Source organism: Manacus vitellinus, unplaced genomic scaffold (genome assembly GCF_001715985.3).
Source record: "Manacus vitellinus isolate BGI_N305 unplaced genomic scaffold, ASM171598v3 scaffold_2_pilon, whole genome shotgun sequence".
Lineage (NCBI taxonomy): Eukaryota > Metazoa > Chordata > Aves > Passeriformes > Pipridae > Manacus > Manacus vitellinus.
The window spans coordinates 32,214,570-32,334,980 of NW_021940208.1; the positions used below are offsets into that span (position 1 = coordinate 32,214,570).

At 41.2% G+C, this 120,411-nt stretch overlaps 2 protein-coding genes and 1 pseudogene across 5 annotated transcripts; 2 read left to right on the plus strand and 1 right to left on the minus strand.

The window, feature by feature from the left end:
• The first annotated feature begins 16,663 nt into the window (after nucleotides 1–16,663).
• On the plus strand, nucleotides 16,664–90,297 carry WDFY2 (WD repeat and FYVE domain containing 2). Of its 3 annotated transcripts, none has more exons than XR_001920487.2 (13): nucleotides 16,664–16,911; nucleotides 52,765–52,832; nucleotides 57,951–58,024; nucleotides 64,537–64,591; nucleotides 66,865–67,015; nucleotides 69,216–69,328; nucleotides 70,203–70,329; nucleotides 72,209–72,314; nucleotides 75,570–75,671; nucleotides 76,323–76,453; nucleotides 76,794–76,902; nucleotides 77,544–77,776; nucleotides 89,724–90,297. XR_001920487.2 is itself a non-coding variant. In XM_018071152.2 (12 exons), exons 1-12 carry the CDS (start codon nucleotides 16,775–16,777, stop codon nucleotides 77,571–77,573), a joined length of 1,203 nt encoding a protein of 400 aa, XP_017926641.1. In that variant the 5' UTR covers nucleotides 16,664–16,774; the 3' UTR covers nucleotides 77,574–78,653. The 3 variants fall into 3 exon arrangements, 1 of the variants encoding a protein (XP_017926641.1); XR_001920488.2 differs by lacking the exon at nucleotides 89,724–90,297 and adding an exon at nucleotides 79,441–79,865; XM_018071152.2 differs by lacking the exon at nucleotides 89,724–90,297 and having other exon boundaries at nucleotides 77,544–78,653.
• On the minus strand, nucleotides 78,729–116,877 carry DHRS12 (dehydrogenase/reductase 12). 2 transcript variants are annotated; one of them, XM_029961004.1, is made up of 10 exons: nucleotides 116,796–116,877; nucleotides 115,996–116,129; nucleotides 112,721–112,803; nucleotides 105,386–105,478; nucleotides 103,986–104,067; nucleotides 94,009–94,070; nucleotides 93,169–93,273; nucleotides 92,536–92,626; nucleotides 91,058–91,195; nucleotides 78,729–78,889 (listed from the first exon to the last, which is right to left on the minus strand). In XM_029961004.1, the coding sequence occupies exons 1-10, from the start codon at nucleotides 116,849–116,851 to the stop codon at nucleotides 78,867–78,869; spliced, it is 867 nt and encodes a 288-aa protein (XP_029816864.1). In that variant the 5' UTR covers nucleotides 116,852–116,877; the 3' UTR covers nucleotides 78,729–78,866. The 2 variants fall into 2 exon arrangements, with proteins under 2 accessions (XP_029816864.1, XP_017926642.2); XM_018071153.2 differs by lacking the exon at nucleotides 78,729–78,889 and adding an exon at nucleotides 85,357–88,490.
• LOC112841038 lies at nucleotides 107,750–107,864 on the plus strand (annotated as a pseudogene).
• Nucleotides 116,878–120,411: the final 3,534 nt, after the last annotated feature.

The following is a 120,411-nucleotide window of genomic DNA, read 5'->3' on the forward strand; positions in this document are numbered from 1 at the left end:
TTGTATCTTTCCAGCAGTTCAGTGTTAGAGCTCTGGCACTGGTGCTGGGTCCCATGACCTGCAGCAAGGCTGTTCTGGTACAGGTTCTACTGTTTAATCCGAATTCCTACTGTTAGAGGGTGCAAACCAACAGGTGCCACAGAGGCCACATAGCTGGGCTGCCCTGGAATCCAGCTGCTCACCAATCCCCATTAAACAGTAAAATATTTGAACTGGCCGAGAGGTTTGGTTCATAGTAATTTTCTCTCTACAGAGGCATTTTGGGACATCTTTTTTTCCCTCAGCTCCCCACAGAAGGTGGCAGGTATCTTCTGCAGCTCCTAAGGTCAGCAAGACTGGCTGCTGGTAGTGTAGTAATTGTCTCCCTAAGGTGGTGGGATTCAAGTTATTAGGTAAAGGCTGCAGTGCTGCTTTTAACAAATTAGCACTTGGGATTAGTAAGTTCATTTTGGAGTAATGTTGACTGAGTGTATGATGTTGGCCTTTGATTGTTTTCCTTTTAATCTCTAGGATAGGTACATTCTTCAGGCATGCCACTTTCTCTCCTGTTTGTATGTTGCTGATGTTTCATTGATCATCCTTTTACATGTCAAACATCATGCATCTTCTTGTAGAGCATCTGAAAAATGGGAAACTTCTAGAATGGTTCCTTCCCCAAAATGCTGGAAAAGAAGCATTTTAGAGTCCTTGCCATACCAAGAAAATGTCATAGTGAAAGGTAGTCTGGGCCATGAAGACTTTGCATAAATCCTGAAGGGTTGTTTGGAATTTTAAAGTTTTGTTGCCAGTAAATGAAGAGAGAGGAGGGGAAAAGCCATGTTAATTCATGATGGTAGAATTGGTCATAAACCAGCATGAATTCTGCATCATCTTTGAGTGTTGTAAGCTGTAGGCACGCTGTAACTTTCTCTACCCAACACAAGAGGAAGGTGAGACCAAAGCAGCTGGCCCCACTCTACCCCTGGTCCCCCAGCCCTGGTGATTACCACCGATGGAGGAATCCTACAGACAAAACTTACACACAGTTACTATGGAATTTATACAAGGCAAACCACTGTACTGTACTTTTCTGTATATGCTTGCTTCTTTGAGGCCATTTGGAACAGCCAGTCCTTACCACTCCTGTGCACCTTAAATTAGATCCCTTACAGGACAGAATTAAGGCTGGGTGTGTGTTTTCTGTGGTATGCATTAGTACTCTTCTGTGGGGAGCAGGGCAATTTGATTAATTTTGAGAGATTCTTTCAAAGACAGGTAATCAACCCAAGCCTTAAGTGTGCCTCAGCCTCTTGATGTCAGAGTTATAATGGCTTGTACTGCCATCGGAGTTGCATTTATAATTTACTGCAAAGGAACAAAACCCAGTGATATTAGTTCTTATGCTCATTACTGGCAAAACTGACACAGCTGAGCAGGGACAGTGAGGCTGTCAGTGAAGACAAACACATCTTTCTTTGGGTTTTTTCCATTTTGTTTTTGTTTGTTTGTTTGTTTTTACATTTTAACATACAAAGTTTTACCCCATGCATAGTCTAAATGAGCCAGTTCTATTTTTTCTGCTGAATCTAGATGAATTATTTCATCACGATTCTGGCTGGAGGAATACTGTTACTGTCCTAATGATGAAAAAGATTCCGGCTACTTTCATACTGGTTTCTATTTCTTGTACATGTACAAGAAAGCATGAATAGCTATGTGTGTCTAAGACTACTCATCTTCTGATCTTTAGAATGGGTGTTGTTCATCTGGAGGCAAATGAGATAGCACTGAAAATGCAAATTTGACTTTACATTTGAACACTAAGTCAATAAACCAAAAATCAAATATAAGTGTGAAAATATACCTGAAAAAACCCATCATATGAAAAACAGTGAAGAGCATTTTTGGTATCATTTCTTGTTACTGTCTTTTTCCTTAAACAGCTTCTTCTCCAAGTCTATGTTTGTGAGACTTTTGTTGTATTATCACATAGTGTTAGCCTTATTTTGTCCTAAACTGCAGGCTTGAATGGAAGATGTTGTGCTAAAGACCTTCAAGCAGATCTGAGAAGTAAAATTTTCTAATTGGCTTTCTCCTTCTCAGTATAGAGTATTTCCAGATCTTAGTCAGTCCAGGTTTTAATGACACAGGTAAATTTGTCAGAGCTTCCTTCATAATACAATTCTGTAGCCTTTTAGATTGTCATCATTAAACTTTTTTCCCCTGTTTAATGGTCTTATATTTTCCTTCTCATAATTTTATATTACTGTATATCATTAAAATATATATCTTTATACGGCATTCCAAGTTTCAATTTATCTTTTAACACTTGTGTCTTTTTTAGTCTTCCTTTAGCCAAGTCCTGTGCATTCAACTTACTTGCTTTTTTTCTATAAATAAAATTTTATTTGTCACTTGTCTTGCATATATGGCAGCTTATATTGTTGAGGGGTTTTGTTGTTGTCCTGTTGGGTTTTTTACTAGTTTCAGTTCAGCGGGTTTTGACCCAGTTTTTTTTTCCTCTTCCTGAAATTGTTACCAAAGAGAAAGTGATTTAATCTTATAATTCAGGCAGCCTAGGGAAACATATAAAACTCATCCTAGACTGAGAAATTACTGAGAAGGCTGGGATCAGATAAGATGTAACCCTAAAATTTTTTTCAGAAAAGTGGCCCTAAGATAACTGGATTCAGTGTTTTATGTATATTCTAGGACTTGAACTGAAGATGCCTATTTTTTCAAAATTTGCAGAGGCAGCTACCTTCCTTTGAAACTGTTCAGCACCTTTTAGAAGCCTGTACTTTGGCTTCCCTAGCACCAGAACACAGTGAAATTACATCCCTCTGCAGAATGATGACATCTAAAAGAAGTGACATTCTGGCTTCTCTTCGCCCATCTTCAAAGACTGTCTCTTTTCCCTTGTCCATCCATTGGGAAGCCCAGAGGATAGCCTTTGAAGCTTCCTAGGGATTTTTGTATTCCCCACCACCCTTCCAGTCATCCAAATCCCTTGCTGTTTCCTGGCTTGGGATTTGGAACTGCAGTGAACAGCAGTCCAGGGGAAGAATAGTTAACATGAAAATGCAAGGTGCATTGATGTAATTTGTTTTCTAACTGGGCAAACTGAACAAGGAGACTAAGTTCATAAGTATTTATGAAATGCTCTGGTACTTTCAAAGAAAGTTATGGAAGTGCGCAGTAAGGTTATTTCAGAGGAAAATTTGATCTCTTCGAGGACCACCTGTCCTGTGACAGCAGAATTCAGTCCATTAATGATGGAGAGGTTGCAAGGCACCTGAATAGAAAACAAGGAGGCTTTTGTCATTAAATAAATAGTATGTTTGATACACGCTTTTCCTTTACTTTTACTGGTCTTAGATTGAAAGGTCTTCTGGACTATGAACTGTCTTCACATGCATTTAACAGGGTTTAGCAGAGCAGGTCCTCTCCTATTTGATACTATGGGAAAATATTAAATCTAACATGGCGAAAGCTACTTAAAACAAACTTTTCAAAATTACAGTTCCAATAAGGGGGTACATATGAGAATTCAAATAGATGTACAGTTCTTATTTATCCTTCCTGATGTGTTACATTGCTCCTTGCACTTGAGTTAAGATTCTGGTCAAGAATAAAAACCTGTCTCAACTCTGGGCCTTTAAGTTTATCCTGTCTCTTGAGGATCTCAGCTGTTGTGTCAAGACCCAAAGGGAGCAGAAAACACTCTCTAGCATGCAAAAGCTATTTTATCTGCTCTTCCGTTTTTCCTTCCCATCCTCCCCTTCTTCCACTTCGTTCTTTCCTCTTATTTTCCATCCTTGAGATGCTGGTAGCAGCAGGCAGCAGCAGTCCATTTGATTACTGGTAACACCAGAGTACCCAGGGTAATCTGGGTACAGACTTCACAGCTTCCCGCCAGCCACCTCCCGGCCTTGAACACAGGAGGAGTCTTCTGCATTCACTAAAACAAGTCTGAAGAGACCTTTGCTTGTTATGCCAGGGGGAAAAAAATAAATCCTCTCTTGCTAGGATGGCCAGATATATCATTATGTCTACCCGAAAGTTTGAGAGCCACCATGTGTAGCAGTCTGCCCTGGCTTTGCTTAGCTCTTCTTGTAGCCCTGGTTAAAAGCTCCTGCCTATGTGGTAAGGGGTTAATGCATCCTCCACACAAATACCTGTAACAATGTTGCCATGCAGGCTTTCCTCAGGGTGACAGGAATTTTTAGACTCTTCCCCCGCAACACCACTTTTAAACGATCATTCCAATGGTTGTTACATCCCTGACAGAGAAGCTTTCCTGGGGCATTGCTGCCCTGCTTGTACCTGCTGACCTGAGCAATCCCCTCCCTGTCACTGTTCCAGCGATTGCTGTTGTTCATTCCTCCAAGCATTCCTTCTTGCCTTCACTACCAAGTTTCATTAGCCCTGGAAATCATATCCTTCCCGAAGTGCTGGACCCTCCCGCGCATTTCATAGCTTAGCAACGTAACTCCATTACCATGGATCCCAGGCACAAGCATGCAGAATTTATCTAACTAATCAAGCAGCTAAGGGACACCAATTTCAGCTACAGTCAGCTTGGATTATAAAGCACTTGCAGCTAAAAGATAGCCTACAAGCACTTCCCAGAGAGGCAAAGCAATGAGGTAGTCTGTTTTGGTGCTTGGGTTTTTTTTTTAATGGCAAATGTAATGCGTATAGTCTTGGTAAACAAGAGGACAGAATTATTCGTTCATCCCTAAGTTGCTTCCCACTGAGGTATTACACCTGTGTGTGGTATTTGAGAGCTGGGAGTTCTTTGTTTAAAATATTGCCACGCTGTAGAAGTTCATTATCATTATGTCATTAATGTCATTAAATGTCATTATTATGCCTTGCCATCTTTTGCCCAAAATCAAACTGCACTCTAAAAGAAAGGTGCACTCAGTTGCTCCCTGCAAAGCAGCTGGAATGACTGATGTTGAATGGAATACAGACCAGTTGGTCCATCTTTTTCCACTTAGCAGTTAATAAAAACTTATCAAATCTCAACTAGTAGCTGATCGGAAACCTCTACAAAAGCCATCTATAAAGCACAGACATAAGTCTTCTAGAATAAAATAAACCTAATAAAGCCTCTTTCATCCAGGGAAGAAATCTGTTCTTCTGTATTCCATGACTTCGAGCACCTATGGCAAGGTGCTTGGGACTGTTTCCTGAATATATTATTCAAAAGATGCAGTTAAAATTAAGTGAAAGGATTTTTTTTCCACTTTTATGTACACACTGAAACCTTGATATAAGGCCTAGTTGTCATAGAAAACTTGAATGGGTGCCACAGTGGGAAAATCTGTCTTGCACCAATTTGCAGAGAAATAGTGTCTTGTTTTGGAAATACTTCAAATGGGAAGGAAGGACAACTAAAACACAGCTTTGAAAGTCACAAAAGGATAATTCTTACTGAGTTGAGATCACAAAAGCATTTCTCATTAGGAAAATTTTAGAATTGACTTGAGACCAGCTTATAACAAACCCTGAATTACAAGCGTAACCTTTTTTCATAACAGCAGTCTTCACCAACCAGTTCTGGTTTGGTCCGTGATGAGTTCTTTTGTTGTTGGAGATGGCTGTCAATTTCCTGCTGTTGCAATCAGAAAGCCTTGAATGTTTCAGGATCAGTTCTAATATTTTCCTGTTGGTAAGCCATTTTTAAGGCAACATACCATTTATGGTTATTTTCCAAACGTGGGTCCAAAGCAAAAACTCCAAGAAATCCTATCCCATAATTCAGGTTGACACTAAGTGTATGCTTTTCCAGGTTTGGCAGAGTGTGTGTGTACACTGGTTGTATGATAAATGTAACATTTGCTCTGAGTTTATTCTGTTCTTTCCCTCCTTTAAAATATTTCTATTTTCTATTATTCTTTTTTCCTAGGACCTTGGCCCTGTGTGCATTCCTGTTGACTGGTTTAGGTGAGTTCTGAATACAGCTAAGAGTGATTTATATAACTGAGGTCTCAAAGGAAGATAAAATTTAACAATCCAAAGGAGACAACCCCCACCAGGCTTTTAACTATTATATCCGTTCCATTACCTTTCAAGATATTGCAGGGGTTTTTTAATGTATTTTATTTTCTTTGATCAAATCTTATTTTTCTTCATGTCTTCCATTCCAGCTCCTCTTTATCTTCCCTTTCAGAAAAAGTTGCAATATGTTTTTCTTGACATTTCTACTTAGTTATTCAGTATGGCTTTCCTCAGCTGTCCAAGGGAAAAAAGCCAAAACAACTCATTTGCCCTGACAAGTGTTTTCACTCTTCATGTTTTCAATGGATGGGTTGTGCTGTGTGCTGGACTTCTGTAGCAGCTAATAAGTAATTCCTGATGCCAGACTAACTCCTGATTCCAAAGGTTGACAGATATCATTTGAGCTCTCATTTCATAAGTAAATGACAGCCCTTTAACCCAATTATAGTCCAATGCAGCATAATTGGACTCAATTGTGATCCTCAACCAACTGGCTACTACAGTTAACTTATGGGAAATGGGACAGTATTCCTTTTTCAAGGGGAATGAGAGTGTGTTATGCTTTATATTATACATTGTTTAGAATGTTCTAGCTTGTTTCCAACATAGCACAAATTTTCCCATTTTTGCATCTGCTTATTGTTTCCTAATTCCTGTTTTATTATACTGAAATTTATTACTTGTGTGCTAACATGTTTTACCAGTAGTTTTCACTGAGACATTTGAAGTATACTTTTGTCACAGTATCCCTCTAATTATTACAGCCAATTTTGCTATAATGTCAATTACTTTGTGGAGTATGTAACTGTAATTGTGACCATTGTCTAAATCTGGTCCTTATTCTACTGCTAGCAATCCAGCAGGCCACTTCCACTAGCACCAAACTTTCCTGTAATTCTGACAGTGTACTGAATTCCTTCCCAACTGGCAATAAGAAGGTCTTACACAGCTCTTTCTCTGCTTGAATTCTCTGGTTTCTGGATTGTGAAATTATCCTCTGCATAATTCAAGAACCATTTCATGATCTATGTTTGGCAGAATTTGTTACCCAACAGATGTCCGGACAGTTAATGACCTCTGTAAGTACAGCCCTGTGATTTCTTGCTACTGATGGTCCAAGAATTTTAAATCTATTCTACTACAAGTCAGCACTAGGGCAGCATGTCACCTCTTATTAAAAAACAAAAGCATAAAATGTGTATAAATTTTCCTTTCAGAATTGTTAGGCTTGGTCAGAAGTGGTATTTTTCCCTCATTTTCTTTTGAATCTTTATGTTCATGAACGTGTGCATGCAACGCACACATGCACATTGCTCCATATTTTTCCTTAGCCAAAAACAAAGGATGTGAATAAAACCCTGTGAAATTAATCAAAATATAGTTTCAAAGAAAAAGTACTTCCATTAATACAAGTCAGAACTGACATTGCCAGTGCTCAAGTTGGGGAAAGGGTAGATGTCTAAAAAAGTCCATGGTAACAAAGCCTCTTTGACTGTCACTTTTGCACATATGGCAAATATAGTCTTACAAGAGGATTGAAGCCACTGGAGTCATGTGTTCACAGTATGAAATCATGCTGCAGCTGCACAGCCTTTCCCTCTTTCCTCCTCTCCATTCAGATCAGGCTCCAGCCCATCCCTGCATAGGAAAGTTGTCCTAGTTTCTCTTCTTTTTTTTTTCTCTCTCTTTTCGGTTATCAGCACCTGTGAGAGGAAAATTGTCAGGCAGGATTGTATCAAAGAGTAGGTAAGAGAGTCCCTAACACCTGGCACTCATCTCCCAGAGGAGGGAGTCAAGGAGTTGAATGCTGATTGATATAGGTCCAGTCAGACATCCCTATGGAGATACTCTGCCAGCCAGGTGCTGAAATCCCTAGAATATAAATCTGCACAGTGAAGTGCTTGAGAGGATGGCTTGTACTTCTCTGTGTACCACTGTGAAGGAGAGAAATTGGGCTGCCTGCTCCTCTAGCAGTCAGGGTCCTGGCAGCTGCCTGGGACCCTCACCATGTAGCTCCTGAAATGCCAAAAAGTTTGTTACATGTTCTTGGTACCTGCTCCCAGGATCGCTGGGGCCAAACTGATGGACTGGAAGGTACCAAAACCCTGGAGAAAGACTCATCAGCTGGATCTACACTGGTAAGGTGCAGAGGCCAGTGCTCTTGCACTGCTATGCAGAGCACTTAAAATTGAAGTATAAGCAGATTACTTGGCAGTTCTGGCATGCAGCTCTTAGCAGTTTCTCAGATTGTATGTGGACATGGCTTGGAGGACAGCATGGAGCAGGGGTCATTTCCCCAAAAGTGATTTTACATCATCACTTTTGAATGAAGAAGAAAATGTAGTTCTGTGATACAAGCTGGGACACACTGTTTGGCCTCAAAATACAAAGAATGATCTCTGGTCTGTTTTATGAGCTAATAGAGCTGGAGCAGGTACCAGAATTTCTTGCTACAGTTTTGGCCTTGGTCTCTGTAGCTTTAGTGAAAGGTTTCTTTTTCAGTTTGGTTTTTTGAGGGTTGTTTGTTTGTTTGTTTTAATGTGTTTATGTATGTGCACACATGCATACCTACACTTGTGACTTTTCAGATTTCCAACACTTATTCATTACAATTTGAGGGTCTTTACATGTTCTTTACCTGTCCTTTCTCTAGTGTTTTCACACTTGAACACTTTGGGACATGTGGCCAATTCTTAGTGTTTCGTGTCATAGTTCACTGAAAATTAACTATTGCCCAAGTCCCCTCCTATTACTGAGAACTGAACTAACACAGCAGACAAGTTCTTTTGACTTCAAGAGCATCACTTGGCCTGTTATGGAGTCTTTTGATCACCTTTTTCTTATGACACTGATACCTGATTTAGAGCTTCTGTGTGAATATTGTCCTATGCTCATATTAAGCATACAATACAGAGGCTATTCTGGGCCTAGTTAGCCTGAACTTTGGGGGCTAATGAAAACAACTAAGAATGTAACTTGTGTTTTTTTTCCTCTCACCAGTCAGTCCCAGATGGACTGACTCAGGGGCTTTCTTTGTTTTCCCATTTGGAGTTTCCTCATCCACTTTCAGAGGTACAAGATGTACATATGTCAGTTCCTTAGTCTTCACAGAGAATTTCTACTATCTTGTCAGATCATATTTTTATACAAGGAGGTCACTGAGCTACAGATGAGGACATCACTGAATAATTGGTTTTGCCCTTGAAACCCATGTACATTTTATATTTTACAATAAAGAGTATTTCTCACACTTCCATGAATTTTCTCATTTGGTGGATGTCCTACAGTGGGCCAGTGCTTTCACACCCACTCTAGTCACAAAGGATGTCTCCTTACAGCAGCTAAACCTGACTCAGATATGGTTCTCTCTTCAGAATCAAAGGGCACTGTGTAAATTGTGATGATAGACATATGGGCCTACTACTGTGCAAGATGTTCAAAGCAATCAGATGTTCTGGCTGTAATCTATCTAGAAAAAAAATTATGCTTATCAGGAGTGGCCATGAAGTAATCAGAGAACCAAATGCTCCACAACACCATTCATGATAGTGCCCATCTAAATGTGGCATTATGTATATATGTGCTAACACGCTGAGGAAGCTCATCCTGCTGTGATGGCTAGAAACAGTGACTTACCTGCTAAAGTGAAGGCAATACATAGTATTTGCATAAAATAAGACATGCAAAAGTTTGATTAGACAATCGGGGATTCTCTCTTAACTCCTCAAATAGCCCTGTGATACTGAGTCATAAGTCCCTGCATACACTGAAGCTTCTGCAATTTTGCTCTCAAGCTGCTTCTTGGGACTTCTTTGCAGAAATGATTTTCCACAGAAAGGATGAGTTCAGCCACCCTGCTTCAGGAACAACAAGCTTTTAAAGCAATCTTTTGTCACAGGTTTTAGTCGTCAAAAATTGGCAGCTTTAGTGAGGGTCTACCTATTTTTTAGAGTCAGATGCTTCATTTATACAATATGGAGCTTTCCATGTAATTGCAGTAAGAGCTAATCTATAAAAATCTCCAAAAATTTTCTGTTGAAAAATGTGTATTAAAATGATGCTAGAGCATTGTTAGCAGTAGCACTGCTAGGATCTTTTTGGCCATAAGTTGCATCAGACCTTTTATTTTTTAAATATTCCTGCATTCTTTCTTTGAAGGTGCTTTCAATATTAACAAGCAATGAACCATGGTTTGTATTTTAATAGTAGTTTTCTTATTTGATTTTTCTCATTCTGGACTCAGATCGCAGAATCACAGAAAGGTTCAGGTTGAAAGGGATCTTAGAGATCATGTAGTTCCAACCCACCTGTCATGGGCAGGGAACCTTCCACTAGACCATGTTGCTCAGAGCCCCATCAACCTACTTTGAACACTTTCAAGGATGGGGCATTCACAACTTTTCTGGGCCACCTATGTTAGTGTCTCACCATCCTCCTTGTAAAAAAAGTTTCTTCTTATGCCAAATCTAAACCTACCTTCCTTCAGTTTAAAACCCTTGCCACTTGTCCTGTCACTACAGGCCTCAGTACAAAGTCTCTCCCTGTCTTCCTTATAGGCTGCCTTTATATATCGAAAGACCACAAATAAGGTTTCCCTGGTGCCTTCTCTTCTCCAGGCTGAACAACCCTAATTCTCTCAGCCTTTCCTCATAGGAGAGGTGTTCCAGCCCTCTGACGATTTTTGTGGTTCTCCTCTGAACCTGCTTTAACAGGTCCATATCCTTCTTATGTTAAGGACCCCAGAGCTGTTGAACCCCACAGTACTCCAGGTGGGGTTTCACCAGACTAGAGGGGCAGAATCACCTCCCTTGACCTGCTGGCCATGCTGCAGCCCAGGACATGATTTGATGCAGCCCAGGGTATGATTGGCTTTCTGGGTTGCAAGTGCACATTGCTGGGTCATATCCAATTTTTCATCTACCAGTATCCCCAAGACCATCTCTGCAGGGCTGCTCCTAATCCATTCATCCCCTGACTTGTATTGATATGGAGAATTGCACTGATCCAGGTGCAGGACCTTGCACTTGGCCCTGTTGAACTTCATGTGGTTTCAGATGGCTGAAAGCATTTTGCCAACCTAACAACATCCACCGTAGGCCCATGTGTAGTAAAGGTGAGAAAATTTAAAAAAAAGCTAAAAGACAAAAGTATAAAAGTTATTGTAAGAAAAAGTTCCTTGATATTCCCTGGATATTTTCTTAATTGCACACTTTAGTTGAAAGAAAAGGAAATACTTCAAAGCTTTCATGTAGTTCATGAATTATGTAAGAGAAATTTATTTACCTTTCAAGCAGGTTACATAGGTGATTTTAATGCATTTTCCAGATACAAAAATGTGTTTACTGATGATACTTCATGATCCTTCAATATCATAGAGGGAAGGAAGATTTAGGGAAGAAAAAAACAAGTTCTGAAGTCCTGAGGCCTAGAAAAATGCAAGAATAATGAGCTTAGAAGAATTAGTGGTCAGAAAGTTCTACCAAAAAGACAGTGAATTAAATTACAGAGTTTTTTTTACAGCAAGTTGGGAGCCCAGAATGTGAGTAATACTATAGCAGGATCAATGAGGACAAAGGAAACAGCAATAAGACTGCATACAATGCCAGAATTGCTTATGGGGCAAAATGTATGAGCCAAAAGTTCTCATTTGCAGCCCACACACTGACACAGCATCCCTTTTTTTGTTCTCACATGTTCACAGTCAGTTACAAAGCCAACAGCACTTGCATGGCAGCTAAAAATGAGTGTATATCTTCTTGATAAGTTGCTACACAGTAATACTGCCATGCATATTTTTTAATGCTAATCTTTTTCTCCATAACTTTGACCCAGAGCAGATCCAAGCTCTGTTTATGATAGATCCTCTTTTCTGGATCCCTGCATAAATTGAAACTAAGGAAAAGTAGAAAAAACCTGTCACAATTAGCATGCAGGGCAGTATACTATTTATTGTGTGACTGATAAATACCTGGAGCAAAATAAGGAGCAGTGATTAAATTTGAGTGTGCATTTTTGTAACAAGTTTCATATTTTTAAGCAAGAACATTTTGGTACTCCATGAAGATGCCTTTCTATATAAAGAGCTCATTTATATTTGTTTCCCACATGCTTCCAAGAATGATGTAGCATCTGAAACTAAAAATATGTTTCAGTTACTATCTTATGAAGGCTGTCACTGATGACAAAACAGGAGAAGGAGAGAATTTTAAGCATGAATTTTTGCATTTCCATAGAAGTACAGATGTAGAAGAAACTGTAAATCCCACATATTGTAAAGCGGGAAAACATTTAGTTTACAAACAAGCAGAGAAGAAAAGCATAAGAGTAAAACACTACTGTATTCAATGGCTATTGGGAGGCAGCTCTACTTGTTGCCGAGTGGTTTTACCTTTTTTATGTGGCTGTCTTTTTTGTACATAAGTTTTTTGGTTTTACACGGGTGATTGAGGAAGAGGCCTCAGAAGCTGAAATCTGGCTTGCTGTCAACAGAGAAATTTTAAATTTAAGCACTGAATCAGTCAAGGTGCAGTTTTGCTCCCACAGTAGTTCCCTTCTTGCAGAGTGGGAGCAACTAGAATCAGATTACTTAATGGCTTCAAAGGGCATATGTTGAATAGTTCAAGCCTAAAAATGAATCACCATAAACCAGTTTTTCTTTATTAAAGGCCTGGTTTGGGGACTTTAAATATTACTCTCATTATTGTTGAGCACTTTGTAAAAGGGCTGTTTTATATAGCATCCACAAAGAGGCCAAACTGTTTATTAAATTGTCCTACACGTACTCAGTGGCCCCAGTGCTTGCCAGTTTTAGCTGAAAGGTATGAGGCATGTCACTTATGTTTCCAGATCATGTAATGATCATAATTTTGCAGAAAAGTACAGTCACACCAGAACAGAACATATTGCTCGACGTTTTGGTCAAGGGATTTCACATCCTCTTGTAATAAGAGTAACAACTTCGCAGACAGGAGTATCTAAACACCAGGCTGAGAGCACAGCTGGGGACCCTTCAGATCCCTCCTCTCTGGTCCGACCCTCCCATCTTGCTGGTCGGGATTCTCTCCTGCTTGTTTGAACTGTCACAGAAGATGTGATTACACAGATGTGGTTTTTTGAAACAAATTTAGTTTGTAAAACTTAGAAGAATCTCACTCTGATATACCAAAATAAATAAAGACATAAAAAACCAATCCCAAACCCAACCAACCAAACAGAAGATGGAGCCAGAGAGCAGTTTTTAAAGCAAATTGCCAAAGATGAGGAATTCGGTTTGCTCCAACTCCTAAACTCCAAACAAGACTGCAGATGAGAAACTGGAGAAAGTCTTCCAAGGCTCTGGTGCAGTATGAGGGCATGGAAAGAGGCTCTGCTGTGTGTGAATGCATCAGTCCAAAACAGCACAGCTTCCTTCTTGAGGTGGTCTGTCCTCACCCCGCACATGAATACGAAGGCCACTATTACTGCTCTTAGGCAGGCAGCCTAATTCTGCTCTATCCAAATCAAAAGAGTGAAAGTCAACCTGCATCAAGGATATAAAGGCCAAAACTAACAGACATTTCATTTACCACGGTGTCATGCCAAAATGTAGAGTAAAAGAAATGACACTAAGAAAGGAAGATGAGGTAATATTAATTCATTTTGCATTTTTCAGCTTGTTTTTCACTCTGTATTACTGATGGATATACTTTTCCAAGAACGTTCAGATAATCCAAGCATACCTAGTAGCCACACTTCTTACTGATTCAGAATTTATGTTAACAAGAAAAAGATCCTTTAGAGGGTGTTGTCATATAAATTTTCTTCCATGTAAGTTTTGCAATTTCCTGCAAAAAGCAAATACCAGAGGAGCATCTAATAATTCTCAATCCTACAATTTTTTTTTAATCCAGAAAAAGAACTGAATAAGATTGCTTTTCTTGGCTTCAAATTCAGTTACTAAGTTGTCTTGCTTTCAGTCCTAGCAATATTTTTAATCCATGCAATCTGACCTGAAAGCTATGACAGATAATGAAAAAAGATCTTCTAGGAAGTATTTATAAGATTTATTTCCTTATTTTTTTCCCTTTACACAGGGAAAAACTTTTCTACACTACCCTAATTTTGCTTCTGTAGATACTCATTAAACTTGATGTCTACAGCAATTCTAACTTTGTCTGAACTGTCATGCAAGACATGATTAGCTGCTTTTTAAAACAAATGTAGTTTGTAAAACTTCTAACTAAAGTATTTTTGTCCATTAGTTTTTGTCATTATAGGAAAACTGTTTTTTAAAAGTTTTTGATGGTATTGTCTGTGACAGTGGTAGATCTAGTCTTATTGGTAATTTCAATGCCTTTTCCACCATCACAACAATACCCTTTTAGCCTGTCAGGTAAAATGGAGGATGAAGCTTCAGGTTCTCACTTTGAAATCTTTCTATTTCTTCTTTGCTTCCCTTCCTCCTCTCACCAGGTTTCCATCCATTACTTTTTCTTCCCTCAGTCATAATAAAATTGCTTCTGTGTGCAATAATTTCCCAACAATATTTCCCCATCTCATCAGGGAGAGTAGAGCAGTGACCTCAAGTTTGCCCACCTGGTAAAATCGTGGACTAGACCTCAGGACACCTTTCTATTATTCAAGTATTTTCTGGGTTTTGCAGAGGAAATCACTATTACAGATAAGCTTTAAAAAATGCCCTTAAGAATTTTATCTTGAATGGCTGCTGGATCCTCGCTTGCATTGTGTTGTCCTTTTTTTTTTCCTTCCCCTCTCCCTAAAAGGTAACTTATTTCTGAAGATCAAACACTTACATGAAGCATATATTTGATTTCAGCATATTATTATTTGACTTTGGTCCAAAATGCATGCCCACCTATCAGTGTTTTCCTCCAAAGGTCTTAAACCTTGAAGGACTAGTTGGACCTGAAATTTTTTAAGAACATAGGAAAGATAAGGTTAAAAGGGAAATGTGATGTTTCAATAGGCAATTAAAGAAGATCCAGCTGATTTGGGGGATATGGAGGACCTAGTTCCAGTCCTGTGACCCACAGCTTTGCCTATCAAGACATTTGTTTTCTCAACTACTTTCTTCCTCAAAAGTGTGTTTGGAAAAAAGTATTCTGGGTCTCCCAAGAGCCTGTAGCCTGTTGTCTCCAACATATGCTCAGCCCCTTATTATCTATCAGTGATGCACAGTGCCTAATCTCAAATGCAACTGCAAAGTCAGCAGACCTTGCCAGACTTCAGTTGTAAAAGACAATTTTAGGTACATGTCCATTCTGAAGACTATCAAGCATGTCATAATCTTCAAAGAATATCTCGCTCCTCACCAAGTAGTGCGACAAGCATTTTTATCTGTAGGTCTAACCTAGGACTGCAGGATCATCCATACCAGTAAGAAGGTGGGGTCTTTGCCTCTTTAGTAGTAGTTCCCATCTAAGAATTACGAGAAAGAGATGTTATCTAATCCGATCACACATCCTTAGGGAAATAGTATGAGACTGCCGATTCACTTCCTATAAGATGTTACATAAGCCTTTGGCTGTTGCTGACCAGACCTTTCCCTCTACACTTATGAACATCTCATAGTTTAGTTGAGAAACCTTAAATGTCTTGCTGTGGTCCTGCAGATACTGCTTTTTTAGTATAACAGAGATTACTAATATCTTGAAATTTTAGTTTTTGTCCCAAGCACTTAACAATATCTTTCCTCTGTTGCCTACATCTACTACATAGGCAACATGAGTGTGAGTGGGCAATCAGGATTTGTTCTATAGTTGATGCTGCTGCATGTTACTCCTGCAGATAAATTAAACTCCTGATCGTGGATATTTTCATACCTGATATTTTTCATGGAGAACTGCTGCTCATTGGCTTAGTGTGGGTAAATTTAGAGTTACAGCTGAAATAACACTTTCCAATCTGCTGACAACTTCTGCGATGTAGGACAACATGTTCAGACATTGAGCATGATTTTCCATAATCTTTGGAGACAGATTATGAAAGTTTGGCATATGCCTCAGGAAGAAGTTGCCTTTTCACTGGCTTTAGAACAGAGCTCTGGGCAAATTATCTCACTTTCTCAGACCTCGGTGAACCTGTCCGGAAAAGAGAGTGAAGAGTAGCCTCTTGATGAAAATGAGCTGCTGGAAGTCAGTGTCGTTTCCCTTAGGAATAAGCTGTCTGAAGGTGAATTTCTGATGCCGTCGCGTTGCAGCCCTGCTGCCAGCCCTGCCTTCCTGCGCCCCTGTCTAACATAGCAGTAGAAATCTCGTATTTACCTTCAGTTCCAAGAAAAATTCAGATAGCAAAATGTAAACAGAGGGAAGCAGACGCCCCTCTGTTTAATCTTTTTTTCGCCAAGCGGCCACCGCAGTGCGGCCGCGGGACGGACCGCTCGGCAGCAGCACCGTGCCGACAGATGATACCCGGGCATTGCTCGGGAGCGGGACTCGCTCGCCGGGCTGCCCCCAGAGGACAGCCCGCAGCCTGGGAGGGTGGCCATGGCAGGAGATGTGTGGTTGAACCCCCGCCTAACCGAAGGATTCCCCTCGTGAAGGCGCGGCGCCGCAACCCCTGTCAGCGACATGGCGCAGCTGCCGCCATTTCCACCCCCAGGCCCCAGAGCCCCGCCCGGCCCGGCCTGCTCGGGGGCGGTGCGCCGCCGCCCGCGCTGGTTCCTGATTTCCCAGGGAGAGCCCGGCTCCGGCAAGTCCCTCCTCCGCCTCGGCGGTGCGGGCCGCCTCCCTCCCCTCCCCTCCGGCCGTAAGCCTCCTCCGGCGCAGCGGCGGTGCCCGCCGGCCCCATGGCGGCGGAGCCCCAGCCCAAGGCGCTGACTCGCAAGCCTCTCCTGCTCAACAAGGTGGAGGGCTCGCAGGAGGTGGTGAACATGGCAGCGATAGTGCCCAAGGAGGACGGGGTCATCAGCGTCTCCGAGGACAGGTACTGGGAGTGGGCGTCCAGAGGTTCTGGGGGCCGCGGTGATGGTCTGTTCCCTTCCCAGCACCGCTCGCCGGCACTGGTGGCAGTGGGGGACCCGGGCGGCGGGGTCCCGGGTGGTGCCCCACCACCACCATCACCGACGAGCGGTGCTGGGAGGGGACGGGTCCTGCCGTGGTGGTTCACCACCACCGCCGGCGAGTGATGGTGGTGACAGACCAGCAGCGTCTGTGACGGGACTGTACACTCCACCACCGGAGCCTGGGCAAGCGTCAGGGTGCCGGTGGTCCAGCATGGGGACATTGGTTTAGGCAGCTACATCAGGTCCTGGAGGGGAAGAAGCTTGGAGCAGGAGTCTCCAGCCTGGTGTCCCCCTTCTCCACCGTAGTATGGGTCAGGGCAGCGACTGGGCTGGAACGCTGCTAAAACTTGCAGGACTTGAGTGACTTTTCTTGACGTGGGTAAAATGGGATTTGAGATCCCCTTCATCACAAGGGTAGAGAGATCTTTGTCCTTGCCTAAAGATTGCGGTGGCATTGACCAGAATAGTAGTTTTGGTTCCCGTTTCCCCTCTCCAAACGTTTCTTTGTAATTGTTAAAAAATACCATGTATCAGCGATAAGATCTTGAAGTTAAATCCCATGTAAAGCTGCCAAAGAGGAGAATGCTTTCAGGCCGTTTAGCAGGGCCGTGTAGGGTCTGAGGCTGCCCAGAGGCAACTCTGTCTCTTCTGAAAGATCTCAGACTTAATTCAGCCCTGCAGCTGGAGCTTCAAAACTCTTCAAAACAGATTTTTACTTTAACGGCTTGTTTTTCTTGTGATGGCCATAAATATTACTTTAAGTGGATTTTCTTCACAACTCAGGTGCACGGTGTAACCTGTGTCCTAAGATTGGAAGACACAGTGTGTCAGTGTTTGGATAACCAAGGGTATTTTGATGGACTGTTTCTCATGGAATTGAGTGTCTGCTTTTCTGTGTCTGTGAGCTTTCTGAAATACAGTCAATCAGTCAATATTTCTTTCATTTTGTCTTTGTCCCCCCTGTGACTTAGTTTTTAGCTAACTGCCAAATATGTGCAAATTTAAGATCATTTAAGTTCACCTAGGCTGAGGTCTCCAAGTGAACTCATGCCTTGTAGCAAGAGGAACTAAGATACTTAAACAAGTACGCTGTCAAAGGGACTTTAAGCAGACTTTTACATTACTATGTACTCACGATTTTATTGTCTTTACACTTTTTATGTATTTGATGTGATGTTGAACAAAGCTTGAGCTTGTTTTGGTTCATTGTAGCTTGTTAGGCTTACTTGGCCAATTCTTTTTACCTCTAAGAAGGTATTCCTGAAATTCGTTTCCTCTCATATAAGTGTCTCTCTCAATCTCTGCCTCTCCCCCTACCTTAGAAAAAAATAAGTAACTTTACTTGTTGATAATAGGTTGATGCTCCAGGCTGATATTTCTGTGTAGAGAAAGGGATTGATCAGACATATTTGTTTTCACTGGTAACTGATACTGAAACAAACAGTGAAGAAGAAGCCAGGGGTTTCACACTAAGAAACTCCCTAGTTCATGAGCACCACCCTCATCCTTCCCATCCCACAGCAAATCCCTGGTGTAAGTCGGTTAAGTCCTGCTTGCTGATGAAAGTGGGTATAGAAATCTTCTGCTAGAGTTGCTGATAGATGTCTAAAGTTTTGCTGGTGATATAGGATAGCTCTACAGACATTAAAGTACTGGAGTAAGTCTGGAGGTTCTGGAGGCTGTTTTCTGTTTCAAGGCATTAACCAGGTAATGTGCTTGCTTGTGGGGCTGTTTTGCAGTGTCCTTGAGATGCTGTAAACTGTGATCCTGCCTTTTATTTCTTTAGGCATGAAGACGCTGGTTGATGGCTCTTTCTTTCATTTTCTGCCTGCATTAGCATTTTTATTGTAATTAAAAGGTTAAGAGTCTAAGACTTATTTGAAAGGAATAGCAGACTGGGAGTCTAATTTGGAGATTTTAGGATACCTGGGGCTAAAGCATAATTTACCAGACTTTCAATACCTGTGTATTATGATTAGGCTTGTGCAGATTCTTATGGTAAGTTTTCGTTCTGGTAAATTGCCTTCTAGTGTTGGTGTTGACTTGGTTGTTTAATGGTTTTGGAATGTGAAGGACTTTTAGAGCATCCTAGAAACTGCAAAGGACTGTGTTGTGGAGATATTATCTGTCTCTTTACTTGTTAGCCAAATAAGTGAGTTTCATCCATGTTTCCCAGCCTGTGATATGCACTGCTCATATGAGAAATGTTCTGAAACTTCTGCAGAGAACTTCAGCTGAATGACTCACCACCTCCAGCATTTACTTCAGGTTGGGACATCTTCTGTAGATGAAGGAAAAATTGTTTTGCTGGCTAATGACTGAACATATCATTATTGAAGTTGCTGGTAGTCTTAGCATATGCAACAGCTAGGTATCACTTTAAAGGCTTCCTTTGCTGCATGATGTGGCCTTATACCCCTAAACATGAGCTAGCTTGGTCTCTGGTGTTAATTTTGTATGGCACTAATGGTTTTATCTGGTTTTAAACAACACGGAAGTGGTTTCAGCTATAGCTTGCAGACATAGTCATGCATTATACAGCCCTGAATCGTATTTGTAGCACATGCATGCACATATTTGAAAAAAAATTAAATGAAAACTGAGTAATAATAGAGGGTGTGGTTATTCCTCATAAAAAGTGGCACAGAGGGGAAAAAGTACAAATCTCAGGGGGGTTACATATTTAAGTAGGTTATCTAAACTTTACATACTCTGCAAGGTTGGAGTTTCTTTTTAGTGTGTGTCATCTGTATGCTCTACAGATTTTCTCTTCTGAATCATGATCAGTCATGTTAATTGAGTGATGTGTATTGTGTCCTAATCTTAGTGGGTTTTCTTATTCCTTACTCGGGCAAAATAGACTGAGCCTCTATGTACAATACCGCTGGTGTGTATAGGGAGGGATAAGGTATTTTGTATTTTTCTTCTAGGGAAAGGAATGCACCTGTCTAGGCAGGTGGGAGTTAAAGTAGTGGCAACATTTGTTATCCAAGAATGTATAAATCTGATGCAGGATGGCTCTAAGAAAGAAGTTATTAACTTTCATCCATGCTCTTTCACCTGCCAGTAAACGTGTGGAATTAACAGACATATGTAGCCTAACATAGAGTGTCTTGATTGATCAATAGCATTGAATGCCCATGTGAAGCTAAAGTGGGATTTCCCTAAAGTGCACAGCTGACCCTAAGTTGTCATCTGTTCCTCTGTATTAAAAGCATGTGCTACTATTTCAAAATTGCTGAGAGTCCTTGTCTTTTGTTGCCTTCAGAGGGAGATGCGGTTGTTGGGCATGTCTGAAAAGTAGGTCACTGGCATGTCAAGTTCAGACATATCTAACTCTATGCTCCAGAGAAGATTTAGTGTCATTAATCTTACCTGGGCATGGGGATACAGTGGGACAAGTGCACTGACTCACCCAGCTTTCAGTGCAAGCAGTTCTGATTGATGTTGACAAACTTCTGTGTTTCTCAAGAGCCTGCCAGTGATGTGAGTGGTAATTCAGATGGGTGTCTGATGTGCTGATCGTGTGTCACCGTGAAAGACTAGCAGGAGGGGGCTGGGTGTGTCGTGGTAAACCTGCACTTTGCCACTAGCCGTCTTTTTACCGCTAGCTGTATTGTAGGTGAGGAAAGCTTAGACATGGGCTGGTGTAAGTAGCTTTCCTGGTAATTATGAACTCTGGTCTATGCCCTTTTTCGAGTGGGAGTTCTGTGCTCACTTCCATGCTACAGACCTTGTAAATTGTATATCAAATGTAAGTGTTGCAGTCAAGAACTGTTCTCCCTAAAGTATTCACAAGAAGTAAAAGTTTTCATAGCCAACTGAAAATTGTCAAAATCCTTTGTTTTTAAAAAATGGGCATTCTAGTCTCTTAGAAGGTGACAAGACCTAGGAGAAAAATATTTATGCCATAGGTTTTTTATATTTTCTTTTTGAATAAGGGAGTAGAGACCTTTGTCTTCACTACCTTGTATCATCTTAAGTTCCTTTTGAACTCAGATGTCTCAGCTTCTTTGTATGGATCACTGTATAAACAGTGTCTTCATCTCACATAGAGGAAACTGTGCAGAGCTTGTGTTCCTAGGTTTGCTTTACAGTTTGAGGTTTCTAAATACAGATGTGCACTTAAGCTGTTGTTCAAGACTTGTCTTCTACACATGCTAAATAGCAGGTTTTTAAAGGGGCACAAAAAATTAAAGTCCATCTCGTGTAAATGAAATATCTTTGCTAAACTAGTGGTGAACTAGGCATGGGAATGTGCATATGTGACAAGAAATGTGGGACTTGTCTTTGGCTTCCTGCTGACATGCCTTCTGGCCTGGAGAACTGTGATCTTTCCACCCTTAAGTATATCAAAAGCAATCTTTTTTTCCTTGTGGTTTTCTTGTCCAGATCCAGAACATTAAGCATATAGCATTATAGTTCATGCCTGTGAAAAACCTCCAATGGAAATGTGGGATTCTTTACAGAATGCTGCATTCAGGCAGGGTGTGAGGAACTGCAGAACCTTGGTAAACTCTCTGGGTTTCCTTTCTTCTATGGTGGAGTCGTAGAAAGTGATTGCTTTGCCCAGCAGTGTGGTTGCAGTACAGGTCTGTAATTCTTATTTAAGCACAAGGTTATGTCGCTGATACCTGCTGTGCCTTGTATGTGGCTGTTGCTTCACAGCAGAAGTGCAGGTGGCGTGAGAGCTGATTTTGATACTGTTTGTGTATGTTCATTGGTCTAAGCCTGTAGGTTTCACACCCCGTGATTGCAGCATGAGCAGTAGCTCAAGCAGTGCAGGAGGTGTGGATGCTCTTCACAGGTGTAAGAAGACTTGTCCCTTCCTTGAGGTTTTTTAAATTTTGATAAAAATTTCTGTCACTGATAAAGTTGTTGAAAGGAAATGAAGAGACCTATTGCTGTAGATGCAACTTAGTTGCTCTGGTTTTTTTTAAGCTAAATTTTTTAGATATGTTGTAATTTGATGACTGCGTTTGGAATAAAGGTCAGGGTGGAGGTTAGTGCTGGCTGAGTGAAAGAAGTGGATGCTGGCAAGAGGTTTAAGACAGAAGATCCAAAAGCACTTGGAATCAGACATTGTTGCAGATGTTGAAAAGTAACTGTTCCTGATTTGACTAACATGTACCCTGCTGAGATGCCAAAATGTGAGACTAGCACATAAAATGTCTCGCTCAATGCTTGTTGGGAATGATAAACTCCACTTAGTAACTTGTGGGAGACTTGCAATGTTTTGTTTTGTGGTTTGCGTGGGGCTTTTTGTTTTTGTGGGGGGTTTTTTTGTTTGTTTGTTTGGGTTTTTTGTAATTTTTTTGGAAGGGGGAAGGTTTTTTTTTGTTTGGGGTTTTTTGTTGGTGGTGGTTTTTTTCTGTTTTGTTTTCTTGTAACCTTCTGTGCCATCAGAATATGACTTGTTGAAGTTTGTCAGAGCTTGTATATCCCTTGCCTTGCAACGTTCTCCCATGTGTGTCAGTTAAAGGTTTAAAGCACAAACATTTAATCTTATCTTTCTGATTTGAGCTTTCCTGCAACTACTAGCTCATGTAGGTCAATGCACAAATTAGTGGAACTCCTGAGGTTGTATTAAGTTCATGCCTTAACTGCAAGATGACAGCTGCAAAAATGTGCTATGGCATGACTTGGACCACAGGTTGTACAGACCCAGCTTCAGCAGTGTATCAAAATAGAGTGGAACATTAGGTGCTTTAGCATTTAGAGTTAGAGGTGCAGTGCATTTTACCCACCTCTCTGTTTAAGAGGTTATTCTTTATATAAAAGATGTAGGTGAATGTATCTTATCATACAAGGATTATTTGGAATAACAAGAGCTACTTAATACACCTTCAGTTTGCCTCATGGTAGCCTCTTTTTCTACCAGCTGCTGAACACTGTTCTTGCGTTGCAGCAAGTTTTGGAATGGTGCATCTGCTTCCCATATTAACCAGTTCTCATTTTTCTTCTTGTCTTCCCTGACCCCATCTTAATTTCCCTGGCATCTGCTTACACAGAGGCTGGATCTTTCATCAGTGTGTCTCATGTCTGTCAGGCTTGGTGACCTTCCCCTGCAGTCTCTCCAGTTTTGCAGCTGAACAATGCTTCTTGCCAAGAGGGGACTGCACAATGCCACCTCTGTGTGTGGGCCTGCAGACCCTGGAAGAAAAACAAATGCCAGTTACAGAGCACATGCAGTACAGAAATGGCATATAAGCAAAAATGTACCGATGCAGGAAACTTAATTATTTACTTCCTCAAGCTAAAGATGTCTAGAGGAGGCAGAGGTGCTGCAACATTAAACAGCCTCAAAACCTTAAACTAAAGGAATTGCAACACTTCTGAAGCTACCAGGCTAGTTAAGTAAAGCTGGCCTTTCATTGAGGGCCACTTAGCAGAGTGAAGGTATCAAATAAAATGTGACATTGTAGCACAATAGAAATATGTCAATAGCTCATTTGATCTACCTTATAGTATTTTGTTTACTAAGACAGACTCTTTTTTCTTTCCCTCTGTCCAGCTGCACTGGTTTCTGCTGGGCATCTACTGACAGTGATCTGTGCACAAATTTCCAAGCTACATCTTTCTATGTGATAATACATGAAAGAGAACTGCAGGGAAGTGGCATGAGTTTTGTAAAATGCTGTTTGTAATAGCCCTGACAGAAGTCAGAATATACATAGCAGCTCAGAGATGGAATAGAAAGGAGAGAATGGGAGGACACAGTGTAGGCACGTGGGTGCTTCCGTGCTCAGGAGCTTTGAAAGCTTCTTAAATGATGTGCAATGCCCTAAGGAGAGCAACTGGAAGAGCATTCACATAAAAGCACCCCTGAAGCTGTGTTTAATTGCTTTGCCTGTGGTGCTTTATCACACACTGGCCAAATATGAGTGGTTTTATATAAAACTGTCAGTATCTGCATGAATTTGCCCAGGGATTTGATAAGAATTGCAGTAGTCCCTACTGTAGTCTGTGGCAAGGCCAGGAGCAAGAAAAAACACATGTGTTTCCCTTCTGCATACGGTGTGAGGGAGTGATGGTGCTGCTGGATGCGGCAGGGTGGGATGGGGCACCCTGGGAGGGAATGGGAGCAGCGGCTGTGGGGTACTGAAAATAGCCACACAGAGTGGGACGCGTCCTGTTCCGGCAGAGCCTTGTCCTGCATGGGTCATTTTAGGAAAGAGAAAATAAAACTTCTCTCTATATACTTTTGTGAGATAAAGAAATGACACAAATGGGAAAACTGTAAAACCAAAATACATGCAAGAGTGGCAAGTGTCTGACCAAGCAGGTTGGACAAGTGGTTGGAACAAGCCTGAAGGAAAAGGACAATTTCATGAAAGGAGAAGTAGAAGAGGGCAAGTTTATCAGTCAACCCTCCAGGGAGGGAGCTTTACATAATCATAAAACCATATGCATCTCTGGGGGTTCTTCATATGTCACAGTCTGTGTGCCTGATGGCTTAGAACTGTGCATAAATAATGGCCAAAATGGATATTTGGCTATCAGAAGGTGAATAATAAATTTTACAAATTAGACTGTGCCCAAATTATAGATGGACAAAATATGTCCTTCATCCTCATGAGAGGGAGAACAGTTGTGGAGGCTGGCTTAAAAGAAGTAGTGTTTTAATTTTACTCTTAGTCAGACTGCAGGAAATAGTGTTGTGTAACTAACCTTGGCCAGACTTTGAACATATGGGCTTTGCTTGTCACACCATGTGTATTCACCACTTCAATTAAGTTTTTCGGGGAACTCTTAAGGTTTTGAGCACTGAATCGAAGGCGATGCCAAGGCACAGTTCTGGCTAGAAGAGCACTGCTGTACTGCTGCCAAGTTTACTGAAAAGTTTTGTCTAACATTGTCTTTTGTTCTCCAAGTCCTGTACCATTCCCTATTACTGTGAGGTAAAAGATCAGTGTACTTAACAGGTTTTTGCAATGACAATAGTGATCGATCAGCCCCAGAAGGCAGTGCTTTTGACCTTTACAAGTCTGTAATCATGGTCTCCTGAGGAGTTGAGTCCTGCGGAGAGAAATCTGAGAAAAGGCTGTCCTAATGTGAAGTGGCCTATTTTGCCACCAGGTTGAATTATTTGGATTCAGGTGATAGAGCAAGTACAGTGCTGTCTTGAAGGGATAAGGAGAGGAGGTCCATGCCTGTATTTAGAACGTGACAGATAATGAGATTTTGCACCTCCAGCAGTGAGTACAAATTTGAAAAATTTACCTTTGGCTTCGAATTCACTTATAATAGGAAATAAAGGCTTAATTGTATTCTTAAGCGAGAGGTGCATCTGCCCTGTGAAATACTTTGGGCCTTAAAGTAAACAGCTTTTTTTTTTTCTTAAAGCTCTAATAAAGCCTAATCACGAATGGGTGCTAAAGCTTTTATTTTAGCTTAAAAGGTAATGAGGTATAGTGAAAATATAATTACATTAGTGCAATGAAATGCATGCTAGAGGATGGGAGATGAGAGGGTTTTGGTGTTGATTCAGAGCAGTGGTACGTATCCTGGTACAGTGGTTTCAAGGTTTAGAAGTACCAAAGTCTCTGTCTTCCAGACTATTAACTTATCTCTGGTTTGAAATAAAAAAGCATATAAACAATGACAGAAAAAGGAAATCCAGTAGATTTATTGTGATGTAAGATAAGATGAAATAGGAGAGCACTGAAAATTAGTCTATTCTGTTGCTTTCCTTGTCACTGGTTAGCCTTTCTGTGCCAGTACAGCAAAGCTTATCTTATCTATGTCTCCTCTGATTTGGATGCTTTTCCGAGAACATCTACACTGATCTTCTTGCAGATGCCATCTGGCATTGCATGGTCAAGTGATGAACTAAATATTCTGTAAGGTATTTGTCTATATGCATGTTTCTAGGCCAGTTTATTAATACAAAGATCCAGAAGGTATTGTCTTTTCATTTAAACAAATGCCCGTTATCTCAGAAAACCATGTAATGTAGTCCCTTTTAAGAGACAGGTCCCCATTAAGTACTTTGCCTTCTTTCCAACATACATACACTTTAGGAATCTGCTGTGAAACTGGAAATGATGGCCTACATTTTGTTTGTAACTAGTTTGCACTCATTTTGCTTATGTACTGAATTATCCTTACTTCACCTTTTCTTCTTGATCTTTACCGTTATTAAGCTGTATCTTCTCATTTCTATACTCCACCCCTTTTTTCTCATTTGATACAGAGAAACTCTGCCCCTCCTCTCAGCTCTGTGTTTTGCTAGAGCAAATGTGGGCTATGGAGTCATCCACCCTATGAGTGTTTCAAATTGATGTTTCAAAGGCTTCATGTTTTGCAGCACCATGTGCATTCGATGGGATAGAAAGAAAGTAGGATTTCCAAGGAGGTGCTTTCTGCTTTGATGGTAAGGACATAGCCTGTGGTCCAGCCTAGCTTCTACTGCATGTAAGGTTGACTAAAGACAACTGCAGCATTCTAGTGGCAGGGAAGGTCTCCACACATCTTGGCTGGACTTACGAATCATGCCTTTGCTTCACTGGCTGTTTCAGCAGCTGTACCAACAATAAACTGTTGTCATGGGCTGATTGCACTTCTGCAATTACTGGAAGGCAAATAGGAAAGCTCATGCCTGTGCTGTGTTCCAACATCAGACATATAGCCCTTGTGCCTGTTCTTGTCCCGTTGGTCCCATTGCTTCAAACTCCTGTGGCACAGGAGTCCTTGGTCAGGCAGCAGCCTCCGTGTAGCCTGCTTTTTGCTGTCCAGGAGATTAAGGGAAAGTGGAAGAGTCTTTGCTGAAGAGTCCCACATTTGGCTTCTAGAGATGAATGTTCTCTATGCTTTTAATATACCATAGGAACAGTTTATGCTGTCATAGGCAGAAGCAGATACTGATATAAACTAAATATCTAAGTAATGCAGTGCAGTAGTACTTATATGGGGAAAAGTGGACTACAGTAGTCTCAACATTAATTGTGCTGAGGGAGGAGGGTGAAAACATAATGTATCTATCAAGTCAAAATTGACACCTTTGCCTTTATTGTACCCTAGGCCTGGAGTGAAGTTATTTAATTACTGGAATTGAGAAGTTAATACTTTTTGCTGCAGTGAATTGATAAATTTTATTCTATTCCCCTGACCCCTTTGTCCTATTCAGTCGAAATAACTATAGTTAAGCCCCAAAAGTGCATTTTGCATCTACCAGAGACTTGCCTGGACCATTTTGTGGGCTGCCTTAGCAGCTTAGACTTTTAGTGCCGTCTGATGAGCAAAAGCCTGTCTGGTAGTACCTCAGATTTTCTAGGTTGTGTTGCATCTGAAGTCAGGAGTAATAGGAGTTTTTGAGACTGCATTAGCTGGTGTTGGCGGCTAAGAATGGACGTATGCTGGATTTCTTTAGGCAGGAGAAAACTGGAGAAGCAGCTAGTTTAAGAGTATCAACTGCGATGGCTGGTAGATCACTGTATTTGGCACAGTGTGTTACATACAGAGATTGGTTACACAATGTATAGGCACTAATCCATTTCCAAAGAAGAGTGAAGTCTTTTCCTTTCAGGAAATGAGTCAGACTTCATAAGCGAATCTCTTCTTGCTAACTTCAGGAACTGCCAGTAAATGAGTGGGAATAGATGAATCCATCATCATGCTTTCAAAATATCAACTGGTAAATGATCCTTCCAGACTTCCAGCAGAGACATCAGCTCAGATCCATACAAACACTGAAATTCTAGGTTCATATTCTGATCCCTCTTGTTGCTAGGTTTATTTGTAGCCAAAAAGCAAAAGCATATAAAATTTTTGAGAGCTTGCTGTGGCGCTTGGAGTCCTGTAGCAGTCTGATCTGTGACACACCGACAGATGAGGAGCCCTGTTGAGTGGGATGGACTGTTGAAGAGGCCTTCTCTCAGTCTTGCTGCAGGCAGGATTTCTGCAGATATTGCTCTGGGGGAACATTTGTGACCTCTGTTGTTTGACATTCCATATTTCGCTTTGTACAGTCTTTATGGTTGCTAATATTGTTGGAGAGCACATGAGCAGGAGAAAGGGAGGAAATCCTTCAGTAGTTTGTACCACTAATTCAGGTTCCAAAGTGTTGGGTTTGCAGTGGAAGATTAAAAGCAAAGATGGAGGATTTTTTGTTAAACAAGAAATGCTATAAACGCTGGTGGTCATGATCCTTCAGTTTCCAGCAATAAAAATTTCCTCAAATACTGTCACTAACCTGTATTATACACCAGAGAAAGTAGGGAAAGGGAGCTATGAATGTACTGATTGTTTAAAAAAGATTTACATGCTGTAGTGGCTGAAAAATGCATGAACTTTATCTGAATTCTGAAAGCTTCTCTGTGATTTCAGATGCTTTTACTCCTTTTCCTCCTCTTTGGTAGATAAGAGAGAAGCTTGGTAAGCATTTCCTTAATACGTTTTTGTGACCAGGAAACCAAGCCAAGAAGTTTCCACCCCCAGCTAGTTTCATCCACAACATCCTTTTGATCACAGCTTATATTCATCCTTCTGAAAACCTGATGACCTGTTTTTCGAGGAATCAGGAATGAACATCGTCTGATTTTTGCAATGCATGAACACACCTGAATGGATGGCCCAAGGACTGCAGGTATTGAGGTCACCAGCAGGAAGCATGGATAAACCTAAAAAATGGCTTGGTCTGCCTCAATCAGTGTGTCCCCATGGTCTTTCCTTTGCTCTAAAACACAACTTGTGTTCACATGCACTTTTTGACATGAACAGACATTTTTATATGGTTTTAAGAGCAAATTCTTTTAGAGAAAAGTGTAGTTGTTAATCAGCTCTTAAGCACAAAGCCTGAAATATTAACTCTGTAGGCTAGTGTTTTGTATACAAAATGATACGGGAGAAGCAGATAAATAACCATTTTGACAAAAATTCTGGAGGTGGGAAAGGCAAATGACATGAGTAATTGCTTAGTGATCTGTGTTCGAGTATTTTGCATGCGGATTAAAAAGTGCAAACAATGGTTTCAAAAAGCAGTGTGCACATGTATTGACACCTCAAACTCAATGGTCTTTTTCCAGAAATAAATAATACTGCCTGTGTTTGCAGGCAGGCTCCTAATTTGCAAGCTGGTCATTGTGATACTCTGAAGCATTATCCTGGCAATGGTTGTCTTTTTGTTTTGAGATTCATTTCCCTTTATTGCTGTGTATGATAACTCTAAGCCAAAAAATAGTGTTTATCCAATTGTTGGCCAACACCATTACACTGACCTCAGGCTAATAAAAATGAAGAATGGAAAGTGGGAAAGTATGGATCACCTTGAAATAGTATTGCAGTGTACAATGTAACAAGAAAGAAGAGCTCTTATGAGCAGAAACAGCAAACTCCTTGTTGTTCACACTTTCCAGTTGTTTTAGACAAGCCCAGTATTGCACAGGGTGGCATATGTAGGGCAGACTTCAGTGGGACCAGTAGTTCCCTTTTTTTCCTGGCTGCGTGATCCAGCTGGGAGAAATGCGCAGTTGAACCCATGGCCAATTGCTATAATGACTGTACTTCTAATAAATAGCATGAGAGTGTGTTTTCAAGCATGGGTATCTGGCTGGCTGTACTGTGTGGTTGTTGGTATCAGGAACTGTTCTTGCCAATTTGCACAGCATCAAACAGTCCCCAGAGTGTTTGTCTGGGCTTGGGAATCAGCTTGTACCAGGAACTGTTTGCAGTACATAGCTTGGATGCAGCTACTGGTTTCTATGCCAGGTGGCCTCATGGCCACAGACTGGTCCCAGGCCTTTGCTATTAATGTAGGTATGTTTCAAATCTCTGGAGCACCCAGATCATGTGGCTATTCCTGCTGGTGGGATGTCAGACTGCCTATGGGAAATTGGTTCTGTGATTTAAAAAAAACAAACAACCAAACAACAGAACAACTAGTTCACTGGTTTAAATAAGACACAGCCCTTAAAACCAGTCTGCCTGTAAACATTTCTGCTGGTTGGATATCTGTAACAATAAATTTAAAGAGCCTGAATTTGAGAACAGAAGTTGTTTGAGATTCTTAAGGTAACTTTAACCAGATGTCCAGAGGAGGACAGGCCTCCCAGGGCCCCAGCGCTGAGCAGAAATGCATGTGCTGCCAAATTCCTGTGTGTGACATTGGCCAGTGATCTGCAGGGCTGCAACCAGGGCTGGAACCCAACTAGAGCACTGTCACACTCTGGGGCCAAGTCCTCCGGTCAGACCCCTGTGTTCACTTCCTGCACCACTGAAGGCCCAAGCATTGGACCTGCAATTGATGTGAATACACCTTCTCATATTCCCCAATAGCTGATAGATAATTTTTCTCCATGAGCCTTTGTTTCTAACACCCAGGGTTGTATCTTTGGCTGGTTTGAGTGGAACACTGCATGTCCTGTAGGGTCTGAGAGATGGGACACAGATGCTTCCTTACATGCCAGCTTGTTCCCTGTTTACACCATCCTGGGGTGGCATCATTTCAGTGGGCTTGATGTCATTGCAGATGCGCTGGGCCTGCTAGTAAAAGAGCCCAGATTCGTTCTAATAAGTGTAACAGTCCCTCCACTGTTTCAGACCACATGAAAGCTTTGATCCTGTATTTTTCGAAGTAATAGTACAATGCTAAGATGTAGTAATGACCAGTTTTGAAATACAAGTCACTAATCATCTGCCCCTTTGAAACATAGACAGTTGGGCGTTACGTGCTGAAGAGAGAATTCTTCAGCAGGGTGATCCAAATCTAGAACTTGGACAAGGTCAAGGAAGTCCTGAGGCCCTCTACAGTGAGGTTTTACCTAAACATTTCATCTTTGAAAAGGCCTTCAGTCATGAAAATGACATTTGTGCTCCTTTCAATTCCTAAAATACTTGAAATAAGCTGGGCATACAGTTACCACAGACCTTACTCTAGGCATTGTTTTCCACCCGTACATTTGGTGTTTCTGCCAAATGATTATAGAAAACTCAAATAGGATATGTAAGTTGTATCAAAACTTCGAGGTGGACAGAGCATAAGAAACTTTCATTTCCTAGTAAAACAGGAACCAGGAAGAGGAAATGGACTGCTTCAATAGCTTGTGAGCTTCTCTACCTAAGAAGATCAACTTCAGGTACAATAATTAAATGAATCTTCAAAGCACGTTTTCAATAGAAAGTATTTTACAGCTAGAGATGCCTGCTCTGCAGCTATCACATAGGTCTTTCTGCATTGTCCAGTCTACCTGCCACTGATAGTGTAACAGAAGTTGCGTATGCTGTTGGGACAAAGTCTTGTGGGAAGAAAGTCTCTTTTCCCTAATCTTACAGTTTTTGTAGAAGCTGTTTCCATTTGAGTATCTGGTTGGCAACTCACATGATATTTATTTCAGTCCTTCTCCTTTTTTTTTTCCCTTCTCCTTTACCCACTGTTGCAGGGACAGTGATTTGTCTGTCTCCTGTTAGGAAGCTTGCTTTTGCTTCAATATATAAACAAACATCAAAATTGTCATGACTGGTTTCATCCTGCTCCAGTGTCATTTGAGAGTTTTGCTGGTGACTTTGAGAGCAGGATCAGATGAGTGTTTTGAAAGTGCAGGTGATATTTGCATTACTAGAGGAGTGCATCTATGGCTGCTGTGGTAGGCAGAAGGATGATAGATATCCCTTAGGTATCACTTCCACAGTAATTGGAATGGGGCAGTGACAGAGTTGGAAAATATGTGTTGGATGTAGCATCATTGTTCTGACACTCCTTGCGTGGTGGTTCCCTGTGACAGTTGTGTTCTGTTTCTGAGCTTGGCCCAAGTTGCTAAGTTAGGTTTTGTGTCTTGGAGCCACGCTTGTCTGTCTTTTACAGCATGTTATTGTTCCCTCTTGGATCGTGAGGGAATTTATATATTCTAATTAGTTTCTTGCCTGGAGTGTCTTGTTGTAGGAACATTTTGTTTTCTATGAAAAGTTTCTTGTTAGTTTTTAGTATTACTCTAACTGTTCTCAGGATGGTTGGTCTGAAATTATCCTCTGATACAGATCCTCTGATACCGAGGAAGTCGTGTCAGAGTATTTTAGCCCAGCTCTAAGTTGTTATAAGATTATGATTGCCTTTTTAAGGCACCAGAGGATCGAGAAAGCAAAAAAACTTCCTTAAAATCATATGTACCTTGAATACCCAGGACATAAGAGTTTTACAACAATCTTTATTGCATTTTTCTACAAAATCTGCTGCTTTTGCTTTACCACAAGATTGCACTTTCTTACTTTGGATACAAATAGAAATTCTGCTTGGCCTCCATTGCATAAAATCTTATGGAAACAACAATTTTAACCATGTAGTGAGAGAGAGAAGCATATTTGGAGTCAATTAAACTTAAATTATGAATAACTATCAATTATGCAGAAGTAACAAAAATAAACAGAACAAGATGTCTGACTTAGTTCTCCTTCCTGTAAAACTAAATTGATATTCTTTTCTGAAATCAGAGTGACAGTGGTATTGCCATTTGGCAAGGTATTATGGTTATGTATTATCTGAAAAAATTAGGGTCATGGGAAAAAACCAGCTGCTAAAGCTGAAAGTTGAAAAGGAAAGGTTTCCTTGTAGGGTGAAAGAATGGGAAGAATGTGTGATTATCCATCCTGCCTTCAGAGAAATTTGCTTCTTGTTCAGTTGGTGCATATCCAGTCTTGATGCTATCAAAAAAATGTAACTGTTACATCTTTGATAAGCCTGTTTAGTGGTGAGTTGCTATAATTTAGCAGGTACAGGTGATTTCTGAGCCTACTACTGGGGAGAAAATGGCCAGTGTTCGTCCTACCAAGGGACCTGGCACCAATTGTTTACGTAGTTGCTTCCCTTCCAAACCCCACTCCAGACTCATGTTTGAGATGAGATTCTGAGGAGGGTAGTGCCAATCCCCTCATGCTCAGGAGATCTTTTAACCTGCCATCTTCTCCTAGTTGAGTCCTTTTTATAGTTAATCTGTTAAGTAGTAAAAATAGGTGTCTGAAGTCTGGAAGCATGGGGGCCAAGCACTCCATGCTAAATTTCATGAGTTTGTGGTGTGCTGTTGGGAACTAGGTGAACTACTATCAGACCTTTGTGATGCAGTCATCATCACTTTGTATAAGAAGAAAGGTATTAAATCAGACTGTTCAAATTACCATGATATTACTCTGCTCTCCATTGCTGGCAAAATCCTTTTGAACAGACTAATACCCACTATAGCAGAAGGAATTCTACCTGAAAGCCAATGTGATTTCAGAACCAACAGGAGTATCACAGACATGGTATTTGTTCTCAGACAACTGCAAGAGAAGTGTAGGGAACAGAACAAAGGTCTCTGTGTAACCTTTGTTGACCTCACCAAGGTTTTCGATACTGTAAGCAGAAAAGGTCTATGGTAGATTTTGGAACGTTTAGGTTGTCCCCTCATATTCCTTAAAATGATCATCTTACTTCATGAGGATCAGCACAGCCAAGTCAGATATGGCAATGCACTTTCTGAACCCTTTCTAATTACCAATGGTGTGAAACAAGGCTGCGTTCTTGCACCAACCCTATTCACAATGTTTTTCAGCATGATGCTCCAAAGGGCCACTGCAGACCTCGATGATCAGGACGGTATCTACATTCAATATCGTACTGATGGAAGCCTTTTCAACCTAAGGCAACTGAAGGCCCACACTAAGACCTTAAACCATCTTGTCCGGGAGGTGCTTTATGCTGATGACCCCGCCCTCGTCACCCACATAGAAGCAGCTCTGCAGTGTTTAACATCCTGCTTTGCTGAGGCTGCTGAGCTCTTTGGGCTGGAAGTCAGCTTAAAGAAGACAGAAGTTCTCTATCAACTGGCACCTCAGGAAGTCTTCCATCATCCCCATATCACCATTGGCCAATCAGAGCTCAAATCAGTCCAGCAGTTTAATTACCTAGGTAGCCTCATCTCCTCGGACGGTAAGATCAACGGAGAGATAGACAACAGGTTAGCAAAGGCATATAGTGCTTTTGGAAAACTCCATAAAAGAGTTTGGCGAAATAAACACCTGAAGAAAAGTACCAAGATCAGTGTTTACAGAGCCATTGTGCTGTCCACTCTTTTATATGGGTCCGAATCATGGGTCATCTACCGCCACCACCTGAAACTCTTAGAACACTTCCATCAATGCTGCCTCCGTACAATCCTAAACATCCACTGGTCAGATTATGTGACCAATGCATCTGTTCTAGAACAAGCAGCAGTTACGAGTATTGAGGCCATGTTGCTGAGAACTCAGCTGTGTTGGGCAGGACACATCTCAAGGATGAAGGACCACCACCTCCCTAAGATCCTGCTTTATGGTGAACTTGCCACCGGCTGCCGCAAGAGAGGAGCCCCGAAGAAAAGATACAAGGACTCCCTGAAACAACATCTCAACCTTGGCCATATTGATCCTCATCACTGGTCTACTCTGGCCTCCAATGGGGAGGTCTGGAGACGCACTATCTATAACGCTGCTGCTTCCTTTGAGAACGCACGCAGGATCACTCTCGAGGAGAAAAGACAACGCAGAAAGAATCGTGTCTTGCCGATACCATCCAAGGAGTCTTTCTGCTGTGCCTTTTGCAACCAGACTTGTCTATCTCGCATTGGCCTTTTTAGCCACCAGCGTGCTTGTAGCAAATGTGGGTAGAGCCCTTCCCAAATCTTCATTTGCGAAGCCTAGCTATGATGATGATGATGAAAAATAGGTGTCATGAGGCAAAAGTTTGGGATCCAGGTGCTTAGGCAGTCCAAGGTAGGATTGCAAGGGCGTGTTGGGGCCTGAGGAAGATGTGGGATTTCACACACCTTTTTGGCATTCTGTGTCGGTTGGCTTTCACTGTGGTGTTTAATGAGAGTCCTATCTTTTAGTACATACCTCTTTAGTGGAAGGAGTGCTTCCTGTGCACTTACCTGAGACCTGCTGGTGTTTAGTATCATTGTCCTAAGTTCTCTTGTGGAACTGGATCATGATGCTGCTTTCTCTATGTGTCTAGGGTTGATTTAGAAGCATCTTAAACACATGGGTTTTATATTTGACTAATATTAATGTTTTGTAAATATTCCCTAAACAGGACCATTCTGTGTGTTTGTTTATTCAAAAGCTAAGCTGCTTCGAACAGAAAAATGTTTTATTCTAGAGACCCAGTAATAACTTGACTCAAGTTGCAGAAGAAAAGAGAATAGGAATTTGTTAAGAACCAGAGCTGAGACTTGAAACTTTCCATGAGCACTGCAGAGGAAGCCCAACTGAAGTGGAGCTTTTTCTCTTCCTGAAAAAATGCACAAATTTTGCAGTGTGCAGTTGGGAAAAAGATCACTTGACATTGAATTCAGATAGCCTGCATTGGTCATGACTTCCTTTTTCAAACTATTTTTTTTCTCTGCTTATTTCACAGAGATAGGTAATGAACTTTGTTTGTCTTAAATGCCAAAACTGATTCCTGTCTGTTAAGAGAAAACTAATGGATTTAGTGTCCCAAGTAGGAGAGCAAGAACTTTGTATCTGTGAGGTATCAAGGTAAGTGCAAGTGCACAGTCTGGAGAAGCCTTAATGTGGGAAATATTTTCCATGCCACATGCAGGGAAGTGCTCAGCTGTCAAGTGCAGCTGTAAGAGTTTTCACTGCCATATCTGTCACCAGGCTGCTTCATAGATGCAAAATGCGGAACTGAACTTCTCCCTTCATCCTGGTGAAGGACAGTGCGCATGCACAAAGCTGCCCTCATACCACAGTAATTGGGGTGACAGGAGAGTGTTGGGGTTTGAAGGGTTTGTCTTCAGCCTGTTACCTCCATTTGGATATACCTGTTATTACCAAAACACTGTGCTGTTTGAGTTTTCTTGTCTCAGATGTTCACTGACATCACTACTGCAGACTATCATTTATACTTTATAACCTGTTCCCTACTGCTTATTCTTCCCATTCATGCTTTACCTCTAACACAACTCCTCTCAATTCATTCTTTCATTTCCATACCTTCCTGCTTATTAATTCTTTCGGTGACCCTCTTATCAATTTGGAATTCAAAAAAGGCAGGCTGTCTCCTTCCTGTCTGAACTTGGAGCAACTGCATATCCTTGCCTAATGCTGAATGATGTTAAATACCAATATCCAACAGTCATCTGATATGAGAGTGAAATGGGGCAGCTTAGATCAGGAAAATCACTAGAAATTGGTGAAAACCACCTTGCACATTGGTAATGTAAAAGGCATTTGTTGTGTTTATCTGTTTTTATCTGCCAGGTGTTGCCTTCTGAAAACCCGAAATACCCACTGTGGTTTAGCAGCAATCCATAGTAATTCCCAGTTTATTACTAGATTTTTTTAAACATGTTTAAATATTATTGAAATGCATTGAATTGTTTTGAGTAATTGGGAGGCATCAGATATTCACTCTCTCAGGCATGGAAGAGTCAACTGGGATGCTACAAGCAGTAGAGAAAGGGAGATGAAATGGGAAGAGTTTCTTGCCTTTGCAGTGGGATGAAGGGAACGGCAATATTTGCTTTTGCCTCGCTGCTTCAAAGCTGCAATTGACTTGGTGAGGAAGACAACAGATGCTTGAGCAGGTATGTGGGCTACCTCTGCAGTTGCTTGGGGGGGTGCAATACTGAAGTCTTGCTATTGCCAAGGAGAGGTGACCTTGGTAGTCTGGTACCCACTGGTTAACGGATGTTCCTGAAAACAGAAGAACTGAGATGCAAGGGGAGTATCTGCAGCTTTCCCACACATACCCATCTGAAGCTTTATTCTTGCCAACGGTGTGAGTAATTGTAAAAGGCCAAGTCTAGCAGGACTTGTAAATCTCTGTCAGCTCTTGCTGAACCAGAGTGCTGGAGCCAAAACTGGGGGGAGAAATAGCGTGGTTGCAATGTGTGTAAAAATGAAGGGTACCAGAGGAAGAGACAGTGTGAGATGACAGGAGGAGTTGATGGGAGTACAGAAAAATGTCTCTAAGCTTTTTAGTGCATGATTGGGAAGCAGGCTACTGGACTGTCTTCTTTGGTTCCTATGTCCTAAGTAGAGTTTACTAGTTGACCACTGGGAAAGTTAGGACATAGATCCTCAGCATTCAGTGGCTTTTTAATTAGCTTGTAGCTGCCATACTGTGAACTTTTGTTTCCTTTACGGAAATATTTTCCTTTCAAAAGTTGATCAAGCAAAACCATTAAATGCTCTGGGAAAAAAAAAGTGAGTAGGAAAAGAAAGACAAACCTTGATCTTTCAGACTTAGATGAGTGAAGCAAGTATTTTAAAGGTACAGTGCCACAGGGAAAAGATGTATTTGTGGAATGATCTGGTTGTTGCATTTCTAGCAGCCTTTGTTAGCTTGCATTTATTTCTACTGTGCAGTGCAGATGATGAAAATTTGTATTTCAAAGCAACGCATTTGTTCACTGCAGTGTTCAAGGTGATAACTGTTCTGGATCTTGGTTGTAAACTTAGAAATAACTTGTGTTATTTAAAGCAAACTGTCCAGCTGATCTGCTTTAGGGGCCAGATTCTGTCCACGGGACAACTCTGACATGTTCTGCCTCCTCCCTTCCAACTGGAATAAAAATTGGTTATAAATATTGTTGCCTGACACTGGCCCCTTAGTAAATTATTAAAATACTGCCCTCCATGTGCACTGCCTCCCTCCAGGTGCTCAGTAGTTGGGACATCGCTGAATTAAGTAAACTGCTTAATCTGCTGCAGATTGTTAATAATTTACATTTCTTGATAACTGCTCACAAATTGTATACATCCCTCCAAAGCTCACTGTGTGTGTTTGATGACACAATTTACTTCTATCAGCTATGACATGTGGAAGAGACTTACTGGACCGTCAGGTCATTCCACCTGGATGTTTTCAGCGTGTCTCAGATACTAGGACAGGAGAGTGGGAGGAGGAACTACTTGACACAGCAGAACTCACATGGATTTTGAAACCAACAGAGTGGGGTTTAGCTTGTGGGACATGTATCTCATGGCTTGAGGTAACTGGACATATTGTCTCAGCCTTTTTGCATAGTAACTTAACCACCTATAAGGAAAGCTGTTCCTCCCCTCTGCCGTGTAAGAAGCAATCCTGTCTGACCTGTAAGTAGTTGAGCCAGAATTGCAAGCCTGAGTTAATTTTTCAGGCAGTGCTGAGCATGCAAGGCCACACGATCAAAAAGGATCCCTTCCCTTATTTACTGCCTTTACCCCATCTCAGCTCATCTTTTTCCCTGGCAGATGCTGTGAGCAGATTTTATGCTTAACTAATAGCAAAAGGATTTACTTGCCTAGTGGGTTGTCTCTAGCTGTCTTTTACCTTGTATTACCATCTAAAATCTGGTGTTCTCTGGCAAGACCAGCAATAGATGTAGTCTGCTTCAATCTGCTACCGTTCTGTGCTTACAGTGGCCCTTGAATAGCCCAAAGTCATTACTTCAGACACATTATACCTGTGCTAATTAGTAGTCTTCTACTGGAAGGCAACATCTGTAGATGTGAATGCCCCAACCCTGGCAGTGTTCTGGGCCAGGTTGGATGGGGCCCTGAGCAGCCTGGTTTAATGGAGGGTGTCCCTGCCCATGGCAAAGGGATTGGAACTAGATGGTCTCTGTGATCCCTTCTAACCCAAACCACTCTGTGATTCTATGATTTCTGAATAAAGTGGTATATAACAAGTTGTGTTGCAACTTCTCTGCAGGTAACTCAGGCCACTGTAAAAACATTACTTAACTCAAAGATCACTGATGGGTAGTTATCTTGGTTAACGCCTATTTACCTTCTCCAGACAAGAAACAGTACAAATCCTCCTCTTGTTACTAGCTTAGTCTCTAGATCTTTAGTATTATTATTATTTAAATAGGATTCCCTAGTTTATTAATTATGGTAATAGCCATGGCACCATCCTGATCATGACAGGGATGGGTGGTGCAGTGTTTACTCACAGCATACCCAATCTCTGGTTGTGTAGCACCGTGATTGATGTGTTCTTCATACCTGTATGTGCCCTGTGCTGCTGTTGTAGGCCAGCTCTGTTGTTTGTGTTATAAGATACTTTATGTCAGTTTTAATCTCCATACTTGCCAGCATTCTTTGATGTGCTTAAGAATCCTTATCTGTCTGAATTGGTAGGCTGGTGCAGGAGCTTACTGAAAGGAAGCTCCCCAGTAGGGAATATCATCTTTATGCAGGATAGGGAAAGCTGGTCAGTTTTTTCCAGTTATCGTGTACAGTTGGTCACTAATTAAATCAGCAGTGACTTTGAAAATCCTTGCTTTGAAAATACTCAGTGTTGAATCCCTAATTCCTGTGAATATATGAATATTGACACCTTCATTGAGATCACCCTGTCCAGCAGCACAACCTAGTAAGTACTTAACTATTTTTGAACTTGAGGATGTTGCCTTTTGTATTAGCTTGAAATAAGATTTAATTGTAAGAGGCTGCCAGAGAAGCAGATCTTTAGAGCTGATTTTATCTCACAACCTCAAATCTATTTCTTCCAACATAATACTGATACTTTCCCTATGAATGGCAGCAGTAAAGATCTGGAGAGCGCAAGCTGAGACAGCATCTGGACAGGAATTGCAAAGGACTTTTCTCGTAATCCTCTAAAGAAAAATACCAGTAAAATAAGCTAGTAATAAGGTGCCAGCAAGGAGGTTTAAATAGTGTTTGATGCTTTTGCCTTGAACCAGAATCTGTTCCTTATAGCAAAGAGGAAGTTACCTGTAAGGCAATGACTAGCTAATTGAATGGGAGTTGCTACAGGCTTTATTGGTTTGATGGATGGGTAGTAGTCACCTATACAGTGGTTACCTGTCAAGATACAGTTCCATCAGGCATTTTTACAAAGTTACACTGTAATATATTGCACCATTTCACATATCTAAATAGTGTAATTTTTTTGTGCCTGAGGAGAGAGTTGGTCTTGTGTCCTCCCTACACTTCTGCAATAGACATGGCTTTCCTGTCCTGTCTTCACAAGGCAAAAGTTTGATGCATAGTGGCAAGATTTTCCCTGGTATCTGATAACCTCTGCCCATTGCTCTCCTTTATAATTTTCTTTCCACTTCTCTTCCCAGTAACATGGGGTTCTGGGATTCTCCCTGGGAGCTGTAGATGACAAAACCTGTGTTTCTGCCCCTAACAGTGCAGTCTGGGCTAGTTATCTACCCAAAGGAGCAAATAAGGTGATTGGATCTGGAGAGATGTGAAATAGTACAGGAGAACTTAGTAAGTGGATAGCAGTGTATTGCAGAGAGAATTTAATATTGATAAATATACACTTTTTCTCTCATCCATAGTTGGTAAGTTTCTAAATCATGCCAGTGGGAATAAAAATTGTGTACAGCTGCTACCAAATAATCAAACACTGCTAGGGTACATGTAGGAAGAAGATGGATAAAGAAAACAATGATAATGCTTTTATAATTCAGCAGGTTTGTCTGTGTCTGGATTCTTTCATTTAGTACAGAAGATGCCAATTCAGACAGCATATTGCATCATTAGAGGGATTGGAAGGCAGGTAAGGAGAATAGAACACATGAACAGCTTTTCCAAGAGACTGGAAAGATTGATTACTTTAAGGAGGAAGCATGTAAGTAATAATACAAGTATACATGGCAACTAACCAGTAAAGAAGGTAGAGACAACAGAAATTCTAGTCTTGTAACAGGAGAGCAAGAGGATGTTCATTGAAATTTGCTGTTATAACAGAATAAAATTAGCACAGTATGAATTTGAATGCTGAAGAATGGGAAAGTTGTAACTAGGCTATATGAAAGAAATAGCTGGATGTGAAGAGGCACTGCATGTTTGAGATGGATTTCTTTAATAATAAAACCTCAAGTTTAGGATGGGATATTCAGTCTTGCAATACAGGTTTGAAGACAGTTTCTGTTCAACAATGTTGATTTCCATCTCCTTATGCAACCCCTGTGGGAATGCAGAGGTGACAAACTGACTTTGAAAGTGCCAGATCACCTCTAAATTACAGAGTCAGAGGTTTGGGCCTTGCTGCACCTCACAGCACTCAGTATGCATGATAAGAAGAAATCTGAGAACCCCTACAAAGGCACTTCAGGGCTGCAGTTCCTTTGCAGGTAAAGAACAAACCTTTCAGAACAAGGATGGGTTTACACAGCTTTGCCCTGCTTTCTTCATCCCTTTTTGGTGCCACTAAAGCTGTTGGCCTTGCTAGTTTCCTTCCCAGAGAGTGCTGTGACTGCCCAGTCAAGATTGTCCTGCTAGGTCAGAGCAGCAGAGTGGCTACTTGCCTCCTCTGGAAGAAAATAGAGTGAAAGGAGAGTGAAAATACCTCTGAAGCTGTCCTGAGAAGAAAACAGCAATGTGCAAAAAAGCTGAGGGAACGTTATCACCCATGAATCATTGTTAAAGCTCAATTGGGGGAACTGGAAATGGGATTCCTCTGAAGAAAGTCCTTGATGTCTCAAGGAGAGCATTTCCAGAGGCATCTTGATATAGCACAGAGCACACAAATACATTCCAAGTAGATATGTTTGTTGTCTCTGAAAAAACAGTGCCATAATTGCTCAGCAGCATTTAAAAAACAAAAACCTATCTCTTTTTAGAGAGAGTGTTTCAATAAGCTTTCAGTACCTGCAGCTATTGTGACCAGGTGATTGTCCTATTTATTGGCTAAGGAATTTATATATACAGTGCAAGTATGGGGGTTTTGGTTTGGTTTTTTGTCATGGTTTGACTCCAGGCAGCAACTCTGCACCAGGCAACCACTCACTCAGTCCCCCCACCCTGTATTGGGATGGAGGAGAGAATCAGAAGAGTAAAAGTGAGAAAACTTGTGAGTTGAGATAAAGACAGTTTAATAGGTAAAGCAAAAGACGTACACACAGGCAAAGAAAAACAAGGAATTAATTCACCATTTCCCACAGGAGGCAGGTGTTCAGCCATCTCCAGGAGAGTAAGGCTCCATCACACATGACTGTTACTTGGGAGGACTAAACATTATCACTCCAAACATCCCCCCCCTTCCTCCTTCTTCCCCCAACTTTATATGCTGATCACGGCACCATATAGTATGGAATATCCCTTTGGCCAGTTGAAGTCAGCTGTCCTGGCTGCGTCCCTCCCATCTTCTTGTGCACCCCCAGCCCACTCCTTGGTGGGGTGAGTGAGAGGCAGAAAAGGCCTTGAATCTGTGTAAGCACTGCTCAGCAATAACTAAAACATCTCTATATTATCAACACTGTTTTCAGCACAAATTAAAGTCACAGCCCCATACCAACTACTGTGAGGAAAATTATCCACCAAAACCCAGCACAGCTTTTTGGTTTTGTTTTTGTTTTTTTTTCACAAAGAAAAATCCAGAGAAACAATTATTTGAAGTGAAAGTTCATATAGCAACAGAAATAAGTGTGCACATTGTAAGGTAATGACTTAATGGGAAGTGTGTGGATGTTGGGACTTAACAGCTGCTTGCTTTAAAAAAGGGTTCATTTGCATTGAGATATATACGATTGATGGTCTTCTCAAAATCTAAGAGACACTGGTTTACCCCTACAACTTTGTTTTGTATGAATTAAATGTTGGGTACTTTTTGGCTGAATGATAATACACTATCAAGGCAAAATAACACTTTTAGAGGTTGTGCATCCTCTTGTCTCTCTGTATCTAGGAACCTATTTTCCTTACACCAGGATTCTGAAATATCTGCAATGAATTGTTATAATCTGTTTAATACATCAAATATCCTCCAAGAAGCAGTGAAGTAGTTAATTATTTAATTTAGTCTTTTGCAATGGTGCGGCTGACTTATGTCCAGAAATTAAAATGCTGAAAGAAGGCATTATCCTATAGATGTGGAACTGTGGTTCCTTCTTCTGCAGTAAAGGTATAATGTAGTAGTTGCTACACTGGATAGTTAACCAAAGAAAACATTTGTATGAAAAATAAATTGAGGCCTAAGGGAATGACTTAATTTAGTGTTTGGAATCAAATATCAATCTTTTCCTGTCAATTAACCTATTTACGAATATAATTTATTAGAAACACCATACTGGTGGTATTTACATTGAAAATGGGTATGTTCAACTTTCACTTCATAGACTCAAAAGCACAAATTTACTTTTTTATTGGTTGAGTAATGCATTCATTTTTATGCAGAGTAAAACATGCATAACTTAAAAAATTGTCTCTAAATTGGTTGGGAGCCAATAGCAGCTTTGGAAAAAAAAAGTGTTGTGTTCTGCTGGACAGATGTTCCAGGCAGCTGGAACCTTGTAGGTTCTAGTCTTCACCTTTGCTATATGGACGATTCAGAGGGAAACAGGAGGGTTGCTTTCTTGCAAATTCTGGATCCATTAGGTATTTTTAACATGATTCCACTGAGTCACTTATTGCACAGCCGGCCTGTATTTTAATCTAACAAGGATTTTTCTAATAACTTCCATTACTGAAACATTTGAATGTGGGAAGGAGGTGAAAGTAGTTGGATTGCAATAATCAAATCATCCAATGCAATTACCTTCAAAAGCTTGTGTATTTATGCTTCCTGACTGCAAGTGGGAATTGATGCATCTGTTCTGTAAGGGAAATCATTTGGTGGGGTGTAGGTGAGGAGGTCTGCGGGTAAGAGGGAGATGAAGTTCATTTTGTTACCCCAAACCTCTGTAAGGAAGACTGGTGCACAGTTCTTAATGAGGGAGATAATTTTGAAATTTTGCTTGAAAAAAGTCCCAATGTGATATAATACTCATTGTTTAATACTTTCCAAAGCTATAAGTTGATGCTCACTGAGAATTCTAGTCCTGCATTTAACTGCATTTGCAGAAAAAATTAGCTTCCCTACAACATTTTTGCCTGAATGTGGTGTAGTCACCACACTGCTTCATATGATACACGATGAGCACTGCCTTTGTAGAGCTGCTGAAGACCTGAGGCAGCTCAGCTCTCCGAACCTTGTTTTACTAACCTCAAGGTAACACAGTATTTTTTGGTGGTTGTGACTTCTGGTTCATTTTTTGAATGTCTCTTTACTTGTCCAGAGTTTCTGCAGTGGAGACTGGTCAGAATCTGGTTTTGGTCCAGTGCCTGAACAGCAGAGCTTGCGCTGCTTGTGTGCTCAGATACCTGGAAAAATCACTGAACTGCATTGCTTATTCATTTCAGACCAGAAAACTGAAAAATGGGTGGAAACAGTTTCACAGCTGAGTAGTAAAGCTGTCATGTCACTATCAGGTTTTTTTGAGTCATAAAAATGCATTTCTCCTGAGATTGTCTCCTATGAATCTTTGTTTTCCAGTCACTTCCCACAAAGTACCCAAAAAGCCTTCTATGTAAACCAAAGCTGCGTTAAATAAAGTGGTGTCTTTTTCTCTGAGGTCTTAAGTACAACTGATTGTTATAACAGTTTTTCCCTGACAAACCCATGCAATTCTCTAGCTGCATATAAACTACTAAAACTTTGACATTTTCCCTATTATGCAATATGCATTTGCATTTAGTTAAAGCAGCATGAATTGAATGAGAAAACATCTTATAAAGCATGGTTTGAGTTAGAATGTTTAGTAAGCTTTGTGTGAAAAAAATCCTGCCTTTTAGTCCATCTGCCTGCTTGCTTGGCATTCTGTTTTGTGCAATGTTTTTTTTATGAAGATAGGTGATAAATGTATAGTACTTGAGGCTTTCAGTTTCTTTCCTATTGTACCTTTGCACTGAGCTTCATTCTAAGCTATTTCCACTGCATTTCTACTAAGCAGGAAGAACTAATACAGTGTTCTGCAAGATCATTAACTTCTGAACTTAGTTTGCACAACACTTTGTTAGCTCATTCCCTGTATCCTTTGGAGGTGTTAGCTCAAAGTGAGATTATTTAGATCAAAAATTGTATGTAACATATTCTTTAGTATTCATATGATCCAGGGCCTTGGTGGGGTCCTTGGCAGGAAACTTTTCAAGTGACTCTGAGAATGGATGAGGCAAGAGACATTTGTAGGGGATGATTATGAAGAAGAGCAAATAAGACTATTTAGATTTAATAAGGAGAATCATTAAAGGTAGCAAAAATCAGCTTTGTTGCCACCAGATGATGGTCAATAAAAGTCAGTGAGTGACTCACCCCCTTGGGCATTTGTCCCCTATTCTATCCTTTGCACCAGACTGCAGACTTGCTCCTGAGCTTCCTGTTCAGCATTAGGTGGGATACCTGCATCGTAAATTCTGCATCTGGTTGTTGTGTTGCAAAAGGAGAAATGAAATGTCAGGATTTCTATCACCTTGTGTCTGACAAGTGCTGTGTAGATCATTATCATAGAGATAATCCATGTAATGATGAACCTTACCTAAAATGTTTTCTGCTAGCTTAGACATATATAAAATCAAAGCAGTGATGTTTTATATCACTGAATGGGATTGACAGTGCATTTGAATATATAAGTGCTCCTGAGACTCCTTCCTCCCTCACAGCTGGTGCCTGAGCTACTGCTTCCAGATCCAGCTGCCTCCGCATGGGTTTTTGGTGTGCTCCCTGTGCTGTTCATATCTAGGACTGTGTGCAGCCCATGTTTGGTTCGCCACCCTTGCTGTGATCATATTTCTTCTGAGCTTTGTGCATGAGAGTTGCTGGACTAGCAACAATATCAGCAACATTTTGGATACAGCAGTTTGGATACAGCAAAGGGGATGGCTGTTGGGAGCTGGCCTAGGTTCCTATTGAAGTCAGATCTTACTACTCCTATGGCTTTGTTGCAGAGCTTGAGATATACAGAGTAAGGAGTGCAACTATTGCTCAAAAGGCTTTTATTTTATAGGAAGCCTGATGATGAGTTACAGACCAAGATTACAATGAGGATATCTTATCTTCTAGAAATGCCTTTATGTAATCACTGCTAAGAGACAACCTCTCTAAAACAGCCTTGAAATAAAGTCCATTCTTCAGAACTTTTTTATCTTTTCCCCACACATTTTCCTTTTTCCTGAATTTGTAGCTCTTCCACTTAATTTTAGAAACTGAGCCTGCTCTTTTCTAATACGAAAGAACCTTGACCAGATCTACAGTGATCATAGAATCACAGAATAGCCTGAGTCAGAAGGGACACAGAAGGATCATTGTGTCCAACTCCTGGTCCTGCACAGGATAATCCCAAGAATCATACCATGTGTCTGAAAGCATTGTCCAAATGGTCTGTGAACTCTTGTCAGGCTTGGTGATGGGACGACTTCCCTGGGGAGCCTGTTCTACTGAAGAACCATTTCCTGACATCCAACCTAAACCTCCCCTGACCCAGCTTCATACCATTTCCTAGGGCCCTGTCATTGATCACCACAGAGAAGAGATCAGTGACTGCGCCTCTGCTTCCCCTTGTGAGGAAGTTGTAGACTGCGATGAGGTCTCCCCTCAGTCTCCTCTTCTCTAGGCTGCACAGACCAATGACCTCAAGCTGCTCCTCATACAGCTTCCCCTCAAGGCCCTTTACCATCTTCATAACCCTCCTTTGCATGCTGTCTAAATAGCTTAATATCTTATGTTGCCTAGCTATGCAGTCTTGTAGTCTCAGAAAGAGTCAAGTGAGTAAATCCTTGATTAGTTCAGTTTAAATCACACATTTCTTCATCAAAACCAGTGAAAAGAAGGTAACACCTGAAATGTGCCCCAAAATTGCGGAGTTTCTGCAGAACCCTTCATCATAGTTGTGTGATGGGCTTCTTGGTGGGAACTAGTATGGGTGAGCCTGAGAGACACAGTCATGCACTTCACTGGGTCTTTGGGGTTGGGTTTGGGGGCAGGAGGTGGTGTAAAAGTATTGGGGGTTTGTCTTGGTTTGGGTTTTTTTAGGAGGATATAGGATGAGGACTGGTAGATTAAGTCCTCTTGGTGCCTGAGGTTTTAGCACTCTGCTATTAAATTTCTTTTGGTTTTTCCTGAAACACAGGCTGGCTCAGAAACCAGTTCCAGTTTTGGCTTTTGCTTTCATATATTTTCTTTCAAAATTTATTCGAGAAATTAAGCTCCTTATCACTGGTTCCAGTGCACTGGGGTGGTTCATGAGCTGCCACGAGGCATGAAAGATCTTCTATTCTTTCAGAAAATCACAGTAGCAGTCCATGTCATTAACTGGTGGGAGCCAGAATCTTTTCACATCTCTTACTTACAGAAGTCCCTGGAGAAGCTGAGGGGTTTATAGTACTGTATAATGCAGTTTAATGCAGTTGTTAAATAATTTTCCTTATCCTACTTCTAATGACAGTGTGTCTCTGCTAAAAGCAATAAAACTGTCAGTGGTGTACTTGGACTTCAAATGCTACTATTATTATGTTTATTTAATGACATCAGCTTAAGCTTTTGCTGTTACCAATGCAGATATTTAGTTTCTAGAGAGACATATCTTTTGAATACTTCTGAATTGTCTGTTATTGCATACTTGGGAAGAGGTGGAGTTTTTAAATTTCTTTTTCAACACTAAAGAAGTCTTCAGTATATTGATGGTGAGAATTTGTGCTAATAGGCCATTAGGTATGCCTTGAAACCTCATAGATTACAATAACCCTGATACAGTATTATCCTAATATGTTTTCCTTTCTTCTCTCAATAGCTGAAGGAGTGTTTTAAAGGATTTTCCGGAATAGTGTCCTCCTTTTCCTATTTTGAAACTGTTCTGAAAATGTGTTAAATCAGTTCTGTGGCTAGAACAGTGGACAGTAGGGAATGTCTTTATTTTTAACCATGGAATGTCATTTGCACTGTTGACATATTCCCTTTTCCCAAGGAACAGTAATGTTCACAGAGTGTCTGGCTAAGCCTGATATGACTTTAGAAAGTGACAGATGAAAATTTCTGTACATCTGTAATTTCTGTGCTTACTACAAATAGGAATAAAACTCATTTCAGATCTTGTGCTAGATTTGATGCTTACCCTTCTTGGTCACTCAGCAAGACAAGAGATAAAATAATCCTGCAATATATGATCCAAGGTATAAACAATAAAGACTGTGTTAAAATGCCATTTAAAATGTTTTCCTGGAGTCCAATATTACCTACATTATATGTACATTGTATGCTTTTAGGGCTACCTCTGCTTTGGTATATGGTTGGTGTATGCCTGGGGTGTGAAGGTGATATTATGTTACAGAATATGTTATGCATCTCATCAAAGAGAAATGTTTATAAAGACAGAATTAAGAAAGGAAAAAAATTCACAAACTGGAGAGGAGGGAATCTGTTATGGGAAACTGATATATCAGATTTCTTTACTCACATTGTACAACTAGAACTGGTGGGTTTATGGATATTCTGGAGAAGTGGAGTGTTATAGAGGTAACTTGTTTCTCAACATAATGGATCTCCCTACAACAGAGTTCACAGTATTGTAACATACAAACATCTTGAGACAGTGCTTACACAGGTCAGTCTGTCTGTACTGTATGCAACACCAGTGTTTGTCTTTTGCATTAATTTCATGGAAGACACCAAGGAGAAAAGACAAGCCCTCCCTGCCTATGAGTCAGGCAGATTCACAGAAACTTAACTCCACCACTCCAAGTGACACTTGAGTCATGCAGCAGTGAGGTGATTGCTCAGACCAGAGTAGGGATGGAGTAGAGAATCTTGCATGCAGCCTGGCAGAATTGTGTGGACTTTCATGGAGCACAGTACAGCCTAAATGCATAAACTATGGTTTGTATGAGCAAAACATCTTTATCAGAAATGACATACCAGTGACTGAGTAAGTTTCTGTAGATGATGAAGCACAGAGCTGCCATGCCAAGGTGGATGTGCTGCTGTTGACATAGGCACCTCTGTGAGCAGCAGGCATTCAGATGAAGCTTGCCTCCTGCACATGTACACAGCCTGGCAGTGTGCTTGAGACCTGCTGGTACATCGACAGCCACTTGGACTTGAGACACATTCTCTTGAGTGTACCAGAGAGAAGTAATTCTTCTTTTAAACTATACATTTTTCACTTTCCCTTAATATTTGAAGACACAGTCTGTCTTTTATATGGCAGAATTATTTCTGTATAGCCCATCTTCTTTAAAAATAAATCATCTCTGTTATGAAAAGACTAGAAGAATATCCATTGATTTGACAGGTTCTAAAAATCTCTCCAAGCCAATTTACTGATAACAAAGTGAAGGGACAGCTCATTTCCATGGTGACTGCATCACTCTAGTGCAGTTGAAGAATGGATCCTGAGCTGGATAGGTGCTGTGTTTAAGTCCAGTAACCATGCAAGCAGCAAGTACTCTTCATGCCATATATCTATAAAAAAAGTTTGGTTTTGTTCATGTTTGGGTTTTTTCCTTGCATTCTTTAGAAGCTTCAAGTGCTTTGGGTTTCTCATCTAGTGGGTAGTATTCTTTAAAGAAGTATACAGAAAGGTACACAACTGCAGCTGAAAAAAGATGTGCTCTTCCAAGAAAATGTGGCTTCTCCCAAATTTGGTAGTTGGTGCTGTTTGCTCTTTAGCTTGAATCTACTTTGAGAAAAAGTTATCTAGAAAAGGTTAATGAACTGAGATCAGTTTTTCTTCTTTCAATAAAATGTTTTATCTATTCCATTGATCCTAAGAGAAGAAACTTATGGGTCACCATTATATAAGGAAGAATTTTTAGTCTTTTACATCATCTTATACATAGATATTGGGATTCCATTATAATGCTTAACATAACTTTTAAATGTTTGTTTTAAAGATATGCATAGTAATTGTCCTTAATTTTAAAATACATTGTTTATAAGGTATTTTTTGTTTTCTTCATTTAGAATTATTTACTGAGGAGATGGTGTTTCTGTATTGAGTTACATGAACTTGGCTTGCTGGTTATGTGCCTTTTCACACACTGTATACAGTTAGATGATGTCTTTTCATGGTATTTTTATTCTTAGAATGCTTTGTTTCTCATTTTGCATGAATTAGTCATTGAATGGAAATATATTTAACTACATAAAGAAATGAGCATACTGTGTACCTAGAGAAGAGGCCTGTACTAGTTTAAGTAGTTTCACTCTTAACTAGGAACCTCCACCAGTTTTTTGTTTGGATTTTTTTTAACTTAAATAGAAAATATTTTTTGTTTCAATATAATTTATCTAGAAGTCTTAACATTGACATAATTGTATACTGCAGTTTAAAAAAACAACAATAAAACTAAAACATAGTGTCCAAATGATTGCCATTCTTGCAAATAAAGGTAATTTTTATTTCTTCTAGCTTTTGAAACATCTGTTCTTCTACATAGTCCTTTTCAAGCAAGTTGAATTATCTCTAAGATGTTGTGCTGGGTTTGTTACTTGCCAGAACCTTAAAGCACAGAGGAGAGGCAACCTTGTCAAAGCCTCGGGATTTTGAAACTGATAGCACTCGAATATATAGATTGGGATGGTCAAGAAAGACAGGTCTCTCACAGGATATTAGTGCACCTCCTCAGGGCTGTCTTGTATTGAGTTATTTCAGCTCCTTGTGATTCATCCTGTTATTTTTTTGTGCGTATTCATTTATTCCCACAGTCACCTCACTTGTCGAGGATAAACACATGACTAAGATCTCCTCTGTTTTGGGAAACAGAGAAGTTGACATACTTCCATAGTTACAATGACCAGCTTCTTAGCAAAGGTGGACCCAAAGGTTTTGCACCCAAACCTTTCATACGGTCCTGTGGCTATGGATGTCTTCCCAGATATGCGTGCTGAGATCTGGATGCACAGTGCCACTCTGACAACAGCTATGGTTAGCTACAGGGAGAAATGAGCGGAGAATTTGCCCCTGTCCCAATTAAAAATGTGGTGGTGTTGTTATAGGCTGGTGAATTGTCTCTTATAAAAAGTATTGGTGGTTTTATTTCATAGCTGCTGAAGATCTGCTGCTGTGTTTGACACAAAAAGGCCATTAGACTTAGGAGATAATGATACGGAGTGTTGTATGTTTTGAGTAAGTTGTGAGAGCTTTCTAACCATGGGACTTGTTGACCCAGTGAAATTTTAGTTTTTGGAGCAACATACTGTGTCAAAGTGTATGCATGAGATATTTCTAAAATGATTCAGCTTGTGTAGTGCCTAAATAAACAAGGTCTCTGAGTTATTTGCTGTAAAAAGGGCTTGAATTAAGGGTAAGATGAGCAGAAACCTTTTGGAACACGTGGTTGTGCAGCCTTTGGCTTGAAATTTGAAGGATAGATTACTAATTCTCAAACTGCTTTATTATGTTACATGGCATCTCTGTTCAGACTGCATTTGTGTATATGTAATGTCTTAGATCAATTTATATTATATTATAATGTTATAGTTCTGAACTTTTTTTCTGACCAAAAAGGTCTGCAACCTGCATTTCCATGAAAATGAGGTAACAGTACAAATGACCATGTAGTCTCCTCAAGAAGCTATATTTCCATATTTCATATACTGTTTCTTTTTCCATGATAGTATCAAGTGGAAGTTATAGAAACAATAATTTTTTTTAGATCATTATTGTATCTGCTGTTGTATACTAACTTTGGTGGAGAAGACTAATTAGAAGTGGGTGATGGGTCAAAATCTACTGTCCTATGCTAACATAATGTTCTCTTGGATAACTACATTTTCTAGAGAAGGTTGATACATTTGGTATAAGTCAGTAAAACATGGAATACAGTATTACATGTAGGATTTACTAGTTAACATTGGATATGATAAAGATTAGAGGAACAGTAAAGCAGGTAACAGGAGGCTGTAATTGAGGTGACCATGGGCTATGCAGGGACAGGCAGGAGATTACAGGCTGCCTGCTTCTTTAACTGTTGACACTGTTACTAGACATGTTTTGATGAAATTAACTGATGAACTGAATTTAAGAGAGAGCTTCAATTAGAAAGAAGCTTCAGAGATTGGATCAAAGCAAGCAAATGACAATGAGGACTGAAATAATAAATATTTAATGACCCAGGTGGTACAGCATCAGTCCAGATCCTCTGCTAAGGAAACAAGCAACAAATATCTCAAGTGTCTGAAGGGCATGGATTTAGTGTCAGGGAGCTGACACTGTAATATGATTATGAGAAAGCAAACGTAATCCTGAGATAGATTGGGAAGATCTTCTAGCAGAAAGGAAAATGCCGATGTGTTTGTGGGTAGCAATGTTTGGTTCTAAGTGCCCCTATTCAAGGACAGCAGCTGCAAACTGATGGGGCAGAGAACTGTAAGGCTACCTGTCACCTTAGTCATCCTCTTGAGAGAAGGATAAGAGTTTGGCTTCTTCATGCTCAATCGGCATTTCATAGCATCCTGAGTGCACTGAGGAGAGAGGAAGGTCCTGAAGCTGAAGAGCTCATTGTTGACACAGATAGATGTAATCTTAGTAATTAGAAGCTGAAAATCTCAGAACCTCATTCCTTTTCTTAGAGGTTTTCCTGAAGCAGAACAATGAAACAACAGGCAGCAGATGGACCAAGGCCTACCCTAAGTGCCAGTGGGGAAGGCTTCTGTAGAGCACTGGAAGTGCTGATACAGGAATACTTTCCTGGTCTACATATGGTGTCCCAAATCCTCATGTGAAGCATTGAATGAACAGTCATGTTCAAGTCCTTGTAAAGGCAAAGAACAAAAAAGCATAGCAGTTTCCAAATACTGCTGTGGTATGTTCAGACAAGATGTCGAATACTACATGGAACCAAAGAGTGGTCTACCCTCATCACCTTACAGAGGCTAATCTGAGTTTGTTGTATCAGGCTGCTGTAGGATTTTGCACGTTTATTTTCCCTCTCAGCAAAATACTTTAATTTTGAAGAAGGTCTTGTACATTTATCGTCACCACTTTGTTTTCATTCATGGTTACTTTTCCACTCTTCCTCACATGTATGCTGTGTTTTTTCTTTTGTAGAACAGTTCGTGTTTGGCTGAAGAGAGACAGTGGGCAGTACTGGCCCAGTATATACCATGCAATGCCATGTAAGTATAAGGAGAGGTTCGATATCAACTGTGTATTTGCAATCTGGCTTTTCTGATTTTGATGAAGCTTTATGCTTATGACCATTTGCAAGCTTACCTCTCTGTATTAAATGTTATTGTTGAACAATTCTCGTGGTTTCAGTGAAGCTTTATCAAGTTACACACTAATGCTTCTGAGGGGCATCAGAGGTTACAGCAGCAAAAGGACACAGACATATTAGCAAGGGGTGAGCATTTAATGCAAATATAGATTTTAAAATGTGGGAGCTCAAAATGTAGTCTCTCATTCTGCCCCAATGGAGTCCACAAAGCTTTGTAAGTCTCCAGTATAAATCACTCTGCCCTTCCTACTGCATGTACTCAGTCCATTAGAGTGCAATGGTAAATGGTTTTATTTGGTAAGAACTTAATATCCTGTTGCAGCTAATATGATAGAGAGGATACTAGACAGGGAAGGCAACTCTTCCAGTGTAGAAGCAGAATCGTTTTACCTCTGCAATTAAATGTGGAAAACCAAGTGTCCCTAATGGATCCTTCCATTATTGTGTGCTGTATGCCTCCTCTCTCAGAGAGAGTGTACATGCTTTAAGAGAAACTGCAAATCAATGTCCACTTTTCCAAGAGACAGTTGAAGAAATCACAGCCCTCACTGTTTGCCTTAAACCCTGTGTTGATTGCAGGAATATAACTTTACAGGTCACCAGAGGCAGGCATGTGCTAATGCTCCTCAATCAGCTTCAGATGTGCTGGGTTAGCCTGTCTTTGGAAAGCTTGCAAAGCTGACCTTAAATCCAGATTGGGGAGCACATATCAAGTCTCATTGAGGTATTCTTACTGTCTGGAGAAAGACTTATTTTAAGCTAAGATAGGTAGATTTGGAAGAGACATCTGTCTCTGTGATACGTAAAATATTTAATAGATATAAGTTTCAGTACTACAACAACATCAGCTTGGGACCTTAGAGCAGCCATGGTGTTTGCCTGCTTTAAGAAAACAGGAAGATCTCTCATCTTCCTTTGGTAATGGACTAACTCATAAGAATATGTCAATCCTCAAAGGTACTTTCTGCTCAAGTTTGCACAAGAAGGTATTGGAAACTAGCTAATGATGTGGCAGTCTGTGGAGCTCCGTCGTGATCACTGACAGTGACCTGAGTTCCCTTGACCTGTCCTGAGAGGTTTGCTTTCCCCAGTTAAACTGTTATGAAATGGCTATTCTAGCAGTTTGGCATTGATACTTCTGTTTTTCCATGTGGTGTTTTTTCATACATTTGCATTTTAAAATCTCTTTAGGTTCTCTTCTGGTCTTAGCAAAGCTATGTTATTGCCAGTAATAACAACGTCAGTGGAAATGATGGAGTAGATCCAGATCCACTGAAGGGGGACTATTTTAGAGCTCCTTCATTTCGAAGGCTGGTAAGCTTTTGAGGCACAAGATGTTGAAATTATGCTGTGTTATTCGCCGATTTCAAGAATGATCAGGTATAATTAATGACTGGAGCAATGCCAATTACATTATCAGCCATGCCTTTAAGCTAGGAAATCATAGGAAAAGCTCTGAGTCAGCATCTCCATGAGTCTGCACTTGACTGCAAATGATCATTTTGTCTGTTTCTGTGTGAATCACCTTTTTGAGGGTGCTCTGCTTTAAGTCCATACTGGATTTTGTTGTTTAAAGAATGACTGCTCAGAGGTTCTTTGTGTAAAATTGTAGGAGAGACATTAGTGCCTTTGTGCTGCTTAGCAAGATGTGACTGGCAGTCCTACCTTATAGATACCCCATCAATATAACTTGTGATTTGACTATGGTGGTGTGTGACCTAAACTATTTTATGTTTTGATATCAAGTAGCCTTAATAACTGAGTCTGTGCCCTAGATCCTCTGGGACATGAGGAGGATGAGGAGTTGGGCTGAGTCAGCTATGTGCTTTGGTTCTGGACCCAAATAAGGTCATCATTGTTTTCTGAATGTGAAAACCATTAAATATCTGGAAAAAAAATATCAAGATTATAGATCTCTTCTGAGTAGGGACGCTTGCTGCTCTTTAGAGGTGGGATTTCCCCAATTGCAAAGTTTTATGCCCTTTTTATGAGTGCTTCTGTAGTCAGAAAATTCTGTACAGCACAGTGGCCACATTTTTGATCATCTCTAGCCCATGAGAAAGAAGAGAGCTCTGGGTGTCATTCACAGTTATATTGTTAGTATGGTAACCTAGGTAAGCTGGAAACCTCACTGACACACCTCTTTCACACCACTGTTGTCTCAACAGCTCATTAACAACAGCATGTTAACCCTCCTCATGGATAGATGTGTTCTCTTGGTTACTCATGGTTAGATTTGTGACTTGAACAGTGTCTGTACAGGAGGAAAAAAAACAACTTTGCAGACACAAATTCATGAAAGGCAAAGGAATTGTAGTCAAGAGTCAAGTAAAGTTTGCCAATAAAAAAAACTCTAAAACACCCAAAAAGAACCAAAAAAACCCCTTGCAGATGTGGAATGGAGTAAAGGATATATTGTAGTGAGGAACAATGGAGTGTCAAGTCTTTGAGGCAGATAATACACTGCCTGTCTTATGATAATTTTCATAGCTAACACTTTGCTTTAAACAGGAGGCTAAAAAAACTGCAAGGCAAAACATACTCCTTTGGTCTTAAACTGTGTCATCTACAGGCACTTGAAAGTTGCCTAAAGACCCTGAAACTGCTACAAATTTTGTATTTCTCTTTTACTTCTGTCAACCTCTAATAGAGGTCACACTGTTGAGCACGTGAAGTATGTAATAGGGTTTTTCCTCCAAAATTCACCTTTTGAGGGCAAAAATCAGTGTGTATTTGCCCTAAATTTAAGATAAGACTACAGCCAGAGTTCTGCATCAGAAATATCCTGTTTGTCCTCTATAATAGTTCAGATCAACCTTTTCTCAGTTTGAAATCCAAATCATAGCTAGGTATTCAAGTAGAGCCTTCCGAGTGCTGTTATTTTTCCTGGATATTATTTTAAAAGGATCTTAAATATCTCAGAAGCTTAAGGTTTCAAATTTTTGTTTTGTTTTCTTTTTTTTCTTCTTTTTTTCTTCTTTTCTTTCCCTCTTTTTAATGAGCCTAAGTACTTAAGTATCTGAATGTCATCTTATTTTTGCTAATATATAAGCTGCTTCAGTTTTGTTACAATTGGCATCACTTTGACAACATTAGTGCAGCTAGCGTGGACATAATTTTAGTGATGACATAATGATTTTTGTAAGAGTACATGTTACTGAAGAATTCCTTTATGAAAATGATTATAGCAAAATAAGTATCTTTATGCTACTATGACTGTAGTAGTATACACACAGGTCTGGAATTAAGAAGTTACTTCTTTTGTAATCAATTTGTGTCAAGCAATTGCTTGAACCTTTTGCATCTGAAGTGTTTGGAAAAGTGCACTTCAAATAGGTAATTTACCTGAGACTTTTTCTCTGTGAGCTATTAGTTGCCTTCAGACTTACTAGTATCTCTTTCAATGTATGCACAGTGTCAAGCATTAAAAGCTGATATGTAGAATATGTCTGTTCTGGATTTAAGTCCTTTAAAATTACTTGATGTTTATTCTGCTTAGAATTGCTTTTTTTCCTGTTCATTTTTTCTACAACTGTCTTGTTCTGCTACAACCCTAGAAGCCTCAATTTAATAGTAGTGCATCACCATCTGAAGGGATGATTAAAGTTTGCCTTTCCTGAGGGAGAGGTACAGGAAGGAGAAATTTTGTCACTGTCACTAGGCCTGATTTAATTTTCCTGTTTTCTTTATGTCAGTTTCCTTGAACTGAAGCCTTTTCTTTGATTTAATTGTCAACCCTTCCAGGAAAGATATAAGCCAAAGTGCCTGCCTGGATGTGGATCTGGTAGGCTTTATGCTTACGGTTAGTTGTCCTTCAGGAAATGTTTCAAGGGGGATTCAATATTGAAGGCAGAAAAAGTTTTATTAAACAGTCGACATTGACTCTCCTGTTCTTCATATAGCTTTGCTGCCAACTAAACTATCAAGGAAGATTTGCTAAGATATGGACTGTTTAGTCCCAAGTGTGACATCACACAAATTGAGAATCTACCAGATTACAAGACTTCAAAAGAAAGGACTCCAAGCTTGTTAGTAACAAAAACACACAAGTAATCTCAAGGGAGAGTAGAAACCAAGAGAGGGGGAAAAGCAGAACTAAAAGTGCATCTCATTGTACTTTATCACAAAAATATGGTTTTAAAAACACTCTTACCATTACCAAAGGAGCAATGCCAACTCCTACCTGCAGTTGGCAATAGCTCCTGAAAAATAATTCCCAAAGGTTTCTGTTGGGACAGGAGGACTCCTAGCTTCATGCTGCTGTGTTGAGCAGTAAAAGCAATTCCTGCTTTCTGAATGCAACTTTAAACCAATCATAGCTCTTGAATTCTTGCAAGAAAATTCTGGTTTTAATCTTGGTGCAAACCCTGCCAATCCTTGAAGGAGCATACTGTGATTGACTTGTGTGCAATTTAGGAGTATATTCTGGTGTTTATTTGAGTAACATCAATGTAATCCGGCAATGGGTAGTTTAAGAAACAAACTTTTATTTTGGCCACAGTATGTGATACTGTCATAGTGCTGTCTGTGATGCAACTGCACTAGGGGACATTTGGACTTAGTCCTTAGTATCAGGTGATATGTTGACTCCTACAGGAGAACTTTCTTACTGCAGGTGTAGGATGCAGGCCTCTTACAGTGTTTTGTTTTATTGTCAGTAAAGTTCAGGCAAATGTAAAAACTAAATTATTCAGCTAATTAATTTCTCAGATTTATCTTGCAATGTCAGGTGCTCGTATCAAAACACCACCACTGGTCTTGTATGAAATACCTGGTTTTACATAACTAGTAAGGAAAAATAAAGAAACTGGAGCAAGAAATAGCTATTGTTCTGTGTCCTAATAGGATAGGGTTGAATGAATTGCAAGAACACATTTATTTTAATGCTTGTCTATTGGAAGGGGCAAAATGCTGAACAGCATCATAAAGCATGTTAGCTAGTTTAAGGCTTTCCAGAACTTCAAGAAAATGAGAATCACAGTTTTGTTAACTTCATCAACATGTTCATTTTTTTCAGCTCCATGTTCATGCATGTCTTTTAACCCGGAAACCAGAAGGCTGTCCATAGGTCTAGACAATGGTACAATCTCAGTAAGTACATCCAAAGATTTCTAGTTGAAATGCTTCCCTTTTGAGAAGTATGTGTGTGATGTTGTGATGAGGATATTTTTGCTAGTGTTTGGGAAACAGACTTTTTACTGCTAGTAGAACTGAATCTGTAATGTAGAAACTGGCAATTATTAAAAATTTTATTCCTACTGCCACAAGGATATTGAGTAGGCTTTACAATATTTATTAGGCAACTCAACGAATTGTTCTAATTTACATATCTCTTTAAAAATAACAGAAAACAGCTGTTATTTTATTAAATTTAAGTGCCTTGTTAATCACACCATACCAAAGTTTTCTGAAAGCAGCAATTAAGAGGGGGAAAAATCATCTTCTGAAAGGCAGAAGATTAATTTCTGCTCCATATCTAACTGCTTTTCCAAACTTCAGAGTTAAGATTTTGTTTTCCTGTCCCTTGGGAGGAGTTGCTCCTAACTGGTAGTGCTGTTGCTGAGAGATTTGGTTCATTAACATCTGAGATATATATGTGTGGAAAGAAGCAGAGTATTAAAAGAAGAATGTGTCTGTTAGGTCTGTGACAGAGGGTAGCACTTGACCTTATTAATTGGATTTTTCCTGTGGGATAATGAGTAAAAAGCTGTATCACTTTGTGAAAGAGTTATGGGTCAGGTGTTTTTCACCTATGCTTCGTCAATAGATTCCTCTTCCAGTTTAAGGTCATTTTACCATCATTTCAATTTTTTACTGCTGTTGTCTCTGCCTTATGGGCTTTTTAACTGAATGAGTGTTTTCAGGTTGACATAAGGGCAGCTGTCTGCACTAAAGCCAGTACAGCATTTGGGAATGGATGTGTGACCCTTTTAGCTGTTGCCTGTAAGCTCTATCAAAGAAGTAAAGGGTTTGACCTATAAAGCTATTAATGGCTAGTAGCAGAGGGTTTCTTGTGTGCCTGTGGGAAATTTCTTCTTTTGTATCTAAGAGATGGAACAGCTGCCAGAGAATTCCCTGCACCTCTGAAATTCTCTTCTTCCCACTCCCTGAAATAGCTGTAATTTGCCAGTCCTACTTTTGTTTTCACCAGGCCTTTGAGGAATCTGAAGGCAACTGTAAATAAGGTATTTAAATACTCTGGCATGATGGGAGATGTGTCCTTTGTCTTGGGGGCATTTTGCCTTGAAGAATCACAGGATCCTTCAGTCTGAATGGGATCAAATATTTTCCATTCCAAAGCTAAAGAAGGTAAATGAGATATGCAGGTGATAAACCAACATGTGACTTCGGGTATTTACAGGTATATATTGCTGTGTCTAAAGCAGATTCTATTTGTTGCTAAGCTGGGCTTTTCTTTTCCCAGTTCTCTGGATACAAGTACCTAGGAAGGGGGAAGGGCTTGTCTGTGTCGCTTGATTTAGTCCCCTGTAGCTGCAGGCAGTTGTGTGGTCGGGGATTGTGCAGAAAATGCACTCCTCAAACTTCCACAAGCAATGAAGTGTTTCCCTCTGTAGCAAACCTAAGGCTTGTAAGAGAAACCACAACTGTAATGTGCTACAAGAAGTGGTGGAGCTGAGAATGGAAGAGGAGCAAGTGGAGCCTCATTTTCAAGTCTCAGGGTGTAGAGAAAATCCTCAGGTACTTGGAAATGGGTTACAACCACCCTCTGGAGGAAAGGATAAGTTTTCTTTCCTGGACACAGCTATGATGATTAGTTTAGTCCAGGAATATACCATCAGGGCACATTGGTCACAAAATAAAAGAACTCACTGCAACAAGGTGACCTTAGTATCCTTGATTTTAATTCTGTGGCCCCCAAAGGGAAAGTACAGGCAATTTACTTGAGCAGCTTGAAATATTTGGGAATTAGTCAGCTGCTCCATGTTAGCACTTCTGTAATGCCCAGCACTCTTGTGTATGCTGGGTGCAGGGCCAAAAAAAAAAAAAAACTGAAAATAATTCTGCATCTTCACTTTGGGTAGGAAGAAAGGATTCCTGGTAAGGGCTGTGGCACTCATTAGAGTGCCACGTAATCTCAAATGAATTTTTTTTGAAGTCCAAGGAAGTACTTTCAGATGTGAATAGAGATAAGAAGGTGGAACTGCCTTTTTTATTCTGTGAAATTTTTGTAAACTGTATGGATTTTGGTTATAAGCCTGGCACCTCAGAAATGCATATAGTGCATTTTGAGAAGGACAGCCAGCAATGCTATTGTCACAGAAAGAAGTTCCAGCAAAGCCACCATGAGGTCAGCTTGTATGGCCACCTTTCTTTATGAAACAGGGCGACAGTTTTTGCTTCTACAGAGATTGTTTTTAATCTTTTGTAACTTCTCGACATGAAGGCTGCACAGACATTTTTGCGGCACAACACACCATTCTCTTGCATGAAAGATTGTCTTCTTACTTAAAGATTGGTGGAACCTAATGTAAAAAAAAAAAGTTTCTGTGATTTTTTTTTTACACTTTGCAAACCTTTTTTTGAGAAGAAATTACATCATAGGGAATACTTTTGGAAGTTAAAAGATTTTATCATGAACATCAATTTCCTGCTTTGAAGTGGAGGAAAACATGCTCTAATGGATGTAGGACTCTCAAGATACCACAACAAGAAGAAACACAGGAAAGGTCTTTTACTTGCAAGAGACAGGAGACTTCCACTGCCAAGATGCGACTCCTCACATCATTTCATCCATCTGAAAGCTAATTTCCTAGATAAAGTTAATCATTAGGTTCTGCAGCCACTGGAGGAAAGGTGAATTGTCTTTGGATACACCCATGTTGCTTGCCCTAGAAAGTATTATAAAATGGCATAATTTTTTCTTCTCATTTCTGGGGAGATTGAAATGAGGATTTAGTTTTTAGGTAGCTGAAGCTGAATTAAATTGGTCTTTTTTGCTGACTGTGCTTGTGTCTATACAAAACTGTTACTTTGATCAGAGCCACAGGGACAACAAGGCACCAGAATAACCTCTTCAGAATTCTTCCTTGGGTATGACAGTTAGTAAGAAAAATTCATCTTCCACCCCACCTGATCTTGTAGCTGTCCACAGGTTAGGCCATAAACAGCACTTTGAATACCTGGGACTGAGCTGGGCTCTACCTGCTGATCTACACCCTTCCCCTCTGCCATTGTGGGAAGTTTAGTATTTTTCCCCCAAGAAAACAACATGATGTTTTCTGTCCTCTCACATAACTCTCAGAAATGGATTCAGTTGCGTAAGCAGAGTTCTCTGTTTTGGGATACATCAGTTGGCATCCACCTGAAGCTCTGGAAAGGTATGTCTTCCTTAGATCCCATGGTCAAGGATTCTGAATAATTTGAAACTAGATGCTGATACTATTTCCAGGGTGAGGATTTACAGAGGTCTTATGGTCAAGGGAAGTTTGGGGGGGGAGTATGTTTTAGTGTGAGGGAGGTGTGCTACACGAAGCAATATTTGAGAGTCTTTTATATCAGTGGACAACTAGATTTTGACAGTGTTTTTGAGACTGCTTTGTGAAGGCTTTCACGGTACTAACTCACTGTTGTAATAATAAGTTTACCTGAAACAGACAAGACTGAGCACTAACATTTAAAGTATGGTAAAAAAGGTATTAAAGTATAAAGCTCCACAACCACCTCTGAAGGGCAAAAAGTGATCTTGTCAGAAAAGTTATTTTTAATCCCTGCAATGAAGGGGTTTGGTTTTACCATCCTGAGTGCTCTGATATATCCCAGCCCCTCCTGTACAAAAGGGGCCTCAGAAATCTTTCTCTATTCTGCTGACAAGCACCGACTGAGCTATGTGGGTGACCCTAGCTTCTGTGGCTCATTAAGAAGAGCCAGAAACCTGCCTAATGAGAAGTGAGCGTCAGCAGCTCTGAGAGGAGCAAAACACCTACGTACGCAATGATAAAAAAACCAATTTCTGCTGGTACAATGTTAAAGAGATGTAATCAGTGTTTTTGTAGTGCAGATGATATAATGTATGTGCAACAGGGCATGAATTTCTTGAGCAAGGTGCCCTGTGCTAAAATGAGTGTCTAGTGACGCAATTAATACTTGGCCTCGAGAGGGAGAGGGCAATCAGTGGAAGAACACATGAGAGTGTACAGGGGAGCAGGGTGTAAAAGACCTACAGAAAGATTAGAAGAAATTATATCCAATATTCAGGTTAATTGAAACTGTGTATATCTTGTATTGCATTTGTTTATATTTTGGATGCAGCAGTGTACTAGTAGTACATAGCTGTGGTTTGTATAAAAGCATACAGTGCTAAGCAATACTTGGATAAACCTTACGAACTGCACTTGTGTTGGATTCACTGTATTATAATGGAGAGATTCAAAAGCCTTTTCGGTCTTCTACTGAAACTGTGGGACTGTTTGGATCACAGAATAAAATGGCCACACCAAATTTATTAAGGGAAAAAATGCAAAGAAAAGTGAGAATGCAAACCATGCTCTACATCCCACCTTAAGTCACAGCATCTGTGTGCCACCACAGTCAAAGTCAGGGATATCCACATTGGTGGGAAAGGCAGATATATTCTCCCACCATGTGTTGCAGCAATTAAAGACATTTCTCTTTAGGTAACAATAGCACAAAGTTAACATTAGTAGCAAAGGGTCCTGCTTCGTATAGGCTTTGTAGCAAAGCACTTTGTGTGTGGGTTAGTATTCTTCAGATAGTAGTTTATAAACACTTTCCCCAGTAGGTAGCTGGAGAAGTGTAGCAGATTTTTGACTTTATGTGGTTTGTAGAGTTAAGGTGACCCTGTATAGAAATCCAGCTGACTTAATTGATTTGTTACTGCTGTTTAAATAACACTCCCCACTGTAGTCTTCAACTGCCAGGGGAAAGTTAATGGGAGATGGAGCAGATTAAGGAAAGGAAGTGAAGCAATTCAAGGGAATATATTTATGACAATTTTTTGAACAGAAACCTAGAGAGAGCAGAATACATAGCTACCTCAAATCACTCACAGCTGTTTTCCTAGATCTGGGATCTGTAGATGTTCCACAGATGAGTATTATAACCTCTCCACCTTGATGCTAAGCAGTAGAAGTGATGTATTAGGGTGGTTCTCGAAAGCTGTGCAGATTACCTGCAGTGACCCCACAGAAAATACAGCGACCTTTTTTTTTAATTCTGGTTTGCAAACTGAGGGTAAATACTGGCTTCTTGGTGGTTTGAATGGCTTATGCTTTTTTGCATTAAACATTTGGTTTACCTTCAGTGTAGTCTATAGGGTCCTGAGTCTTCTCTACTGTTGCACAGTGCTTTTGGCATGTGCACATAAACATTTCACAACTGTATGTTTTTAAATGTAGCTTATCTTGTGTTTGTAATGTTTATTTAATTTTTCACCCTATTTCAGGTTAAATGAGTTAAGTTTTACTTCTGTCCTCTAGGTAGATTAGCTTAGGGAGTTTCTGTGTAGTTTGCTATAAATTATTAATATGATGTCTTTTTACACTCCTTTTTTTCTTTGTGTTTTTCTGAGTATGTGATCTATGCATTGTGAGAAATATCTCTAATTAAACTTTCAAAGATGGCCAAATAACATGAAACAAAGAAGTTTAATTTCAGCGCGCTGGGTGTCTCAACCCAGGTGCTCAGTCAGTTTAACCACGTGGGGTTTATTCAGGAGCTGAGGCCACCGTGCAAACTCTTAGCTGCTGTTTTCATCATTTCCCTGTGCAAAAGCCATATCAGCAATTAAATAGCAGCACCAAGGCAGCAGGACCGAAGAGCCCATCCCCTAAGTGTGCTATTCCCTGGCCACAGGGACGAGCCTGGCTGGACTCACACCATTCCTTTCTCCCCAGGCAGTCATAGCCTGTCCTAAGCCACTCCACCCCACACACAGCTGCTTGTTAGCTTCAACAAAGCAGTAGCAAAGAGAATAGTCTGCTTCTGAGGTGTCAGAATAAATATTAACTAACAGTGTAATGAAATCAAGGTGGGAAAAAGTCTGGGTTCTATTTGTCTGAAGCACCGACAGAAACCTGAAATGTGTTCCATTCCCATAATGGTTTATTGGTACCTAGTCTGGACTGAGCAACTTCAAGAGTCTCTTGTATATTAATATAGCGTTTCCTGAGTGTTCAGGGTGGAATGTAGTGTATGCACAAACATGGATACATGTGTATACACAAATGCACATGTGTGCACACGCAGCTGTGCACACACATAGATTTCTGCCCAGGCTGTCCTGAGCAATAACTGTTTGCCAGATCTCATGTCCTTCATTTTGTGGCACCTCGGCTCATAAGCAGTCATCTCTGTCAGCATTTTTGACTTCTTTTTAATACCATTTCTTTTATCTCCACCATTCTGCTCAGCAGAACTCATGATGTTTTTTCTTAGGCAGCTCTAAAAAGAAAAATAATGTAGATTTTTAGATGGAGGTACTCAAAATTAGCAAAAGTATAAACAGGGCGGTGGTTGTGAAGAAGGGAGAGCTTACCTAGGTAAAGAATTAAAATGAAAACAGTCTCAAACATTTTACATCTCTAAGCACTGTTTCTTTTGGTTTTTTCTTTCCACTCCTTCAGGAATTTATTTTATCTGAAGATTACAACAAGATGACACTAGTGAAAAGTTACCAGGGTAAGAACCGTGTTAATTGGTTTGTATTGTCATTAATTTTTGTTAATATTCTCTTAACGAGTGTGAATGGAAATAAGTCTTCTTAACAGTGATTTTTTTTTTTAACTAATGTGAATGCTGGTTTTATCAATAGACCCTGTACCTACATTAATCCTAGGGCCCAGACTTCTTCCTTGCTCTGGTGTCAGCTTCCAACCTTCTGACATTTTAGTTCATTTAGCCTTAACTTTTTTTTTTAGCCTTGACTTTGATTTATATTTGTCTTCTCTGTCCTCTGTTACTGAGATGATCTCCATCATGCTCTTTCACTTGGTTCAGATATTTCTGCCATCTGCATGTGTGTTGGCACCAGCTAATATGTGCAAGCGTACAACAGAGTGCTGAATTGAAAGCTCCTTTTGAGGAGAGAGGATAAGCAAAGCTATTGTGTACACCCCTTCCACCTCTTGGCAAGTAAAGTTCTTCAGTGTCTACTCCTTACTTGCCAGAAAGAGCCTGCCTCAGCATCCACAGGCAGCACTTCTAGCAAAAGTTACAAGCCCTGCCTTTTAGAAGTTTTAGGAGATAGGAATTTTAAGAGAGTTGGGTGGTGCCAGCTATCCTTACAACCAATTCAAACCACGGGAAGCTGTCACTAGCAGTAACATTTCTGGACAGGCCTTGAACAGTCTGATCTCGGCCAGCTTTGGACATCCTGTGAAAGTGCATGGCCTTGTCTATGACCTTGCTGGTGCACACAAGCTCCTGGGACATGTTTACAAGCCCATGAGCTTGTAGCAGCATGCAGATCATCATGACCCTCTCTCAGTGCACCACTCCACCAGCTAGTGTGGATGTTTCTGGAGAGACCAGCAGAAAGGTAAAGACAAGCATGAACCACCTATGGGGTCACTGAATTTCCCCCCAAAGAAAACAAGGGCCGAGAGGAGATAGGATCTATTTGAAAGAGCTCAAGTGACTCCTTGGTGGTCCCCATCCTTCTATCTGGAATGTAAAAGTGTATGGAAATGACAGCCAAAATCTGACCTCTTCTATGGGCAAGGGTGAAAGCACCTGGGCACAAGTTCATGTCTAACACTGCAAACTGGTCTAGCTGCCAATCACAGTTGTGGCAACTTGTGTCAATGCATCTTTTGACTTTTCTCCTTAGGGAATCTCCATCTGAAAAAGCAGTGTGGATCAGGGCAGGTGTTGGCTTGTGTAAGCCACCACTTCCTTGCTACAGCTGATTCCATTCCCCTTATAGGATTTGAACGCAGCTCTCATTTGTGCTGTATATTTGTGCAGGGCAGACAGCAATATTCCAATACTGTTCTGAAGAATTTCTCTGCATTTCAAGTGGAGGCTTGGGGCTGGTGTTTAAGCTTCCAAACATATTTAATTTTTTATTTTTTTTTTTGGTGTGTCAGCTTTTGCACAAACAAATACAAGCAATACAACCACCCTGTTTTGTGCAGTACATGTTGGCGGGTCTCAGAACAGTAATAAATCAGCAGGGCTGTAGATTGAGGAGTATGGCGTTCACTGCTAAGTTACAGCTGGGAATAGTTCTGCAAGTCTTTCCAGCCACTTGTCTTATTAAAAAGTCAGCTCAATCAGCACTTTGTGACCAAGCCCACTGGTCATTCATACAAAAAACTGTCTGTACAAGCATGCATTCCCTTGTTTTAATGAAAAGCTTTTGATGGCTTTATTTTGGTAGCAGTAGAGATTTATTCCTTCAGCTGTTTTATTCATCTAACACAGCTGTGATATTTTTCTTTTTCTTTTATTTTATTCCAATAATTTTCTATCTGGTTTACATGCAATGCTGAAACTTTCCTTTGGTGCCTGTCACTCATCATTCTGCTGGGGTACCACAACCCAGGTCCACCAGACTTCACAGCAGGAGGAGTGGCAGGGTAGGCATCTGTACTGCTGTCATAAAACCAGCTCAAAAGAGGTTTAAACGAAGCCCCAAGTCCATTCCACAATGGCAGTTTTGTTAGTGATGATGCAATCATGGAGGGAAGACTTGTGCTACTGTGGAAGACAAATGGCTGCAATAGGCATGGAAGTCTTGCTTCCACTCTTTCTCATGCAAACGCTGAACATGCAGAGCAGGGACCTTACAACCTTGCATGCTAGCTGATGTCAACTGGATTATTAAACACCAGCTGCTTCTGTAGGGAAGGGCGAGTGGAGGAGTTGGGTGCAGTTGGTATTTGCAGTGTTATTCTACCCCTGTGTTCTTCTCTGCAATGTGATCATGTGTCTGTCTGCTTAATTTTCAGCTCATCAAAGCAGGGTCATCATGATTCTCTTTGTCCTGGAAATGGAGTGGGTGTTAAGCACTGGACAAGATAAACACTTCACGTGGCACTGTTCGGAAAGTGGCCAGCGGCTGGGAGGGTACCGCACCAGCGCAGGTGCCTGTGGCCTGCAGTATCCTTTGCTGAGCTCTCAGTTTTATTTCTGCTCTTTGGCACTCAAACAGCCCTTTTAGTTTATTTGTCTAGCTGTCCTCCAAATTTTGTGCCCTGTATAGATTCAGTGTTTTGTGAGAGAAACTGTTACTTGAAGCCAATTTAAAAAACTGCCTATTCTCCTTGCTTTGTCTCCTTAATGCATTATGGCATATTTAGGTCTAAGCATTTTTAACCACCACAATGAGCGATCTGCAACCTATTGTGGTCTGCTATTGTAATAAATATGGATAGGACCTTCATTTAAACATGCAGTGCCTGCTTTCTTCAGAGAATTAATGGTAGCAAAGTAGGTTGGTGATCAGGTCAGAGTGCCTGTGTGCATGCATGGTAAAAATTAAATTACTTTAATATAAAATAATGAGCACTTGTCCTTCACTCTGGAACTGCTCACTATGTATTGGGAATTTGGGTTAACCGAAGAGTAAATGACTCCAGAAATGGCACTCGAGTGGCTTATTCACGCAGAGCTGCCCCAGCCGCCCAACGATAAAAGAAATATTAATTCAGCTTTATTGCAAATGAAAAGGAAAGTGGAAAAGTGTGAGCTCTTAGGCTGAAAACATGGGTTAGCATAAACAGACTTTTTAATGCCCCAGAGTGTACATGGTATAGATGTGTGTTTTGCTAGTTCAGGAGAATTGAGACCTACTCAAAATTACTGTTCCAATATGGACTTGCTTTATATTATCTGGTCATTCAGCCAATATAAATGGCATAGAGACTGGACTTAATTTTAAATTAAATTATAAATGTTTTTGAAAGCATGATGCAAGAATTTGTCCTGTATTCTCTAAATCTCTCTAGAGAACAGACCATTTTGAGTGAACTTTTGGAGGACACTTTGAGTCATTTGCTCGTGGTGGTGGAGGGCAGTGGAAGGAAGAATCATTGGCAAGTACTGCAAAAATATTTGGCACAACCAGGAACATGTTTGGTTTTTCTTTTTTTTCTCCTATGTCCTGTGTGCTTAAAATCAGTGTTTCTTAAATAGCACTGCTCTTATAGAGTGCTAAAAGCAGTTACTCCTTAAATATCTGGTATGGACTCTGAATGCGGAATTAATTGGATGAAGAGGTCAGAATCTGTCCAGTTAGGTGGTTCCAGTAGGTGGTGGTTAAGTGGTCCAGATTTTATTCAGTTTAGAATATGATGTGTGAGGTGTCTGATGTAGTCGACACTTCCTCAAATATGACATGAAACAATACTTTTTCACTATATTCATGAACTTGACTATAATGAGGAAGCATTGTGGTGGGTTGACCCTGACTGGGTGCCAGGTGCCCACCAAAGCCACTGTGTCACCCCCCTCCTCAACTGGGTGAGGGAGAGAAAACATAAAGAAAGGCCAAGATAAGGACAAGGAGAGATCACTCACTAGTTACTGTCACAGACAAAACAGACTCAACTTGGGGAAATTAATTTATTACCAATCAAATCAGAGTAGGGTTATGAGAAATAAAACCAAATCTTAAAAACACCTTCCCCCCACTCCTTCTTTCTTCCTGCCTGGGCTCCACTTCAGTCCTGATTTGTTCTGCCTCCTGGGGGGTTACAGTTGGTCCATTGCATGTTGTCTTTGCTGATCCTTCTTCCTCAAAGGGAGGACTCCTCACACTCTTCCCCAGCTCCAGCATGGGTTCCTTCCATGGGGTGCAGCCCTTTGGGAACAGACTGCTCAAATGTGGGTTCCCACGGGGTCACAAGTCCTGCCAGCAAACCTTCTCACAGAAGCCACACCGTATACCCCCCACTACCAAAACTTTGACATGCAAATCCAATACAAACAGAAAACTAGTAATAGTTATTTTGAAGAAGTTTGAGAAGGAGAGAGTAGATACCATTCAACTCTAATACCTAAGTTACAGAGCCCAGGGAGACAACTCCTATGTTCATGGAGAAGGGCTGCTTCAAAGGTGTTTCATAACAAAAACACAAATTGTGTCTTCTAGAATAGTCTAATTTTTTCTCTTTGGTTTACTCAGGGATACTGCACTATTAGTATGAACAGGTGCCTAAAAGTACACTCTGAATACCTCCTTGAGACTGGAGCACTATTCACAAGGTTGCAGTATGCTCGTGTTAAAAGAATTAGCAAGTCATGAAAGGAATGCATAGCTTGTGTAAACAATATATTTTCCTCAGCATTTATCCATCAGATTTGATGTGGAAACCCGGCATGTGTTTGTTGGTGATCACTCTGGGCAAGTGACCATACTCAAACTAGAGCAAGAGTCCTGCAGCCTTGTTACAACATTTAAGGGACACACAGGTAAGGCCTCAGGCGGAGACCCAGCCTGGTTCTTCATCTGTGTTCAGCATTATGGTGGTTTAACTCTCCTGTGAAACACCAGGATGGCTTGTGTCAGTGCATAGCATAAAAGGAACATAGACCTTAAACTGTCACAGCAGTTCAGGGAAGCTGTATTGGTAAAAACAAGAGTCATCAGAACTCTGAGCAGAAAACATGTATGGCAGGAAATGCCATAATCAGTAGCTACCAATTAAAGCAGAGTAAGACTAGAACAAGTTGTGGTAGTTTTTGGAGAAGAGTGGGTGCTCATAAAGGAGAGACCCACGCTGGTAGACACTTTTTCCCAAAGGGAATAGGCACATCTTGGATGCACTAATTGCTTATTTCACTGCTGGAACTTGAGCCCCATCACCCTTTAAAAAAGAGCAATCCTGGATAGGATCCTGCCATCCAACAGAAGAAATGGTGGTCATCCATCAGCATTTTCTCTCCATATCCCTCCTGTCTAGTCAATCACAAGGTAGCACAATCCTTGTGCTAGGATAGTGAGAAGATGCCCATAATATTCCACACTTATTTATCTTTTAATCTCTTAGAAATCGTGGAGATGAAAAGCTGTATAGTCACACTGTGACCATCCTTCTACTACATTTTACTGTTCAGTGCAAGTGGCAGTGGAGCCCTCTGCCCACAGAAGAGCAGCTAGGCTGCTCTCAGGAATCTCAGTAGGTTTTCTAGCCTGTTAGTTTTCTGCTGGCACATGGCACATGGCTGCATGGCCTTTGCTGGAGAGGCCTGCATTTTAATCACTCTCTCTGTCATTTTTATTTAGTTACATTCTGGTCTTCCGCTTTCTGTAACAAAATGACTGTTGTGTGCGCTCTTATTGCAGGTGGTGTCACTGCTCTCTGTTGGGACCCAATACAGCGAGTTTTATTCTCAGGCAGTTCTGATCATTCCATTATAATGTGGGATATTGGAGGAAGAAAAGGAACAGCCATCGAGCTGCAAGGACATAAGTACGTTCAAAGCCCTCCCTCCTGCTTTTATGGCAGAAAAGCTAAAGGCAGAACCCACATCTGGAAACAAACAGCCCAAAGCTTACAGTCTTCACAACTTCAAACTTGTATGTATGACTCCCTATGGTTCATGTACATCAGGAATAATTTGCTTATAGTAAGTTTCTCAGTGTTGAGCCCACAGGCTGATTTGAGAGTCTGCAGAGGGTGGTGAAGGAAAGCACAGTATCTATAATCCCAAATGTGTCATGCCAGAGCCTGCACCTCTGTTGGAATGAGGAATGTCCTCAAATGAGAACAGCTGCAGAGAAATTCTCGAGTTTTAGGTGTCAAGGTTTTTCCTTCCCCTAGAGGGAGCATCGGGCTTGAACAATTAGTCCCTTTTTCCTCCACTTCCTTCCTCCTCCTTAACTTTTTCCAAGCCACTTTACCTACAGCCTGAATTCTAATTAATGCGTTTCACCTGTAGGAGCCTTTACATCTCCTCAATGCAAGAGGCATCATCTTTGCATGTACATTTGTGCAGAATAGTAGATGTCTTTGAAGAAGACTAAGCCCCTACTGGGTGTTGATTAGAGGTCAGAATGGCTCTAGTGGCAATGATCTCCCCATCTTTTAACACTGGCAATGCAACAAGTTTGTTTCAGAGTATTGAGACAGCATATATGTGGGACTTGTGTCCAGGCTTAGGTCTGGAAAGGCAAAATCCCATGGTGGTTTTGACCTAACAGTTTCTTACATGTTCATACAGTGATGCTGCACTTGCTGAGTGATTTGCATGCCTCTGGGATTTCAGAGCACTGCAGAGCTCTTGCTGAAGTTCCCAGATCACTCTCATACCCTTCCAGTGGTGCTTGCTAATGCGTTGCTGCTAGATTTATTGCTGTGGAAATTAGTTCTCCTAATATGAAATTAGCCTCTGGATCTTAATCTGTGGCATGGCTGTCAGCTGGAATTGTACAACATATAGTCCTAAGAATTCTGATGGTACCTCTGGTGTCAGCAAGCAGGCACTGTGAAAGGTGGCTGTGTTGTACCAAACTCTTCCATAAGTGCATTTCCCTTTGCAGGTGCAGCCATGTGCAAAAGCAAATGTGTTAGCATGAAAGTCCTTTGGGCAGACAAGATCAGTGGTGGTAGCAAAGAAAACCAAATATTGTGGATTATTTCCAGTCACGGTATTCTCAGTTACTGTGTCTTCATAACCGTGTTTTTTTCTGTAACAGTGTTATGTGGTCTTTGTTCCCCAGGTTGTAAACAGCTTGAGATAAAGCTTGGTTTTCTTTTATGAAGGATCGAGCCCATCTTTGGAGGCTTGAGCGAATTATTTTTCCCATGTTGTTTTTTTCCTTAAAAGAAGAAACAGAAGCACCTAAATTTTCTACCTTACTCTGAGAAAGCTTAGGAACAATTTAGTGATTCCTATATTATTTTTGAAACTCTGTACTTGTTAGTGCTAAAAGAAAATCTTCAGTAGTTCCTCAGTGCTTCATTTCTACATGATGCAGGGCTTTACAAAAACAAAGTTGTTATGGACTCTCTGACAAGAAGGTACCTTACTGGAGCTTTCATGCATCCAGTTGTGCCTTCAGAGAGGCCCAGAGCTGCAGCTCTGTTGAGGCTTCCCGGTGTAGCTGGGACCTCCCATCTCAGGGGCAGCAAAACCAGAACAGGTCTTTGCTTTGTGGATGCTGCCCAGATAAACCATACTCTCTGGTCCCAGCTGGACAGCAAAGACTGATTTGCATCTGATGGATGCCATGTACAGTGAATGGGGGAGGGCAAACAAAGCAGTTTGTACTGCTTTATTGTATATTCTGTGCTTACTTGTGCACTAGCTATAGATGGTTGATTAGTAACTGTCTTGTTTCCTTTTCAGTGATAAAGTTCAGTCTCTCTCCTATGCTCACCACACTCGGCAGCTCATCTCTTGCGGAGCAGATGGAGGAATCGTCGTCTGGAACATGGATGTTGAGAGGCAGGAGGTAGATGCTTAATTCTCATCAGTTTGATCTGAAACAGTCTTGGGAAGAAGGGACCTTTCTAAAATGGCAACTTTCAACATAACCAAGATCATTCCAAGCTCTAAAAATGTTTTTGGATATGTCTCAGTTGTTATACAGCAATTATGCCATGCCTTTGATAATATGGTACAGGGGAAATTGACTGGCAGAAAATGTGTATTAAAAAGACTACTAAATGACTCTTACTCTTTACATTACTGCTCTGAAAGACATCCTGTAAGGAGGATATTGTGACATGCTCAGCTTTGTTTATCCTGAGAAATATCATCAGTTCAGATGTAAATGGATGGATTAGTGTTGTTTTTAAGAAAACAAAACAACAGAGCTCTTTGTCATCTCTGGAAAACTGCAACGCAGTGTGATTTTTTCACTGTTTTTGATAAAAAGATTTAACTAGGGCTTCAGTCACACCTGCTACTCGGTCTTGCTCTGGTGTAACAATGTAGAAGCAGGGTAAATGATGGCTACACTGATCCAGACTAAGATTTCACCCACACATTTCTAATTGCTTTTGTGCTTCACAGCCAACAAATGTAAGCGGGTGCAAAAATGCAGCCCATGTCTTTGGCACTGTGGGAGCAGCCTCCACTTGGCAATTCCTGAGACTTGACTCAGAGAGGGGGAGGAGCACTGTGCTGAGTGAGTCAGGCGCCAGCCCTGCTCAACAGCCTGGCGAATCCTGGTGATATGTGTCAAACCTCTGCCCTCTTCCTGCAGAGGGTACAAAGGCACTCTGAGTCCCTGCAGTGGATAGGTCTGAGCAAGGCTTTTCACAGGGTGAGCTTTCATCATCTTTGCTGGTTCTTAAGAGTTTTGGCCTCCCTGGATTTTGTGGGTCTCCCTTGAGGAAGGAGGAAATCTAAGTGAAAAACTTGATTTTAAAAAACTACTGAAGTAGGCATAGGCAGGAACTGAGCTCCCTTTTTAATGTGACTTAGCATTCCATTTGGCTCTCTTTAATTGCTAGTCCAATGGCCAAGTATGTCATCAGCCCCTAAAGTGAAATGAATGCAGAGTGGTTTCCTCCTTCCCAACAGATGTTTCCTTTTTACTGCGACTCGAACATCCAGAAATTAAAATCTTTATTTATTTGCTGCCTTCAAAAGGCTACAGTAAGGGTTTGCTTGTCACAAAACATGCAGCAATGCTATGAGAAGGCTGGTTTAAAAAATAGAGGAGAAATATAATTGACTAAATGAAGGCCTAACAGCAGGTGCTAATGGGTGCTCTGCTTTCTCAGCCTATGGCTATGTGGGCTTGTTCTTGTTATCAGTAGCACAGTAGGGTGTTCTTGGTGCCAAACCACTCCCAAAACATGAATCTTTGAGATTTTAATACCAAATCTTGGTTTGGGGTCCTAGAGCACCTTCTTCTGGATTTTGGCTTTGGTATTTTTGCCCTTATTTAAAGGTTTTCTCCATGTGATGTGTCCTCAGTATTCACTTTATTGTATCAGATTTTCCCACACCTTTGAGATTGCATTAGAGTGAATTAAGCCATTTCTTCATTTTCAACTCTATTTTTAAAAAGCTGTAGGAAGACAACATCTGAAAGATGTTAGAAGCTGTGTTTCTATTTGACTACAAAGTGGTTACTTGTCACAAGCAAAATGTCTTCTTCCTCTATAGTATTCAAATTATTAAGAGATGAAAAGTTATACACACAGATGTAAATCTGTAGGCATTAAACAGAAAGACTGTTGTGGGTAGAAAAGACAAAAATTTGCCCCAGCAGAATGAACTGCCTTCAGAATAACTGGCAGAAGAATATGAAGCAGGAGCTGAGGGTCTCCATCTGCCCTTAACTTATATCTGTCTGGCTTTTCTATGAGTATTAGTTCCTAATCTCAGCAGTGTGTCTTGCCATTTTAATTTGCAGCATGTGAGAAATAAGTGGCTCTGATACGACAACTGAAATTTGCTAATTGTTTCCTCACAATGTATGAAACACTAGTCAATGTTTATTTAATCTCATGTGTTGATAGGACTAGTGGGAACATGTTGCAGTGTTGCAGACACAGCACTGGCAGGGCTGTCATGGTCTGCCTGGGGCTGCTCCACTGGAGACACGGGATGGACCAACTTACCAGGACCAGCTTTGGATGGAGCTCTTGCTCTTTTGGGGCAGAAAAAGGAGCAGAAGTTGTCTGTCAGGGAAGAAGTGTCGTTCTCACTAGGTCAGATTAGGACAGAAAAACTGCTGCCATCTGGAGAGGGGTCAAGAACCAGGACTCTTCCCGAGTCTCATGTCCCCTGGAGGGTTTCCTAAACACTGGGGAGATGCACTGCATGCCCCTCAGCAGCTCAGTGCAAGACAAGTGTCAGAGGACCCAAATGTAGTGGAGGACAATGACTGACCCTTCCATGTGCTCTCCTGCTACTTCAGGCATTTCCTGAGCTCTTTCAGGATCTGGCAAGACTTGCTTCCCTACACGGCATCTGATCCATGCTACTCTGCACAGCAAAACCTGGCTGCAGGAGAGAGAAGTGTCTTTAATATAGTCTTTATTTTCTTTAAGTCTTCTTACCTGCGTTATCCACAGCATGAATGCAAAGCTACACACCATGCTAGGAAATAGGAGACCTGCCTTCCCTTGTCTTTTGTAAAAGTAGAGAAAAGAGCTGGTTTGGGTCTTCGACTTGTTCAGATTAATCTCATCTTTCTCACCCCTATGTGTGATTTGTAGCACAGGTACCTCTGACAGCAGGAACACCTCTTACAGTATTAAAGAAAGAAAGAATATGAAAAACCCCAACCACATCAGTATTTCCAAAACTCCCCTTTCCTTTCAGATGAGTTTCTTGGCTATTGGAAATACTAATTGCCCCCAGTTTCCATCAGAGGCAATAGGAGGTGGTAAATGCTGTCCAGATAGGACAGGACAAAGTATTCTTACATGCTTAATTTCAGAACTGGAGATATGGGGAGGCTGATTTGTTCCCGGGTTATTTCTGTGGTCTTATTATCAAATTCTTCTTCATGATTTGTGTGCAAAGTGTTCCTCCCATGTCCTTCAAAGCTCAGAGATAAGCCAAAAAAGACATCTCAGGGAACAGTCAAAATGGCATCCTGTGAAAATGGAGATTTTAAATCAAGTTTAGCTGGCCATATTGCCACATCACAATACATCTTTCTTGTCCTGCCTTTAGGCTCCATGGGAATTTTTTCTGTTTGTTGCTCAATTCCACTTTGTGTTTATGTGCATGTGTGTTGCAGACCCCTGAGTGGCTGGATAGTGATTCCTGTCAAAAATGTGACCAGCCTTTCTTCTGGAACTTCAAGCAAATGTGGGACAGTAAGAAAATAGGCCTCAGGCAGGTTTGTATGTGTCCTTTGATGGGTTAACATATTGCAATTAGGCTTTCCTCTCATAATAGATTGTGGTAACCTTTTTCTCCCTAAAGCTTCAAGAACTTGCACTTCGTTCTTCCACTCAATGCTTAGTAGTGGGACAGTGAACGCCCCACTGATGAGGCTGGGTTTTGGGTTGTGAGGAACACACTTTTGTTTTTCCAACCAGTCCCAATAGCAAAGGCATGTCTTGGGCTGAATAGATTGGTTTGGGGCCTTCCATGGCTTTAGCCACATGGGATTTTGCTTATTTTAATGAAATATGTTATAGAAAGAAATTTGCGGCTGATTTTCAGAGATTGTGCTGGAACCAAAGCTGTTTTCAAACAGTTTGGGTAAATGTGTGTAACTGCTCAGGCTGTACTGGAAAAGGCTTATTGGTCTGCTTGAAACATGCTGCTTTGTTTTCCTGCTCAGCAGAAGAGGACTGCAGACAGAGACTTTTGGGAAAGGGGTGAAAAAGCACTCCATGTTCTCCTGGAGTTTGAGAAGCTTTCCTGTTTGCTGCAGCCTTGGCTGGGTCTTGCTAGAATGAGATGGTAGAACCAGTGGGACCTGAGCAGTGACCTGATCTGGGTTTGTGGCTTAAGATGTCTTTCTGCATGTTGTCTCCTACAGCATCACTGCCGGAAGTGTGGAAAAGCCGTGTGCGGCAAATGCAGCTCCAAGCGCTCCTCCATCCCGCTGATGGGGTTTGAGTTTGAAGTGAGGGTCTGCGACAGCTGTCACGAGTCCATAACAGATGAAGAGTAAGTGTGGACACTGAGCCAGCTTGCACTGGAATGGGGCAAAACATCTGCATCTGCATCTGGAAGGGCCTGGGCAGATGCGAGGCTCCAGGAGGGAGCAGCCCTGGGCTTTTTCAGCAAGATAAGCCTCTGGGGTGACTATCAAGCCAGGAGGGATAGAGGAACCCTCCTCTACCCTGTTCCTTTCATGCCAGAAAAGGTCTCAAGGTAGAGTTTATGGAGTGGCTGCTGAATTAATGGCTTACAGAAGCAGACAGATAGTTATTCCCTCAATAGAGAAAAATTTTGGGGAAAATCCTACAGTTACAGTTCTTGTTGATTTTTGGATTTCCTTCTTCAGGCGGGCACCTACAGCTACTTTCCACGACAGTAAGCACAACATTGTTCACGTACACTTTGATGCCACCAGGGGATGGCTGTTGACCTCGGGGACAGACAAGGTTATTAAGGTAGGAGCAAGGAATGTTCTCTAGCTCCTGTATTTCATTTCCCCTTACTCTCCCATGTGGCTGCAGCTATGTCCTGTCTGCCTTCTTCCACACAAGAGGCTTCTCACTAGTGGATTTCTGCCCAATAAGTACGAAGGAGGTCTTGGTCTATAAATTTATTGCCTGAAGGAGGCTGGGACAAGTTCTAACTGTAGCTTTTCCTCCAGGAAGACCAACTTTTTTTCAACATGGCAAATCTCAGTGTGGCTAGATAAAGAAATAGCTAAAATAATGAATAAGTTTATAACAGCTTAATTAATTTAAAAAAGAAAAATCCTCACAATGTGTTATGAATATGCTGATCATTCAAGTTAGCAATGTAATGGGAGTTTTTTGGTTTCTTTTAAGGCCAACTGTGAGCCTGACTCATAGGGATAAAACATAGTGACATACAGAGTGTTGTTTGGTCAACCTCCACCACTCTGACATGAGTGGTGGAAAAGGAAATCAAACTTCTTCAGACTTGTTGCATCTACCTCTAACCATGTAGCCCCTCTTAAGCAAAGAAAAAAGGTGCAAATTATTTAAAGATTATATTTATACTGTATTTTATTGTCTTTAACCATTATTCACTATGTTGTTACATTTTATTGTATTGACAGTTGTGGGATATGACACCAGTAGTGTCTTGATGTTACATCAGTGGAACTGGAAAGGTGACATTTACAGAAGAAACCAATTTTCTAACCCTAATCATACTGCAGAAGATAGATAACGTTGGGTGCATACAGCAGATGAGAAAGGAACTAATGCGTTTACAATTTTATGTCCTCTGCTTGATCAAGGCTGAGCATTTGCACGAAGACTCTTTCCACTTCTCAAAATATTCAAGAAGGTATTTTTTTAACTAACGGTTTGTACGATCTGACTTCAGCTGTCTTGAATTCATTTGGAAAATCTGTGTGCAGTGCAATTTTTAGTTTTTATATTTAACTATGTCAAGACACTTACTGCTTTGTACAGAGGGCTCTTGGGTTGTGCCCCACCATGTGAGTTTTTGGTATCAACAGACTGTATTAGGCAATCGGCTCTCCCACAGCAAGTACCTATTGATTTGGGATATTTCTGCTGACCATGCTCTCTTCAGTGGAGGAACCCCAAATGCAGTGTTGTGTGTTCTCTGGTGCATCGCCAAGGAGCTGATGGACTACTGCAATTCCTAAAAGGGCTCTACCATCTACTTGTCCTAGTGGGCATCATCCAGAGAGCATTTTATTCGTCTGTGTAATCTTCCTGCCTCTTCCTTTGCTGCACAAGTTGCAAAACCAGGGGGCAGGTTGCTCAGCAACTAATTTCTACAGAAAACTGAAATAGTTTTCCAGCTCAGAGCATTACAAGAACACACAGACTTGTTTGAGTTTGATGAAGCTGACAGGCTGATTCAAATGAAATTATTGGCAACAGGAACTTTTGGGAGTGTGTGCATGGAGGGTGGGCAAATCTAAAACTGGTCTAGGTTGGAAAAGTCTGGTTAACCTCTACCTCTACCTCTACCTTGCACAGCAACATTTCAGCATTTATATCTGTCTGTGTTGTTGAAGATGAATTTTGTTTTTCCTGTTTTCCATATGGTTAGTCATATTTTTTTAAAATGCTGATGTTTTTTATTAATTTCCTCTATAGACCCAAAACTGATATTGCTGAATGACTCCCATTGTCCTGTTGTCATATTTTATGGTTTCTTTTAAAAATAAACAGTATTTAAAAACCTGGATTGACCAAAATTACCTTGTTAGAAGGGAATTATCAAGATGAATGATTGAAAAAAACCCTTTTTTTTCCGAAGAGATCTTCTCTGAAGAGTCAACTCTCTGTTCCATTAATCCATTTCAAATTTTAGCATGGTATTGCTGATGCACTTCAAAGAAAGTGGTGTAGAGAGTAGAACTGCAAACCAGACCAAGGGCTTTCCCGTATCCACTGTTTCAGCAGGCCTTGTGGTCTGTAGCTGCAGTGACACAGGACATTGGTGGTGCTCAGTCTTGCCCCATTTTGGACTTTACTTTTCCCTTCTAAAGTGGGGAGGCCATGATGTTTACCACTACAGAGTTCATTGCCACCTAGAGAAGCCTGGTGTTCTTTCTTCAGTTAGAACATCAAAAGAAAGTAAAGCTTCTCCTTTGTTTACCCAACAGTAATTCACTTTTGAGTTCAAAAAAAAGGTTAACACAATCCATGGCATTAATTCTGGTCCAGTGAGCTGCTGCAGTAAAGAGTGAGTGGACTTTCATGTGTGCATCACAGGACTGCTATGTATTTTCAAGGAAAATTCTCTTTTTAAACATCCTATAAACTGTGATGAAGCATTTTGCAGTCACGTTCTCTGAAATAATGCCACCTTGGCTTCCCTGGTCATACAGCCTGTTGATGGTTCCCCTCTAGGCAGCATATTTTAAAGCATATTTTCAAACATAACTCACACAGCACTAAAAATATTATTTTTCCAGCTTGAGTGTTAATTGTTTTCTAAGTCCTCCCACTTTCTCTCCTGGAAACTAGAAGCTTGTTTCCTCTTGGAAGGCTTTTCATTACAACTTGTGCAAGTTTTCTGATGACTGAAGTGTTCTGTTGAAGCTATGCAAGATGAGCAAGTTGCCTGCCAATATTTCATTCCAGCTTGAGAAGATGTACAAAACTTTGCTGCACTTTGATGTTCTGTGTTACCTCGGACTCAGGGCCTTCTGGCCAAAGACCTGACTTGCTTTGCTGTGCAGGGAGTGTATCTCATGGTGACGGAAACATGGGCACACCAAAGTGGATTTAAATGACAGTTTAGTGCTCTGTTTCTGAGGAGACAGCATTTGCAACAAATCTGGTACTCCAGCATGAATTGTGCTTCCGCTGATGGAGTGGTGGAGTCAGCAAGCTGAGCATCTGCTCCTGGGCCAGCACCTAGTCCTGAATACATAATGTTCAAACAAAGGTGAGGAACTGACTCCGAAGGAGACTAAATATGTGTTTGGACTGTTCTGCAGTAAACTCTTGGCCACTCCCCCATTGTCTTCCAAGGAGTCATGGTTTCAGTGTTGCTTGTTGAGTAGATGTTGGGTATATAAATCCATTTTGCAAAATTTTCCTGGCTCTTCTTTCTGACTGAATTACCTGCAGGGTTATCTGAATTTAAGCTGAATATCTCCTTATCTTGCAGTTGCAGGACAAACTCATCTGGGTTTAGAAAACTATATAAGCTGAAAGTGAAGCTGAGGGGGGAAGGGAAGTTTGTCCCTTTGCTATGACCTTAAAAGCTATAATGTAGAGATAGGAAGCGAAAATAGATGTCTCTAATTCAGTAATTCTTTTTCCTTCCAAATGAAGTAAGGAGGATATGACACTGGGAGAGTTAAAACACCTGCCTTCCTCTTCTGTTACTTTCTTCTGTCTACTAGATCCACCCAAAAAGGGATCCCTTTTTCCATTTTACTTGCTGAATATCACACCTGAGCTATTTTTATGAATTGTATTATCAGAGGATTGGAAAGAGGGTGTCTTTTGATACAGGTGTAAACTGCAGCACCACATGCATACACGCATCCACACACACTCAAATGAAGCCAAGTGTCCTTTCTCCAGGGTTCCTGAAGGGCAGCAGCTTTTAGTGATACCTCCTGCTATGACAATGCTGGCCTCCCTTTGCTCTTCACATCAGAAAAAGTGATTTTCATTTCTCACTTAGCTGGTGTTTCCTTGGGGGAGGAAGCAGTGTTCTTTAGAGCATCTCCCTGCTATTCTTGGCTTTACAAATGAACTGTGTCCGTAGTGCTTTACACTGGTCACATACAGAGTGCTTGAGCAGGTGGTTTGATCCAGGTGGGACAACCTGAGCCCCAAACTTCAGTCTTTTTAAGCTAAAAATATTTGTATGAAGGGAAAAGAATGCTTGCAACTGCTTGTAATGATAGCATTGATGGTCCTCCCATCTACAAGAAGACTAACATCATGATTAGATGTGATTGAAACAGGGTGGTGCAAAAGAGTAAAAGTCAGCCAGTCTAATAGAGAATAATCCTGAGTAGTGACACTCACGTGCTCAGCTATTGGCACCCTTGTCTATAGCTGCTTTTTACAATGAAGCCCAGGTGACCTCCATACTTTGTCCTCCTGAACTTGAGGCCATCACCTGAATGTCAGCATGTTGACTCTTAGCACATCAGTAATGATAACTGCACTTTCCGTGAGACCGTGGCATGAGTATCTCCAGTTCTGGGAATAGAATGGATGTGTTCCCTCTGAGTGGGGTTGGTTGCTGAAAAGAAGGGAGATGGCTGGTTGTGCAAAAAAGATGATGCAAAACAAGTGTAGAGGGAAAAAAGTTTGCTTTATGCCTGCTGAGGAAATCATTGTTGGAAAGGAATATGCAACTTTTTTTTCCATCTGTGTCCAGTTCTGTGCTCCCCAGTAAAAGAGAGAGATGAAACTACTGGACAGAGTCTCATAAAGGGCCACTAAGATGATGAAGGTACTGGAGCATCTCTGGGAGAGATAGAGCATCTCTGTTCAGCCTGGAGAACAGAAGGCTCAGAGGGATCTCATCAATGTGTATAAATACCTGAAGGCAGGGTGCAAAGAGGATGGAGCCAGGCTCTTTTCACTGGTGCCCAGTGACAGGACAGAGGCAATGTGTACAAACTGAAACACAGGAGGTTCCCTCTGAACATCAGAAAATGCTTTACTGTGAGGAGGACCAAGCACTGACAAAGGCTGGCCAGGGAGGTTGTCTGTGGGTTCCCCATCCTTGGAGATATTCAAAAGCCAACTGGGCATGATCCTGGGCAACTAGCTCTAGGTGACCCTGCTTGAGAAGGACCAGATGACTTCTGCAGGTTCTTTCCCATCTCAGTCATTCTGTGATTCAAAGTCCATTTAACATTTCTGTCTACTCTATGGCTTAGGGAAAAAAAAGTATTAAGTATCTTTTTTTAAATCTAAACTGCTAACAAATTAGTTACTAACAAATTAGCAAATATTACCTATGTCTGTCCTCGCTGGTCTTAACAGGATTTGGGTAACAATGACCAAAATTCTGTTCTGTAGCACAGAGGAAATAGGCCTATTTGGCCTATGTGTGGTTTTACAGGCCATGTCCTTTCCAGAAGACCACATGGAGCACCTGGCATGTTTTCAGTTAGGACTTAGAAGACTTTGTTTCTATGTGTGACAATTGTGTGTAACAGTAACAACAAACTTGATCCTTTTTGCAGGATGCATTGTCCCATCAGTGGAGACCTCTTGTGTAATATTGAGGAAGACAGATTTTTCTCTTCAAAACTGCATCCTGTGAATTTTGGCAGGAACTCTTTGCTCTTCGGAATTAAAAAAGTGGTCCTTAGTTTGACAATAACCTGAAGTTCTGGAAGTTGAGATCACAGAATCACAGAATATGCTGAGTTGGAAGGGACCCACAAGGATCATGGAGTCCAACCCTTAGCCTTGCACAGGACCATCCCCAAGAGTCACACCATGTGCCTGAGAGTATCGTCCAAACGCTTCTTGAACTCTGTCAGGCTTGGTGCTGTGACCACTTCCCTGGGGAGTCTGTTCCAGTGCCCAACCCCCCTCTGGGTGAAGAACCTTTTTCTAACAGCCAACCTAAACCTCCCCTGACACAATTTCAGGTCATTTCTGTGGGTCCTGTCACCGGTCACCACAGAGAAGTGATCAGTGTCTGCCCCTCCTCTTCCCCTCATGAGGAAGTTGTGGACTGCAATGAGGTCTCCCCTCAGTCTCCTATTCTCCAGGCTGAACAGAACAAGTGACCTCAGCTGCTCCTCATATGGCTTCCCCTCCAGACCCTTCACCATCTTCATTGCCCTTCTTTGGATTAACTTTGTGTGGTCATATGTGACTTTTCATTGCATTTTCCCAGTTTGGGGATTTTTCCCTTTTGACCTGTCTTTGGCCATCTCTGAAATTTTGTTTGCTGCAAGGACACATTGTACTCCTCAGAACAGAAAGAGATTGAGTTCAATAGAAATTGCTGCCAAGTGGGGACATTAAACTCAAACCCAAATGAAAACAAAAGAGTGCAGTCTCCTTGCAAAGTCTTTGCAAAGAACAGATACCAGGAGAGAAATGTTATCAGCATACAAAGAAAAAAAAAAGCCAGTAGTATAGAAATGAATATTCATCAGAACTGTACAAAGCCAAACCATCCCCCATCCCAACACTGTAAGCTGACTAGCAGCCCTGGTCAGGATCCAGAAGCCACAAAGAACATAGAGTTCTTCTAGTAGATTGAGTCAATGAAGATCTGACTTCAATTTCTTGTTCTTTGGTTTAATAGCCAAATAGTATCTCCCTCAAGCAGTGTTGTGAGAACTGCATTAAATGTGTAAGCACTTCAACATTAAAATGGTGAGGAAGAGACACATCACTACTGAGATGGTGCAGAAGAGGTGATGGGCCTTACAATTATAGTTTTGCCTCTCTCCAGTTCCTAAACATCAAATAACCTGCATTTATCAAAGAGTTTATCACCTTGGTACTTACATTTCAGATCAGGGCTTCTTTCAGATGTGAAAGACCCACTGCTGTCACCCCTATTTTGTCCCATCTCAAGAAAATTCTGTGGGGTTGCCACGGCCAAGTAATTAAGAAATTTTCACAAATAAATAAGTGCACAAACTTACTTGCTACATCCTTGTCACTAGCACTAGTTTTAGGTGTGGTTTAGTTTTCCAAGGGCCAAGCATTGCTTTTGACTCTTCTTGGAAACTTAAGTTCACCATACTGACCAATATCTTGTGGGCTTCGTTGTCTTTCAGAGAGATTTTATATGAAAAAAAAGTCTTACTGGCTTTTGTTCAGGTCACTGTTTTGTAGGAGTGATGCTCAGTAATTTGACCATCTTTTCCACTGATTTTATTGTAACACTTTCCAGTTCTGTTCCATTGTGTAAATGTCTCCTACACAGCTGAATAAATTGTGATATCTTAACCCCACTAAATTAATTTCTATCAGCTTCTGGCTATGTGTGTAATAGGGAATTTGTTTTTTTGAGTTTTGATTGGACTCATTCACCTGCCTCTTCTGTGAATAGTCATAAAACTGGCAACTGTTCTACTGATGTGTCCTTTCCCATGATGAATTCTCCCCCCAAGCACCTGGCAGGGGGTGAGCAGCCCAAGGGAAGCAGGGTGTTTGGGCAGTGGAGGAATTGCACAGTTTATGCATCACTTCAAGGCTCCCTGTGGATTCTGAAATGGAAAGGGAAGATGCTCAAGATTTGTAACCATCAAGGAAAATGGCACTTCCTGGGGCCTCTCTCCCTGAAGTTTGAATCAGTGCAGGTTTTACTGCTCTTCCTCTGTTTGGACAATATTTTTACCTGTGAAATAGCACTGGCACTGCTGGTACAGCAAAGGTTTGAGTTGTTTCTCATGGCAGCAGGGTAGAAACCTGTCCTGCTGAAGACTTTTGGCCAGGCTGACACTATTTATCTTTGTAAAACTGAGCATTAGCTTTTGTTTTGAGAGAAAACAAACTTCCTTCACAGGAATACATCATTTTTCCTCAAGTTTATCTGATGGCTCCCTCTAGAACATAAATACTGACCTACTTCACAAATTGCAGTTCTTGGATTTGGTCACATTTAGTCCCAGAAGTGTTTTTGTTGCACTTGCTTCTAATCACTCAGTGCCTTTTCAAAGCTTTCTTTCTCTGATTGTCTAGATCAGTGCTTTTTTGGATGACTGCAGGAATATGGAGTTTTCAAGTTGTCTTATTTGCATTTCAAAATTATCTCCTGTAATCAGTCAATGCATCTGCCCCAGTGTGCCCAGAACCTCTCCCAACAAAGCAAGAGATGTAAGCTTGAGACAAACAGGGAAAATACTGTGAGCTGAGCCAGGAAAGATCTGAAGCTTTGCTCTGCCAGTCAGTGGTAACAGCCAGTTTAAAAAGACAGTGGGTAGATGCTGACCAGCATTAATTCTACTAAGCAGGATCTCGTGTCATGAGATGGGGTGCTTTATTTTTGCAGGGAGGGTGAGAGAGCAACACAGAGAGGAACTTATGGATTAAATTGCTTTATAGCTGCCCTCCTCCACTGGAGTCAATTACCATAAGGTTGTTAGAATAACTCCATATTCACTACCCACTCACCAAGTTAAACACTGGTTAATGAAAACTACTACTGCTCCAACTGTCATGTCTTTTAGAAAGGCTCTGTCATAATAAAAATACAATCAGTGACTGGACTGACAATTGAAATGGCTGGGACTGTCCCCCACCAAATAAATTTACGCTGAAGTTTGCAGCACTGACTTAAGTCAAGCTACACTGAAGTCTATAGCAGAACTCCCTTCTTTGAGCCCAGGCAGTGCATGTTCAACATCCCACCTGAGTCATGTTTACTGGCAAGCGGTGTCCCTGCTCACATCTTGTTCCCAGTGAATGGAACACAGAAGCTGGTGCATGTGTTGGTGCAAATGCAAACAGTTGGTATTTGCAGTTTACTCCAAAATAGTGAGGTATATGTGGAAATGCCCTGCTATTCAAAGGCAAACAACAAACATTTGTTTATACCTTTAATCAATCACAGGTTGGTTTTGTTTGGGTTTTTTTTAAACAATGAATAAACATCATCCCAGAAATGTAACTTAAGAGGAAATGCAGTTGACAAAATTGCCCGATAAACTGACCTCCTAAAATTTTCATCCAAGACAAAAACCAGAAGTTGCAGTTGCCCCACATCACTGCAGTCAGTCCCACTATCCATGGGCAGTACCCTTCCATCAACACATGGGGAAATGACTGGCTCCACATGTCGTCTGTGGTGATACATTTCTCTGTGCAAAATCCAGGAGAGCAAAAACTTCCCAAATACATGACTTCAGCAAATGATGAAAAATGTGAAAGCCTTCAGAAGGGGAATAATTAACAATCGAGGTCAGAATCATATAAGCCTCAAAGCTGCCACAAGAAGTGTTAGGTTGAGTGTGGACAGGGAAGGGCAGCAAGAGCAGCTGCTGTGCTTGTTCTGCTCCTATAAACCAAGTGTGTGCAGAAGTCCCCAGCATGCACTGCTTAGCAAGGATTTGTGACACCTTCTCTTTCTCTGTCACTGGATGCCATTTTTCTTTTGCCCATAAAGCTTTATAAGTGGCACTAAATGTATTTACTTTCATGAAGGTACAAGTCATTCTGAATTGCATTAACACAAAGCCTCTCGCTGGCTTACAAGCCACATGCTGCGTTTGCTCTTGTGGAATCAGGCTGAAATAAAGCATCATCAGGACCATTATACCAAAGTGTGTGAGACTCTGGATTTTGTTTCTAATTGCTGTTCCTGTGTTCTAGTTCTTTTTAAATCACAAGCGCTCTTAAACCATAGCATGTTGCTCTTTTACACTGTGACCAACTTTGATTAAAGCAGTTTTCTGAGCTCTGGCTTCATTTTTAAGCTGTGACTAAAATGAAAAACACAGGCCATTCAAATACATCAGTGCAGAATGTGGACTAAAATGTGTTATATATATATATAGATATATATAGCACATTTTTTTTATTTTTATGAACTATTTAAATACCAGTCATTAAACTTCTTCTGTACTGCAGAGCTGAGAAGCCACTTAACTACTTGATAATGCAAATGTTTTTATTAGCCTTGCAGCTACTGGATTAAGAAATGTAGTTATTATATATGCTTCCAGCTATACTCTTGTTTTGGGTAACTGTATTTAACAGCTGGAACTACAGAAAATGTTAATACCACACTTGTAGTAAATAAACCTCTGTACAAGCCTTGCTGTTGTTTTCTTTCACTGTAAGTTTACAAATGAAGTTATAAGTGAAGCAATAGTTTGAACGCTGACCCAGCCTCTTCAGGAAGCGCTGTGACAGCCTCACTTGTTTCAGCACTGCTTATCATGGGAAAGCTTATTTCAGGGCCTCTCTGACAGTAAAGTCTTTATTTCCAAGGAGACTGATAATAGGCTGAAAAGAGAAGTTTTTTCTTAAATTGATACTTTATGGGAGGTCTTTGAATAATTAGTAAATGCCATCAGCCAGGAGGGTATCTTTGGGGAAATAAAAGTATGTAAAGCAGATATAAGGAGCTCTCCCACACCCATCTGCAGGACCTTAGCTACCAGTCACTGCAGAGACCTCAAGAACACCTGTGTTATATTTGTGTCTAAGTTGTTTGTCCTACCACACTGGTCTGAGCCATGTGTGAAACAGTGTGACCAGTTGTCTGAGTTCTATAGGCAGTTGGCTTATAAACACAGTCATGAGAAAATGTGTTACCACTGCTTTGCAGTAAATCTGAAATAAGTAAGACAAAATGAATCCCACCTGAGTGTCTTAGTCTGAGATGTCTTTACCATTAGTAGAAAGATGTAGGACTGTAGGTGATGTTTCTTAAACTAGATTCAGTAAATCCCTCTGAAAAAGCCTGTTTTCTCTCTACGCACTTTACAGTGAGAATCCCAGTGAGTAATTCAAATGTCCACAGATCAAGTAAGATGAATCCCATCCTCTAGGTCTGAAAGTAAACAGATGCAGACAAAATACAACCCTCTCATCAGGAGGTGGACTTCACCTCTAAAACCTGTGCCCCACAGTGTTCCTTTCCCCCTCTTCATCCATCCATAATGATACAGCAATTCCCTTTAATCTTTTGCAGAAATGGCAAGCATATACAGCTTAGTGTGTTATTTCTTTTCATGCTGACAGTCATACAGCCATTTCCCTGCTGGATCCAGCCCTGTCTGGGTGTGTTATGTGTTGAGACCTCCTACTTCATGGTATCTTGACATAAATGGGATAATATTCAGCCCTGGCTCCATAAAGGAATGTGGAAGGCGTTTGGCAGTGTTCCTAAATTCTTGCTGCTTAAACATGAGTAAGCAGATCATTTCTGCATACCAGCACTGATTTATGGAAACTGAAGGCCGTGAGGAATTCCTCTATTTAAACTAAGCAGACACTGCAAGAGAGTTTCTGCATTCCCAGTTATAGGTTTGAGCCCAGTCAATCCTCATGCAGTGAATGACGCCACCAACCCGTCAAATGCAGCGGTTAAATGTTGTTTAAAAGATTTCCCACTTCTTTCCTTAAGTCTTTCACAAAGGCTACTGAAAGAACACTCCTCTGCATTTCTCTGTGCTGAATGTTTTAAATTATTCTGAGTAACTTTACAAAGTCTTGGGTTTTATTTTAATGCCTCCCAATTTTTCTTCCAATTCAAAGAACACAACCTGAGTGCATCTTGAGACAGCAGGTGCATATTCACAATAGGAGAGACTCGGTAGCAGAAAAAAATGACACAGGAACCACTCTCCCCCATTATGAAAACACCTGAACCCAATTAATTTTTAACAGGCCTATGGCATCCTAATTCCACTCAACAGCAGGGGTACTACAGCAGGTGTGTTACTGTGTAATTAGAAGCTTTATCGTTACACTGTGTCAGCAATGACACTAAGTTCCTGGCAAACTCAATCTAAAATTCTGGGAGAACTCTTCCAGCACTGCCATTAGCTTCTCCTCATCCTCCAGTGGACTGTGGGTGCTTGCCAGGGGTAAGTGTGTAGCGACTGGCTGCCTGTCTGTAAGGAAAAAAAAAAAATCCAGATGGGTACATTTAACTTTCTCTTCTAGCAGAAAGGATATTTTTCTGCTAGACTCTGTACTTCTCAAACATACCTCACGGTTTTGAAGTCAGGAAACATACCTTCTAGGAACCTGTAAATAATGTTAAGCATACCTCCTAAACCAGAAATTAAACTAATTCAATTTGTATTCTGGAACTATTTTTCTTCAACACAATGTGACAGACAGTGGAGCAAGATCCCATTTGCAGCTAGGGACAGTGCAAGAAAAAGGTGGCTTTATAGTAGGTTTGCACCTGTTCCCTGTCACTAGTGCAACACCTGTAGGCAAAGAGCAATAGCTGGAGACTGTTGCTGCAGGCAGAGGGTACTTTTGCAGCATGAGACGGGGTTTCCTTGCCTCCTGGTTAATGTTTCTAGTGCTACTCAAATCTCCAGCTGGAACTTAGTAGTTAGGATTATTTTCAATTTTAAAATGCTTACTTTCATCCTTAGAAATAACAGTTAAATTCTAAATGCCCAGAAACTTGAGCTGATTGATCAGTTGCTGTAAGTAACATGTATCCAAGATGTCTGACCAAATTTGCTCAGTTCGATGTTTTACTTAGTTTTCCAAGTCTCATACTCCTCACTCCCTCTGTGTAAATATAGCTGTATCACCACCCATTCTAAGGGACTTTTCCATCCAAAACCACGGTATCTAGAGCCCAGGTACCTTATGACAATGCCATCAGGTCTCTATGGAACAACAGTCAGAGCACTAGTGAAGCACCGTTAGTCTATTTAGCAAGTCCAACTTCCAAAGCAGCCAGCTGAGATGAATTGAACAAGCTGTTGCAACCCTGGGCTGCAGATTTCACTGCAAACTTATCAGGCTGCCATCAGGCTTCCCAGGAGAGCAGAGACGTTTGCTCTCTTAAGAGCAAATGTTGTAACTGGCTGCACACACCACATAACTTCTCATGGAAAACTGAGGGGAGAGAAACATGCAGAGGAACATTCCCTTCTCCAGTGAATATGAACTGCTTCCTACCTAACCACAGCACTTCAAGTAGACTGTGCTAAAGTTTGGGAACTATGTGCGAAAGCCAAGTTCAGCATCGCAGAGAGGATGCTTCTAGTCTTTGGAAAGCAAGTCTCTGTCAAACATTTTTTATTTATTTTGGCACATGCAGATAATTCTGGTAGTACTAGTCATGTTCTCACTTCCTTTTATTTTTTTTTCCTCAGGAAAAAAAAATGCTGGCTTTAGTTTGGTCTCAGAGGGAACAGAATAAAAGAGAATGGAGAAAATGGAGGGAAGCTGTGACTGAGTTGGAAAATGGCTGCCTAGGACCAGAAGCACGGCATCTGTGGTAAAGTGCTCCTGCACACCAAACCCTTTACTGAAAAAGCCTGAAAAGTGCCCATACGAAGCTGTGGCTTCCAAAGGGCAGCAGCAGAGAGAAATAAATTACTTCACTATTTGATAGGCATGGGACACAGACACAAGACCTCTCTTGCAGCCTTAAGAGCAGTCATGCCAGGACAACAGCTCTCAAAAGTCAATAGCTATAGCTAAAGAGCCAAGGTGTGTTCCCTAAAGCTGGGAATAGAAAAAGGCCAAAGGCAAGAGCCTGGTGGAATTATGATCTAGAGAAACAACAACTGAGCAGAAGCATCAGGACCAGAAGAAGGTGATCAGAGTAAGAAAAAGGCAAAGCCTAGTTCTACAAAGAAGGCTGACCAGATGGGATGTGTGGTTTCCACATGCACCACATGCTGACATGAAAAAGGTCTGGTTAAATTTCTGTCAGCCAACCCTGTGTGACAGAAGGGACAATGTCGACCCTTCTGTCCCTGTCTGTGGGACAGAAGGGACAATGTCGACCCAACTCTGGAAGTCTGAGCTTCCTGCATGCTTCATATAGAAATTTGGTGAATCAGGATTTGAGTGCCACATCCAACAGAAGTACTGAGCTTCTGTAAGCAATTACCCTGACCTTCTTCTTTCTGGACTGACCTGCTTCACCATGGAGGCATCCACACTTCCAGCTGCTCCTACAAAGATGCCTGTCATTTGCCTAGGAGAAAAGAAAGGCTCTACCACACTTTTCCACCCCCTATTCTCACAGTGCCAAAAATGCCACTGTGCTCAAGTCTCTGCCCAGCATTAGAGAAAGGGGGAATTGGCAGTTTTAGCTAGCATGGAATAGTAGGAAGAACAAGTCAAAGCAAAGCCATCTCCCAGTGCTCTGTGAGAAGGATGCTCATTTCCTAGCATCATAAAAGATGTTGTTTGACTGCTGTGATTCACATTCCCTATTGATTTAAAAAATCCCCAACCCTCCCTAAAGAAATGCTTTGAAGTCTCTATCAGCTACTTTGGAGGACAAAAGCAGAATCATAACTTAACATAACGTTCACTTGAACCTTTAGTCTTGTAACGATTTTGAGAAATGCTTTATCCTTTGATCAAGTTGCCTGGTCCAGCCTTCATCCCTTTCCAGGCCAGACAGGGATCCTACAGTTCAGGCAGCTGAGGGATCTCCACTGCTATTCAATGTAAGACACTGCCTCCTTACCTTGGAAGAACAAGCCGCTCGGTAACTTGGTTGCCTCAGCTGATACTGCCAACCACACCACAGTGTCAGCTCCCTGGGCCTCTGTGCGCAGGGAGTTCTTCATCCTCTCGTAGAAGTCTGGCATTGACGACCTCACGGCTAGAAAGAATAACAGTGGAATGGTGGTCTGCCACGCAAGGCTTCTTTGATTTAAAAAAAAAAAAAAAAAAAAAAAAGAACAGCTTAAAATTGCCATTCTGAGTGTAGGAAGAAGAGAAGGCACCTTGCAGTTTTTGGAAGAAAATGAGTATTTCCCAATAGCAGGGAGTATGATGGCTTGCGGGAGAACAGCGCTAAGCTGCCACATGATCCATCAGTTGTTCGTTTGGGCCAAATGACAGGGACAAAACTAGTAGGAGCTGAGAACAGGACCAGTGAGAGGTTCCTGTGCCAATTCCATTCTAAACTGTAAAGACTACAAACATTGGCAAAACAGAAATTCCAAAAAATGAGTATTCTAATGGGATTTTTAGCTCTTATTTTCTCATCAGTTTTAGGAAACCAGTTGCAGCATTGCATTAAAAAACTGTATGGTGAACACTACCTAGACCAACTGCATAATTCCTGTCTAAACTCTGGTTTCATTTCATTGTGTCCAACAATCCTGCAGGTGTTTATTTTTGGGGGTTGGAGAGTTTTTTAACTTAGGGGTGGGATAACTTTATGGTTCATTAGGTTTGAAATTCCCAAAGGCAGTGCAAAAATAAATGTATTTCAAAGAAAAAGAAATACCAGGATATTTAGTTGGAACAGGCGATTTTCAAGCATAAAGTAGACAGGGTAAATGCTTTCATCATCAAAAGCAAATTTGGGAAACTACATCCCTATAAAAGACCTAGAGATGGGACTGCTATTCTGCATCCCAAGCTTGGGCGCTGGAGGTGGTAACATATTGGGGAATGCAACATTCATACTGGATAATTGATGCTGGCCTACCCGCTGAGGCACAGTCACTGAAGAACAGCTGCAGCTCAGACAAAGAGCTGTCTGGACAAACTGCTTCTTGACAGCAGTAAATGTTTAGAGGAAGAGTAGAGGAACAGGGCTTGCACAGGGGTGCATTCTCCATTTTCCTACATGCCCTCATGAATTCCCAATGTCTGCATGTTGGTACTTAGAGAGTGCCTTTAACATCTGTGCATTTAACAGTTCCACTACAAATGTAACTTCAAGGTTACCTTAAAGATCTAGGGCTCTGCTGTGCATTTGTGCAGGGCTGGAAACATTCATTGCCCATTATTATTCTCTGGATGTACACAGATAGCAGGCACTGTGCAGAATAGAGCTTCCATGGGGATACAAAACTACCTCTAGCACCAGTTTGGAGAGAAGAATTACTGCACCTGTTGGAAAAATCTACCAGGAAGTTTCACGTCTCTTGCTTTTAGACTAATCCTGAAAAGAAAAAAAATATAGTCAGAATGGGAAGCAGATGTTACCTGGAGTGTCTGCCCAGCCGGGGTGCATTACGGAGAAATGGATGTTCCTGTGAGCTTTTGCCCAGTGTTCCGTCAAGACAACTTGCTGTCTCTAGGATAGAGCAACAAGAGCCAGACTAGCATTGAGTTCAACAGCCTGTTCACCTAAGTGGTTCCCAGGGAAATAAACTACATCAAATGTGCTGTAAACACCAGAGCATTTATGTATAGCAGAAATACATCCTTGCTCATCCTGACTAGATTTACTGGTTAATTTCATCAGAGACCACCACAGTCATTGCCATCCATATCCTGGCCACAAGCTTATTTATAAAGCAGTAGCACTGCTTTTTATTGACCACATCTACTTGCTGCAGACTGTAGGCAAGAACTAAGCAGGCAGACAGGGTTCATCAGCTAAAGACAGTTTTCCCCCTTGAGACTTCTATCACATCAAATGAAAATTCAGCCATGCTCTTCATGCAAGATGTATGCACTCACAAGGGTATGCCAGCACACTTCTGAAGATTATTGCCCATGTGCCTCTATATGGGTTGGATGCAATGGGAAAGCAACAGGCTTTTTGCAAAGCTGATGGTCTGAGCTGCTTAGCAAACAAGTGCTGGGCTTTGCTTTCAATACCATGGACTGTACCTTGTTCTGTGCATACACCATAGTTCCATCAAATGTCCCATTTTCCGACTGCAAGTCAGATATGTTTAATTTTTGAACTAGCATGCCCCCAGAAGAGACAGTTATCTGTAATGAAATGAATGAAAAGCAAATGAATGAAAAGCAAAACCAGGAACTCCCCACAATTGCATTCATGCATGAAATGAGGTCTTCAGGCCATATTTGAAAGTCCGTAGGGAGCAGGATTCTTCTGCATACTCTTTGCACTATGCTTGTGCTCATGTGTGGAGCATACCTGAAGATGAGGTGGAAGAAATACAATTTTTTTTAGGAAGTGATTTTCATTCAAAGTGGTGTTGATTCATTTGGAGGATTCTGTGCTTCTTCCTTTTGAAAAGTAATGGGGAGAAAGAAAGTAGCAGAACAGCACTATTTGTATTTTGTTTCTTTAGCATTTACAGAAACTAACTAGAAAACAAGAGGCCATACAACACTTGGGAAATATAATTTTAAAAAATGCACTTGCTGTCTTATTTTACACCAAGATCTGTAAAGTTATTTTAAGCCTATACTCCTGTTGTAGGTATTTTGCACCCTGCTGCAAGAGGTAACTTGCCTTAAGGAAAGTAAAAGGGTAAGTTTCCAAATGAAGTGTTTTACTCTGTTTTCCAATGAAGGGTTGAGAGCAGCAAGCAGGAGCTTCGCCTTGGAGAAGGAGGTGGTTGTTAGCAAAATCCAAGAGGATTCTGAGATGCTTACAGCATTATAACTAATTCTGCATTCCTAGTACAAAGAACTGCTGTCACAAACCAGAAGGTAAGCACTGTAAAACACCCCGTTTAAACAGTATTACAGACTCACCACTCTGGCATCAGCTTCTTTTCCCAGGAGGGGCAGCAGGGCAGTTGTCAGGATGTATGTACCTAAAAGACAGATAGGCACCAACATTAACTTTTCTTTTTAAAAATGCTTTCTTCTCCACCCACCTTCTATAACAACCCAAAACCCAAAGTCTCTGAAACCTGATCTGAATTTGACAATGATTTTTTTTTTACTGCTTTACCTGCAATGTGCCAACTCAACTTGCAGTGGTTCATGTTGCCGTTTACTTAGCAAAAAGCACATCCATTATTTTGTAGACTTTCATGTTTATTGTACCTATAGACCAAACTGCTCACTACATTCAGTCATGAACCTGAAGGCAAAATGGTTCAGATATGGAATTCCTTGGATGGGGGGAGGTGATGCCAGTGAAGAAACAGGGAATGCATTTCCCCCCCACCAAGTGTGGCAGATATACACAGATCTAGGCCAGGTCACAAATGAGAGAAGAAAACTGTGCTTCACACTTGCATTTCTTAGGACTCTGCATATGCACTTAAGAGTCGTCCATTTTTGCCCTCTCACTGTGAAATCACTCAGAGTACACTGACACTTTTGATTTGTGTTGCACACAAAAACCACCTCTTAAATCCCCAGCATGACCATTACAGAAGATATGGAATCCTTGGGGGGAAAAATATTAATGCTGCTTGCCCAAGGCTAAGCTAAGATTACTTGGGGAAACTTAACTGTGTCCTTCCCTGCTTTAATCATGTTTGTTTAGCATAGAGTTGTGCACACCACACAAATATATTCCATTACAGCTGTTACCATGACCGGCAAAGTTTGTTATTCCCATCAGTGTGCAACTGTTAGTGTATTTGATTCAGACACATAGACACACCTAGTGATGTTTCACCCACTTGACTGCAACACAAAGATTTTGCTTGGTTTTATCTCTTCAGAGATTTTTTTTTTTCCATTTAAAATATATTTTAAAAAGTTCTGTTTAATTAAAAGTTAATCTAGCCCCATTTAGTCTAGCGTTTCTGCATCTATTTCCCTCTCATGCCTTTACAAATGGCTCTAGTTCAATAATTCTATGTCAGAGATAAATGCATTTTTTTCCATGAGCAACTGAGGCCATGTTTTTCATTAGGCATGAAGACTTGAGCATGTCTTTATAACTTCTCTTCCACACAGACAATGAGATCACCCAATTAAAATACAGAAAAAAAGAAAAAAAGAAAAAAAGAAAAACTACCAAAATCAAGCATGTTACATGCTTGGTGAACAAACTGTTCAGTTCCCCTGTCAGTTACAGCAGTCTTCATTTTCTCTATATAATCAGAAGCACGTTCATAGGCACATAATATATCTAAAACCCCGGCAAATCAAACAAAGCCAATACACAGCAGATGAGTAAATGCAGCCTGTCTTCAGCAGAAAATGCAAGCAAAGGCAGTTGCCAGTGAATAACGAGAGCCCGAACGTCTCCCCTGGTGGTGGCGGGGAGACTGAGCGATGACATCATTAGGACAAGAACTACCAGTGCCTGTCATGGGAGACTGCCACGCTGCCGCGACGGAAAAAAAGAAAAGAAAAAAATCACTTCAGTACAAGCTGAGAGCCTGAATTACACGTTGTTTTGCTATGGATTCTTCAAAATGCAAAGTAGCATTATGTCTTGGTTAAATAAGCTGCATCTCCTAAAGGCAGAGCTGCAATGCACCAGCTATGACGATGCTCGATTTTACTGTCCTGCAGATTACTTTACACTTTTAAGGGGCTTCATGTTGATTTGTTAATTCCAAAAAGCTGCAAAGATGAATACATTAACGTTGCCTCATTAACAACTGAGTTTTGTTTTGGTTTCCAGCTGGAGGGGAGAAATGTTTCATGCCAGAAATCCTGCTTAGAGCAACTACAGCTTGTCAGAAGTTTATGTGCTTATTTAAAACCACAAACTAACTGCAATGCCAGTGTCTCCTCTCTTCCTCAAGTTTATTAAGAATTTGGTAAATCCCACAAAGCCAGAGCATTCTATCTTTTTGCCCCATAAAACCACTTGCTCATTTGCTTTGAGACAGAGCACAAACAGAATAGTTTTGATCCCAGCTTCCTTTCCTATGGTAAGCAACAGCATCTCAAAACACCCACAGATGCAATGCATCAGGCATTAAGGCTGAAGCATATAATCTCACCCACTACTAAATATTTCACCAACTACTGTCCCTGTTTTAAGGGTTTGAACACAAACTCCTTACTGCTTTAACAAATATACTTGGATGTTATACGTTCTTATTTGCCTGGGCTGGTCTGTTAGGCAAAACAGGCTGCACAAGAAATTAGAACAGTAATAGCAGAATAGATATACCTTATAATAAGGTTTATTGTGGGTTGGAATACATCATGATCACTTGAAACTTCCACATTTTTTATTCAGGCAGATAGGAAGGACACTCAGTAGAGCCAGTGCAGAGGCCTGGCACAGCCATGTACCTCACGGCAGGTATTTTGTCAAGCACAGCTATATCGCAGCATGCAGCAACACAGAAATTAATTTCTAAGTACAAGGGGAAGCTGCAAATGAATGCATTGCCTGCCACAGTCCTTATAAAAACATGGATTGTATTAACACTATAGGAAAAAAAAAAGGAAATTTTTCTGATTAAAAAAAACCAAACAAACAACTTTGCAAGCAAAACCAGGACTGATTTCGTAGAAGAAACTAATATTCACCTCTGCCCCTACTTAAGGAAATCAAGGTAATATCCAAATTGTATATCCTTTTGCCAGTATTTGAGTATTAATACCAATGTACTGGATATCAGCCCTTCCAAAATGAACACTTGAGCATTCTAGTACCTTTCCTTGATATAAAAATAATTTTTGTCTGTTAAAGGAGAAACCTCCTCCCATGAAGCTTAGTTAAAAAAGGTAAAGCATATCAAATGTGACTAATGCTTAATTATCACTGTGTTCAAACTGTACAGATTTTTTGAGGTTTCTTTTTTATTTAATAGTTTAACACAAAAGTACGTGAAAGGAAAGGTGACGATCAGTGGAGATGTGCCTTGCACTAAAAGCATTAAGCACTGGGTATCTTGGTGATCCTGTTCCTTCCCTGAGAGGACCTTCATGGTTCTGTCAGAAACAAAGGAATACCTTTTTTTCCCCAGAAAAAAAAGGACTGCCAGTATTCCTGGGGGATTCTGGAGAAAGCACATCCCCATCTTGAGCACATACTCTGTGAATGGAGATGCTCAGCCTTGAGGCCACCACATTTCCCAGTGCCTGTTCCACAGCAGTTGTATCCATGACAGAGCAGGAATTGAGAGCCCTCTAGGATACATAGCAACTGAGAGCAGAATGTTTCTGTCTGAACAGTTCTCCTGGACTACAGCCCATTTCTTGCACAGGTCTGAGTGCCTGTGGAAAAGAGCAGGCTACTTTGAGTTACAGCAGAAAATCGAGCAGCAGCCTCTTGCTCACACACATCTCCAGCCCAGCAGCAGGCAGGGAGCTGTGAGTGCACCCACAGGCAGTGCTGGACATATGGCTGTAATACCTGCATCTAGGACTGTGTGACATCATCATTTCCTGTCATTGGAAGGTATAATGTCTACATGGCCCAAAAGATTGTCTCCCACTCACCAGTGTAACAGGGGAAGGGGCAGGGGCGGGGGGGGAAATCAGTGAAATGGTATATAGCATTTCCCTTTGAAAAGAAGTATTTTCTGTGACACAAAGGAGTCCAGCAAGATGAATTTAGGAGTTTGCTCAGAAGCAGCAGGAATGCAGAAGGTGAGTCCAGTCTATCACACTCACATACAGGATTTTGTCTTGCCCTCAATGAACTCTGCCAAGGTGAAGAGCTCACTAGCAAAACCTACTGGACAAGGTTCTGTATAATGAAGTTTGACACAGTACCTGCTTGCCCTGTTCTCTCCAGTTAGAAAGGCTCCTGGGATTGATGTACAACTTCTTTTAAAGATAAACAGCCTCTGCAACATCAGCTTTGCTTTGGAAAAATTACTGTAAACTCTATGTCCTGAAGCTGAACTCACATAATAGGAAATCACATATAATACAGTGTAATTAAAACTTTCCTACAGAGCAACTCCACCATTACGCATCATTAAACCAACTGTATCATATGGTAAAGTAGACAGCGTGGGTTGCCAGTCTATGCATTACACATAGTCATTCCACATAAAAGTATTGAGCATGGCATTTTATAGGAACACATTTTGTTCATACACACTCCCTCACAAGTGCTGATCATATTCATGTTTATTTAAGTTTCATATTTACTTGCTAAATAAAAAAAAAAAAAAAAACAAAACACCAAAAATATTGAATCACCATACATTCCCTTGTGGCCTGTTTTGTAATTGCTCCACTTGCTCTGAGATCTTCTCAATTTAGTTGAGTTATCCAATATTGTGCTCTAATTAATAACTCCCATTTTTGACTTCACAGAGTGAGCTATTCTGTCAAGCTGGATAAGTACTAATTCAGTGGTTTCACAATCACAGAGTGAATCATTAATGATGTAAGTGTAGAAAATGAGGCACTGTTATAGAGATAAACATTCAATTCATATCATCAGTTGTTTTAAAAAAAGCCCAAAAAACTATAAAAACCAGCCTGTCTGCTTCATAAACTCCTAAACAGAATTATGCTACCTCTCCCATGACCTGATGTAGAAGCTGAAGGGACTGTATGCAAAACACTACTTTTAGGTCTTGAGGAAAGGTGCGTGTTCTTGCAACAGTTATTTCACTGTGGATCTCACAACATGAACAAACCAAAAGCTATCCTAGTGCAAGGGACAGCAGTCTACAGTGTATTAGACATTAGTCTTTCCCCCAGAAGGCTACAAATGTAGAACATGAAACCAAGCAAAATAAAGAACAGCCCTAACAGAAAATACAAACAAACACTGTGAATGTAGATTTCCAAACTGCTGGTGTTGTAAATGAGCTTTAGTCTGCTAAAACCTGGAAGCCTCCTTAGGATTCACATATTTCAGACTTAAAAATCAACAGGATATCACATTTAATAATAGTACATCAACACAGTCTGCTTTACAGATTTAACGTGACCCTAAAACCTGTACTTTAGAAATCAATTTTAAAGAAAATTATGGTTTCAGCAGAAGTAATACTGTAAAGCCACTACCTGTTTATAACACCAAATTAATTGATGATGCAATTATTCTAGACGCAAGTGTCTTGGTGGATTCTAGAATGTTTTTTGCTTGATGTTCTATCTGGCAATCAGTGGCAAATTGCTGGTGAGGTTTCTAAGCCTGCTAACATTCAGAGAAGGGCAGGCAGCCAGCACCCATACTCAGTGAAGTTTTTCATCTGCCTGAGCTCTGCAGTATTAGTAGGAACAGTGTTATTTCGACTGTGAAAAAAAGTGGGAACAAAAAAAAACCAACCAACCACCAAAAAACTTCTATTGTACAGATTTCAATGGCTCATTCGTCTGGTAAAAATCAGATAAACTGGCTTGCTTTTCTTGAGTCCAAGTAAAAATACACAAAAAACCCCCAACAAACAAACTGACATTCTTCCTTGACCTGGTTATCTTTTCAAGCCTACAATTTATGCAGTTCTTAGTCTCAGATATCCCTGAGACTCTTTCCTGAGTACAAGCTCAGGAATGAAGATTTTAGTGTGCTGTCTCTGAGGGTCAATTCCAATGCACTAGCAATAACAGAGTATGTAGGAAGAGTCAATAAACATGAAAGACAAAACAAAGGTTTACATTTCCCTCAAATTACAAAGCTCAGCTCAATAAGGGTTCCTCTGTGTCCTGGGAACCTAGGCTTTAGTACAGCTACTGGATGTGCAATTATATTAAACCTTATCCTTTCAGGTGGCATCTCTCATCTGTAAGTCTCAAAGCTCTTTAGAAAGAAAACTGGTATCACACTCTCCTTTTCACAGGTGAGATTGTCTTGCCAAAGATCAGGCATTGAACTTATGGCAGACTGGCAGCTGATATCCAAGTTGTTTGACTTCCAAGTAATTCAGAACACAGTTGATCAGGCTCCACCGGCTTGTGTGAAACACCAGTTAGATACAGTAAATGTGTAGGGAAGAGACTGACAAATACCCATACAGGTTGGGGACTTTGCCATAGATGGGCTGTACTGCTACTGTGATAGATAAACATCTTATTTCCTCTGGCTCTACTGCTTCTTGTGCAGAGAATAAATGTATATGTCTATATATTATTAAAACATGAGAGCACATTAGATTGAAGAAAAGGTGCATACTGGGAGCATCATTTATTTATCTCTGAGTGTGTTTTAGCATCCTCTTGGCTGGTAAGTAGCAATAAAAATGTAACATATATGCCATTTTTCCATGTCAAGAAGGAAGATGTGTTGAGTAAAAGTAAAGTCAGGCAGGCTATAAAATAGAGGAACAAAGATTGTTTCAGCTAAATGTCTGGTGCTTTAATGAGGACATGCTGCTTTTGCTGACATGTGCTTATCAATGCTGACATTTTTTTCTAAAATTACTAAATAGGGCCATCTTTAATAGTCTTTGCTGGGAGTTATACTAAAACAAGTAAAATAAAATTAAATAAAAAAAAATGTTGACTCAGAAGTTTGCAAGTCTCATCAGATGAAATGATTGCTTGTTGCTGCCCAACTCCCAGATACAACCCTGAGTACATGGTCAGCCCACAGGAAGAAATGTAAGGGTAACATCACAAACTAAAGAATACAAAAATAAAAATCTGCCCATCAGGATTGGCAGCTCCCCAGGAAACCTGCCCGCATCACCCCAAGCCAGTCACTCCATTTCGTACTGAGGGTGTGTTTCAATCAGCAAAGTGCTATTTCAGACTCATGTCTGGTTAGTGTTCCCACATTTGAGTCTGAGTGCTCCACAGCTGTTCTGCTCTCTACACCTTCACTGAGCTCCAACAATCAGTCAACAATTCTTGAGGCTCTAGCAGGGAAAAAAGGAACAGTATTTCATTTGACACTAACAACAGAATCATGACAAGCCACACAGTGTTTGAGCCTGATCCCCATTCTAAGGATGCTACAGGCACCAGCACAGATGCAGCTGCCACTGCCTGCTCAAAGCAGCTTAGAGTTTGAACTTGAATATCAGACAAACCATACAAAGCCTGAACTTTCAACCTGCATTTTGCATATTCCTGACCTTCACCCACCTGCATATTCTGGCAACATCAGAGAGGATTGTACATGTACTATTTCAGTTGCTGTCCTCAATTAGCCAGTCAGCAGTGTTTTACATTAAAGGAATTTTACTTCCTATTCCAACCAGTATTAAATTTGTATATATGCAGTCCTTTTTGTCCCATATACACCCAAGAAAAGATCAAGATAAAAAATGTGTTTCACAAGGTACATGATCAATTAGAACTGAACTCTTGGCATCCATTATGCTCAGAAATGGACTAACAGATCAGTTACGAGGGAAATATTCCTAGAGTGAATTTAAAAGCTCCACAGCATTTCAGACACCTAAAAGAGTAAATTTACCGCTTATAGAAGCGTTAATCAGATATCAGATACAGAATTCAAAGACTCTGTTGTGCATTTAAAGCTTTTGATATTTCAGAGTCTTGCATTATTAGACAGTTACAACCTACATGCTCCTTTACTAGACCAGAGCTAAGATCCAGGGTAGAAGTAAACAGTGAAAGAAGATCTGCAAAAGATACTGATATTATTCTATCTTGTTTCTGCAGAGATCATTCAAGCATTTCCGTGCTGCTACCGAGGGGAACAACTGCAGATTTTCTAAACAGGGGTCTTGAGCCCACACCACCCTTCAGGCTTTAGTGCTGCTGGGACAGAGAGGGGAATTTAATTTGTCCTCTCAGACCACATGCTAGTTTACAGCCAACCTATATACCAGCCATACCTAATTTAGCCAAGTTTTTCTCTGGGAACCTATAACCACAGGTAGTTACTGACAGAGAAATAACTTCTCCAAAGTGAAGCACACCCAAAGGCATCTCATGCTTGGGAAAATAACACAGCATCTACTCTGAGAGGTGTTTCTCCAAACAGCTTTCTCCTACTATGGCTCCAGAAGTTACGATTTATTACCCTATCTGCAATTTTGAACAAAAAAGCATGCACTTTGTAGCACTGGTCCTCCATGTGTGTCTGACCAGCAAGCACAGAAGCTTTCTCTTGTACAGCCAGCCTCTTCCAGCTCAACCAAGTCCCACTCTGTTCTAAGAGATTCAAAATTTAATCCTTATTGTTGTCTAGAGAGAACCGGTCTAAGCAAAGAACCTGGACAACAGAGCATGCCTCACCTCCTTAAACTTCTTATACAACCATGCAGCAAGTGATACACAAATAAATAAAGGAGATCCATAAGTAATATTCACAAAAGATAATACAGGCATTTTCCTAGTTTGCTACAACCATAATTCAGCTTCCTCTGTGCAGCTGTATATCACTAGTGAGGCTGATTTACAGCTGGGAAAGCAGAACTTGCTGCTTCTACTTTTGTGATAAAACATAATTCAAGTGATGCACTAGTACGGTTCATCAGCAATTAACTTCCTCAATGTTTAAAACTAAAGCAAAACAAGCTTTTGCATTCAGACTGTAGTATTTGTTTCACTCTGCTTCTCTCTGAAAGAACTGTACCTTTGCACACTGCTGGATTTTTGTTTGAAAAGCCACAAGAGGGTTAAACTAATTTAAGGTGAATACATTTCTCAGTGCAGAAGTTCTTGTACTTCTGCAGCCAGGGGAAACTTGATGGCAAAATAAAATAATTATGAATTTTTTGACTATGGGAAACAAAAGAATGTTAGCAGAAGATTAGTTTGAAGGAAATGAATCTGTGCCTTTATTCTTGATTTGTCAGTTTAATTTAGTCGGACTAGCAGAAAAAAATAAGTTATATACATTGTATCAGCAAAGCACAGGACATTTATACCTAAAATGTTAGTTTACAAAGCAACACAGGAAAAAGGCTAAGAATAAAAACCAACAGTGGTTTCCAGGTTATGCTAGTTCTATAAATGCCTTATCTTTATAGCCTAAGCTTTCCCCTTCCTCATTCCAGACGCTGATGAACAGGAGAAAAACATGAAGCACCACAGTTCCTCCTTAATGCATCACTTTTGAATATATTAAAGGCAATTTCTTGAGAGAACCACCTACATTGCACAGAGACAGTGTGTCAGGGCTCTTGGTTGATGCAAGCACCACATCTCTCTTTGCCAGAGGTGCAGCTTTCAGCCCTACAGGTATCAGCAGCAGCAGCTCTTCTCTCTGCTGGCTCGTTGTTTGCTCACATCTTTTCCAGGGCTTTTATGGGGGAACTTTCCATTTTCCTTGCCATCTTCCCTGCTCATCCGCATCTCCCCTTTCCTCTTGACTTGCTTCCCTTCACTTGTGCCTCTTACACCATCACGACACAATTCATAGGTTAGGCCCCTTAGACGTGGAGTGCCCGAGACTTGCCCACTACTGCTCTATCACCTGACTAGAGATTACATCTCTTTGAGAGAGTGCAGGGCACTGTATACAGCACAGTCTTCCTACTCAGTGCCTGTCTCACCAAACAGGGCTGTGCAAGCCTACTGACACATTTGAATGTCTCTTTAAATACCTGAACATGCTCCAAGCTCTGTGCAAGCCACAGAAGCACACTTATTACAAAGACCATCATTACCAGCACTGCTTGGAACAAAATTTCCTAGCAAATTTTGAATTATTTAATTAAATCTTATCTGCAGTTGTCCACTGCTGCTATGATAAATAAAGGTGCTGGCAGTAGAACAATTGAAAAATTGAGAAATTAAAAACAATGACACTCCAAACAAGCTGTAATATTTCTTCTTTTCCTTCCCTGCTCCTTCCCTGGCTTAGCACTGGTACAATCCCTCTTTAAGCAGGAATACATTCCTCATGAATCCAGCTATACAAACAGACTTCTGTAACCAAAATAAGTATGTTCCAGAACTAAACAATCCATACTCACCCAAAGTGTTTGTTGCAAAGTTTTTTTCAAGTCCATCTTCAGTTAACTCTCTGTTATTCACCATACATCCTGCATTGTTGATCTGTAAAACAACTCCTTTAAACAAAATAATCTACACAAATGTCTACAAGGAAATCCACATGTACAAGCAGTCAATGTTAGTTTGCTGGGTTTTGACACTGCAACACAAAGCTACAGCCTGTTTCAATAAACCATGCTATTCCAAGTCACTCTATGGCTGATCATAGAGCTTTCTCACAAAAGAAAGAATCCCCAGAGAAATGGCTCACCACAGATGTATTACACTAAGAACCAACAGTCCTCAGTGCCTTACCCCAAGTCTTTAAACTCTTTTTTCACAGAAAGTAATATGCAAGCATTTTTTATTTTGTAGAAAAAATATTGGAACTTAAATATGCATAATTAAACTGTACAACATGCAGTAGAATGACCCACAGGAACTCCCACCCTCAGCAAAAAAAAACAAATAAGCTCCAAATTTGGCAGGTTATCCAGGTCAGCAGGTTGCTGCTTCATAGTTAGCCCTGAGAAGAGCAGAACTAATTAGCAGAGGTGCTTCATAGTGACTTGGTGTCCTGGTTGTAGGATCCCAGCTTTTCTGTCGAGCTGGCAATTCTGCCCAGATGCCTCACCTGGCTCACACACTGCCAAGAACAGTGCTGCACCACACAGTTGGTATGTACTGTAAGGCACATCCTCATGAACAGCCAGAAGCCTACAAGCTGTGTGCAACCAGCATAAGTTCAGACACACTTCTTTCCCTATTTTACCTTCCAGAGGGAGCTCGAGCTTTTCTTTCTCACCTCAAAACAATATCTGTCCCTACACACCTTCCTGCTCGTTCACTGCCACTCCTCAAAAGCTGTTTTCCCATTTTTATCAGAAGTTCCTCATCTACTAAGCAAGAAAAGAACTGCTCCAGGTACCTCAGCTTTAGAACAGCCCCCTGAGCAAATTTTCACTGCTAAATAAAGGGGAAAGTGTACTGAGCCCCTTACCAACCATGATATTTAACTGTTTGCTCTCTCCCTGGCTCTATTTTAGACTTGTCTTTAGACTTTTCATAAAAGTTTAATCTTTAGGAAGGTCTAGTTTTAAGAGGGACAAAGTAACTAGTAATGGAAGTCAAACAAAAAGTGTGTGATAAGAGTCTCCAAAGATGCAGCTGAAAAAGTACTGCTCTTCTCTCCTCTTGTAGCATATCTTTGTGAACTGAGAATGGACAAGAGCAAACAGACCATGGGGACGCCTGAAAAAACATTTAGAAAAAATTAAGCAGAGAATTGGAAGACAAATTGTGACATCTACATGACCTGTTGGACAAATTAAGAGGCTATGCACTCCAAAGACAGACACAAGGTTTAAGTATGTAAACTTACCAACACATTTAATTTATGTTCATTTCTGAATTTTTCAGCAAACTTCCATACTTCCTTGGGATTAGATATATCCACAACATGCAAGAAGATATTCTAAAAGAAAAGAAACTAACTTATAAATAACAGGGACAGTGAAGAGACCCTTTTCACTGCTTAGGCTTGTCTAGGTGAAAAAGTACTTAAACAGTATGAAAAAAAATATTGTCTCCAGAACACAACTAAAACAGGTTAACATGCACAACTGGGAAATATAATTCTAGTCCTTAATACATGCTTAGTCACTTGATTCAGCTGCTTCTGAGACACAGCTTTTTAATGCCAAAGTTATTAAAAGAGAGTCCTACTTAGATAAATATGTGACAGACAGTCATGCATAGCAGAGAACTAGAAAAATACTGCAAAGCTTGCAAAACTTCAGTTTAAACAATTCATACAGCAGCTTCCTCTTTGGCTGTAAGGAACTTTCCAATGAAATGTTCAAGGTCACAGCATTAGAGAATAATTCAGCTTGGAAGGGACCTCTGGAGGCTGCTTGGCAAACATGGAGATTCAACAGCCTGTCTGAGCCCCCTGCTCAAGTGCTTGATTACCCCCCATGGTGAAAGTTTTTCCTACTATCTACTCAGCATTTTTTTACCCTGTTCTAATCTGTGTTGGCTGCCTCTGGTCCTTTCACTGCAGACCTCCAGGAGAAGCCTAGTACTGTCTTTCCTCCACACTCCCATCACATGGTTGTAGACTACAGTAAGACCCACCTCGGCCTTCTCAACACTGAGCAAAATCAGCCCCCTAGACTCACACTGTACATCACATGTCCCATTTCCCTTGTCACCTGGGCACCCTCCACTGGACTTGCAAGACATCGATGACTTCCTCAACCTGGAGAGTCCAAAACTGGGCACAGGAGTCCTGCTGTGATCTCACAAAGACTTAACAGAGAGGAAGATACACCTCCCTCTGCCTGGTGGCTAGACTCATGTTCACACAGCCTGGGGTGTGTTGTCCTTCCTTGTCACAGGGCACACTGCTCCCTCAGAAACAACCTGTCACCCCCACGTCCCTTTCTGCAAAGCTGCTTTCCAGCCAGCTATGCAAAGACTGCACTCCACACCATCACCTGAGCTGTTAAAGAGATATCATCAACTTTTGCCCCTGTATTGACTCATGGGGGTTGCCACTAAAAATCATTAACAGATCAGCTTTGTTCTGTTGATCATTACTTTCTGAGCCAAATGTTCAGACAGTTTTCCACCCACCTTGTCATCCACAAGTTCAAACTGCATCTCTCCAAAATGGCTACAAGGATAGCATGGGAAAAGCCTTGTCAAACCTCAGGAGCACACTGCTTCCTTCTTGTCCATAGGCAGAGCTATCTCATCAAACGCAGCAATCAGGACAGTCAGTCCAGGTTGGCCCTTGAAAAATTCACACTGTGTTTTCTCAGTCACCTTCCTGTCTTTCATGGCTCTCATGAGGATTTGCTCTGTAGTTTTCTGGGGAGCAAGGTGAGGCTGATCAACTTGTAGTTCCCCAAATTCTGCTTGCCTTTTTTGAAGATGAGTGATTTATCTTTTTCCAGTTAACAGGAAGAACTTCCCACTTTGAAGAGCTTTTCTTTGAAGATCAACCAGCTTTTCCACAGCCTTTTGCTACCAAACAGCTCCATAAAAAACAAAACAAAAATCTTCTTTCCTAAACCCAAATATTGTCATTCTACTATTCATCCTTCTTGTCTGTCTTGATCTTAAATTCCACAATCTCATGACCCCTTCCACCAAGGCAGCTGTTCAAGACTGCTACTGATAGCAAGTCCAGCAGAGATCACCTCTAGCTGGCTTGGCCAACACTCATATAAAAAAAATCATCTTTGATGTTCTCCAGAAATTTCCTGGGTTGTTTATGCCCTGACATGCTGCCAGCAGGTGTCAGGGTGGTTCAAGTGCTCCATGAATACCAGGACCTGTGACCATGGGGCTTCCTCAGACCTCTACAAAGACTTCATCTACTTCCTCTACTTCATCAGGCAGTCTACAGCAGACATCCACCATGATGTCACCCACACTGGTATGACCTCTGCACCTTACCCAAAAGTTCTCAATGGGTCATTACCCATTTCAAAGCAAAGCTTCATGAATTCGAGCCACTGCCTTGCAGAGAGCACTCCTCTTCCTTGACTTTCCAGGTTGTGTTTCTAAAACAGTGTTGTGGTTTAACCTCAGCCAGCAGCCAAGTACCACACAGCCACTCCCACACCATCAGGACTGGGAGAGAATCGGAAGGGTAAAGGCTAGAAAACTCACGGGTTGAGGTAAAGACAGTTTAATAGGGAAAGCAAAAGAAACACACGCAAGCAAAGCAAAACAAGCCCATGGCCATTCCACCCTGAGAATGCCCAGTCTCATCTGATCTTACAAGCTAAGCAGGGTTGGGCCTAGTACTTGGATGGGAGACTGCCTGGGAATACTAGGTGCTGTAGGCTTTTCACAAGGAACTAATCCCCTGCTTCCCAAGGGCAGGCAGGTGTGCAGGAGTGCAGGGCCACATCACACGTAACTGTTACTTGGGAAGACAAAATGCCATCACTCCAAACATCCCCCCCTTCCTCCTTCTTCCCTCCACTTCATAAACTGAGCATGATGTCACATGGTCTGGAATATCCCTTTGGTCAGTTTGTCAACCTGTCCCAACTGTGTCTCCTCCCAACCTCCTATGCATACCTAACTGCCTTGCCAGCATGGCAGTATGAAAAGCAGAAAAGGGTTTGGTTCTGTGTAAGCACTGCTCAGCATTAACAAAAACATCTCTGTATTAGCAACCCTGTCTTCAGCACAAATCCAAAACACAGCCCCATGCTAGCCATTATGAAGAAAATTAACTCTATTCCAGCCAAAAGCAGCACAAAGGGCAAGGGAATACATCTACTCCACCACTCTAGTAATGCCAACCATTTCTCTCTAATCCCAGTGAGATCACAGCTCTGCAATCATGCATGGATTCCTGTGTTTCCTACATCATGTGTATTCATGTATAGGCATCTGAAATGGGCTCCCAGTCATGCTGCTTTCACATGAAAACTGTGAGAGCTTCCTCCATTTTGCAGTCCCCTAGACATTTATTCACTGTCCCTGTGATTACCACCTAATGAAACCAGTTTAAAGTCCTCCTCACTAGCTTAGCAAACCTGCTGGCAAAGACACTCTTGCTCTAATTTGTCATTGCTGCTCAGTAATACTCACTTTTCAGAGGTCAAAGAGGTCATAAAGGCCATAGACAAAGTGACAAAGGCCAAAGTGACACCAGAAGCACATTCAGGTGTTGACCTGCGGGGTGTGTATGCTCCTACTCAAGCCCTTCCCTTCCACTGTAAGGATTTAGAGGACCACTCCTGGGGCCCCCATGCCCTTGACTCCCTGTAAGCACTCTTGAACTCCAGGTCACCCCTCACAATGTCACGGGTGCCCACTGGGCAACAGGAGGTATTGGTCCTAGGTCCAGACCAGCCTCAGTAGACTCTCCACAATACCTTAGATCTGAATCCCCAGCAAGTGACAAACCTCTCAAGATATCAAGCCAAGACTGCAGATGGGTGCCTGCATCCCCCATAGGAAGGAGCCTTCAGCCATTATCACCCACCACTTCCTCCCACTGTCAACAACTGTTCAGGATCATGTGTCTCTAACACCTCCCCTGACAGAGCCTGTTCTTCCTCATCTGTTACCATGGCACTATACCTATCTTATAAATGCACATCTGCAGGCAGAGAACGAGCCTGCCTTCTGTTGCCAGCACTCACAAGCTTCCATTCCTCCTCATCTTAGGAGTCTCTATCCTCTGGCTACTCGAGCACAGCTTCTAGCTATCCTTCCCTCCATACCATGTGCTCTTCGGCTCTCTGTAAAGACCCTGTCAATCTCCTCTTTCTATTCCCTATGGCTATGCAGCCTGCTCACCTCCTGCTGTCGCTTCACCTGGCAGCCCAGCACCCTGATGACAGCAGAGCCCAATAAATGAAGCCACCATCATGCGCTGCCCCAGGCTCAGGGAAAAGCACCAGTCACTCCCTGCAGCCCAACATCTGCCAGATTATTCCTCTGGAGCTCCGTCTGTACCAGTGTCCCATGTGCCAGGCACATCTGCTCCAACCAGAGTGGGAGAGTATGCTTTCAGGTGCACCACTGCACCCACTCCGGCTGTCTCAGAGTATCAGGTGCCTTCTGCATCCCCTTCCATGCTAACTGCTGCATTAAATGCTAAGTTCTTGTTAGTCATCCCATGTCACAACACTCTTGCAGTTTTGCAATACTAAGGCCAGGAATGGGGATGCTTGACATACTGACATAGAGCAAAGTTATAATTTTCTAAACCGATAAAGCTAGAAATAATGCCTGCCTCAAAAACACCAAAAACCTTTTGCTGTTTGTTACAGGCAATTCATTTTCCTTTTTACAGAGTTGTGTTCTACATAGTACAAGCACAGTGGCATTTATCTGCATACAAAGGCATGTCAACTCCTACTCTTCTCCTAGATAGCGCTTAGTCTCAAAGACACACCACAGATAGTCTTATGACGTATCCCAGGAAAAGGCTGTTTTAAAATAATTATGCAGAGGATGTGTTCTCATGCGAAACAACAAATAATCATTAAAGGGCCTCCTCTCTTTCCAAGTTGTTTCTTTAAATACTCATTATACAAGCAAATGAGATAAGTGAAGAAGCTGAAAAAATTATATGGCATTATTCCCTGCTTATAATTCTGCTTTCCTGAAGATAAAAAGCACATGACTCTCTCTAGCCATTGGATTTCAGCTCTTTAGTTAAATTAGGGTCAGAATTTTCTCCTTGTAATAAGGTACTCTAGGATGACCTTGCTTGATGAGGGAGTTTGGACCAGATGACCCACTGTGGTCCCTTCCAACCTTACTCATTCTGTGAATCATTCTGGACCACAAACTTGACACTGCTCTACTGTTTCGAGCTGGATACCTCTCTAAAAGCTTTCTACTTTTAAAGCTACTACTGTTATCTACTGGTAGAGAACAGCTAAGGTTTTTTAGGCAGATGCTCAATATTACAAGGGATTTCAGAGATTGAAAAAGATCTAATTCAACACTTATCTGCTGAAGACTGTCACACTGATTCAGGAAAAGGACACACACGCCTGTTCCCTATAAAAGTCCTCAGTGGTAGAAAAGCCATTTTCAAAGTGAAACCTAATCTTCGTGACTGGATCTGCTTTAACAGATTAGGAGAATTTTCCAGTTCCCAGGTCTAGGTGCAGGTGCCTGCCAAGTAACTCCATTTCAGCACTGAACTCAGGCATGTGTTGTAGAAAACGGAAAAAATCTTTGGTTATACACTTCATTATAAATGAAGCTTTGTTATATACTATAACAGGATCTCCATCCAAACTATCTGGAAGAACAAGTTCAGTCTGGATACAGCTTGTCAAGTTGGAGATAAAGCATTATATTATCTCAATGGATTGCTTCTGAATGAGTACTTATAAAGAAGGATGTTCTTGGAGACTCCTTATTAAAATGCTCTTCCCACTGCAACGTGTCCCACAGGGCCTCTTGTACAACTCATCTAACACTTCACTGAAAGCTGCTCTCATACAAGTGCCCCATCCCCAGGGTCACAAACAAGTCCTGCAGTGCCCTTGTACTCTTTCATGACTACAGAAACTACAGGTTTGCAACCTATCAAAGAGTGGGAATGCAGTAATTCGTCTGTCTTTAAAGGAAGAACATTATTTGCCTCAAGTTTTGTTTCACCAGATGACAGAAAACAGAACATGAAGGAACCTTCAGAGGTCAAACTCACCTCTTTTCCCAGACTGTCTGACTGCAGTTAGCAAGGGAGGTAGTACAGATAATCACCAGTCTTACTATAGCCATGGGATTACACAGCTATAGACAGCTGGGAAGTATTTATTTCTACATAACAACTGATCTAATTTACCTCCATTAAGGAACTGAAGTGTAATGCTGGTTGTGTCACACTAGGGAGCTGAAACCTAAAAGCAGAAATTTAGTCAATAAGACATCTCTAACCATAAAATGTCTTCAGAATTTTTGATCCACATTAAAAACTATTACTGGAATCAAAACACTGTGTACAAGAGCCAAGTCATTATTTAAAATGAAGATAGGTCTCCATCCAAGTGCTGTGGATTAACCCTGGTAGGTAGTTCAGCCCCATACCACCACTTACTCGCTCACTCCTCTCTCAGTGGAAAGGGGTAGACAATCATAAAGGCAAAATAGATAAAACTTGTGGGCTGAGATAAAGACAGATTAATAAGTGAAGCAGAACTTTGTGTGTAAACAATGCAAAATAAAGAACTCATTCACTACTCCCCACTGTCAGGCAGACATTTAGCAATCCTTAGGAAAGCAGGACTTCTTCCCATGCATCACTGATTTGGGAAACACCATAACTGTGAATGTCCCCCTTTACTCCTTCTTCCCCCCAGCTTTTACTGATGATCCCTTTGGTTGGCTGGAGTCAGCTGTCCTAGTGATCCCCCTCCCATCTTCTCATCCACCCTCAGCCTGCTCATGGTGGAGCAGTGTGAGAACCAGAAAAGGCTTTGATGCTGTGTGAGCTCTCAGCAATAACTAAAACATGGGTTGTCAACACTGGTTTGGTCACAAATCCAAAACACAGCACCATAGGAGCTGCTATGAAGAATATTAACTTTATCCCAGCCAAACCCAAAAGCTAATGACCTATGTGCTTCTCCATAATCACACTCTCCTGAATAATTAGCAAAAACAACAGTGACAGCTACAGGGGTGTACTGTAGAATGATACATACAGAGAAAAAGAATATGTAACAAAAGGAAGGAGGTAAGGAAGAGGTATTATAAGAAAATGAGATGGAAAGGCATGTAGAGCATGGAACTAGGACCACACACAGGACTTAACAGAGTAGCCAACCTTAGCAAACCAAGGGTATGTTATTCAGACACATAAAACCTTCAGCTCCAATGCAGTAGACTCATAAATGTTGTTGCAAGTGTTACAATACATTACCTTTTAAAAGCCTCAGCCACATAGTTAGGAATGGTAAGTAGGACACCACAAAACATATCAACAACAAACATTAAATAAAACAGCATGCTGCTAATGATGTTACTTATCACAGAAAACATAACCTAATGAAATGAAATCAAACCATATGAATGATAAACTACAAGATGTTTCCACATCCGTATGAAAACACTATTAAAAACACAAGAATAAAACGTCAAAACAGTATCTCAAGGCCTCCAAAGTCTTTAATATTAGCAATTTTTCTAAGAGTAAACAAGAGACTGAAAGGTAACTCACCTGATTGCCCGTTTCTGTCACTATTTCTTCTTGGGCAACCTCAGCCCGTTCCTTATTTCGGCAAACCAGATGAACTGTGCCACCTGGTGGATTGAGACAAGAAACACATTTGATAATTAATTACTAACTGCATTTGGGGGAGACATCAGCACTTTAACTGGGGGAGACTTTGGATATAAGAAGAGAGGTGGAAGATTTCTGCTTGGTTCTGGTCCCTATGAAGGCAGGCAAGGTGAAGAAAGTATCATGCTGTAATAGGGTCCTCACACAAGGCTGCATGTATGGAAAAGACCACTGCACTCCAAGTACTGTCTGCTCAAACCTTTTTCTGTCAGGTCTGTACATCATATTTAGTGGATGAAATACCGGAGCCATACTGGAGATTGAAGCTAAGGCATCTGTATTATAAATGCTTCTTTTGATACATGCCTTAGAAAGTTCAGTAAAGGGCTTGAACAACACAAGTGACTAGAATTGCTCTGTGAAAAGGAAATAAAAATGCCAGGTATAAGAATTCTTCTCAGCAGTGGAGATATGACAAGGACCATGGCCTCAAATTGCAGTTTAGGAGGCTCAGGTCATCTATTAAGGAAAATAATTTTCATTAGTTTTCTTCTAAAGAGATCAGGCTGTCCCAAAAGGATGCATCCTTGCAGGTTTCAGGTAGCGAGACAAAGTAATGACTGGTTTGATGTAGCGTTGCCAACAGTTGCTTCATGTGAGATGCTGAACAAGGTGACCTCTACAGGTCTCTTCCAACCAACTTTTCATTGAAAGGAACACCCAGGGCAAGGTTTTTCTCAGAGACCTGGATACTTGCCATGATCTCATCACTTAGCCACATTAAAGAAAGCCTTCAAAAAGAGGACTAAAGTAGGCATTTTTTTTTTATTTTTATGCCTTGTATTCTCTGATCATTACAAGTCATGCTTTGCTCTCAGTCACTTTTACCTATTTTTAAAGGTGTCTTAGGGACTGCTAACAGTTCACCACTAGAAAGCTCAAGGAATGTAATCCCAAAGGATGCATAATAGTAACAACAGTGCCAAGTCACTCTTCTAGTGCCCAGAACCCAAATGTAAAACACCAAGACTACCCTAGGGATAGTGCAGTCACACACTGCACAGCCCAGTCTGGGGGTTGATAATGAAATTTTCTGTTTACGAGAGAAGTTTTTCCCCTGAGCACCACAATAGCAAGTATCCTTGGCATGCAGCTGATGGGGCCAACAAGCCTCAAGGTTCTTCTGAAGTTTCCTAACAGCATCTGTTTCCTCCACAGCACTTCCAGAGCTGTCCGGGTTACTTTTACCAAGTGCACAATCACAGGCAGCCATAGGAAACTCCTGAATCTGGGAAAACAATACAAATTACACTAACTGATGTTTAACACAGTTAATCTTCATTTTGTGTAACACAAACACCATCCCATGGAAGGGACCGTGCACAGACAGGCACTGAATATGAACAGATCAGAATGAAAGACAGTCTTTGCCGCAGGGAAACAGATCTCATGAGTGAGAGAAAAGCCAATCAGAAGGGGCAGTGTCCAAGGCTCATTTCTTTGGCCATTCTCACAGTGACTGCAGAGTTCGTTGCAAAGGAGGGCTCCAATTACGGACCTTAAGGCAGTTAAGAATGTGCATTTGCAGATGTTTAAGAAGCTCTTCCCAAAACACAAAGGACAGCACAACTAATGTGTGCAGGTACAAATTAAACACATGGAAGAAGCAGCTGGCCTTCAAGCTGATCGGGAACATTCTCAGAGTCTACAGTAGAAAAACATTCCACAAAAAGAGATGCATTTTTAAGGACTTTGAATATAAACTTTTTTGTTGCCTTTGAGGACACAGGGAAAGTTTTGGTGTGACCTATGGGTTAGGAAAGGAATTTAAATACATTTTCCACAGTAAAGATGAAATTATTTGAACTTAACACACGTGAGTTGTCAGAGTAATTGGGAGAAGACTGTATCAAGCCGGAAGTGCAGTTCACAAGACACAGAGGAAAGCCCAAATCTGCATACCCATAAGACACCAATTCAGAGAAAAACTGAACTCGGACTACAGAAATTGTCATCGAGATCATTATTAGTTAGAAAGGTCTGAGTGCTTGAAAGTAAAGCCAACATAGCTTGATTATTCTTTTGCTGAGTCTGAAATCCTTATTATCTTGTCGTGGTGTACTTTAAGAGATTCAACTAGAAGCCAGGGCCGCAACACTGAGTTTCAAAGTGACATGTTTGAGAACAGGATCAGGAAGGCATTTTAATTTCATATTAAACAGCAATGCCCATACAATGCATCAGACACACAGTCTGAGCCCAAGGTTGTTCTGCTAAACACGGTGACCAAATCCCATGTAGATCCAGCCAGCCTTCCAGCTTGCAAAACCTGGCAGGCATATCCATTTGTGAGCAAAACAGTCACCAGACAAAGCAATACTTACATAAAGCTATTATGTATAATAGCAGTAGTGGGAACTTGATATCAATCACATGCTGGTACTGATGAAGATCTTTAACCCAAAGACTCTTTGATGCTAATAGTTCTGAATTAGTTTAATTTAACTGAGTCGCACTTTCCTTCACAAGATAGTTATGAAACCTAAGCACGCAAGGAGAGAGCAAAGACTCACAAGCTCCTCCTTTTTATTCTACATGCCAGAACTCCTATCACTCTTGCACAACAGGAATTATTTTGTCAACTCTGTGAGGGATTACATTTATCCTTTAACAGCAGTTAGGTCCAGTTCATACCATCTCCTTGCGTACAGAGAGCCAGATAAAAAAAATAATTGCATGTAATCAGCCAAAAGGCCCAAACTCCAAGGTATTATCATTAAGACCAAACACGACTACATTGCTGCTTCTATACTCTCCCATCTCAGCTTTGCAAAGCCAATTGTTTTCTTTCATCATATGATAAATTCACAAGTTCTTCAAAATAGTTCAAATTCAGCCAGGCTGCTACTTGTACTGAATCAGCTTTAAAAAGACCATGATCAATCACCAACATCCTTAGATGCCACAGTAACATAAATAGTTTTGGTAAACATGTACTTAAAAAACACTGTGCAGATCCTCTCCACTTATTTGTTTTCATTATGCCAGTTTTCACAGCACCAATTGCGCTTAAACCTGTAACGCATGCTAAGAGCCCAGTAAAATGACCCCTCATCCCATGCATTTGTGTGTGTTTATGCTGGAAGGCCAAACCTGCTTCCTTCCATGTTATCTGTATCAACTCTTCAGAGCTCCAAGGCATTCCAGCTCACCTCTCCTCGCTATCTCCTTGGCTGTGGCCTTGCCAATGCCACTGTTTGCACCAGTGACCAGGAAGGATCTCCCAGCCACATCCACCTCCATATCAGCTGGATTGAAGTGCTTGGAAGCAGATTCATAGCCGCCCCTGAATAAAGCAAGACACACCCATAAGAAACTAGAAGAGAGCCCTTCTGAAAAAAAAAAACATAGGGAAGAGCTGAAAAGCACTTTTCTCTCACAGCTCAACTGAATGCCCTCCCTTGCCCTGTTACTCTCTGTACTCGTGGGACAGGCCACAAACAGTGCCAGTGACACTGCAACCAGTGATGTACCACAGAATCATCAAGGCTGGAAAAGACCATTAAGGTCATCAACTCCAACCACCATCCCCAGAACCACCACCACGTTCACCTCCAACCCATGTCCTCAAGTGCCGTAGCCACATGATCTTTGAACACTTCCAGGGGCGGTGCCTCCAGCACTCCCTGACAGCCTGTGCCAGTGCTTAACAACCCCGTCCACGACAGCAGCTCCTCGTGGCGTTCGCCCGCCACAACCACCCAGCCCGGCCTTGGACAGCGGGGAAGGGGTCCGGGCGCAGCCCCGGGGCGGGGCGGGCCGTGCAGCTCTCACAGAGAGGGGCGGGAATCTGCTTGGCTTGGCGGGGTGGGGAGCGGTCGATTGAAAATACAAAATAAACTCGAGCTGGTTGAACTCCCCGGGCAGGGCAGGAACGCCCCGCCCGGCCCGGTCCGGGCGCCTGCGCCCGCCCCACGCCGCGCTCCCCGCCCGCGGGGGCGCCGCCCCGTACCTCGTGTATTCCCGCAGCCCCTTCACGAAACCACACGGTGTTGCGGTACCAGACATGGCGCTGCCGCCTCCACCACAGCGGGGCCGGCTCCGCCTCTGCCCTTACATAAGGTCAGCCCTGCCCGCGTTAGGTAAGGGCCCGCCCGCCGTCCTCGCCGCCACGGACCGGCAGCACTGATGGAGGGTGCGAGGGCGGGCGGCCGGGCGAGCAACAAGTTTGTCAGTAGGGGGGAGTTGTGCCACGTTCCCCCCTCAGCAGCAGTTTGTGGATTGTTTCTGCTTATCTTTTCTGGGTTTTACCCTTCTTTAGCCATCAAGGCCAAAGGCCATCTTTAGCCGCAGCGAGCCCCTGCCGCGCCGGAGATGGCTGTGCCTGGTGATGGTGGTGGCAGAGGAAGGATGGAGAGTTTCCCAGGGCACCTGGTCAGGACAGATGCTGCTGCCAGCTAATCCAGGACTGCAAACGGAGTGTTGTGTTTTGGGAACGGGGAGCAGAGTTCCAGGATCTATGCCTGCACCCTCTGCCCTGGAAAGCTGTCAAAGGGATGCTCTCACAGAAACATAACCGTGTTGTGCTTCACCAAGGAGCGTTTTGCATAACAAATCCATTAAATATCCAGCTCCTACTAATGGAGCAAAGTATACCAGTAAGGAAAGGGTACACATATGGCTGTTGCAGTAGGGGAAGTGAAACTCAAAATGTGTTTTCAGTTCCTCTGGTATGTGCTTTGGCGCTATGAAACCCAAGAGAATCACTTGGAGTTGTACATCTGGACAGCCCATGTTAGCCATAAGGAAATTGTCATTATAGGTATAATTATGCTTTTAAGTACATGAAAAGACTACACACTTAGAAAGTTCAGTGTGCAAGTTAGATAAATTCATGTATTTCACGTGATGTGGGGAGGTCATATGCAGAGAACCCTATCTAAGTTTTCAAGAGCTTAAGTTGCCTGGTTTCAATAGCAGAGATAGGGGAGAAATGGGAATATTCTTTTTTGATCCTGTATGATAGTCTGATACTTTTTTTTCTAAATCTCTTCGCGCTGGCAAAGGCCTCATACTAAAGTCTTCCACTTTCTCAGCACATTGTGTGAGTATTAGGCTCATACAAAAGGCACTTCCCACTATCAAATTACAGTTTTGAACTTGGTGAACTGCGCACTGTCCGCTTGTACTGTGTGTTGTGTGTGAAGTAAGAGTTTTCAGAGGGCAAAGAGATACATTTTCACAGTGATGTTTTCTTCCATGCAGAGACCATCCAGCTACATGTTGTGCTTTTGCATGAAATCTAAAAATGCTTGTTCTTATTAAAACAGCTGAAAGACTATTAAAAAACCAATAGCCTGAGTCAGTTTTAACTGATCTTGTTCTTGGAAATGCCTGGGAGTTTGTGACTAAAGTATTCCTAAACAATTCATCCTGATTCTGTTGCTTGAAATGGAGACTTTGGGCACAGAAAGGAACAGCTTGGCAGTAGTGTGAGTGGCAGAACGTTATTTCATATAGTGGAAATTGAGTGGCAGCCTAAACTATGGACATGTGCTGTGATGTCTGTGAGTACATGGAAATAGTTTTGTGATCACCACTGACAACATGCAATTGGCAACCAAAACTGTACAACCTAAACTGCTATGATGATGTCTGATAATCACACTCGCTCTGAACAGAGCAGATGTTAGGCTTGTGCAAGTCCTGCATGCAGGCTGAGGTAATGTCCCCCCTTCCTTCTTTCTGTCCCATGCCCAGGAAGCCCTTCAGCTTCTCCCTTTCCCTCACAGCCCAGAGAAGTCTGCATGGTTACTTTCCTCAAACCCTGGCTCAGCAGGGGAAATCCAGAGAATTATGTGGGCATGCCTGCTGTTATGAATATCCAGGTAGAAAACTGCAGTGCTGCTCCACATTTTCATACTAGTTAGAGACTGTCTTACTTTGGGCTTCATAACCCTCTCTGCATCTCAGTGTGCTGTTAGGAGAATAATAATGTTCCACAGCTGCTTATGCCACAGAATTAGCTGTATTCTTTACAGGAAATATGGTTTCATTTTGAAAAACATTAGCAAAGCCCAAACAAAACAATGGAAGCTCCTGTGAATAAATGCAATAAACCAGGTTGTGTTTTATTCCCTTGTCATTTCTGTGTTTCTGTATTTATTTCTTAAGTACTGAGACTGTGGCTAGTACAAGCAGAATGGGATGATGACTCCGATGTGTTTTGTTTGTAGTCTCAGCCTATATTCTCATAAATTAAGGAGTGCATCCCTGCAGTCTGCTGATCTCTGAAAGTAAATGAAGTGTATGCAGATACAGCCAATTCCTTGCACGCTAAACCATTTGGACTGTGATCAGCAAGATGCTGGATGATGCAGCCCTGAGGTACTAACTAATGTGAGTATGCATGACAGAAGCTGTCCATGAGTCAAAAAATAGATTATGGCAGCCAGACAATGGGAGCAGCTCATAATATTTTGGGGTTAAGTAGTAATGGGTAATTACAGCATATTTCTTGTATTAACATTAGAGAAGATGTTTTAATGTAGAGTTGAGTACCGGAGTCATCCTGATACACACAGAATTTTCTCAGAGGATATTCTATAAATACTGTAATGCTACTCATACCCTTCTAACAAATGCCATTTTAAGGAGATTTTGTAAATGCTCAGAAACTATGCTCTTGCCAGCATGCAACAATCCCTGAGCACATTCAACTTAGAGTATTTCTGCTTAGAAACACTTGCTTTTTCTTTACTGAGGCCCTAAGCTTGCACCCAGAAAGGAACTGTCACAACACTCTATCTATCTGAACAGCTTCATAGAATCCATCATTAAGGTTGGAAAAGACCTCCAAGATTTTCCAGCTTTCACATCAGAAGGGACCTGTTGCACACTGTCCTAACACCTAGATGTGTCTGCTACCTCACTTCACCCCCTGTGGTGGGGTGCTTTTGTATTGTTGTTCCAGAGGCAGGAGACTGTACAGATTGTGTTAGTGCTCTCTCCTAACCCAGCTATCATGATGATGAGGCAATATGGGGTCATGTGCAGGAGAAAGGCAAGATGTATCTTTGCCAAGAGTTGGGTGGTGCTAATGGTGCTAATGAAGGGCCTGCATCACAGTATTCTCACAGGGAAATTTCTGCCCACATCAAAAGTTTGGCTGCATATGTTGCTTTTGGCACTTAATTCTAGGTTGATGCATCTAGTTAGCTGAATTAGAATACATCTTGGAGCTTTGAAAAGTTTCATCTTCTGGTTTCTTGAGTGCTACTAGCTTAGCAATAACTTCTGATAGGACGCTGCTCTGAACATGAAGGATTTTTTTAAACAAAGATTTTTTCTCATGGATTGGCAGACAACATCTCAGATAGCTGTCACAGCCAGCTACTGATATATATGTGTAATCTGGCTCTCCCACTAGAAGTGGGGGGATCAAGAGAGCCATGAGTCTCTGGAGCTCCTGACATTTCCCTCATTTGAGCAAAGAACAAAATGGCTTCACCCTGGATAATAAACACAATGCAGTGCTTAGCCTTGATAAAACATACTAAGTTAACTCCTTCCCTTAAGGACTGCAACACTTCAGGTGTATCTGCACTATCAAATACTTCCCAGGTCCT

Coding starts and splice junctions, on each gene's coding strand:
- WDFY2 (XM_018071152.2), top strand. CDS start 16,775: ATGGCGGCGGAGCCCCAGCCCAAGGCGCTGACTCGCAAGCCTCTCCTG. Junction 52,833..57,950: donor TATATACCATGCAATGCCAT/GTAAGTATAAGG, acceptor CATTTTTTTCAG/CTCCATGTTCATGCATGTCT. Junction 64,592..66,864: donor ACTAGTGAAAAGTTACCAGG/GTAAGAACCGTG, acceptor CTTAATTTTCAG/CTCATCAAAGCAGGGTCATC.
- DHRS12 (XM_018071153.2), bottom strand. CDS start 116,851: ATGTCTGGTACCGCAACACCGTGTGGTTTCGTGAAGGGGCTGCGGGAA. Junction 116,130..116,795: donor GGGCTGCGGGAATACACGAG/GTACGGGGCGGC, acceptor TGCTTTATTCAG/GGGCGGCTATGAATCTGCTT. Junction 88,491..91,057: donor GAGCGGCTTGTTCTTCCAAG/GTAAGGAGGCAG, acceptor TTTTCCTTACAG/ACAGGCAGCCAGTCGCTACA.